The 144179-nt window shown below is 34.7% G+C and overlaps 7 protein-coding genes across 16 annotated transcripts; 4 read left to right on the top strand and 3 right to left on the bottom strand.

Annotated features, from left to right (window-relative positions):
• Window positions 1-1062: 1062 nt before the first annotated feature.
• On the bottom strand, window positions 1063-3081 carry LOC132281375 (uncharacterized). Its single transcript, XM_059783086.1, has 3 exons — window positions 2453-3081; window positions 2214-2307; window positions 1063-2124 (listed from the first exon to the last, which is right to left on the bottom strand). The coding sequence occupies exons 1-3, from the start codon at window positions 3079-3081 to the stop codon at window positions 1063-1065; spliced, it is 1785 nt and encodes a 594-aa protein (XP_059639069.1).
• A 23357-nt stretch (window positions 3082-26438) lies between these two features.
• On the top strand, window positions 26439-35722 carry LOC132282701 (pentatricopeptide repeat-containing protein At4g32450, mitochondrial-like). Its single transcript, XM_059784453.1, has 2 exons — window positions 26439-29265; window positions 34950-35722. The coding sequence occupies exon 1, from the start codon at window positions 26636-26638 to the stop codon at window positions 29246-29248; it is 2613 nt and encodes an 870-aa protein (XP_059640436.1). The 5' UTR covers window positions 26439-26635; the 3' UTR covers window positions 29249-29265; window positions 34950-35722.
• Window positions 35723-40546: 4824 nt separating this feature from the next.
• On the top strand, window positions 40547-54815 carry LOC132282899 (peptidyl-prolyl cis-trans isomerase CYP95-like). 7 transcript variants are annotated; one of them, XM_059784719.1, is made up of 15 exons: window positions 40563-40623; window positions 41749-41834; window positions 42348-42470; window positions 42563-42617; window positions 43478-43566; window positions 43885-43909; window positions 45050-45088; window positions 47376-47493; window positions 47654-47793; window positions 47986-48349; window positions 48852-48970; window positions 49174-49378; window positions 49465-50289; window positions 50394-50442; window positions 53915-54117. In XM_059784719.1, the coding sequence occupies exons 3-15, from the start codon at window positions 42396-42398 to the stop codon at window positions 53978-53980; spliced, it is 2169 nt and encodes a 722-aa protein (XP_059640702.1). In that variant the 5' UTR covers window positions 40563-40623; window positions 41749-41834; window positions 42348-42395; the 3' UTR covers window positions 53981-54117. The 7 variants fall into 7 exon arrangements, with proteins under 7 accessions (XP_059640699.1, XP_059640702.1, XP_059640698.1 ...); XM_059784715.1 differs by having other exon boundaries at window positions 40564-40623; window positions 50394-50459; window positions 53915-54815; XM_059784718.1 differs by having other exon boundaries at window positions 40565-40623; window positions 47654-47781; window positions 50394-50459; window positions 53915-54815.
• Window positions 54816-55510: 695 nt separating this feature from the next.
• Window positions 55511-56431, top strand: LOC132281374 (U-box domain-containing protein 14-like). Its single transcript, XM_059783085.1, has one exon. It carries the CDS (start codon window positions 55511-55513, stop codon window positions 56429-56431), a length of 921 nt encoding a protein of 306 aa, XP_059639068.1.
• A 9584-nt stretch (window positions 56432-66015) lies between these two features.
• LOC132282843 (uncharacterized) lies at window positions 66016-75821 on the top strand. 3 transcript variants are annotated; one of them, XM_059784649.1, is made up of 10 exons: window positions 66016-66155; window positions 66803-66891; window positions 67045-67159; window positions 68189-68225; window positions 68366-68435; window positions 68598-68702; window positions 72664-72814; window positions 72921-73003; window positions 75162-75255; window positions 75346-75821. In XM_059784649.1, the coding sequence occupies exons 2-10, from the start codon at window positions 66861-66863 to the stop codon at window positions 75431-75433; spliced, it is 774 nt and encodes a 257-aa protein (XP_059640632.1). In that variant the 5' UTR covers window positions 66016-66155; window positions 66803-66860; the 3' UTR covers window positions 75434-75821. The 3 variants fall into 3 exon arrangements, with proteins under 3 accessions (XP_059640632.1, XP_059640634.1, XP_059640633.1); XM_059784651.1 differs by lacking the exon at window positions 66016-66155 and adding an exon at window positions 66205-66283; XM_059784650.1 differs by lacking the exon at window positions 66016-66155 and adding an exon at window positions 66317-66573.
• An 832-nt stretch (window positions 75822-76653) lies between these two features.
• LOC132282842 (CRC domain-containing protein TSO1-like) lies at window positions 76654-99145 on the bottom strand. Its single transcript, XM_059784648.1, has 13 exons — window positions 98963-99145; window positions 97559-97713; window positions 96889-97456; window positions 96631-96783; window positions 91088-91731; window positions 90925-90999; window positions 90663-90849; window positions 90488-90586; window positions 90329-90395; window positions 78125-78293; window positions 77278-78024; window positions 77057-77133; window positions 76654-76939 (listed from the first exon to the last, which is right to left on the bottom strand). The coding sequence occupies exons 1-11, from the start codon at window positions 99029-99031 to the stop codon at window positions 77289-77291; spliced, it is 2922 nt and encodes a 973-aa protein (XP_059640631.1). The 5' UTR covers window positions 99032-99145; the 3' UTR covers window positions 76654-76939; window positions 77057-77133; window positions 77278-77288.
• Window positions 99146-132285: 33140 nt separating this feature from the next.
• Window positions 132286-134642, bottom strand: LOC132286290 (uncharacterized). 2 transcript variants are annotated; one of them, XM_059788607.1, is made up of 4 exons: window positions 134412-134642; window positions 133500-133897; window positions 132663-132774; window positions 132286-132570 (listed from the first exon to the last, which is right to left on the bottom strand). In XM_059788607.1, the coding sequence occupies exons 2-3, from the start codon at window positions 133895-133897 to the stop codon at window positions 132684-132686; spliced, it is 489 nt and encodes a 162-aa protein (XP_059644590.1). In that variant the 5' UTR covers window positions 134412-134642; the 3' UTR covers window positions 132286-132570; window positions 132663-132683. The 2 variants fall into 2 exon arrangements, with proteins under 2 accessions (XP_059644590.1, XP_059644589.1); XM_059788606.1 differs by having other exon boundaries at window positions 133500-133902; window positions 134412-134637.
• Between the last annotated feature and the right edge of the window lie 9537 nt (window positions 134643-144179).

The raw sequence follows: 144179 nt of genomic DNA, 5'->3' as shown, positions 1-144179 counted from the left end.
CCGGTATGGGACGGTGGCATACTAGGGACGGATTAGTTAAAAATACTAAGTCCTACCTATTTGGAAATAAGTTGGATTAACAATAAAAGTTAAGTCCTACTTACGTATGTGTATATGCACCGGTATGGGACGATGGCATATTAGGGACGGCTTAGTTCAAAACACCAAGACCTACCTATTCTAGGGACGGATTAGTTCAAACACTAAGTCCAACCTAATCTGGATTGAGGTATGGATTAACCATAAAGGTTAAGTCCATCTTATACTTATGTCATATCAATTGAGAATTGAATGACCTACTATGGTTTCAGGATGGATTTGTTATACATATATCAGACCACTACACAGATGGATGGTATTTTGTATTAGGAGGAGTACGGACTTTATATATATATTATATGGTGCCGTGGTATGAGCTTGAGTCTCATGACCATGGTTAGGGCGCGTATATTGCCTAGGATGGATAACTGGACATAGGTGTTGTTCCCTGGTAGGTCTAGGTACTCATGCCCACTTTAGGGTGCGTATTTGCATGTTACCTTCTATTCAGGCTGAGACAGACCTACTGGACTAACGAAAGTCCTATAGTGTGTACTATATATATATATGGACTATTCTAGCTATTGTTGAGTCTTCCTAGGATGTATCCGCGTATCGGATTACTGTTGGATTGTAGTAGATCAGGACTTGCGTGTGGGTCTGGCCCACTCCTTTATTTTTCAGGTGTTCGTTAGTTCCAGGATTAGAGCTTGGACGTGCAGAGCAGATACAGATATTCATTCCTCCGACTACGTAGGACTACTCTATATGTTTAGCTTTAGTTTTTATTTCAGTTGTTTCAGTTTCAGTTTGGGCATTTATTAGGGGTCCACTGGATGGATTCCCGAGTTGTATGAATTGGAGGTTTTGGGAAGTTTGGTTTTAATGATTAATGATTGAGGATTTTATTATTTAGTATTCATTCAGCATTATTATTTATTTCTTTAATTCATGATTTTGTATTCCGTGTTCGTTTTATCATATTAATTGTTCGATATCCCTTGGGTTTGGGCCTGGGCCTGATCAACCCGTGTCTCGGATCCGAGAGGTATCACACTCACCCCGAACTCGTAACTGGTAATAACCAGATCTCAAATCAATCTTGGAAAAGCAAATAGCTCCCCTTAACTGATCAAATAAATCATCAATCCGAGGTAAAGGATATTTGTTCTTGATAGTTGCATGATTCAATTTTCGGTAATCGATACACAACCTCATAGAACCATTATTTTTCTTTGCAAACAACACTGGCGCGCCCCATGGTGAAACACTAGGCCGAATAAAACCCTTCAGCCTCAAATCATCCAACTGCTTCTTTAATTCCTCCAGCTCTGCTGGTGCCATACAATACGGAACCATAGAAATTGGTGCAGTACCAAGCATCAAGTTAATCACAAACTCAACCTCTCTTTTAGAAGGTAAATCCGGTAAGTCATCCGGAAACACATCCAAGAACTCACAAACAACTGACGGATAAACTGTCTCCACATCACCATCTTCTTCAGCTAAAATGCTAGCTAAGAAGAAATCACAACGGTCCCGACCACGAACACCATAACAAGCTGAAACTAAGGAATCACCCCGATCTCCCACAAACACAAAACAATCTCCCTCCGGCGTACATACTGAAACTCTACCACTGAAGCAATCAATGGTGGCATGGAATAATGATAACCAATCCATCCCAAGAATGACGTCAAACCCTGTCATCTTAAGAAGGATAAGATCAAAAACCAGAGTCCGCCCAGCAATCACAATGGCACAATCCCGCACCATTATACTCACAACCAATAAACCACTGACTAGCGTATCAACACGCAACACTCGGTCCAAAAAGCCAACCTCCAATCCCGATGCAAGTGCAAATGCGCATGAAATGAATGAATGAGATGTACCAGAATCAAACAAAATGCGAGCCCAAGATCTAAAGACTGGAAACATACCCCTCACTACTGACGGTCCCGAGGATGACTCAGGAAGTGCATACACTCGGCCCTGGGATACCTGAGCCTGTGAACCTCCAGCCTGAACCCCGGACTGCTGACCAATCCCAGTAGAAGTACCCCTCCCAGCTGGTCTAAATCCCTGTGAAGATACAGCTGGTTAAGGTGGTCTAAACCCAGACTGTACTGCAGCAGACTGAGATGGTCTCTGTTGTGTACTACAACCACTACCAGAACCTCTGCCTGAGCCACCAGTCCTCCTCGGACAGTCTCTAACCTTGTGGCCCTGCTGCCCACATCCAAAGCAAGCTCCCATAGAAAAAGACTGTGGACAATCAAACACATAATGACCAGGCTGTTGACATCCGAAACATATGACCTCACTCCTACCTGCCCTTGATGGTACGGAAGTAGAAGGAGTAAGTCAGCCTAACTACTGTCCTCCAGACCTAGATGAACTCCCTTTCTACCTCTTGCTAGACTGACCCTCAGCCCCTGAACCACTGGCTCGTCTTTGTTTCCACTGCTCCAGAGTCTGATTTTTATCATTCAGCTCAGCTTCAACAATCAATGCCCTTTCTACAGCCTCAGTATAAGTCTGTAGGCACTGTTCTGCCACAAAAGTCCTAATTTGATGATGGAGTCCCTCTACAAACTTATGGACTTTATCTGATTCCTTACTTACAATCTCTGAAGCAAAACGAGAAAGAGAAGTGAATTTATTCTCGTAGTCTGTCACTGTCATAGAATTGTTCTGAAACAGAGAGATAAACTCCTTGTGCAGCTCCCATCTTTTAGTCGCAGGAAAGAACTTATTGTAAAATAAATCTTTGTAAGCATCCCACGACAATGTCTTCACGTCCATTTTGTTAGGCACTGACTTCCACCACAATTTGGTATCCCTAGTAAAGTTGTAGGTAGCCAACAGAATCTTCACAGAATCATTTTCAACCAAAGCATCAATATGTTTTTCCACCTGGTCAAACCAATCATCTGCCAACAACGGATCAGTCCCATCCTCAAACAATACAGGCATAAGTCTGACAAATGTGGAGATGAGTTTGAGACGTCTTTTTGTCTCACATTCCCCTACAGACATCACTGGCGGTGGCAAACCTCCTCATCCCATAGGGTGAGATGCAGAACTCTCCCCAGACCGTCCAACTGCAGGCCCAATCTCTTGGCCTCTCGGTGCCCTATCCTTCTTACGAGGTGACATACTACAATGAAATGCAAGTCAATAACAATGTCCCTATCCACAGTCCCAAACTGACTCATATGAATAAAAGCCATTAATCACATAGCATGCTTTGTCGTAATCAAATAAACAAATAATCACATATTCATATAAGTATACTTACACGACAAATACCAGATAAACATGTAAGCACATAAGACGATGCAAACCCCTACACACACAGCTGTAGATAGACCTCTACCCCTCGTCCCTAGGTTATAGGAACCGTACTCTGATACCATAATTGTCACGCCCCTAGACCGTAGTACGGATTGTGAACACAACACACAATACAATCACAGGCTCAAAATAAATAAATAAATAAATAAAAACAAACAAACAAACAAACAAACATATCCCTGTAACATGTCTCAACCACACATCCACCTAACTATTTCCCTTTACAAAAATAAGACTGAAAATTAATAGATAAGATGCACATATTATCATCAATTCTCAATGAAAGCTAATTAACTATATTATCATCATATAAAATCATCTCTAAAAGATCAATTACGAATTTACATCAATTTTGAGTAAAACAGTTGCATGTAATTCAGCCTAACAGTTTCAGCAGCACAGAATTTCAGTTTTGTTTGCATGCACTTTTCAACTCAAAAATTGAAAGAGATTAACTCACTAAAGGCAAAGGAATTGAGGGGTAGACAATCCTACCTCCAAAAGAAGCTTGAACCTTGCTAAACAATAATTTAAAGCAACTCCAAGAAGGAAGCAAAGCCACAAATTTGTAAAAAGTGAAGAACACCTTTTTGTTTTGACACACAACAAAACCCTCTCCTTTAACACCACTTTTGACAACCCAGAATTTGTAAAATGTGCACAACTCTTATGCCATGAGGAAGCTCTCTCCCTTAGGAACCTTTTTCATTCACAAAGCTAACCAAAACTCACAACACAAGGCCTTCAAAATGACAAGTAAAGAAGTAGCCTATGGTGAAGGAATACAAAGGACGAAAATTCTGCAGATTGTTTTATGTTGTAGAAAATATGTTAATCACAAAACAAGAGTCACCATATACACACACAATATGCAGCCATGTGTACCCCCATGTGTCAAGCTCGCAATTAATCAAATGCATGACCAAGCAAAATGACCAAAAAGTCCTTCCATTATTTCTAAATGCTAATTATGCCATTTCCATAATAAAAGTCTACTTTACCCTTTATAAAATAATCAATTACCAAAAATGCCATTTGTAAAATAAAAAGTCTATAATGCCCTTTATGAAATACTAATTGACAAATATGCTATTTGCATAATAAAGTCTATAATATTTCTTAACAAATAATGACACTTAATGAAATTAACACACATTTGCAAAATAATTATAATTCTGACAAGAAAAAAAAAAAATGTATGTATGTCAAAATGACCAGAAAAATGATAAAAATGCAAGTGCTCACAGTCAGGCCCACAAACAAGTTCTAATCTATTACATCCCAAATAGAGACCCGATACATGTACACATCCTAATTAATTCAACAAATGACTAAATAGTCCATATATAGATATATACACACTAAAGGAATCTCACTAGACTATAGAGTTGTCTCAACCTGAATAGTAGGCAATATGCAAAACGCACATATAGTGGGCATGAATACCTAAACCTACCAGGGTACACAACTACACTATATCTAACTACACATCACTGGCAATATACGCACCCTAACCACTGATTCTAAGACTCAAGTTCACATCATGGCGTATAATTATATATGTAAAATCCGTCATATCCTACCATCAAAATAAACTATCCAATTTTTATTTTAATAATATGTCATCCAACTATTCCGTATGATTAAGTAGGACTTAACATTATGGTTAATCCGTTCCCTTATTAAAAATAGGTAGGATTTAACTCTTAAGTTAATCCGTCCTTAATATGCCCCCATCCCATATTGGTGCGTTAATCCATATCATAACCAAATAAAAGTTTGCAATCCAAGTATAATGTAATTAATATTTACATCTAATAATCCAAATAAACATGATATAAATCATATACACATCCTTTGCATTTACTTGAACAAAAATATCAATTCTAAGTATCATCCATTTAATTTACCTCATAAGAAAATTAACATGCTTCACATTTAATTGTAATCCTCCACAATTTGATTAAATTTATTTAAATCCAAATAATTAATTTAAATAATTTAATCCAACCCTATTTAATTAATTTAACCTTTTTAACTTAAATTCCATACTTAGTATGGGTACTTTTAATCATGCAACCCTATTATTAAGGAATTTATTTAAATTAATTAAATATTCAATACAAATCCTCAATCCAAAAATAACAATAATTAATTTAATATTCAATTTAATATTCCAACCTTAAACAGATTAACATTAAAATATTTAATGCATTACTAATTTTGTATATACCAAACTCATTCCTAACCACCTAACCAAGAAATGAAATTTCCATTTAAAATTAACATACTGGTGCATTATTTAAAAAAACGTAATTTCAGCTAGAAAGCAAACGGATGCATCATTATTAAAGCCTTTGACTTTTTATTCCCTCCTAGTTTGGCGTGCCTAGTTTACGTAGAAAACTAATTCTATTGTTGTAACAAACTAATTCATTTTTTAAGCCACTATTTGTTTGTTTGTTTTTGGGTCTTCCTCATTCGGCGTGTACATTTATGAAGCAAAACAAATCACAACCTCATATAAGATATATAACAAACTGACTCATGTAAAAGCATGCTTAAAAATAATAATAATAATAAATATACAAGCCACCAAACAAACACATTAAAATTCAATTTATCAAAATATGAAAATTCATCACAAATCCATTATTAAAACACTTGAACTTTAATTTCCAAATTAATTCATGTAATTAGATCATATTAATTTATTTAAAGAACCTATAATTAATCTAGTATGCATAGGGTATGAATTAAAGGAGAAGAAAAGAATTAAAACTTGCTTTTAGGGATTTGATAAAAAAAACTCTAACCTCCTTCTTCCTCTTTCTCTTCCTTCCTCTTCCTTCTTTATCTTTCTAAAATATATTTCGTGATTTAATTTCTAACCCCTTTTACAACCCTATAGTTATATATTTATAGGCAAATAAAATAACCCTAATCCTTTTCCCAATTTAAGTCAAACTAATAAAAAAAATAAAATCAAATTTAAATGCGAAAAAGGTAACTAAAATATATGTTACATATAATCTATGTGTAATCCTTTTTATATATAATATATAACTATACTTCAAATTATTACTAAAGGACTTTCCTTATATATATATATATATATATATATATATATATATATAAACAACTATCCATGGGTAATTATCCGTACCCATTAAACCTCTTATCCAAGTACTTCATGTGACCCAATTAGTTGGTCCAATACTACTATCTATATTCAATTCCTTAAAAAAATTAAATTTTAAAATTTTAAAAAATTAAAATAAGAGAAAAATAAAATAATTAAATTCCTCTACAGACCATCACATACAATTTAATTTAAACAAATAATTTAATTAACACATAAACAATCAAATCAATTAAACAAATAAACAATTAGCCAATAAATCAATTAACAATAAATCAGATAAATATAAAATGTAATTAAAACAATTAAAATAATACCAAGACTATCTTTTTTAAATTAGGGGTATTACAGAAACCTACACTAAATATAAAACTAGTCGGCCACCATATGATTTCATAAAAGAATATAAAACCCTAAACTATATACTATATTAAATTCATTTTTAAGCTAAGTCCACCTAAGCATAAATGTAAAAAACAAATAAATCAAATAATCAATTAAATAAAATAATTAACCAATTAATTCAATTAAATAAACAATTAAACAATTAATTCAAACAAATAAACAATTAATTCAAATAAATAAAAATAATTAAACAATTCAGTAAATAAAAAAAAATGCAATAAAACAATTAATTAAATACCGAGACTATCCTTTTAAAAGTAGGGGTATTACAGTTAGCCTGTATCTGACCCTGTCCTGCCTGTGGTTCCCCATCTTGCTGTCTCTGAACAGGTGCCCCATTCCTATGAGCATCTGAGCCACCCTTGTGCTTCTTCCAAGACTACTGTCCCTGAAATTTGCCCTTGTTATTGTGTAGGTGTCCATTGCCATTCCCTTTCTCAGATGACTGATTAGCAAAGTCTTTGTCACCCCGCTTCTCACCCCTAACTGTCTGAAATTCACAGTCAACTGATACTACTGTAAAGCGGCGTCTACCACTTGAGCATAAGTAGTATAGGCTGGATTACGTGTAATAACTCGCTTAATAGACCACATCAGTCTCTTAACAAAACTATTACATTTCTTCTCCTTTGTATTCACCTCTTCTGGAGCAAAAAGAGATAGGTGCGTGAACTACTGCTTATACTCTGCCACTGTCATGTTCCCCTAATCTATATTAAGGAACTCTGTCTTCATAGCTGTTTTGACTGCATATGGAAAGTACTTCTCATTGAAGCGAGCACTGAACTAATCATAAGTCAATGAAGTCCTCTCCTTTGCAGTGGTAACTGACTCCCACCACTGTAGTGCATCTCCAACCAGCTTGAAGGTAGCAAGCATCTGCTTCTGAACCTCCGTGCACTGAACCATTTGAAGATGTCGCTTTATATCCTTCTTCCACTGATGAGCTGCTTTCGTATCGGTAGAGCCTGTGAACTCCGGTGGGCTCCCCTTTGTGAAAGAACTCCTAACATTTTCCTAAGGATCAGTCTGAACCACCGGTGCTGGTATAGGTGCTTGTTGAACCTGTGGTTGATTCCGAAGTGCAGCTGTTATCCCTACTTCTATAGCCCGAGCAATGAGGTCATTGAGATGAGGAGGATGTTCTGGATCTCTTCCCTGATCCTAAATCTACTGAACTTCCTCTTGTTCTACATACAACTGACCATCATCATCTTGAAACCCGAGCATTTGCTGCTCTTCCTCCATTTGCTGATGCCGTAGGAGATATTGCTGCTTACGTGCCGCTCTCCTCTGCTGCTTGTTCCCTTGCATGTTATGTCTTCTCCTAGCGTTAACCATTCTTTTAACACAGAAAGACAGACATCAGTACGATTTTAAACGGACCGTATAGGAATACAACGAATACTAAACTTAAGCTCTAAACAAGAGAATATGTTACGCGGAAGTCTTATTACGAAATAACCCTAGAGACACTGAACCTAGAGTGCTCTGATACCAACTGTGATACCTCTCGATTCTAGAGTCACGAGTGATCAAGTCCGAGCACAGATACGAGGGATACCAAACAATTAAGTATATAAATAAGTATGAGTACAAAAGAATTTAAAGAATAAAAAATTAAGCTAAAAGAATTCTAAATAATAGATCCTCAAAAGTTATAAAATCCAATATTGCCAAAACCTCCAATATTATTACAACTCGGGAATCCATCTAGTGGACCCCTAAGAATATCCCAGCTGAGAAAAAATAAATAACTGAACTAGAAAGAAAACCAAAACTAAAACATAAGTAGTAGTCCTACGTAGTCGAAGGAGTGAGTGACTATCTCTGCTCAGCACGATTAAACTCTAATCTTAGAACTGTCCCTGAAAAATGATAATGGGTCAGGCCCACGAACAAATTTTACTCTGATACTGATAGGGAAAAATAAACCTAACCTACCTTGACCTAACGATAGAGGCAACTAAGTGTTGACCAGCCGCCAGACCTCTTCGACTTTAGAATGATGATATTTCCATTAGATAAGAATAATAATCTTTCATTATCAAGAATAATGAAATATGACGTGGTTCAACATGGTAAGGATAACCTTGGCATAATTTGAGGAAGTCAAATGGGTAAATCATATCCCCGACAAATCTGGCAACAAATAAATCTCCTTTGATCTCACACAAGCGGATCTCCTCTGATCCCGTAAATGAACTGAAGGAGAACGACTATAAGAATGAGATCCTACCAGCCAATAAAGGTACGATAAAAAATAATTATTAAATCCCTGCCTTTCTTTTAGACCTCCGAGGACTGACTTGATCATTAGCGAACTCTTGGCAGGCACCACACCTGTGCCGTCAAAATTCATCGATCTTCTACTCTCTTCTTTGTAAGAAAATGGTGTCGTATCGGACCGCGTGGATTTCTCTCCCAACAGTTGGCGCCGTCTGTGGGAAACGACGATTCCCTTAAATCAAAAAACTACTCAATTGGGTATATACACTTGCAATCCGGTATGGTAACTGGAAAAGAAATATCGTTACAGGGATCCAGTCAAAGAGAAGGGTCGGGTAAACACCCAAACGTCCCGAATGACCAGGAACGTCTTGCAGCATTAGAACTACAGGTCCAAACTCTGAATCAGGGTATGAACCAGTTGATCCAGCAACATATAGAGATCCTGCAACATCTTATCCCAGCGGGACCACTACCTCAACAAGAATTGTCCAACCCCTATCCTCCCAATCTGAATGATGAAGGAAAACATGAGGAGGAATGAGAAAATAATCCTCCTCACAAGTTCGAGGCAGAACAAAGCCAAGTCAGAAACCGACACAAAGAACCTCCTTCCCCGCCTCCACGGAATCCCAGCCTCAAACAGGCACAACTTTCTGTGTTAAAGAAAAGACAGAGAAAGTTACCTATTTTGACCAACAGATCGAGGATCTCAAGGCGAAAATGGAAGATGCAATGCAGGCTATGAAAGGGAAAGGTCTTGACACCATAGATGACCCGGTGCAGAAGACCAACTTGCCGTTCAGCCCTGCTGTTATGAAATGCCCCCTGCCTAGTAAATTCAGGATACCCTCGTTCGAAAGCTTTGATAGGACCAAAGATCCCCTCTATCATCTGGAGACCTTTCAAGCTCTTATGTATTTACACGCCGTGCCAGATGAAATCATGTGCCGAGCTTTTCCCACTACACTTAAGGGATCAGCAAGAGTCTGGTTAAATAAGCTGAAACCAGGAACCATCAACACATTCGAATAACTGAGTAAGCAATTTTTGAGCCACTTCATTGCAGGTCAGAGGCATAGGAGGCCGACCACCTACCTACTTACCGTGAAGCAACAGAAGGGAGAGTCGATCCGAGAATACATCACCCAATTCAACACAGAGATGTTGCAAATAAAAGAGGTAGACGACAAGGTGGCTTTGACCACTTTCATAAGAGGACTTCAAACCTCCAGATTCTTGTTCTCCTTATCAAAAAAACCTCCCACCAGCATGGCAGAGTTGTTGATCAGAGCGTAGAAACACATGAACGCTGAAGACGTCGTGAATGCACGGAAAGGAAAGGAAGGAGATGACAAGAAGATGTCAGCCCCTCTCACCAAGAATAAAAAGGATACCAACTATAAGAGTTCATTCTTCAGTAAAAGTTATAGGACATATCGTGAGAAGGACTCAGATAAGTATACCGACTAACAATTGTCTCACAGCTGAAATTAACCTTATTAAGTCATTCAAAATAAAGACTAGGGGCATCTTAGTTCATCATTTTAAATGGAGGGTAGCTCCCTCACGTGTTATTTTGTTTTCCAATAAAGTCACCATCACCAATGAGATGGATGACTCTAATTTTTTACGTAATAAAATATTACGTTTTCAGTTACTTACCTATGTGGTAATTAATGCTCTATAGAAAGCTAACAAAAAACCTAATTCCCTTATTAAAGGGACGAGCTGAGTGAAGCTCGTAAAACATAATTCCCTTACTAAAGGGACAAACTGAGTGAAACTCGTAAAACCTAATTTCCTTACTAAAGGGACGACCTAAGTGAAGCTCGTAAAACCTAATTCCCTTACTAAAGAGACGAGCTGAGTGAAGCTCGTAAAATTTAATTCTCTTACTAAAGGGATGAGTTGAGTAAAGCTAGTTCCCTTATTAAAGGAGTGACGAGCTGAGTGAAACTTGTAAAATTTATTCCTTTGCCAAAGAGATAGGCTGATTGAAACCCATAAAGTTTACAACTAGTATATTGGATTTTCAAAAGAAAAATTTAGTTTTACATCACTAAGTATGATACCCCTTAGATCCGAGACACGGGTTGATCAGGCCCAGGCCCAAACCCGAGGGAATATCAAACAATTAATATTTTATAACGAACACGGAATACAAAATGAATTAAGAAATGAAAGTTTAAAGCTGAAAAGAAACTAAAAGATAATCTTTAAATAATTAAATACTTAAATTTGATAAACCAAATATCCATAATTTGAACAACTCGGGAATCCATCTCTAGTGGACCCCTAATAAAAATCTCACACTAAATGAAAGTAAAATAAAAGATAAAACCCAAATCCAAGATCTGGAAAGAAATCCTACATCGTCAGTAGAATGGAAAATCGTCTCTGCTCAGCACGAACAAGCTCAAGCCTGGAACTGACGTACACCTGAAAAATAGGAGTGGGTCAGGCCCACGAACAAGTTCTAACCTACTACAATCCAAACAGAGACTCGATACGCATGTACATACTAAATAGTTCAACAATAACTAATAATCCGTACATAAATATATCCACACTACTGGACTCTCGCTAGGCCATGAAGGGGGTCTCAACCTGGATAGAAGGCATCACACAATACGCACCTGAGTGGGTATGAGTACCTAAACCTAAACAGGGTATACCTCAACCTTCACAGTCAGCTACACATCCAACTGCATATACGCACCATAACCGTCGACACTGAGACTCAAGCTCATGACACGGTAACATAAAAATATATCTAAACTCCGTTTCTATCCATCCACAAGAAATCCAGTAAGTCACTCGGCGTATTCAACCGTACCGACTTATATATATAAGGAGGATTGTATTTTATAACCCGTGCCCTTACTCCAAAATAGGTAGGACTTAACAATTTGAGCTAATCCAAACCTAGTATGTCACCGTCCCATACCGGTACATACGATCCAATCCGTCCAATAGTTGATAAAGCATCGATAATTATAACAACAATATCAACAATTCCATACTAAACATAATAGAATGTATTAGCAACCATTCTTAAAAATACCAATAATTGATTCACATTGAAAATATAAATATCAATGTCAACTACTCCGTCACCGTGCATATTGAAATAGATAATCAACATGCTTATTTACATTCACAGTTGACAAAATAATGACCATATAAATGTGAATACCAACAGTTCCAAACTAAACATGTTAGAACAGATTAACAAACATGCTTAAGTAAGCCAATTCAGAATCCATAATTTGATCATACAGGGCTTTATTTATAATGATGACCTATTCCCAGTTTCCATAGAATTAACAGAGCCTAAATAGATATTTCCCCACTCAAATCCATAGCATGCAAAATAAATATAAGTAATCTATTATACTTATAGTTTCCTGTCCAACAACTTGACGCACTAACCGTTAAATTTAATCATCAACTAATTTTCAGTGAAATATAAATTTTTTTAGCATAATTTCTATTTCCATGAACATATAATTCGAGTGGACAAGCTCTCACAGAAAATTTCTAATATAATTAAGAAATTAGAAACTCCAAATCCACACAGTCTACAAGACATTCGTAATTAACTCCATGTAATCCTAATGATTAATGCTTTGTGTCCAATTCTATGTTCATCTGGTCTTTGCATATTTACGTTTACCCTAGACCACTCCTAAACCATCCATCACCGTATTCATTCTCCACTAAAACATATTAAAACAATCACTAGGAAGCCTAACCACTGAAAAACTGAAAAAACAACCAACAGAACCAAAAACCCACGAATAAACAACCTGGAGCCAGCTCCAAAATATTGGAGCCGCCTCCAATGGCCCTGGAGTCGGCTCCTAGACCATTGGAGCCGCCTCCAGTCCAAGGAGAGCCGGCTCCAATCCAATAGGAGCCGGCTCTCTCCCTCCTCTTCTTCGTGTTCTCCTCTTCGGTCGCCGTTTACGCCTCCGATACTTCACAGTATAGGTTTGCAGAGAGTTTAACTTAATCCCAGAAGATTCCAACCCTTAATTCAGTCCTTATTATGCTACTAATATGGATTAAACCAAGAATTAAACAAGAAAGTTCAAAGTTTAAACAGTTTACAATTTTAAAACAATTTCAGTTTCAGTTACACTCTAAACATGAAACAGATAGCGTTTTTATTTTTTTAAACATGTAATTCATCCTGGAACCATTGAGTATGCAAAGAACACGAGTATAAGGGAGAGAGTAAGGTTAGAACTTGCCTTTGAGATCTTTGTCCAAAAATCTCTACGCCGTCTCTAAAGTTCCGATGAAAACCAACGTGAACCCTCTCTGTTCTTCCTTTGTCTCCACAGTCGTATAGGTTTTGTTATGTTTCTCAAACCCTAACCAAACATCTAACATATATTTATAGGATTTTACTAAACCCTAAGCCCCAACTGAAAACCTAACCGGCCCATCCAACATACTGAGAAACCTACGAGGGCTTACAAATTGATTGTAAAACCCTACTTATTAAATCAAGACACTTACCAAATTAAATTTACAATAAAGAATTAAATATAACACCATTTCAATTAAACACATAATTAATGTAAATAAATCAAATTAATTAATTAAACCCAAAGAAAACAAATAAACCAACCAATTACTTCAAAGAACACAAATAAGGCAAGGAAACCAAATAAATAAAAACCAATTAAAACATATGAAAACATAATTCAAAACAATTAATAAATAAAAACCAATTAATGAACAGAAAACAATTAAACAAAATACCGAGACTATCCTTTTGAAAACAAAGTATCTCCTATGAAGGGTGTTATGCGTTTTGGGAAGAAATACCCCTAATTTTCAAAAGGATAGTCTCGGTATTTTGTTTAATTGTTTTCTGTTCATTAATTGGTTTTTATTTATTAATTGTTTTGAATTATGTTTTCATATGTTTTAATTGGTTTTTATTTATTTGGTTTCCTTGCCTTATTTGTGTTCTTTGAAGTAATTGGTTGGTTTATTTGTTTTCTTTGGGTTTAATTAATTAATTTGATTTATTTACATTAATTATGTGTTTAATTGAAATGGTGTTATATTTAATTCTTTATTGTAAATTTAATTTGGTAAGTGTCTTGATTTAATAAGTAGGGTTTTACAATCAGTTTGTAAGCCCTCGTAGGTTTCTCAGTATGTTGGATGGGCCGGTGAGGTTTTCCGTTAGGGCTTAGGGTTTAGTAAAATCCTATAAATATATGTTAGATGTTTGGTTAGGGTTTGAGAAACATAACAAAACCTATACGACTGTGGAGACAAAGGAAGAACAGAGAGGGTTCACGTTGGTTTTCATCGGAACTTTAGAGACGGCGTAGAGATTTTTGGACAAAGATCTCAAAGGCAAGTTCTAACCTTACTCTCTCCCTTATACTCGTGTTCTTTGCATACTCAATGGTTCCAGGATGAATTACATGTTTAAAAAAATAAAAACGCTATCTGTTTCATGTTTAGAGTGTAACTGAAACTGAAAATGTTTTAAATTTGTAAACTGTTTAAACTTTGAACTTTCTTGTTTAATTCTTGGTTTAATCCATATTAGTAGCATAATAAGGACTGAATTAAGGGTTGGAATCTTCTGGGATTAAGTTAAACTCTCTGCAAACCTATACTGTGAAGTATCGGAGGCGTAAACGGCGACCGGAGAGGAGAACACGAAGAAGAGGAGGGAGAGAGCCGGCTCTCCTTGGACTGGAGGCGGCTCCAATGGTTTAGGAGCCGGCTCCAGGGCCATTGGAGGCGGCTCCAATATTCTGGAGCCGGCTCCAGGTTGTTTATTCGTGGGTTTTTGGTTCTGTTGGTTGTTTTTCCAGTTTTTCAGTGGTTAAGCTTCCTAGTGATTGTTTTAATATGTTTTAGTGGAGAATGAATACGGTGATGGATGGTTTAGGAGTGGTCTAGGGTAAACGTAAATATGCAAAGACCAGATGAACATAGAATTGGACACAAAGCATTAATCATTAGGATTACATGGAGTTAATTACGAATGTCTTGTAGACTGTGTGGATTTGGAGTTTCTAATTTCTTAATTATATTAGAAATTTTCTGTGAGAGCTTGTCCACTCGAATTATATGTTCATGGAAATAGAAATTATGCTAAAAAAATTTATATTTCACTGAAAATTAGTTGATGATTAAATTTAACGGTTAGTGCGTCATGTTGTTGGACAGGAAACTATAAGTATAATAGATTACTTATATTTATTTTGCATGCTATGAATTTGAGTGGGGAAATATCTATTTAGGCTCTGTTAATTCTATGGAAATTGGGAATAGGTCATCATTATAAATAAAGCCCTGTATGATCAAATTATGGATTCTGAATTGGCTTACTTAAGCATGTTTGTTAATCTGTTATAACATGTTTAGTTTGGAACTGTTGGTATTCACATTTATATGGTCATTATTTTGTCAACTGTGAATGTAAATAAGCATGTTGATTATCTATTTCAATATGCACGGTGACGGAGTAGTTGACATTGATATTTATATTTTCAATGTGAATCAATTATTGGTATTTTTAAGAATGGTTGCTAATGCATTCTATTATGTTTAGTATGGAATTGTTGATATTGTTGTTATAATTATCGATGCTTTATCAACTATTGAACGGATTGGATCGTATGTACCGGTATGGGACGGTGACATACTAGGTTTGGATTAGCTCAAATTGTTAAGTCCTACCTATTTTGGAGTAAGGGCACGGGTTATAAAATACAATCCTCCTTATATATATAAGTCGGTACGGTTGAATACGCCGAGTGACTTACTGGATTTCTTGTGGATGGATAGAAATGGAGTTTAGATATATTTTTATGTTACCGTGTCATGAGCTTGAGTCTCAGTGTCGACGGTTAGGGTGCGTATATGCAGTTGGATGTGTAGCTGACTGTGAAGGTTGAGGTATACCCTGTTTAGGTTTAGGTACTCATACCCACTCAGGTGCGTATTGTGTGATGCCTTCTATCCAGGTTGAGGCCCCCTTCATGGCCTAGCGAGAGTCCAGTAGTGTGGATATATTTATGTACGGATTATTAGTTATTGTTGAACTATTTAGTATGTACATGCGTATCGAGTCTCTGCTTGGATTGTAGTAGGTTAGAATTTGTTCGTGGGCCTGACCCACTCCTATTTTTCAGGTGTACGTCAGTTCCAGGCTTGAGCTTGTTCGTGCTAAGCAGAGACGATTTTCCATTCTACCGACGATGTAGGATTTCTTTCCAGATCTTGGATTTGGGTTTTATCTTTTATTTTACTTTCATTTAGTGTGAGATTTTTATTAGGGGTCCACTAGAGATGGATTCCCGAGTTGTTCAAATTATGGATATTTGGTTTATCAAATTTAAGTATTTAATTATTTAAAGATTATCTTTTAGTTTCTTTTCAGCTTTAAACTTTCATTTCTTAATTCATTTTGTATTCCGTGTTCGTTATAAAATATTAATTGTTTGATATTCCCTCGGGTTTGGGCCTGGGCCTGATCAACCCGTGTCTCGGATCCGAGGGGTATCACACTAGGAGTCATTGACCATGGGTTTGAATCCATGCCCTTCCAAAACAGAACCATGATTTGGTATCTATATTAATTCCACCATTGGGAATAGTACACAAGGGAAAAGTACTCAAGGAAACATTACCCAAGGATACCAAAATAATAATAATCAAAATTGTTGTTCAAGTGAACAGTACCAGCGACACTATTCCCGAGGGAACAGTGTCAAGGGCAAAATAAAAAATAAAAAATAAAATTTCACATTCCCAAAGCTAGACGAGCAAGCTTGGGAATGTGGGGCAACTGATAGGGAAAAATAAACATAACCTACCTTGACCTAACGATAGAGGCAACTAAGTGTTGACCAGCCGCCAGACCTCTTCGACTTTCGAACGATAATATTTCCATTGCATAAGAATGATAATATTTCATTATCAAGAATAATAAAAGATGACGTGGTTCAACATGGTAAGGATAACCTTGGCACAATTTGAGGAAGTTAAAGGGTAAATCATATCCCCGACAAATCTGGTAACAAACGAATCTCCTCTGATCTCGCACAAGCGGATCTCCTCTGATCCCGCAAATGAACTGAGGGAGAGCGACTATAAAAATGAGATCCTACCAGTCAATAAAGGTATAACAAAAAATGATTATTAAATTCCTGTCTTTCTTTTAGACCTCTAAGGACTGACTTGATCGTCGGAAAGCTCTTGGTAGGCACCACACAGGTGCCGTCAATATTCATCGATCTTTAATTCTCTTCTTTACAGCAAAATGGTATCGTATCGGACCGCGTGAATTTCTCCCCCAACAACTACAATCCAAACAGAGACCCGATACGCATGTACATCCTAAACAACTCAACAATAACTATATAATCCGTAAATATATATATCCACACTAAGGGACACTCACTGGACTATAAGGCGGTCTCAACCTGACTAGTAGGCAACATGCAAAACGCACCTGAAATGGGCATGAGTACCTAGACCTAATAGGGTACACCTCTAACCATCATAGCTAGCTATGCATCCCCTGCATATACGCTCCCTGACCGTCGACCCTAAGACTCAAGCTCATGTCGAGGTAACATAATTATATATTTAAAATCCATCCAAAACCAAGGTAATGTCATTCAACTATTTGTTGACCTGACATGAATATAAGTAGGAGTTAACTTTTATAATTAATCCGCTCCCTTATTCCAGAGTAGGTAGGACTTAGCCTCTTGAGCTAATCTATCCCTGATATGCTATCGTCCCATACCGGTGCATATAATCCATAAATCCACTAATTGATTAAATAAATAATAAGTCTAAACATCAATTAAATCCAAACAAGCATAATAAAAATATATGAAATAACATGACCATATTATGCCGTCAATACATGATTAAAACTGTATAATCATTCACAGAAAATTGTTAAAACAATTATAAGCAATTTAAACCATCGCTATCCAATAACATAATGCAAATTTATTTAAGAATTTCATATTATTCAATCTATTAGCACTATGTGATTCATTATGCATTAATACACATTTTGGGAGATTAATATACACCCTAGAAATCATTTTCATCCTTCACATAAGTTCTTAATTCACTCTGGAACCCCAAAGCCAAGCACTGTAGCAAAAAAAAAAAACTCGTCAAAACACCAAACAGAAGGGGAGCCGCCTCTCCCTCAAAGGGAGCCACCTCCCCATTAAGTAGAGCCGACTCCCCACAAGGGGGAGCCGCCTCTTTACAAGGGGGAGCCGCCCCTTTTCAAAGGGGAGCCTGTAATACCCCTAGTTTTCAAAAGGGTAAAATGAGGATTTAATTTTGTTTAATTGATTTAATTATGTGACTTAAGTGTTTTGTTTTATTTATTATTTGTTTGAAAGTGGTTATTTAAATTATTATTATTTTTTTATTATTGTATTGGTTTTTCTTTAACTAAGTTATTTAATTGTAATTGTATGTTGGTTGTATTTTTAGCTGTGTAATTGTGATTTACTTTAATTAATTAAAATAATTGTGATTTACTTGGATTAATGACGTGTGTTTTAAAATGACTTAGTTGGTATGGATTCTTTTTGTATGGTCGTAGGATTAGGGTTTTTCTTCTATAGGGATTAATTAGCCGACATATGGTTAGACTGGGATTAGGATTAGGGTTGATAGGGCAGATATATATATATATATATATATATATATGTTGTATGTCTGCAAGGGTTTGAAAAACCCTTTTCCCCGTAACTAGAGAAGAGAGGAACAGAGAGAGACTTGAGGGAGAAGCTGTGAGGCTAAAGGAGGAAGAATAGGGGAAGAACAGAGGGGTTGTTTCTGGATGGAATTAAGAAACAACAGAGGACTGGAATGGTGGTCAGAGGTGGAATGCAGTCTTGGAAATTTTGAAACTTAGAGATGGCGGTGAAGGTTTCAAACCGGAATCTTAAGGTAAGTTTTAGTCTATTCCTCTCCTGTAAACTTGTGTTCTGTGCATCTTATATAGACTCCAGGAACTTAATTAAACTTTTAAAAAACAGACTTTATTCATGCTTGATGTTTTCTGAAATCTGTTCTGCGTTTTAAAGTTTAAACTTATTCTTGCATAAACTGTGTGCGTAGTTTAAGTTTTGTTTGTCAATTGGTTCACATTGGGATGGGAGGAGTCTCTAGGGGTTTAAGAGCATTAATGGAACCTTAATAATCTTAAAAAGGTCTGGAATAGAACACTGGACTTTGCCGGAAGCACAGACGGCAACCGGACGAAGCAGAGACGAAGCAATGGAGCAGAGACGGCTCTCAGGGGAAGAGAGCCGGCTCCCTAAATGACGGAGCCGGCTCCCAAGAAGGTAGAGCCGGCTCTCCATAAGGGAGAGCCGGCTCTGGAAGATGAAGAGCCAGCTCCCACGGGGGGGAGCCTGCTCTTTTGAACAGAAACCCCTCCGGGGGTATTTCTGGTAATTTTTTATACTTCAGGGGCAAATGGGTAATTTTGGAGTTTCATGGGGGTTCTTAAATGGTGTACAGAGCATGTTTAAGACCTAAGATGTATTAATTCAGGTCATGGGAATGGACAACATAAATTTTAAAATAAGAATGTTCAATACTGTCAAGAAGGAAGGAGAACTGGAATCGTTGGTTAGCTAGCAAATTAAATGAACTGCTATAAAGGTAAGTGTTAGGAATTTATACCAATGATATAAATGACATGTTTCAGTTCCAAGAGGGTTGTTTATGCTATGGTTAGGGTCGTCATGTAATTTTAATTGATAGGTTGCATGCCGACAGGAGTTGTAGGAGTTTTAGTTGCTAACTTTATTTTAGCGAACTAAATGGACTTGTATGGGAATACTTTTGGGGTTTCATAAGATGTACTCCGAGTAGATTTTTGAGTGTCGTTATATCAGACACATGATCTATAGTGAGGATTAAAGGGACATCATGTAATTTAAGCATTACTTGGCATGCTGTCCAGGATGATGTAGGTTGTGATTACTAGTTTTGTTTTAGCAAACGAACTGGACTAGTATGGAGGTATTTTTGGCAGTCTAGTATAATGTGCACAGTTATAACTCTACCTGTCATTATATTGTGCTATGGATGTTAATTGATGAACTGTTAAAATTTATGTTCAATCAATTGTATGGAATTGGATAATTTAAGTTGTTTATCATTACTTTAACAATTTAAAGGAATGATTTAAGGTTTAATCATATACTGGATGCATGATAGGATCTTAATAATATCTGATTTCTATTATGCTGGTTTCTGGATGTGTTTGATGTTCTAATGAATGTGCATCATTTGTCAATTATTTGCATTATATGTACTGGTATGGGACGGTGACATATCAGGGATGGATTAGATCAAAAAGCTAAGTCCTACCCCTTCATGCATACGAAATGGATTAGCTAAAATAGTTAACTCCTACATGGATACATGTCTTGTCAACTAAAACAGTTGAATGACATAACGGATGTTTGTTTTATCTTTCTACATTAGGAAGGAATTTATATATATATTTATGGTACCGTGATACGAGCTTGAGTCTCCTGATCACGGTTAAGATGCGTATATTGCAAAGGTTAAGTAGCTAGATATAGCTAATGTTCCCTGGTAAGTCTAGGTACTTGGCCGCTGAAAAACGTGTTTTATATGTCAGCATCTACCCAGGTTGAACTATGTTATAGGCTAGTGAGCATCCTATAGTGTGTATATATATATGGACTATTGTAGATATTGCCGAGCTATCTAGGATGTATCTGCGTATCGAGTTTATGTACGGATTGTAGTAGATTAGAACTTGCATGTGGGCCTGACCCACTCCTATTTTTTCAGGTATTCGCCAGTACCAGGCTTAGAGATTGATCGTGTTGATGCAAATACAGACACTCACTCTTCCGGTTACATAGGATTTCCTTTCTATTTTGGTTTTGGATTTTAATACTGTAATTTTATTCAAGGATTTGGGATTAGGGGTCCACTAGGTGGATTCCCGAGTTGTACGGTTTTAAATTATATTGATTTATTATTTCAAGTTTAAGGATTCTTATTTTAGTTTTCTTTCAGCGTATTATTAATTTATTCTTATTTCAGTTTTATTCCTACTTGTTTACATATTGATTGTTTGGAATCCCTCGAATCTGTGCTTGGACTTGATCACCCGTGGCTTTAGAATCGAGGGATATCACAGAGCCGCCTTCAAAAGGGAGTCGACTCTTCCTGTGATACCCCTAGTTTTAAAAAGGATAAAATTGGAATTTCAATTATCTTTATTGCATTTTTATCTGACTAGTTGCTTAAATGTTTAATTGGTTTATTTGTTTTAAACTGTTAGTTTTGTATTGGAATTGCCTTATTTGGTTAAGTATATTTTAATTAAATTAATTGTATTTTTGGTTGCTATGCTGACTTTAATTGTATTATTAATTATTTTCTTGCATGGACGTAACTGTTTAATTAAATTAAGTGTATGAATTATCTTTTAGGGTTTTAGTATTTTTATGGGCTTGCCGACATAATTAATTAGGATTTACGTTTAGGGTTTTTTATTGACTTAGGATTTGGAGTTAGTTATAAGTATATAACTTATACGTCCCTAGGGTTTGATAACCCTATTCACGGCACAGTGAAAATACAGAGAGTTTGGAGAGAACTGAATGAGAGAAAAACATAACAAAACTTAGAAGGAGAACAGAGAGGGCCAAGGGAGAGTTGTGGTGGATTAAACCAAAACCATAGGAGGCTTGAAGGTGGTCAGTGGTTGCCGGAAATTAGGAAGACGACAACACAGTTTTGAGACCAAAGTTACAGGCAAGTTCTTCTACTTTCTCCTTCCCTTTGGCTTGTGTTTTGTGCACCTAGGTAGTCTCTAGGGTTAAATAAATTATAAACTAAGACTTACAAGTTAATTGTATGTTATATTGATAATCTGTTTGGGTTGTAATCGAATCTATTACAGAATTCGTACATATCTGTTTTCAGTTTTGTTGGAAAAGCTTGTTAGTCCGGTTGTAATTTTAGACTCTAGGGAATTTGTTGAGTCTTAAATGGATCTTGCATGATTATTATATGTCAAATTTCATTATCTGTTGTCTGAGAAATTGGTCTGAAATAAATTCGTTCTTGTCTGTTCCAGTTTTTCTCTTTAAGCATGCTAGTAAATTGCTTAGTTAAATCTCTGTATTTGATTTCAAATTGTTGTTCTAAAACCATTGGGAGTCTGTTTTGGTACTAATAAGACCTTAGGATAAGTTTTAGAAATCAACTGAAGGGTGGACATAGGCCGGAGAAGAAGCAGAAGGACGAGGACGGAGCAAATGGGGACTGGAAGCTCTCAAATGAGGCGAGAGCCGGGTCCATGGAAGTGGGAGCCGGCTCCCACACTCATTGAGCCGGCTCTAAAGTCCATAGAGCCGGCTCCAGGCTCAAAGAGAGCCTGCTCTTGGAATTTAGAGCAGGCTCTTTCAAATAGTGGTTTTCTGAATTTTTTTTTTACGATCTGTTTGTAACTGTTGGAGCATGGGAACTGTTTGGATGGGTCTGGGTCTACACAGAGGTATTAAGAAATTTATTTTGGGTGTAATTAAGACCTTAAGTTGATTAAAGTTGACCTCTAAGTCAATGGGACAAACAGTATAAATTAAGGAATTTTCTATGCTGTTAGCGGATGGAAGAGAAATAAATTGCTTAATTAAATTTCAGTAATTGTTATGGGATTTAGTAAGTTATTAAAGTTTGTTTTATATGCATGGTGAAGTATTTTAATTAACCAATTGGACTTGTGGCATAGTGTATGGCTCCGTGCTAAAAGATGAAACAGAATACGAGTATACAATTTAGTACGCTGTTATCGGACGAAAGGAACTAAATTGCCTAGATTAGTTTAGCAATTGATTGGACTATACTATGATTATAAAAATTATTTGTAATGCATGATAGAGTCATTGATATATTAGATGTGATCTACGCATGCTTTGGATGCTAGTTGTTGAACCTTTAAACCGTTTCCTGCAAATACATGGTTTAACTCTTGGATTTAAATTGCTGAAACTATAAATAGTCTCCTGCAAGTATTTGGGATGGTTTTGGATTGTAAATTGCTAAACTGTTAATTATGTGTTGTAATTTACATGGGTTGGATGTTAATTGTGGAATCTTATATATTATTCTACAATTAATTGGATTATGGTTTTGAACTGTAATTGTTGTGGCATTGTATAAACTATTCTGCAATGATATGAATAATTGGTTTTGGACTGTAAATTACTTGCTTATTATTTATATGTTGTAATTTACATGGATATAGAGGATTGTATGTACCAGTATAGGACGGTAACATACTAGGTATGGTTTAGCTCAAAACACTCATTCCTACCTTATGGATTTTAATTAGGGAACAGTTTTACCTGTTCAATCAATTATATGGATTTTGTGGATTGTATGCACCGGTATGGGACGGTGGCATACTAGGGACAGACTGATTCAAAATAACTCAGTTCTACCTATTTTAGATTAAGGGTTCGAATTATAAAAACATAATTCTCCTTATATTTAAGTCTGTGCAGCTGAATAAGCTGAACGACTTATTGGATTTCCTATGGATGGATATGAATGGATTTTAAATATATGTTTATGGTACCACGAGATGAGCTTGAGTCTCAGACTCATTGGTTAGGGTGCGTATATGCAATGGATGCGTAGCTGGCTATAGTAGGTTGAGGTGTACCCTGTTAGGTCTAGGTACTCATGCCCACCTTTGGGTGCGTTTTCGCATATTGCCTTCTATTCAGGTTAAGACCCCTACTGTAGTCCAGTGAATGTCCCTTAGTGTGGATATATCTATATGTATGGACTAGATAGCTATTGTTGAGATATCTAGGGTGTATCTGCGTATCGAGTCACTGTTTGGATTGTAGTTAGAGAAGAATTTGCATGTGGGCCTGACCCACTCTTATTTTTACAGGTGTTCGTTAGTTCCAGACTTAGAGCTGGATCGTGCTGAGCAGATACAATCATTCACTTCACCGATGACCAGGATTTTATTTCATGTATTAGACTTGGGTTTCATTTCCAGTCTTTTGAGTTCAGTGAGATTTTTAGGGGTCCACTAGATGGATTCCCGAGTTGTAATAGAAGTGGAGAAGTTAAATATATCTAGAATAATTCTTTATTAATAAAATTTTATTCTGAGATTTTTGGATTATTATTCTAGTTTCTTTTCAGCAATTATTTATTCCTGTTTCCTTAATTGTATTCTGTGTTCGATTATTACTAATTGGTTTGATATCCTCGGGTAATCGGGCGTGGGCCTGGCCAACCCGCATCCGAAAATCCGGGGGTATCACGCTTCCCCTGTTTTATTATCTGTTTCACCTCTAGCGACTTCCAGTTACCTTATTCCTCCATTCTAAGGTCCCTATTGGTCAGTACTAAGTCTCAGTGTATTCCAGAAACAATATTTAAATCCATTATGCTTTGATAACATTAATTAAAACTAATATTTTTGCAAGAAAACTCAAGATTCAACAATTCAAACATCATTAACAAACATATTGTTTTAACTAAGTTTAATATGCATGGAAGATAAATTTAATCAAGTTTAACATGCATCAAAGATGAACTTAACATTCAATTTCTCCTGGAATTGTTTAGGAATGTAAAGAACATGAAACCTAAGGGAGAGAGTTAGATATAGAACCTGCCTTTGAGATTTTGGGTTGAAATTTCAATGCCGTCTTCCTAAATTTTCTGGAGATCCTTGACTGCCGTACGCCTCCTACTACTTTAGTTTAACCCCCAAGCAATCATTTCCCTCCTCCTTGGTCCGACCTTTAATCTATGGCCGAAACCCAAACTGGTTCTCTCTATTTTTCTCTTAAACCTCACTGATCGTGAATAGGGTTTTTACCCTAGACAGACAATATAACGATATATTTATAGGCAATACTAATCTAACCTAATTCGAATTATACTAAGAGAAGGAAAAAAAAATATAATTAAGATAAATATCTCTAAGTCTGCTATCCCACAACGTCCATTATTAATAATTAATAATTAAATTAACCTTATATACATATATACCCATATATATATACATATGTATAACCATCCATGGGTATTAACCGTACCCATTTAATCTCTTATCCAAGTAATCCATACTATCCAAGCCCATCCTTAAATAAATTTTAAAATAAAATAAATCTTTAAATTCTACCAATTAAACTACACATCATTAAATAACAGATGATTCAATTAAAGCAAAATTACATTTAACCACTTAATTAAAAATAAACATATAAGCAAATCATCAATTAAACAATTAAATAATTAAATAAATACTAAATAATCAAATAATGAATTTAAAAATGCACTTAAATAATTAATTAAATACCGAGATTATCCTTTTAAAATTAGGGGTATTATAGAGAGTAGGAGAGACTAATGTAATACCAAATTTACCCTTGATTTTAGGGCGCCAAAATTCACCGCAACCTTTGCGTCGAGGAGAGGAACGGAGGCCACACTAGTTCTGGGTCTGGTGCTAGACGGCCAAGAGTTGATGCTGAGGGCAGAATTGTAGTCGTCAGAGAAAAAGAGGCGCGTGTGCATGCGAAAGACACGTTAGATCTACGCGCGTGACGGCGAGTGGGCCGCGAATTTCAATCCGGCGATGAATCAAGCATGAGAAATAGTTACATGGATGGAGCTAATTAAATTTTGTGGCTGATCAAACCTCCTCACCGCTTATGGAAGCCGTCAGACCTAACTACTTCGCTATTGGTTCTGAAATATATGGGTTTTGAACTTCTGATTCTTATAGATTTTGTAGTTTGCAGTTGGTAAGAGAGAGGGCAAGTTCAGAGTTGAGAACGAGAATAGAGACAGAGGCGATTAGAAAGGCTGAAATTATTTGCCCAAAAAATATATTTGTTTTTCTGGTGGCCCATCATTCACGGGCCTATAAATTTTGAAGCCAATAAATTTATTTTTTAAAATATAAAAAGATATAATAATAAATTTACGAAAATAATTTATTTTTCATTCTTTTTCCAAACACGATTATTATTATTATTATTTTTTCATTAATCAATCAAATACGGTTAGGAATTAAAATTACCTTTCCATTTCCATTTCCATTTCCATTTCCATTTCCTTTTTCTTTCTCTTTCTCTTTCTCTTTCTCTCGTAATTACTGTTATTATTCTTTTCTTTGCCACCGTACCAAACATAACCTTAGGGTATATACGGGTGATGTGCTACGATTGAGGGTTTAACGTTGCTGGAGCAGTAGATAGGTTGCTCCACACTGCCACCGCCTCTCTCTCTCTCTATTTCTTCCTCTGCATCTTCCCCTTTCCTTCTTTTTCCTACGTATTTCTGCCAAAATAGTATTTGAAACGTTCATTTGAGGACGAGTACGACCCACCAATGTCCGGCAAAAGGGTTACGCTTCTCAGCATCAACACTCTCACAACTTTATCCAAGGTACGCAATTCGCGCAATTCTTTGGATTTCAATAAATTCATTGCTTTTGCGAATAATCTCAGTACTGCAACTGAAAGATCATATTTTCAAACTCCTGATGGGTTCAATGGAGAAAATCATTTAGAATATCAACAAAACCCTAGTGGGTTTTACGCTGAACAGCAAAATCATATAGAATCTGAAAAGAAACCAAATGGGCATGGTCAAGATTGGGGTTACAGAAAAAATAGTATGAATTCTCAGCAAAACCCAGATGGGTTTTATGGAGGACATTCAACGGGGTTGAGGCAAAACGCTAGTGGGGTTCATGGGCATAACCTTAGAAATGAATTACAGCAGAACCCTGTTGGACAAAGTGGGAATTTTTCTAAGCAAAACCCTAGAAATGAATCTCAGCAGAAGCCAATTGGGGAAAATGGTAACTATTACACTAACGATCAGCAAACTCCAAATGGGTTATCTGGAGGAAATTTGCAGCCGCATCCATATGGGTCTAACAGAGAAGGCCAAGAAAAAATTCAGCAGAATGCAAATGGGTTTTATGGAGGAAATTCAACTGGGTTGAGGCAAAACGCTAGTGGGGTTCATTGGCAAAACCTTAGAAATGAATCACAGCAGAACCCTGTTGGACAAAGTGGAAATTTTTCTAAGCAAAACGCTAGAAATGAATTTCAGCAGAAGCCAATTGGGGAAAATGGTAACTATTACACTAGTGATCAGCAAAATCCAATTGAGAAGAGTAGCAATATTAATGGTTATTATGGTACGAGGCCAGTACAGCAAACTCCAAATGGGTTATCTGGAGGAAATTTGCAGCCGCATCCATATGGGTCTAACAGAGAAGGCCAAGAAAAAATTCAGCAGAATGCAAATGGGTTTTATGGACAGAGCATCTCAAAGTTTCAGGGAACCATAAACGAGCATTATGGACAAAGTACTGGACAATTTCAACATAATCCAAGTAATTATTACGGACATAGCACTGGAGTGCCTCAGCAGTATCCAAGTAACTATTACACTTGTAATACTGGAGCCGCACAGCAAAACCCTGGCAACTACTACATGGGATACCCTGAAAAAACTCAACAAATGCCAAGTAATTACCACACGGGCAACACCGAAGCACAACATTACCAGCAAAGCTCATGTGGATTTAATGGAGTAATGCGGAGTCCAGATGGGTTTTCGAGGGAAAATGTTGGAGAATATCAACAGAACCCAATTGGAAATTTTAATGCTAATGCTGGACAATATCAGCAGAATTCGTATGATTCTCAGAATGGGGTGGTTGGTCCTCATTTGTCAAGTAAGTCTAAACCTAATGGAGAATCTGCTGAAGCCACTGAAAGTGGCCAATATATTCGCACTATTGAGGAGTTGGATGGCTTCTCTAAGGAGGGCAAAGTGAAGGAAGCTGTGGAACTTTTGAAATTACTAGAGAAGCAACACATCCCAGTGGATTTACCCCGATATTTGACATTGATGAAGGCCTGTGGGGAAGCTAAAGCTCTGCAAGAGGCAAAATTTATTCATGAGCATCTCATGAGATCAGTGTCTCCTCTCCAAGTCCACACTTGCAATAAGATCGTGGAGATGTATGCAGAATGTGGTTCCATGGATGATGCATATATGGTGTTCCAAAAAATGCAGCAGCGCAATTTGACTTCTTGGGATACCATGATCACTTGGCTTGTTAGGCATGGTCAAGGAGAGGATGCCATTGACTTGTTCACTCAATTTAAGGAAACAGGACTGAAACCTGATGGTCAAATATTTATTGCGGTTTTCTCTGCTTGCAGTGCCCTGGGTGATATCAACGAGGGAATGTTGCACTTTGAATCAATGAGCAAGAATTATGGCATTGTTCCTTCCATGGAGCATTATGCGAGTGTAGTGGACATGCTGGGAAGTACAGGGTATTTGGATGAAGCTGTAGAGTTCATTGAAAATATGCCAATAGAGCCAAGTGTGGATGTCTGGGAAACCTTGATGAATTTATCTAGAGTTCATGGCAACATCAAACTTGGAGATCGTTGTGCTGAGCTTGTTGAGATCCTAGACCCTTCTCGTTTGAACAAGCAATCAAAGGCAGGCCTCATAACAGATAAAGCTTCAAACCTTGCAAAGGAGAAGGAGAAGAAGAAACTGGCAGGTAAAAATCTTCTAGAGATTAGGAGTAAGATCCATGAATATAGGGCAGGAGATAAATCTCACCCTGATTCAGACAAGATCTATGCACTGCTTAGGGGGATGAAGGGACAGATGAAAGAGGCTGGTTATGTGCCAGAGACTAGATTTGTGCTCCATGACATAGACCAAGAAGGTAAGGAGGAGGCGCTTCTTGCACATAGCGAGAGGCTTGCTGTTGCTCAAGGTCTCATTAGTAGCTCAGCTCGTTCACAAATTCGGATAATCAAGAATCTTCGTGTTTGTGGTGATTGTCATAGTGCACTCAAGATCATCTCAAAGCTGGTTGGCAGGGAACTCATTATTCGAGATGCTAAAAGGTTTCACCATTTCAAAGACGGGCTATGCTCTTGCCGTGATTACTGGTGATAGTGATCAATTTTGAGGTACTATTTATCATATTATTGAAAAAAAAAAAAAGTGATCAATTTTGAGGTACTATTTATCAGATGATTGGAAAAAATAAATAAAACTTATGTGAAATTCACCATAATTTTTGTGATTTAACGGTTAATTTTGATCTATATGTATTTTGACAATATAAGTTTTATATTGTTGTGGATTGGCTTTCCTTCTCTTTCTTCCTATGTTTTTTTCAGTTGAGTTTATCATTGTGTGCTCATCAAGTGTGATTTTTTTTAAATTCAAAGTTATTCGTATGGTTTAGTTTCATATGGTTTCAAATTTAGATGTGCTTGATTGTTGTCTAGACAATTTAAGTGGTACAGAAAATATTTTTCAAGTTCTTACCAATATCTTGGACGCTTTGTAAAGAATTTGTGTGACTTCATTGGTCCTTAGTAAGGGGAATCTAGATGCAAGTATAATAAAGTCACTAATGTCGCAATCTTGGAGTTACCAACCAAGTTTTCTGAAGCATTGACTCGAGAATTCTTATCGGAAGCATTTATTCAAATGGAGAGTGATCGAACACTTTGTGTTTATCATGGTGTCAATTACAAGTACTATAATCTGTAAATGAAAAATTAGGGAGTTGGAAACAAACCCAAGTCTTGGTGGGGTAGTGGGGTATGTTTCTGTTTTCACTATTTTGGAAACAGACATAACTGCTGATGGTAAATGAAGAACTGAGGAAGACAAGTATTATGTCCATTACAGTTATTTTCTCTTTCAAGTTATCACAATTTTGATGTTTTCCTCCACAGATTTTAAAAATTATCAGAAGGAAAACCTCAGTTATTATTTTTTAAGATATATGTGGTCCGTTTAGCATTTTGGTATGAGAAAACAAAATAATACTTGGGTGAAGAAGATGATTTGATTGAAGAAACTTTAATAGTAGGTTTTCAATTTAATAGTAAATAGTGTTTGATTAGATGAATTTTGTGAAATTTGAGTTTTGAGCATGGTTTGCCATGTATCAACAGAAAAGAGATGTTCTTCATTATTTAGAACTACTAAATCTTTGGTTGGTCAAAACTGAATGCATTCAGATTCAGATTTAAATTGAAGTGTAAATGGTTGAATAGACTGGTGAAGGCATGCAATTAAGTGTAAATGCTGGCTATGTAAATATTGATTCTGCGATCGGTAGCTCTTAAGCATATCATTCCAAGCTTATCAGAAAATAAACGAAGTACTAAATAATAAACAAAGCATATCAGAAACAGAGGAAACATAATTATATTATCTAAATTATAAAGAATGTAACAAGAAAATAAAACAAACAGATTCCCACGCTGTTGAATATAAATGTAGAGTCCAAGGTTGACTTGTCTTCTGTATTGTATTTAAATGTACAAAAAGAAGGTTGGAAGGAATGAAATGGAATGGTGGTGCTATGGGCTGGCATTAGATAAGATTAGAGAGATCATGTTAGCTCTTCCATCTTTATGAAGAGATACAATCCCAAATGTTGAGTACTTCCTTCAAAGTGACAGTCATTTATTTAAATGCGGTTTTGGAAAAATGTAACAATCTTCACAGGACTCAAAAAACGTAACAATCTTCACAGTAATAGTTTGTCTACTTAAATAGGGAGGCTATTATTTTGCATCTGTTTCCAAACTTCTAATTGAGCCTAAGTGGCTAGTCTTAAAAGGTGACAAGCCCTGCTAAAGATTTATGAAGTTGAGCTCTTGTAAGCCATCACCTTCATTCTATATGCTCTGTTTAGCACTCCTGTGAACAGCCCAACTACTGCCTAGCTTGTTGACTTGCCCATGTGAGTGGGTAATGCCTAAACCCTTTCTGACTGGCTAGTACAACTTAAAAAAAATTATTTTCGAGTATACAAATATGGATACAATTCTAGTCTCTCAAACAAATTAGAAACTAATGGCTTATGTCAAAGCATTATTACTTACCAAAATAAAAAATAAAAATAAAAAACTCAAATCATATAAAAAAAATGTTTTGTTCTCTCCCACTGGCGCACCTAGTCACGTTAGTTATCCCAATTTTTAGAAGTTTCATCTGAAGTGAGACCTTTTAATTTATATTAATTGTAAAATCTTTCTTATGCCCCTGCGTTTAAGAAATTCTTTGAAATACCCTTAATATAGAATATTGAATAGTATTGTGTTTGAGAAAACTATTTATACCATGGTTCAGCAACCAAGAGGGTGTTCTCTCTCTTTCTAGTAGACCATGTAGGAGTCAGGTAGAGATTTTACAATGGACTACCTTGAACATGTTTTGTGTCATTAGTTAATACTAAAAAATAATAAATAAATAAATTTACTATTCTCCTAAGGCATAATATATATATATATATATATATATATATATATATATATATATATATTGGTAATCTTTCACATTGTACAAACTCTGAATGTTGTTAATTGAAAAACAGTAGGTCCAGAAACATGAATGAAGTAGTCGATTTAAAGGATGATTAACTTGACTGCCCAGGGACTTATGGAAAGTAGGTCCATTCAGTGTTGTTAAAGGCGTGCCTGGGCTCCAGGCGCAACACTTGTGCCTGTTCTGTGCCCAGGTGCGTATTTGACAACATTTGCTCCTTTAATATGGAATCTGAATATGCTTTAATAGTAATTTAATTTTTCAATTGCGCGCCTCTTCTTGCGCCTAGGCTCCAAAGGATCTCTAGCACCTTAGTGTGCATTGGGCCTTTGATAACCCTGGGTCCATTGATTGCAGTTGCCTGGGTAATTTGGAAACCATGTTTGGCACCATGCAACTGGAACTCATAAAAAGCACTTGGCTACTTGAAGTGTCATGTTAAGCACCTTATATATACCACTAACTTCTGGCATAGGGAACAATCAATTTTGTAGACCCGATTTATCCTCTTTTGATATTGTATGCAAATTTTCATCTCTAGTCAGTCTAGTGATGTCTATTCATGCAATCTCTTCCATGTCCAAACTAACGTCTGGTGATGCCATGGAAAATGTTTACTTTCACACAGTTGTCATGAGCCCCAGGCCTCTAGTATCAGGCTATATTGATAATCCTACCATGCTAAAGGACTTTAGGCCTATTTCATGTTTTAATACACTTGATAAGTGTATTTCAAAAAATTTGGCTAATAGGCTTAAGGTAGTCCTTGCTTCCCTTATTTCTAACTCTCAAGCTGCTTTCATCCATAATAGAAATATAAGAGATAATTTCTTCTTGTTCAAAAATTATTCAGAAACCATCACAAAAATTCTGATCCCTCTAGATGTGCTATTAAAGTAGATCTTCAAAAAGCATTTTATTCAATCAGGTGGCCTTTCCTACTCAATTCTGTGATTGGATTAAAGTATGTATTACTTCTCCTAAGTTTTATATCAGCGTCAATGGGTCTCGAGGGTTATTTTACTGGTGCCAGCGGCCTAAGTTAAGGTGTCCCTATTTCATTATATCCATGGAATTACTCTCTCTTACAATCAACCACCTTGTTTCTAATAACCCTTTCAAATATCACTGGAGATGCAAACAAACTTGCCTTACATCTTTGTTTTGCTAATGCTGATGTTCTAGTTTGCCATGGAGATTATGATTCTACTTTCACTCTTCGTACGGTCCTCAATATATTTTCTAGTTTCTCGTATATGCATCCCAATTCTTCCAAAAGTAATATTTACTTCTCTAATGTTTTTGCTTCTAACCAAGCTGCTATTTCCTGTTTCCTGATGCTTTGGGTTCCCTTTGGGAACCTTTCCTTTTAGATACCTGGGAGTTGATTGAGGGTTATTGATTGTAGAACTCTTGTTGATAAAATTGCTGCAAAGATTACTGATCTAAGTTTACTGGTCTAGCCATTTTGTTCTTCCCAAAAAAGTTATTAATCTTTGGCTTGGAGTACAGTTGTCTGTGATATCCAAGAAGGTGGATTAGGCCTCAAAAATATTTTTCTATGGAATAAAGCTGTTATGGCTAAATACTTTTGGCTCCTCATGCAACCTTCTTCTTCCTCCTTATGGGTGCAATGGGTTCATCGGTACATTCTAAACAGTAAGTATATGGGATGTTAAGGTTCCTCCTAATTGCTCATGGTTCTGGAGAAAGTTGTTGCAACTTAGTGAAACTGTTAGGCCATGCTTAAGGCATACAGTGTGTGATGATCAGGGCACATCTCTTTGGTTTGATATTGGCTGCAATCTGGACCAATCTTGTCTCAATTTGGTTAAAGGATCATTTATGACTCTGGTCTTCCTAGAATTGCCAAGGTTGCTGATATTATTTCTAATAATTCTTGGTCTAAACCTGGTTGGCCTATTGTCTCATCATGATAGTCCAAGTAATGTTTCTGATACCATTTCGTGGACTCTCTCTCCTACTGGTTCATTTTCAGCTAAATTATTTGGTATCACCTTCTGTGGTCTAAAGCCTCTGTTCCAAGATACCGTTTCGGCCTTTATTTTGCTATTGAGTTCAAACTTCCTACCAAAGATATACTTTTCAGTCATGGCTGTTTTTCTAATGTCAATTGAGCTCTATATCATCATGGTTCAAAGGATCACAATCATTTATTTTTTGATTGTCCATTCTCTTATAGAGTTTGAAGTTCATCAAATCTAAGTGTGGCATTCATGTTCTCTTTAATTCCTGGGTTTCTTGGATTAACTGGGCTAGTGCAGCTTTCAAAGACTCCTCATAGCTTCTACTTTATGCAAGCTAGTTCTATCTTCTACTGTGTGTCATGTAAGGAATGAGAGGAATTATAGACTATTTTCTGATTCTACAAGAGACCCTCTTATTGTCATTTGAATTATAGAAGACTGTTAGATTCCGATTATCAAGCCCGAGAGGGGTTACTAACAATTCAGTTAATAGGCATATCCAACTGTCTTGGAAGCTTCCTGATGGTATTATTCAATAAATGAATTATATGCTCTGAATTGGCTAGTTCTGTTTGCTGCCATGATGGATCTGTTCTCTATTCTGGTTCAAACTCAATGGTTTATAGCGTTGTTTCGTCAGCTGTATACTAAGAATGTTTGTTGGGATGTGCATACTTCAATTTTTTGCTCCAAGGGATGTAAATTCAGTTCTTATTGGTGCTACCATGCTGACTGATTATGACATGGCTCGATCTGATTATCCATGGTCTTGCTTGATTGCTTATCATATGGGTAAAGCTGATCCTGGATGGTGCTCCAGCACAGTGAAGAGATTTAAGGGCTTTCTTGTTTCTTTTTTAATCAGACATTCTCTCGATTCATTTGTTCTCTTGTTTTTCTTCTTTTAGATGTATGCTTGAATTTTTTTGAGAATTCTCTGATTTTACTCTGTATTGTGGAGTTACATATCTCCTTGATCTTGTAATGGTAGCTTGAACAATAAAATCCTCACTTGCTTACCAAAAATAAAATAAAAAGAGACGGCCAACTACAGACGTATATCATGTCCATGGCCCATCTGCGGGGTTTGTGTTTAGTGAAGTGGTGATGGTTTGAAAATCCATTTTATTTCATATACTTGTCCAAAAATATATATATTTCATATACTTATACTGCTTCCTAGTTCCTTCAGTTAATCTAGTTGTGCTTCGCTGAGGGTGGCCAAATTGATTGTGTCTTGTATACTTCATAATTAGGATTTCGCTTTGTTTTCAATGACAATTGGGTTTCTAAATCACTCTACAATTCTGCAGTGAGGAGACAAGTGACAACCAAAGCAACGTGACTAGACGATCCCCTCTGAATTTAGCAGCTGATGGTGATTCTGTATGGGGAATCCTTGCCACCATCTCAATGAGTACGAATGAATGGTATTCTCAGTAAGCAAAGTAGTGGATTAAACAACTCAACTAAATAGCAGTTTTTCAGCTTCCTGATTGCTGGATATTATTACTAAAAGTATTCTGGCTTGGAATCTAAATTTCCGATTGGCATTCCATCTATGTTCTTGGTATTATTCTTCTGGGTGGTAAATTGGGTTTTAATTTGCAGAAGATACATTAAAGTCTCAATATTGGTTTTTTCTGAAGGACAGATCATCAAGCTTGCTCAACTGGGAAACTAATGGAGATATGGGTCATTTTTAGGAAGCAATTAGGTTTCACTATGTTCAAATCTTTAAAGGGTCTTTGATGCATTAATTGATGATGAGAACTCTACAAATATGGTGCGTAGCCGGCTTCAGAAGCATGAGTTGATCATTCTTTGGAGTAGTATGTTTTGATTGATCTCTTGTTAACTTTCACTTTTCTAATATATACATCCAGTTGAATTAAATTTAATAATTGTTTTTCAAGAAGTAGATCTATACTATTATCATTGTAATTTCCTTTGCAATGTCTACTCCTTGAAATTAAGTGCAACAAGAAAGATTGTAATGCCTGTTTGGTGGGATCAGAAAAAATGTTGGAGCTGTGACCAAGGGTATAACTTGATTTATCTTTTATCTGACAAATTCTAACCTTGAGCTTAGTGTTTTCAATTGATTGACTGTGAACTTCAGTGACGAACCTACTCACTGATTTGTCAAAACTTCAATTCCCATCTCAATATTTGGGGTAGAAAGAATAGTGTTTGTTTTAACCCGGGGTGGTCCGGATGTATGATTTTTCCTTTCCAAATGGGAGGTTGAGTGATAGAGCTCTCAATTTGCTTGGAACTTTCGGGAAAAAAATTATTTGGAGAAGAAGAAAAATCCCTAATAATCTAATGCATCATCATTACAACAAATTTACAATCTTATCGTTAGTTGGAGTTTGAAGATCTGAGCATTACAACAAATTTAATTTGCTTGGTGAATTTGGTTGGTCAGGAAGCTTTTAAACACATGGCGTTGATTTACAATTGGTTCCAGATTCTTGATATGATATAAATTTAGAAAGCATTTCTTGAAGCACGGAGGAGTTTGCATGGATGCGAAGATGAAGTTGTCGATCGTACGTGTTTAAGTAAGTTTACCAATTTAGTCTCGGAGAAAATTTAATATAGAAGTGTTCTTTATTAGCAAAATAATTGACAGTCTTGATGCAAGTCTCACAATCCTTCTAATCGGGTGGCTTGACATTTTTTTGCTCTTTTTCACGCTTACTCCAGCTGGTGGTCATGCTGAACTCAATTGGTAGGGAATTAGATGGTGAGCCATATATACAATTCTAATCAATTTGGAATTTCTTAGACCAAGGTCGTGTTTGGTATACATTTTGTATATTGTTTTTGTCGAATACTATAGTAGTGAATAATGAAAAAAAAGTGTATGGTAAAAATTATTTTGTTTTGTACAGTGTCGAAACTTGTTGTGAATATATGTGTTGCACGCTGCAACGCTTGGTATTGTAGCAATTAATTATTTATTTATTTTTTTTTTTTGGATTGAACACTGTAATGTTTGGTAGTGTAACAAATATGTAGGATTAAAATTATGATAAAGTACAGAAAACCCCCTTGATTTGTGGCATTTTCCAGTAAATTCCTCGTCTAACTTTTTACCAAAGAACCTCCCTTAACTTGTAGCTCTTTCCAATAAATCTCCCTGTCTAATTTTTTTACCAAAGAACCCTCCTCAACTATTTAAAGGGGTTAAAAGAGTTGATATTTGGACCAAGATGTCCTTTTAATTAAATATTAATTTTTCCAAACTTCAAAAATTCATATCTCACAAACCATATATCAAAATATTGCAAATAATATATGCACGGAAAGCTTACAAAATAATAATTCCATAAATATAAGATTTGTATAACAAAACTTTATAACCAAAGAGAAATAGACAATCTAAAAATCTACTGCAACAATTTTATTTTATTTTATTTTATTTATTAAAAAACTCTGGTAATTTGCAAGAAAATTTTCAGAATTATTCATTTTCATATGGAGCATAACATATAAAAAAAAATTAGCCCCAATAGAGACCGAATATTTATTTTTAAATGGTGAGTCTATAAAGGAATGAAAACACTTTGACACAAAATATGATATCTCGTTAAATCAATCTCTGTTGGGGCTAAATTTTTTATATATTTGGCTACATATGTAAATGAATAATTCTGAAAATTGCCTTGCAAATATCTCGAATATTTTATTTTTAAAAAATAAAATAAGATTGTTAGATTAAATTTTTAGATTACCTATTTCTCTTTGGTTATGAAGGTTTGTTGTACAAGTCTTATATTTGTGAAATCTTTATTTCATAAGTTTTCCGTGAATATATTATTTACAATTTTTAAATGTATGGTTTGTGAGATATGAATTTTTTAAGTTCAGAAAAACTAAGATTTAAAAAAAAGGGTATTTTGGTCTAAATATAAACTCTTTTACCCCCTTCAGATAGTTGAGGGAGGTTTTTTGGTAAAAAATTAAATAAGGGGAATTTATTGGAAAAAAGTCACAAGTCGAGGGGGTTTCTTTGGTAAAAAAATAGATAAAGAGTTTACTGAAAAAGATTACAAGCCGACGAGGGTTTTATATACTTTGACCTTAAAATTATAAAACCTCCCTCTATTTTCAAAATCGTGCATGAAACCGCCAGTAGAATTAAAAATGAAAAAAGAAAAAGAAAAAAGAAAACCATGAACTAACAAAAATTATCAAGTTATCCAAAAACTCATGACCGACCCGTTAAATGAGTTGTGAAATGTCAAATTTTACCTTACTATTTTATACGGAGTATTAAATTAAAGCCTATAATTATTATTTAAAATTTAAAAAGTACCCTTTATAATAATATTATTTAATGTTTGATGAGTTGTTATCTTACCTATTTCTCACCCCAAATATTATTTTTATAATTTTAAAATAATAATTATACCTTCTAATTTAATATTAAAAAGTAAAGTCAAATTTACCATTTCACAACTATAACAGGTTGGTCATAAGTTTAGAGTAACTTAATAAGTTTTGTTAGTTCGAGTTTTTTTTTTTAAATTCTAGTGGGAGTTTTTCATGTCCGATTTTGAAAGTAGAGGAGAGTTTTATGATTTTAACCCAAATATATATTAATAAACAATGTTATTGGTTCAATTATGCTTTCTACTTTCACTATAAAAAATAAAATCATGTTTATGCTTTCTTAAAGATTACAAAAATAGAAAACCAAAACAGTACTATACACACCCAAGTAGTCTGCTTTTCTATCCAATTCCAACATTTGAAAATGATTTGTTCTCCAAAATTTCGAGAACAAATCACTGTTGAAGCATCCCACAGCCGTTGGGTTTTCAACAAGCATTCCAATCTTTTGGTGAAGAGGGCGTAACATTACTCTTTTTTTCCTAAGTTTAAGGTCAATATTTTATGGGGGTGAAGTGCAAAAAATTCCTCTAAATTATTAATTTTTTGCAACTAACCCCTCCGTATTAAAGATTGCTCTCCTAAATTATTGATTTGTTACAATTAAGTACCAACCCATCACAAAAGAATATTTTACCATTTGTTATTAAAATTTTCATTTCTTATTAAATTGTTTTTTATTATATTTTATCTTATTTAAATATTAAATATACATTTACCTTAATTTTATAATTAGTATCAATTGATTATAAAAATGGAAAAAAATAATTAAATTTGCAGCTAACATTTTCTAAAATCATTAACTTATTATAATAAAACTTATTATACTCACTTAAAAAAAAATAGTATAAAAAATATTATTTTTCAAACAATATTCATGAAAAATTAATAAATTACGTAAATAAAAAATATTTTCTTTTTAATGCAATATATTCATGAAAATTAAGAAATTACTTAAATTGTTTCAAAATTTTCTATTTAAGATTTTTATTTAAATAATTAATTTAAAAAATTAAAGGCAAACTTATGCAAATTTAATGGAGAATATTTCATCAAATTAGTATGAATTTTTTTCATAATTTATTTTAATAAGAAAAATGTATCAAGTGTAATTCAATATTATGATCATTTAATGAAAAATAGGTAAGACAATGGGGCATTTTGTAACTAAATATGATAATTTAGGTGGTTTTATACACAAAACATAATTCAGGGGGTTATTTGCGAATTTTGACATAATTGAGGAGGGTTTTTTATACTTTACCCATATTTTTATGACTTTTAAGGCATAGCTTTCAAGTTCCTAAAGTCGTTTTTTAATTAATATCAAGTCAAAATAGTCCTACGTTTTTTTTTTCTTTTTCTTTTTCTTTTTCTTTGCTTCTTATTGGTGAGAAGTGTTGTTTTTGTTTGTAATTCTACCTATTGATGGAGGATTGTACATATGTATCATAAATTTTCTGTTTGATCTTTCACCAAGTAGAAAGCAAACCTTTCATGAAATTGAATGATGAATAAATTCATTTTTTTTTTTTTTTTTAGTTAAAGTTTTTATTATCTTTGTTGTTATCCCTAGAATGATTAATTTTTTTTTTTTGGATGATGAGCTTACTATCCTTCTTTATCTATTAATTTTTCCAACATCAATTTGGATTGGGTTTGGGTTCATCGATCCTAATTTTCTATTCTTAGCTTTGTATTTTTGTTTCTATAGTTTAATACAATTTCACTTTTGTTGCCTTCAGAATTGCTGAATTAGTGCTCTGAAGTAGAGGGTATATATATATATATATATATTTTCTGTGTTTTAATGCGATTTCACTTATGTCTGTTTCTTAACAAGAATTATTATTATTTATTGAGTAATGATAGGCAATGCAAAAGAAAAAACGTAAAAATTAGAAGGGGAAAAAAGGAAAGAAAAAATAAAATAAAAAGAAACGGAAAACTAAAAACTCATCCTTTTTCCATTACCAAAATCTTAAATAAGAGAGTGTATATAATACTGTATTTATTTAGTTAAAATCAGTAATTAAGGAAAATTTGACTATTAAAATGATTTGATATATTCAAACTGTATAATTTTAGGAATTTTTACTTTGTAAATTTAGATATATTAAACACGGTAACAAGTAATTTTCAATTTACGATTACTTTCTTTTGCTCTCACCCTCCAATTTATGGAGAGTTTTTAGTTTCTTGTTTATGAGGAAAATAGGAAGGTGTTTTATATTTATTTATTTATTTTTCATTAATTTTTTCCTCTTTCAGTGATATCTTTCTTTTTTAAAACGAGTTTTCGCGATTTCTCTTTCACTTTGTGTATTTTTATTACTCTTATTTTTTTAAGAAGAGAAAAAAAGTAAAAAAAAGAAGAAGAAGTAGTAATTGATTAGTTAAGAGGGGTAATTTGAACATTTCACTCCATCCAAGGGCAAATCAGTTCATTCCAATAAAACACAGGGTCAATTCAGTAAATACCAGATCAGTGTAGCTAGGTTCGCTTATAAGAAGGCTCTCTCTTTCTCTCTCATCGTTACATTTCTGTGGAGCAGCAGCAAAGCTAGCTGCACCGTCAATCAGGTAGAAATTAGGGCTAGGGTTTTTGTACACACATATATGCACGCCTGTATGCTACATCTTTGTACGTTCTTTTGACATTCATCGAATTCAATCAAGTTGTTCAAGCTTCCCTGCAATCTGTTCTCGTATATTCTGTAGTTCTTTTCTTCTTAATTTCGTGAATTTGTTACATCGTAGTTTATACTCATGTCACTGATGAATCTGATTATTGTGTCTTTGGGTTTCAGTTCTGTAATGATCATGCTATATCTGTTTGCACTTTAGGGTTTGTGAAAGAACTAGTTAGGGTTTAGGTTTGTGATTAGATTCGCATAGTACTCTATAATCACATGTTTTCAATAGTTTTCTTCAAGTAAACATATCTTGAATTTTGCTTACTTGTGGGCGATATATATGTATGCTCGAATGCATATGCTTATATTTTCGTGTCTATTCATATGCTTATTGAAAAAGAGGAGCCTAATTTGCTGACAGGTATAATTGAGGATTGAAACATCATAGGCTGATCTGGAGCTTGTTCCAATTAAATGGGTTGGGTTGTTCGGTCTTGCTTCCCCCTTGAAGGGTTGATGAATTTGACAAGTAATTAAGGTTTTAGCTATTCAGTTTAGATCCAGTATTGTCTAGAATTTGGAATATTATTTTACTATATGTTAGTGGTATGATAGTACTCAATTTATGTATGTGTTATATGCATGATATTACTTATTATCTATGTTGAAATAGTGTGTTTGAAAAAGTGGGATTTATTTATTCTGTATTTGAATTTATATTTGATTTGTTAATATGATGGGAGAACTACGCCATTTTGTTGGATATGTAAAGTCAAGTATGAACTATCTACATTGACTGGATGATGGATTATTGTTCCTTAACAAGGAGATAATTATCCTTTTATAAATTGGAGATGTGAATGAATTAGTTAGTGTTTTGAGTTGTGGTTTGATTCCAACCGTCCCTATAATCACACTTTTTATTACTTTCTTTTTGAAGTGAAAATATCATTATATGTTGAATTTCAGTTGCTTGTACACATGTATACTTACGTATGCATGCATGTATGTAAGTGTGCACATATGTATCTTCATCTCTTTATTGAAAAAGAGGAGCCTGTTTTGGTTATAGGCATAATTAAGGACTGAAGCCTCATATGCTGATCTGGAGCTTGTGCTAATTAAATGCTGATGGCCTGCTTGTTCCTCTCTTGAAGGGTTGGTATATTTGAGAAGTAATTACTGAGTTGAACTACTCAGTTTATATCCATGATTATTTGGAATTCACATTACTGCATGATACTCCTGATAGTACTACTTATATGTATGCATGTGCTTGTTATATCCACTTTGACATATTTTAAGTTAAAAATTGGGATATATTTAATTTGTATTCGGATTTCTATGCTCAAATTGACTCAACAAAGCCTTTTTCCAATTACTTGTGGTCAACTATGTGAATCCTATTTTCTCAATTCACACTATCTAAGGCAATACTTCAGTCAAATGAAGTGTTATAATATCTTTACCTAATTGCCCTACCCATGTTAATTTTGGTCTTCCCCTTCCCCTAGTATTTGCTCAATGCGGACCATGTCATTCTTCCTGACTGGCTTACTTGGATGTCTTTTTTGCACACGTCCAAACCTTCTTAATCATGTGCCCCCCAACCCCCCGGGCGCGGGGGTATGAATTAATAGTATTCTTGCTAATGCACAACTTTGCTATCAGATCGTTGGTCCAATTGCTGTGAATTTGTAATCTTGAAAGACAAAGAAAATGAGCAAGAAGAACCCTCTGGTTTTTCTGGACGTTTCTATCGATGGAAATCCTGTTGAAAAAATGGTTTTTGAGGTATAATTATTATGTTATGAATTTTAAACTTTTTATTAAGTGAATAAGTTCTTTATGTTCAATAAATACATTATTTATCTTTGGTTCTACAGCTTTTCTCTGATGTTGTTCCAAAGACTGCAGAAAATTTTCGTGCACTCTGTACAGGTAATGTATTTGTGTAATTGGTACCGGATAGTTATTTTTTTCCCAGTACAAGTTCCAACTTTCCTGGATAAGTTATTTTTTAAATTATAGTTTAATTTTGTTTAGCTCCATGTTGTACTTGTAGTCTTAATCCAGTCATATGTTTAAATGTGTTTTGGTATTTTGAATTTTTTTTATTCTCTCTTGTAAATTTATCATTGATTATCTGTGTACTGAAGAAGCCCTTGCACTCTCAGAAAAGCTTAATTTGCAAGTGGTGCTTAGGGATCCTTAATGCAAAGTGTGGTGGTCAGTTTAGCACCATTTGTATGTTGTAATTATTAGTTCCGTTGCGTTGTTACAAGAGAAAATAAAATACAAATGGTGCTAAACTAATAATTATCTGTGTACTGAAGAAGCCCTTGCACTCTCAGAAAAGCTTAATTTGCAGGCGGTGCTAAGGGATCCATAATGCAAAGTGTGGTTGTCTGTTTAGCACCATTTGTATGTTGTAATTATTAGTTCCGTTGCGTTGTTTGACAACATGTGTAAATAAATTCTGTATGATTGAACTTTGTTAGAATATTATGTTTATCTTTTGATGGATTTACAACGTAACTTCTTGTTGTCACTTCTGAATCAGTTCTTTGTTGTCAACACCCATGAGTTCCGTCATGTTTTACACATCAATGGAGAGAAAGTAAGATTGAATCTTTCAGGATTAATATTATGTTCTGATGGATGTCGTTAGAGTTGTGATGCTGTTAATCATCATGAAATATATTTTCCCGCAATTTTGCTCATTTTAATCCATTTGCATGATGACAGTTAAATTATTTATATATATATTTTTCTGATTTCTATAATTGATATTTTTTCAGGGGAGAAAGGAGTCAGTGTTAAAAATGGAATGCCTCTACACTATAAAGGATCTTTTTTCCATCGCATTATTAAAGGATCCATGGCTGAGGTACGTTCTTTATTTCTCATCTATGTAGGAGTTTTTTGATAGATTGAAAGTGATTCATTGTCATGCTTCATTTTCTGGTTGAGCATGATTTAGAAGTGGTCTCTCTTTTAGTCAGCTATCCTTCTTTATGATGTAGGATACAGGGCTGATGGTCACGACTGCTTTTCTTGTGATGTAGTTTTAAGGTTGTGCTTAGTTGTCCATCCTCAAAAATTTACTGAACTTCACGTATACAACCCAGTTTTGTACAAAAAGTTTTCTTCTTGACTGCCAATGTATTAATAATTTGTTTTTTTACCTTTTCTATTTTCTTTGCAGGGAGGCGATTTACTTAGAAGAGATGGTACGTGTTCTTTGTGCTGTAATTTGCTTCCATTGTATCATTCCATCTTCGAGGATTGGAAATTTGAGGAAGATTATGATTTCTGTTCAGTATTATGCATGGATGTGTATTCCCTGATGATTAAAATGATCCAATTATTATACTTCAGTTCCTTTTCTCTCTCTTTTTTAATTATTTGAGCTTGCATGGTAATTTACTTTCTTAAATTGCTAAATCCTAAATTTTCTGAATACTGTTGCAGACAAAGAGCATGAGACAGTTGAAATGAACAAATTCCAAATTCCAACCCCATCAACCCCCCCCCCCCCCCCCCCCCCCCCCCCCACCCCACGCACACGCACAAAAGACGTCCAAACTTGTTTTCAATTTATAATTTTTGCGTGATAAAATAGGTCTACTTGACTATTTGGCTTAAGTTGTGGAAGTAACCTGGTAACCCAAAATTGCGATGAGACCCCTTATGACAAAGCTATTAGAAAGGTACAGGAACTCTGAGCTTAACAGTAGTCAGGAATACAAAAAAAACAAACTGCATGCACCTTGTTTTGGTTCCTACAACTTTGTCAACATGAATTGGTAAGAGTAGGCAGTGACACATGTAAGAATTATTGACAAACAAGTTATCGGGCAATGAAATTATCGATTATCCACACAAATCTATCAGGATGCATTTTCAGTATGCTCTCGCAATGACAGCTGGTATGAAACCTAAATGTTAAAGAGAGTTTACTTAGTATGGGCGCTCATCATTATTATCCTTGCATTTATCCTAACAAATGGGACGCGTCTAATTGTTTAGTTGCTGAAGATAATTATAATGGTAATTGGTAAAACAAGAGGGGTGGGAAATCTTATCAAAAAAAAAAAAAAAAAAAGAGATCCAGGAATACTCATTGAATTTGAGGCCTGATTTGACGATGAGGAAACTGCAGTGGAACTTGACCCTAAAAGCATAAATTTGCGAGTTATTTGAGTAACCCTCATCTGATTTCAGCAACATTATTTACCAATTGAATTATCAATTTGTTGTCCTGATGGTCGTGATGTGTTTTTTGAAAGACCATTCCACAATTCGGCGAAACTGCTTTTATTTTATGGTTATTAATGACACTAAGTTGAATTGTTTTGCCTACTTTGCAGGGAATTTTGGAGAAAGCATATATGGGGATAAGTTTCCAGGTGAGTATACAATTATGTTATTGTTTCTTTCCATGTGAATTCTGTATTATAGTCTTACTGTCTGGTTATGATGTTATTCTTTGAAGTATTATTATTCATAGAGCTTCTGCCACATTTTTTGAGGATTGTGACTTAGATTGTTGATAAAAAAGATTGACCCAAACACACACAATCATGTATGTTTCGTTTCCCACAAATCATTTGTATCTTGTGAGCAAATGGGTTTCCTTTTGCATTGCTTGTGAAGGTGGGGGCTGACTTTGATCTTATTCTCGGAGCATGGGAGCTTCGACCCAATGAAATTGGACAATATTGTTTCTGTCTCTTAAAATGGTAGGGTGTATAGATATCATGTCTAAATGTGTATTTGTACCTCTTTGATTTATGGATGTTACCCTTTTAAGTGCCATAGACGTGTTCAAAGTATGCTTTGCACTGAAGGTATAAGCACCTTTCATTTTTTTTCTATCCTATTTTTCTTGTATTAATTGGTGGATGCTTTTATTCCTTTTTAGGTAGTGAGCTTGTGCATTGGATAAGAGTATAAAAGAGTGTTGGATATTAAATGGGCTAACCTTTTGAGGCAGAAATTTCTGTTGCATAATTGGTTTGTTTAATATTGTAGTATATTTACATTTTATTACATGATGTTTATGGAAGGACACTTAAATTTTAAACTGATTGTTTATGTTTATCCTTACACGTTTTGCTTTAGTGGGTAGAGCGAGCTCAACTGTTGTACACTTGAACTTATGGAAGGGAGTGGGGGGGTTTCTTTGGTGTATATTGGTTCTACATATTGGATTCATCTACTCAACTAGCTTGTTTGCATTGAGCATATGTTGTTTTTTGATGGTTCTATTGCTTCTCTACTTAGCTACTGAAGGATGATCCCCTATATCACGTGTCGATCCTAAAAATTGTGTATTAAAAGAATATTGGTTATTGGAGTGCAAAAGGATGGTTCTATGTAGGATCTACAAGACAAGATGAACTGATTGTATAAAAATGGTAGCTCATGACATGATATTTTGTTTGAGAAGAAATCCTCCTGCAAAGTGACGTTTTACAACATTTTAAGTGGGGTTGTTCCTTCTCTACGCTTTTTAGTGTCGAGTATTATTTAAAATGGGGTATCTTTTTATAGTATAACTTACATAGTTTTTATATGTTTGTTGTGTTGGTGGTGGTTGAGGAGTGTCCTTCCTTGTCCATACAGGTTGAATCGCCTTTACTATGCTAGACTTACTAATCTTCCTTGGATGAGAAATTTTAGAAGTTATACCTTCTCAGGTCATAGTTCCACTCTTGGTATTGAGCAACCATGATGGCACCACAACCATTGCCATTGCCACCTCTTGTTATCAAGTCTGCTCTTGGCAGTAACAGTCCCTGGTGCTGTGGTGGCCATCAACAACCCCCTTCCCTTCTGGCAGCATTGTTGTTGCATCTGTCAACACCACCATTACTGTTGTAGCTGCTATCAATGCTATATCCTTGTAGTTTCATTTAGGCCTCCACTGCTGTTCCTTCCTCCACGGCGTTGATTTTCGTACTTTCTTTCATTCCTTTGTTGTCAATACACTTTTTTCAGCATCCACTATCGCATCATAAGTACTATTGTTGTTTCCATTGCAGTCAACACCACTCCTCAACAGCCAGTGTTGGTCCTATTGTGATGCCACTACAACTGTTGTTCCATAATTTGAGCCACTGCTGCTTTTATTTTTTTTTAATACTATTGACCTTAACCAAATTTGATTTTCTATATCATATAATTAATTTAGTGGGTTCACTAATTGCTGCATTTACTTGTGATTTTGAATGGTATATAATATCATGAACATCTAATTTATGAATATGGTGATAAGTTATTGGAACTGCCAAATATCATGTGTGTGCCTATGTAGTGTATGTTGTTTAAAATTGTGTTCATGTTTGTACAAGTTCAAATGTAGTTTGATAATCATGCATCTTTTGTTTCTCAAACTAGGATGATGAGTCTAGGGTGTGCTATGAAGTAGGAATCTATCGTGGCATTGCTCCAGTCTTACTTTTCGGGATGCATGACTCCTGTCTTGTTTTCTTGGTTCTCGTATTTTAATAATGTTGTACATACTGGTGGTATAAAATAGCACATGGATTTATTGTTTCATAAATTTCCCCCTCGAAGCTTTTTCTTTAAAAAGTCATTTGTTTTTTAAATCATGGAAGGAAAAAAGTCTTTTATGCTAGCACATTTCTGTTTTACCTATGAGTGACTGGTGGTAGTTGTGACATGTTTCAGATGAGCCACCCAAGCTAAAACATAATACACCTGGTCTTCTATCAATGTCAATTGCTGAACGTGATGCCCGTGGTTCTCTATTCATTATCACCTTCAAGGCTAATCATCAGCTTGACAGGTTAGTTTATTTGCTATTTTGCTGCAGTACTCAATTCCCTTATGGATGTGAGGGAAATTTTTTCCTAGGTTGAAAATCTTTGATCATTCTACATTCTACAAATTGTATCAAGTATGTTTGTATTTTTCGCATCCTTAAATTTGTGAATTCTCTCAAACAGGAAGTACCTTGTCTTTGGAAAACTCGTGCGAGGAGATGAAGTTTTGAAGAAAATTGAGAACGTGGGTGAGGAAGACGGGAAACCAGTTGTTACGGTGAAGATCATTAATTGCGGTGAATTTCGCGAGGGTGAGAACCAAAGTGCGATATTGTCTTGTTGTAAAATGTTATTTTTAGAGTCTTACTAGTTAGAGGTTCTGCATTTTACAATCTTACATGTGTTTTTAGTTCCTTTTTGTTTGAAAGACATGTAATATTTAACTTTTATTAGTTGGGTTATGTTTGCGTTATATGGTGTTCTTTTCCCTCAGTGCTTGATATTACCGAGTGCAGGCAAAAAAAGAGCGAATAAATTGAAAATGGGGAAGGATGCTTCTTCTGAGGCCAATAGTCATGAAGTACGGCGTAGAGGAAAACACAAAAGGCCTATAAGAGATAGAAGGAAAAAGAGAAGAAAATATTATACATCTGAATCAGATAGTTCCTCAGATACTGAGATGGAATCATCTGAATCTGATAGTGATTCTGACTCATATATATCATCATCATCTGAATTAAGTTCTTCAAGTGATGACAGGCGAAAGAAGAGAAAGAGATCTTCTAAGAGAGACAGATATAGACGTGGAAAAAGGAGGGATAGACGGCGTGAAAAAAAGCGCAAGAGGCGTGATAGGAGATCAAAGCACCGATCAAAAAGGTTGGCATTATAGATTTAACTTTTCTGTTCCTTGTTCTAGATGCAACTTCAAATTTTCTTCACTTTTTGAAAATTATTTTTTCTGATAATTCCATGACAAAAACCATAATCTCCTGAATTTCTCTGTTTGGAACTGCTTATTTTTTGTTGACCTAGTGGAAACCTCTGTTTGTAGATGTATATTTGTGGGATTTTTTTCTTAGCCTCTATATATGGGAAATTTCACGGTGTCATTACTTTGTGTGCTGTTGTGAATTAAAAAAGTTATATCATGGTTATTAGTTTACTGTCATTAGTGCCAAGTTTGTATTGGAATTGATCTTGATATGCTATTTGTGTTTTTTAAACTGAAGACATAACCATCTAAACTGCTCCCCTCATTTACAAGCATGCCATTTAAGGGAGAGTATTACTTGAGCTATCTTCTCTCGCTCTGTTTCTCTGGTTCTTTTCTTCATTTTCTCTTGGTCTGAAGTTCTTCCTTTCTGTTATATTTTGAAAGAGCGTCAGATAGTCTTACTGATACTGAAAGCGAGAGTAAAAGTGGAAGTAGCTCTGATGACAATGATGTTGATATTGGAAGGGCAGACCGGAAGCATAAAAACCCTGCTCAGATAACTGGTATGCTTGAATTTATTTCATTGTATTTCCATTAGGCCTTCGGTTAATATATCTTTTTTGTTTGCGTTTGCTTAGATTTTTATGACCAGCATCTTGATTTGTTTAGGTACAACATTCATCCCACATATATATTGCCTTAATAGGAATGCTTTTAAATTGCATTTTTAGATGCTTCCGATAATTACTTTTATCAACTTTTGTAGTTGAAAAGCAGCCTCCTTTGGCTGAGGAGAGAGAAACAGCCGTTCATCATAAAAAGGGGGAGGTGACTGAAACGCTTGAAAGGGAAGAGGGTGAGTACCCTAAGGAAAATGGAGAGCGGCAAAGTAACGGCTTTGAAGCGGAAACTAAATCAGACAGAAGTGCAGATGGGCCTGATGTAGTAGATGATCATCCAGGAAAATCTAGGTTCATTTTCCATTCTTCTCAAAACCTCATTCTTTATGCTTACCGATTCTTCCAGATCTGGTATTTTATTGAAAGTTGATGAGCAGGAGCCGAAGCATTAGTCCTAAAAGGGCCATGAGCAAGAGTATGAGTATTAGTCCCAAGAAGAGTTTGAGCAAGAGTCCAAGTGTGAGCCCAAGACGCAGTGTGAGCAGGAGTCCAAGTAGTAGTGCAAGTCCCCCACACATCTCACAGAGAAGCAGAAGTATCAGCAGAAGCCCTGCCAGAAGTGGCAGCAGCGGAAACCCTTCCAGAAGTGTCAGCAGAAGTCCAGTCAAGGCCAAAAGGTTTAAAAGTGTCAGCAGCAGCCCTGCCAGAATTGTCAGCAGCAGAAGTCTCAGCAGCAGTAGTGCCAGCAGAAGTCCTGTGAGGGGCAAAAAGGGAACAAGCAGGAGCCCGTTGAGAGCCCGATCTAGAAGAAGCATTAGCAGGAGCCCCATAGCATCCCCGCCTCAAAGAAGCCTTAGCCGAACCCCACCAAAAATTTCATCGAGGAAGTCATCACGGAAATCAGTGAGCAGAAGTCCTATAAGGGTTCCAAGAAGCAGAACCCCTGTTAGATCTTCTCGAAGAAGCATAAGCAGAAGCTCAGGGAAGGCACCTTCTAGGAGAAGTTTTAGCCGAAGTCCAGTTAGGGCATCTACCAGGTATGATCGTCGCAGCTACTCTAGGAGTCCTGTAAGTGCAAGACGCAGGGCAAGGTCACCCATTCCTGATCGTGGAAGGAGCTTATCAAGGAGTCCTTCCCCAGATGGATCACCCAAGCGCGTTAGAAGGGGAAGGGGTTTCAGTCAGCGATACTCGTATGCACGCAGATACAAGAGTCCTTCTCCGGATCGTTATCGTTATGGCGGCAGAAGTGATCGGGACAGGTAATAAAAAAACCCTTTTTCTTTTTTTCTTTCTTTTATTTTTATTTTTATTTTTATTTTTTGTAAAATGTTATTTACTTGCAAATGGTTGTTTGTATTGCTAGATATTCAAGCTACAGGAGATCCCCTAGGCGTTACAGGAGCCCACCTAGAGTAAGAACTCCTCCAAGGTCTGTTGTCTGCCTGCGTTTTTAGAAATTTCATTCCATGTATTACATTTCACGACTTTCAGCTTTGTTTCTTCATCACCACTTTAAAACCCTCGACTTGCCTTTCAATTAAGAGTGTGCTGTGTGTGTGGAGAGAACTGCATTTTATGGCTGGCCGGTTGAGCCACCTGAATTGATCTTCTTCTTTCTGGTTTAAGTAGCTGATATTATAATGGAGGTTCCGTGTCCCTGTAGGGCAGGCCTGAGATTGATACCTTTTTGATACACACTTGAACATGTAGCTGTTGTTTGCCCAGGGTTATTGATTTGACCTGGAATTTGGGTAACCCATTCCGTCCAGCCCTTGCTAGGATGTATATGGATGCTTTCAAGTCTGGTTAGGTATGGGATAAAGACTAGGATCCCAGTGTGGGTTTGGAGCAGGTTTTGGAGCAAACTGAAATCACCTGCCCAACCCCGATAGCATTGGAATAGTAGAAAAACATTAGTCACACATGGTTTATGAGTGAAAATGTAAGCCTTTTGCTCTCCTATTAAAGGGGTGACGTTCTCTTGCATGTGTAAGGTTTTCAAATGAACAAAGTCTTTTTGGTGTTTAAATGCCAGCCTGCCTGATTTTTTTCACAATTTGGAAAGATCTGTGAACCGATGGGATATGGGATTCCTGTGACATCTACATGTTTGTCGCACATTGCTGGGTAGTTATACCAAGGAAAAACCTTTGTACTCGCAACAGAAAGATTGCAGTAGTGTAAATCAGACACATGATTTGTTTTTATATTGAAAGTTGAAAATTATTGATAGACTCGAGAAGTTCTTTAAAAATTGAATAAAACAAGGGAGTGGATAAGGATCATTGTTAGCACCTGTTGGGTCTCAAGTAGCACACACATGGATTTGAGACATGGACTGAATACAACACAGATACACCGATATGTCGGCATGTCAAATTTAAAGGAGTAAAACACAGACCTGGCGTGGACACTACAGTATGTAAATTGAATGTTAATATGTATAATATTAATCCGCACCATCAGCTATTCTTGCCTGCCTTTACCCATACGTGTGAGGTCAGCCACCCCCTTTTTTTTTCATTCATTCTATTACATCACATATCATGTTTTCTAATTTTATTTTTTTTAAAATACCACTCTCTGCACCCGAACGCACCAGATCTGAGCCCTTCTTCAGCACTAGACTCACTTAACATATTATATATATATATATATATATATATTTTAATGATTTCCTCCCAGGTGAGTTTTGGTTGGATTATTTCTCTTATCTCCTATGCAAACAAATCTTTCTTTTCTTATTAGTCCATCTACAGGTCTAAGTTGTATACAACCACACTCTCTTATTTTGTCACTAATAGGTGCTGCTTTTGGTCTTACGTCACATGATTAAATCCTAGGTGTTCTAGTCACTCCTATAATCCATCTTAGCATTCTCATTTCAACTAGGCTGTTCTTGCTTATTTTTAATCCCCAACAGTTTGCTCCATAAAATATTGCTTGCCTAATAACCATTTTTCTAAAATATTTCTTTTAATTTTTTCAGTATTCGTATGGCACATATGTAGGATACAACTTGCGTGACTGCATATTGTCCAAGCTGCTTCAATCCTACTTATTACATTGTGATGCATCTGTTGGTCTCTTTGTATTATTGACCCCTAATGTTATTTTATAAACTTACATTCCGATACCATTTATTCTGTTTAGACTTTAATAGTTTTTAGGCTTTTTGCTTCTAGAGTACTCCTCCGTGTTTCTAATTTTGTTGCTAGAGCTTCCTTTTAGCAGTTTCTAATAGTCGGCAAACAAGAAGTTTCTAATAGTTGGCAAACGAGATACATCATAGAATGTATTCTTTGATGTCCTTTTTTATTTCATCTAAAACTACTGTAAATAGATATGGATGATCCCAGAAGACATTCCATCTATTGAAAAGGACTAAAATATCTTTGATTAATATTTAATTATTCTTCTCAGAGTTGCATGATATAGAAGGTTGAGCTATATGAATTCCGTAAATACTATTATTATATTTTATATGCTAGTGCTCTCCAATTTTGTCATTTCAATTCTATTTTTTCCAATGTGGAAAATATTATTGCCCTTCTCGGATCCATGTCCAAGTATGCGTGGGTGTGTATTTTTCCTCTTTTTTTATATTTATCAAATAAATAAATAAATAAAATTGTGATTTTTTTGTTTTTTTTTTATTTTTTTTATTTTAATATTTTGTGTTATATATATATATATATTTTGTGTGTGTGTTCTTTATAAAACAAGTTCGTGTTTTTTTTTATAAAAAAATTTCGTGTGTTTCATACATACTCACTTTCTATTATGGCTAGTCATCCCAAATAAACTCCTTAGCAAAGATAAGCCAGCTATGAAACACTTGATGCAACAAAATGTTTGTCTTATGCCTTCTTGCAGCAGCCGAAAACCACAATCACCTCTTTCACGAATGCCATTGTTCCCCTGTTCTTTGGAACTCTATGCGAGCCAAGTGTGGCTTCTACACTAACCCTAACAAGAAAGATGATTTTCTTCATTGGTCTTCGTAAAATTAGAAACAAAAATTGAAATACAGCAGAATCCCAACATGGAAACTCACCCTTGCAAGTTTATTTGGAATGTAAGGAATTCCAGAATTTTTTTTTTTAAAAACAAATTAAAAAAATATCCTCTCCTCCTCTGGAAACCCTAAATTCCATCGACTTGGTTTGACTGCTGCTATTCTGTATCAGACTTTGCAAATGCCCCTTTGCTGAGACCAGTGTGAAAGAATGGAACCTCTCCAGTCCTTTGATTCCGTGGAGAACTTTTTCTCCTTCAGTTAACTGCTCTGTCTTGCAGTGAGGGCCCCAGATGACTTCTGGTTGATGTTCCTGGCTAAGTTTACTTTTAGTAGTTAGTTGGTTTTGGGTTGGTCTGGCCCCTGGTTTGGTGGATTTCTTTTCCTCTTGCTTGCCCTTCTGGGCCTCTGGCCATTTTTTGTAGGCCCATGGGGCTAATTGTATATTGTTTTTTTCCTTTAATCTTATTTACTGAAAAAAAATGGTAATATATGCATATCTAATATATATTTGTACTTTTAATGGACCTTTCAGTTTCTGATGATGGTTATGTTGATTTGCCAACAAGGTTCATAAGTTTTAGATTGTTTTAATTGGGTTTGTTAATATGCTTGTTCATTCATGTTTCAACATGTTCTCTCTCTCTCTCTCTCTCTCTTTTTTTTTTTTAAAAATTTTAATCTTTAGACCTTTCTTTCAGTTCTGATGATGGTTATGATGATTTGCCAACAAGATTTATGCATCTTTAGATTGTTTTAATTGGGTTAAGCGACATCATAGTCGTCGGTGTTGTCATCATCACTACTCGTCTAGATTTCTTTGTTGCATTTTGTAATATTTTGTACAATGTTACACCTGTTTGCAGGTACAGAGGCCGGAGAAGCAGGAGTCGGAGCCCTACTTTATCACGAAGTCCAATCCGCAACCGTAATCGTCGTTATAGCCGCAGCCCTACTCGCAGCCGATCTCCTGTCGAGACATCTAGATTTCGTACCTCCCCCCGTGCAGAGAGGCGGAAGTCAGCTTCTCGCAGCAGGAGCCCATCAGAGTCCAGGTCCTCACTTGACTCACAATCACCCAAGCGAGCAAGCAAAGAGAAGTCAAGGTCATCCTCTGGAAGCCCCTCTGGGAAGAAAGGCCTGGTCTCTTATGGAGATGGATCTCCTGACTCAGGCCCGAGGTAGGAACGTAGGCATGATGATCATAAATGCTGTGTTTTCGTTGAGGTTGAGTTGATCTTGAAGATTCGAGAGGCTTGCGTTTATATCTATAAACTTCAATTAATATTTTTATAATTCCGTCACTAGTTGGCTAGATGCAATGTGCAGTTCCATGTCTGGGTTTCAACTTCGGTTAGGCTGTTGACGTGTTATGGTGATGGTGATGTACGTTGAATAATGGATGTTAGATGCATCAGCAGTATATGTTTATTCTTAACATAATGTGTGTTTTAGTTGGGATGTCTTTTTGATCTGAAGATATTTTAAGCGAGGATCATTACATTAGGATGCTTGGAATATGCTGGATTTTCTGGAAGCGATGAACTTGATGAAAACTGGCCATGTTATAAAAGAGTGAACTGTTTTATATGATCGAGTCAGTCCATTTGGTTTCCTTCAACTTTTTATCTATACATAATTGGCATGGTCATTTTGATGTTGAACTCAGTTTCAACTTGTAGCTTATGAATTTCTAGATTTGTTGTCTAGGTACTTTAATTGGTTATCACATGATTTCAATATATGTACTAGTGGAGTTATGCTTTATCTGGCATTTGGCCACTTGTTTTAAATTTGTATTAATCACCCCAAATCTTTTAAAAGGCAGTGGAAAGAAAATAATAATTATTTTTATATTATTTGTTTGAGTGCAAAAGTGAAATATTAAATAAATTGGTTTTGGTGTAAAATATTTACACGCGTGTATGATCTTTCATTTCTTTCTTTTTGTGAAATATAAATTCCTTCTCTCATTTGTCAAACAAACTTTTAGAAACAACTAAGACGAAAAATACACAGGTATTGAATTAGAAACAACTAAGACGAAAAACACCATCACAATGTAAAGCCTTTCCCATACTGAAATTTATAAACGAAGGGAAAAAATAGTATATGTTATATAAATATTAGGAAAATGAAATATAATATATTATGTAAAAAAATAATATATTACTTGTATAATCTCTCTTTGTGGTGCCGCCTGAATTTGTCTTTGCCATTGATGGTTATTCAATTAGAACTATGGTAATATCGACATAATGCTCCAAATATTCTGAAGGGAGAAAGAGACGACCAAATACATGTTAGTTTTTTCCAATGCTTACCACATTGAAACCATCTAAATTTTGTTCACAATTTGTACACTACTTCATATATGAGCTATCAGTTAAACTGTGTATAGCTAAGCATGTATCAGTAGCCTACAATGTGAAATTATTGTTACCACTTGGAATTCTGAAACCATGACTGCGGTTCGTCTCCGTGATACCATCATCCTGTGTCTTTCGGAAGCTGAGTCTGACTCCAATGAAGATCAACAGAAAGCTTTGCAGACTCTGGTTTTCATCACCAAGGTCAGCCCCCAAAACAGGAACTTACTCGCACAAACAGATGGTGCCATCCCTATCTTTCTCACCCTATCTAAGTCATCCTCCCCAGTCATCCAGACTCTCTCTCTATCCATCCTCTTTAACCTCTCCCTAAATCCCAACCTAAAGCAGTCTCTTGCAGATATGGAAACCATTGATCACCTCAACTCCATAATTCTCTCCCCGGCCTGTTTGGAGTCGAGCAAAGTAGCAGCTTCTTTGATCTGCAGCCTGGCAATGCTAGACAAGAACAAGGCCAGGTTTGGAGTAGGGGGCACCATTCAATCGCTGGTGAAGTCGGTATCTGGACCTCGCGGTCCTGCTGCCCATCACCTCCTTAGTTCTCTGGCCGAGCTCGTGCAGTTCCATGGGAACTGCACTGTGGCTGTCCGATCAGGAGCTGTTCAGGTGCTGATTGGAATAGTGGAGAGTAGTGATTGTGAAGATCTAGCCGGAACTTCTCTTGCCATACTGGGACTCCTTGCTAGGTTTGAAGAAGGATTAAATGGTCTGAGAAAGATTGATCAGATTGTGAATACAATGTTGGAAGTGTTGAGAGGGAGGTGCATGTTGAGCAAGGAAGGTGCCGCTGAAATACTTATTCGCCTGTTTGAAGAAAGCGAGGGATGTGTGAGAGATGCTTTGAGGCTGCCGGAGTTCTCCTCTGTGCTGGCTGATCTCTCTGTCAGAGGATCAGGAAGAGCTCGAGAGAAGTCCGGTTTGCTGATGAAGAAGATGATGGAGGCCGACTTGGATTCCTATGTTGATGGGAACCCCATGTTTTACCAATGGTAGTTTATGGTCTGGTTTGGCTTGAGTCCATCTAGGGCTGGAGTTAGACATGGCCCCATTGATTTTTTTTGTTATCTTTAAAATCAGTGATTGGATACGATTGTTAAGTTTCAGCATGATTTATATAAAAGGGCTAGCACCGAGACTCTTGCTAATGTAGGGTCTGGAGAGGATTAGATGTACGTGGCCTTACTTACTTCCGCATGTGACGAGACTATTTCCTAACTAGTTGAACAATTAGTTGATTTCAAATGTCAATGTGAGTGTTGAAATGCATTTTCGAACCATGAAAAAAGAATTTCTTGCACCAGCATGGAAATGCAAGTCCCAAGTGAATGGAAATAGTATTATCTCTTATTATGTGAAATATGAATATGGAATTCAATGGTCTGTGATGACAAGGGTTGTTGACAAGAGGGAGAAGGGTAGAGAAATGATAAACCAGAATAGGGAACTGAGATGTGTCCATTAAATAACCTTCTAATAACCAATTACAGCAAAACCAAATAGGGATATATATATATATATATAGTAGCTTTTTGTTTTTACTGTTATGTTGATTTCTTTCTTCATTGTTTAGGCTGATTCTACAAAGAGGCTTGGGCTGTTTATGTGTATTTAGTGGTTATACATAGCTATGAACCTTGTGTGATGACAACTCTACTTTTGCCTAGAAATTTCAAACTCTACTGGTCCGTTTGGCATAAGCTTTGTTTTAGACGTTTTGTTTTTAGTTAACAGAAACAGTGTTTTTGCTGTAGGAGTATTTTAGAAAAAAATCGGAAGTACGTTTGGGAACGATGTTTTATTATGAAAATGTCATAAACAGAAACAGAAACATGCACAGTTATGGTTGTGGGCCATGAACAGTTGTTAAAACAAAAAAAAAAAAAAAACATCTTTTTGGTGTTTTGATTTTGAGCCACTGTTCACGAAGTGTCTTGGCACTGTGTAAAATAAAATAAGGTTACACCAAACAATTTTTTTTTTTGCCAAAATTGATACTGTAGCAACCCAAAAGCAGAAACAGTAAAAACAAAACATATGCCAAACAAGGCCTAAATGGTCCCTCCATTCTTGACTATCATTGACAATGCCCCTCTTGGAGATCCCAAAATTTTCACTTGCTTCACGGGACCATATCACATAATTATAGTATTCTTTTTCTTTTCTTTTCTTTTTTTTTGTTTTGTTTTTGTTTTTGTTTTTTTTTTTTTAACTCACATGGGCATTCCTCAGAAATCATGTTAACCATAAGTTTCACATGAAGACCTCAAAACAGTGAAATTTCCCAGCATTGCTTAATAAAAGTTTTATAACTAAAAGGAAATGTCCACCTCTTGTCCTCGGATGATTGAGGGGAAAAAGCAAGGGGAGAAAGAAATTGTGGTCATGAATTGCAGCTATTAACAAAAGTTTATCACTCAAAGCAAAAAGTTTTATCACTGAAAGGAAATGTCAACCTCTTGTACTGGAATGATTGGGGAAAAAACAAGGGCGGAGAGGAATTTTTGGTCATGAATTGCAGCTATATTGGAAGTTAAAAGCAAACATGTGCACACCCATTATCCGTAATATGTCTCTAGTGGGATTCAAACTCTCTACCTCCTTTGAAAGAAGAGATCATATTATTAGACTATCAATTCCCATTTGTCAGCCTAATATTGACAAAATGAAATGATTCATGGGATCATCTTTGTGTATGCTGATAGGAGTGATACATGGGATTGATTTCATGATATATTTTCCCATCAATTAAATGGCGATGGTTACTATATTTAAAAAATATCAATAATCGAAGAAGATGTAACCAACAGGACTAATGTTGTGGGATGTAAAGCATGGTTTGAACAATGTAAAACTTTGGTGTCATTCTTGTCATTTATGTTCTGTTTTTCTTTGCTTAATTTGTGCCTTTTTTCACCTCACTCCAATAAAAATCTGTTGATCAGATTTGTATCGATTCTAATTATTAACACCTTTGCCTCAATCAAATCCTCAATCCAAGATTAATATATATATATATATATATATATATATATATTGGGCCTTAATGTTGGGAATTGTGTCACATATTTCTAATTGCATAAAGTTTCTATTTTAGAGTTGTTATTTTTATCTAAAATGTACTATAATTCGTTCATTAGGAACTTGACATTCTCCCAATAGGAGCCAAAAGGAGGTTTGGGGGTTGAGAGTGTGTAGGGGATGCTTGTGGCTACTAAAGAGTTTGTTTTGTGATAAACTGATATTATGGAAGTGAATTGGGCTCTTATACTTGCCAAAAATTAAAAATTAAAAATTAAAAATTACAAATCATTAGGTACGTAATTCAGGATGTGTGCTATCGACATATCATAAAAAGTCATGTAATTAAATATGTCAATTTTATAATTACACGACTTTTTATGATTGCCAAAAATTAAAAATTAAATATTACAAATCATTAAGTACGTAGTTCGGGATGTGTGCTCTCGACTGATCACAAAAAGTCATGTAATTAAATATGTCAATTTATAATTGCACGACTTTTTATGATTGGAAGGTATTTCATGATTCCGGACTATGTAAGAGAAGGCAAGCTTAGGCCTGACAAGGCCAATATGCGTTCATAAGAGCTCACGGCTTCGAGAAATTATTAGATGCTTTGGATCCATAAACACTTGGTGGATCAAGTCAATTCAGACTCTTCGATTGAGAAAATAGCCCCACAAGAGTGTATTAATACAATATATTACAAAGAAATTTCAATAACGGTCTGGATTTAACTGGTCCACTACGTGTCAAATGGATCTGGACCATTTAATAATTTCTCGAAATTTCTTTGTAATTTATTAATACACTATTGTGGGACTATTTTCTCAATCTGACCGTCTAAATTTAACTAGTCCACAAAATATCAATAACTATCTAATAATCTCTCCATGGCTTCACATAATGCTAATGTTTAATGTACCAAATTGTTAGTTGAGCTTCTTCTAGTAAGTGAATTGTATTTATATGCATAAGCCAGTCCTAAGTCACATAAAACGAAACGAGAGCGAGAGCGAATTCGAAAGCAGAAGCGTCAAAGCGGTGAAATTATGTCACAAATAGGAGCAATGTGAGCTAAAGCGCGCGCAGAGCGTGAAAGCGAGAGTACGCTCGAAACGTGAGAGCGACACTCGTTGAGGAAGATTGTGCGACTTAGAGCCAGTCTTGGCATATGTTGAAAATAATATAAGTTGTATTTGTAATTTTAAAGAGTGTTTAATCATTTAATTAAATGCCAAGATTACTCCTTTGAATAGTGCTGCTTCTACTTTAATCAACTCTTCCAGACATTATATACACATATATTATATACATATATATTTGTCAATATTCTTGGAGATGTTCTAATGATGATTTGCACAAGCTTCATCCAGCGGCTTACAAATTTCATATATGTAAATTAAAAGCAAGCATACAATATTTTATTTTTATTTTTATTTTTCTATTTGTGTGTGTGTGTGTGTATGATGGGTGCCGAAAGTTTACAGCGGTCTAGATTTTGGGTCGCTATGTGTGAATATAAATGTATGGATGAGTATGCTTGCCACAAATTGAGACCTAGAACAAAACTTTAAAGAAGGTTCTTTTCATATTTAATATATTAATAGAAATAGATAGTATTAAGCAACTCTGTATTGTACAATTTTTTATCAACTAACTTATAAAAAGGATTAGTTCTAGAGAGAAGAAAATATAATAACAAAAAAAATTTACAAGAAAAAGAAAAGATGTAGAAGAGTTGTTCAAACTTCAAAGTAAAGTTTATCATATTATGGTAGTTGGAGAGTGTACCCTTTAAATTCAAAATCTATTTTTTTTTAAATACACCCTCGGGGAAGAATTCAATATATATATATATATATATATATATATCATTATCGATAAGAGGAATAATCTTATCGTTACATTAAGATTTGTTTTCAATTTTACAATACAATCAAATACTACTTGAGTTATTGGTATCTCCTCAACCTTTTGAGACTGAAATCTTAATAAAACAAGTGGGGTGTATAACATTAGTGTTTATTTTCTACAAAAAAAATTATAAATTGTTTGACTATATTTCTTAAACAATGCGACAAAAAGCTTTATGAGAATCAGAATATATATATGCATACATATATTTTTTAAAATGTTTTTGGTACATCACAATCTTACCAATGATGAATTTTTTATTTTTTTATTTTAAAAAAAGGTATTTATTCTGCTTAGTTGGAAGGCAATGCTATCCCTCCACCAAAAGAATGAACAAAAATAAAATGAGGACAAAAATGCATGGATAAGGATTTTATTTTTATTTTTTATGAGTGAATCAACTTAAAAATCTATTCATGTCAAGCCAATCATATTAGAATATGAATATTCGTAATATTAATTACTCTTATCTTGAGTATTTTGTTTTTTAGTACAATGTCCACTAATAGAATAAGTATATATATTCCTTCGTCATCGGTTTTCTTTTCCATTTTTCAAAAGAAAGAAAGATCTACTCTAAGAAAATCTTCTTTAAATCAACCGAGCTCCTCTCTTAATTCTCAATTAGCATCATTAATATCAAGAAAAAGAAAATAGAATCAGTATATACTGATTTAGAAAAACTATAATGAGGCACTTAGTTTTTTTTTTTTTTTGAAAGATAACAATAGAAGAATTATATTGTCAAAATTTCGTATCAAAATTTATTTATAGTAAATCGTGTGTTTTAATTAATCAAAATTTTATACACTCTTTCTTTTTAAGTTCTGATCGTCCTAATTAAACCTCAAAATTTTTGAACAACATATCATTTGAGAACATGAAATACTCATAGTCTCAAAAAATGAACAACATCCCTCAATCATATCATTCATATCATATGTCATCATTCTTAAAGGTGCATATATATATATATATATATATATATATATGTATGTATATCTCTGTGTGTGTGTAATAATATTCTACTTAGTCTTGCGTATGAGCTCATTAATCTTTTCCTAATCTACCATTATGTGTAATGTTAGCTGGGTTAGTACTTAACAAGCTAGTGGGGAAGTTCTCCACTCCTATGTCACGTGACTCCCAACATAGCTAGACTAATATCCACATTAGCACAAAATGCAGTAATCGACTGGCATAATCTGGCACTCAATGATGAATTTGAATTAATTGAAACCTCGTGAAAGCCTTAAATTATCTTCGTAAAAGTAGATGTGATGGGAGAAATCATTTAAAAATTTCACAAATTGCCCGACATATTGCACAAAATCATCTAAATTTTATCAAGAATCTCGATTTCAACCGTTGTTAGTAAATAATATAATTCAAATTAAAGTGTTTAGACTCTTTGATTAAAGAATTGGCATCTAGATGTAGTACATAGTTTAGTGGTGTAATTAAGATCTTCAGGCAGACAAAGGAGTGTTCTTGTCCTACTACGTGTTTATTCGAGTGGTAGACTGGTAAACATTTTATAATATTAAATTAAAGATTTTAATAATGTAACTATGATTCTCCACTTATTTAGTGTGGGGTACGGAAAGAGTTGACAGATCAAAGTGATGTCACAAAGTTGTATGGACACAATTATTTTATTTTATGTTTAGCTTTTAAGTGAAAATTGATGATTCTTATAAAGTATAAGGAGGTGTTTTCACGGTCAATTTGTGAGTGTTTCGTATTTTCTCAACTTTTAAGAATGGGAATAAAACCATGTATAAAGAAGTTTGGAATATATTTAGTTTTTAACTTTAAAAATAATTTTCAGAAACTTAAAAAATACAAAATAATTTTTATAGAATTATAAAAAACTGTCATCTGAAAACATATTTTTTTATAACTGAATTTTCATAAAATAGTTTTCAAAAAACTAAATCAAGCAGAATTACTGTTATACAAATTTATTTTTAGAGAAATTCCCTTAGAATTTTAGGATTTCCCTATATTTTTTCTTATAAACAATATCACGTGGATAAAATGAAGGGTAAATTACATACTGGTAATCTTTTTAGTGTCTATTATTTTGGCATCTTTTGAGATTTGATGTGTGCTCAAGGATTACCCTTTAGCGTTTTCTTTTCATTAAACTTGTTGACAAAATTTTATAAAATGATAATTTTATTCTTTTTTTTTCGTATAAAATGTAATATAATTACATTATTATAATATAAAGACATTATTGACTTTTCACACTCAAAGTCACTTTTCGACCTTCCAACGAACGAATTTATGAAAAATAAAAGTAAAAAACAATAAACGTTCTACCTATGTATAATTTGTTCAAAACTCAAAAAAGATTAGTGTATTTGTTCCCAAGAAAAAAAGGATAGTGTGTATATCCTACTTAAAAATATTATTACTTTAAAAATTATGAATTTCACTACTATAAACTATCACTTTAAACGGTGAGCGTCATTATTTTTATCGAAAAGATAGAAGGTTCGTATTATATAAAGATACATAATTGTGCATGCACAAGTATAATAAGATAAGGGTGATTAGGAAAAACATTTGTGGTGTGACATTGGAGTCAAAAAAAAATCATTGCTTGGCACATTAATAAAAATGGAACCAATAGATGTGCTCAATGTCAACAAAATGACAACAAAGAGTAGGTGAAAATTTACATCACAATAATTGGTATAAAGTAAAACCAAGTAATGCACACTCAATCAAATGATATACTTAAAATGAAGCACTTTAATTCACGACAAGAAGTCATGGCTTGACCAGTTAATCTGTCTTGTGAACACTAAAACCAAAAGTTAGGGTTCACACTTCACATCCATAACAAAAGTTGCTGGAATTTGAAGAAGACGACAAATTTGAAAATCCCATTATTCTTTTTTTTCATAATTCATACCCTTCAAAACAAAACATCTCTTGTTCCCTTGTCACACATTACTTTATAGTGTTAAATAACAAAAATACCCTTTCATATTTTTTATTCTTTAACCTATATATTCACATTTTTTAATTTTTTTGTCTTTTTTCTCCAACTGGCTCATGTCTATCAAACTAGTATCTATCCATGCTGTGATAATATGACAACTATGTGGTGCAATGCGAAGTGTGTTATTCTTGGATCAATCCATGTCAAGTGACAAAACAAATTAATGAGAAAAATAAAATAAAATGAACATGAATATTGTTTCATAGTGATGTTGGTCAATTAGCATCATAAATTCTTCTTTGTAAATATTCTTTTATCTACATAGCACGAGTGTTACATGCTTGAAAATGATGGCTGCATTTAAATAATTTTCCATTAATATTTTTTTTTTCTTTTTTCTATGGAATCATAGAACATACTTTCAAGGAATGTTGAAAATGAATGTTATTTTGAATATAAAGAGACGAGTCAGATCAAAACGAACCTAGAATGGTACTTTTAGAAATAATTTTATAAAAATTAAATATAATAGAACAAATAACTTGTAACAGAAAAATAATAATAAATAATAAAAATAATAATAATAACTGGATTTTTTTATAAATTTGAATGGGATCCTAGGTTTATTACGAAGAAAGCTATATATATATATATATATTTTAAACGAATTTAGTGGTGCTTTGTGGAAAGATACTCCTATCGCATCGCCCACTAGTGGTGGTAGTCAGCATTCTAATAGCTAGGTTAGTCATGTCTTGGGTAGATTTAAACTGAATACCGATAATGCCTATCATAAGTTAACTAGTTATAATGGAGAAGGTTTGGTGCTCCATAATCGTCATGGAAGAGCTGTCAAGTGGCGCTACAGTGTTTCATTGAGACATCGCAGAGGTTGAAGAGGCTTTAGTGCTCTGGGATGATATGGAACTTCTTGGTCAGTGGAGGTATTCAATTGTGCATATTGAGTGTGACAATTAGTGGTTAGCCTCACTTATCATCATTCAAGATATTAAGTGGTAGTCAGCATTCTAATAGCTAAGTTAGTCTTGCTCTGGGTAGATTTAAACTGAATACCGATGCTACCTTTCATAAGATAACTGGTTATAGTAGAGAATGTTTGGTGCTTCGTAATCATCATGAAAAAAGTTAAGATGGTTACACTGTTTCATCAAGACGTCAGCAACGCAGAGGTTGGAAAGGCTTTAGTGGTTAGTGGGGGCATTCAACTGTGCATGTTGAGTGTGATTACTATTCAGTAGTTAGCCTCACTCTTTATCATTCAAGATATTCAGTTTTTGATTGATTAAAAACCGGCGTTTAAGTTGATTTGGTGCCAAAGATTATGTAACAGAGTTGCACATAAGATGGTTAAATGGGCTATAAGACAAATGATACGTGATTTGTAATAGCATTCGTGGCTGTTGAAAATAATTCATGGGGATCTTCCTTCTATTTTTTTTTGCCTTATATCTTTATATTGTGAAATGACAAAAATACCCTTCCACCTTATCATATTTTAGCCCATGGATTAACCTATTACCTTTAGCTTTTCTCTTCAATGGATGGTGTGTTTTTTATTTTCAATGTATGTTGTCATAACATGATACAACTTGGTGCACTGAAGCGCATCTTCGTAACAAAAATAATTAATGAAAAAATGAAACGAAAAATTAAACATTTTCACCTTATAAAGAATTTCTTTAGTTTATGTCTTCACTTAGTTTCCTTCATCTTTTCTTTTCGAACGTTGATGCATGTAGTCGTGATATGGCCACTTGTAGTGCAATACCAAGTGATATTCTTATCATTAACACTTGTTCGATTGATAGACCCTTCGCGATAAAAGATATTAAAAAAACAAAAAAAAATGGAATGAGCATATATGTTCTTCGCCATAAACAATTTTAAAAAATAAAATAAAAATGGAATGAGCATATATGTCTCAAGTGCAATGTTAGTGACATAGGACAATTAACATCATAGATTCTTGACATGGACAAATTGAAAGTTATAGGCCCCATGTAAATATTCTTTCATTCAAATGAGCAAAACGACATAATAAGAATGTCACATGCTCAAATATGATTATCACATTATCTAAAATTCTTTCTTAATTTCATATATGAATAATGCATGAATGTATGTTTTTTTCAGGAATATCCGTAGCACAAGGCACATTTTTGGAGGGTAAAATGGGAATTCGATCATTAGTTTGTAAAACTACATTATCCTATTTTCACATAGTACTTTTAAATTGGCCTTACTCAATTAATAATGTTAAACCACAAATAGAGTTAAAACTTATTTAATTTATCACTCAGAAAAAGTCCTATATATTTAAAAAAACAGATTTGAAATATTTATGAAAGACAATTATGTGAAAATATGAATTTTTTTAAAATATGTCAACCAAATTTAGAGCATGTTCGTCATTTTTTTTATTTATATTTCAAGATTTGTATACCTTTTTTGGTTTAACTTTATGTCTCTGTACTGCCTTTTTGGCTTGGTCTTTGAGCCTTTGAATGATAATAATTAAAAAAAAAAGAAAAAGAAAAGTTCATACTCCCAATTTTAGTTTAAACGTAGTAATATCTTCAACTATGAAGGGCATTTTCGTCACATAATAACAGTTGTAAGAAAATGACCAATTTTGGACTTTCAAACTTCGTTGTATTCTCTAGGGACCAGCCTGAAGTCTGAACAAAGAAAACGAAGTGGAGAGAGAAAAGTCGAAAGGAGGGAGAGAGAGAGTGAGAGAGAGGAAAGTGAAAAAGGCCACATGCTTTTGGATTTGTTTCAACTCTAGAACCCTAAGTCCAGGTTGGTGAAAAAAGCTAAAACCCCACTTCTCTTTCTCACCTCTAAATTCAATACTATTATTTCCATATACATCAGATCTTTATTACATCTGCAAGTTGATTTAAACTTGTTTTTACTCCATTTATCATGTAAAGTTTGAAACTTTGAGATTTTGTGGTTAATGGGTACCCATCAATCATATAATATATATATTTATATATTAAATTAAGCAGAAATATGTGTGTAGAAATTAGGCAGAAATTACACATGGATATATTTGTATATTGGGTTTGAAAATGTCTCTTCTTTTTACTGGTTTTTTTACTGGTCTTGGTGAGATTCTTGGGTAGTTGTAGTTGAAGTTGGAATGCTTTACTTTGGTCACTGTCCATAAGCATATATTCTCTCCATATGCTTTGCAAAACCAGTGACTATCTGGGTAGGGTGGCTCATGTCTCATTTACATTGATGTGCTTTGATCTATTGTGGATTCTTTGCTCATAAAGAGTTATTGCTTTTTCTTTCTTTTTGGTCTTTTTTTATCTCTCATTTTCTTGTGTGTGTCTCTTTCTGATTAACTTTTTGGTAGTTTCATGCATAAGTAGTTGATTTGAATCTCCCAAAATGGGTATAAATAGATATGCTCAATTGGATGTTATTCATTGCAGGAGCTCATCTTAATCATTGCAACTAGAGGTCAGCATAGTGTAATTATTCGGGCAAGAAATGAGCTTCAATAGCTCTAGTGTAGGTTCTGGTTAGTCTTCTTCCTGTTCCTGCGTCTCCTTTAAATTGGTATATATGAAATGTGAATGTGTGTCGATTCATAGTAACACTCCGGTTCTTGTTAGTTAGCTCACCATTTGACCTAATGAATTGTATTTTGGGCCTTGTGACTGCAATGTCTCAGGTAGTAGAACTTCTACAAGGACATTTGAATTTGGAAGGACCCATGTGGTCAGGCCCAAAGGGAAACACCAAGCCACCATAGTTTGGTTACATGGCCTTGGTGATAAGGGCTCAAGGTAATAACGCTTATCCTTCATTGGCATTGTACTCTCTGTTATTAAAAATTGTTGGGCTATAAATTAAAGTGGTGCTTTAAGATGATCTTATGTTTGTTGAACTGGAAGTCATAATTGAATTTGTTTTTTAAGCCATAAATAGTTATATACAAAGCGAAAGTATCATGATTTGGCTTACATATGCTTTTCATTGATGTTCTTGATACAGAATTTGTGAGAAGGGACTGTGTACTCGATTGTGGGGGTGTTAATAATTAGCATCATTGTATATGTTTCCTTCTTTATAAGCAACATATAGCAGAATCAGATTCCTTTTCCTTTATTATTAAAACAGGCCTCCTATTATTGTGTGAAAATTCAATAATGGGAGGAAGGGTGTAAGAGAATGTCAATATTTTGCCCTGTTCTCATGGAGCAGTTTGATGTTAATTAATTCTTGAATTCTAGCCTTTTCTAGAAGATTATCATTTTAAATGATTTGATGGTAGAGAGCGATGGTACCATGAAATGTATATAACATGTTTAGTTGTCGTTTTCTTCTATCTCCCTTCCTGATTCTGAGGTATGTTGGGGCAGCCGCGAGTCTGAAAACTATATATGTCATAGGGGACCACTTGTTCACTACCTTGATTGACCTTTCAACTGGGGAAACAAAAAATAATACTAGGTTATGTAAATGGTATTCATTTTTCTAAAATATAATGAAGCTTTTATATTAAAACTGAGGTTTAATTTGATCTTGCTATGTACTATCTGGACATTTATATAGTGTAATTTTGTTTGTTTCCACTGTTATTTCTAAATCATGGTCTCAACTTTGAGGGTGGTCCCTAAGCTAGATAGAATAACATGGAAAAAGTGGGTGTTTTTAAGTCATATTATAAAGGTCTTCAAATTTCTTGTGGAGTGCTGACTACACTATTGGGTTCTCAATTTCGATAATTTAGCATCTTCCCCACTTGATTGTGTAATTAAAAGGTAGCCATAGATATTAAATTTGACATCCTTGTTCTTTAATTGGCTTTGCAGCTGGTCCCAGCTCTTGGAGACCCTTCCTCTTCCAAATGTAAGGGATTAGTATATAGTGTTAAGTCATTTAATATCTTCTATATGCATTCAGATGCAACATGCAGTTCTCGTTTCCTACTCCAAGTTGTTGCGTTATTGCTGATTCTGCCATCTCTTTCTACTAATTCCATGATGCAGATTAAGTGGATTTGCCCAACTGCTCCTACACGGCCAGTAGCTATATTTGGTGGATTCCCTTGCACTGCTTGTGAGATTTTATTGCCTTGGAAGCTTGCTTTATTTTCTTTGGTTCAAAACCACCTTAACATAAGAAGCTATTGGGTGTTAATGTCTTGTCTCAACAATTTGATATAACAGTGCATGTTTTTCCTGCTATTAATATATGAATAAAATTCTACTTCAATATCAGGGTTTGATGTGGGTGATATTTCAGAAGATGCTCCTGATGATTTGGAAGGGCTAGATGCTTCAGCAGCACATGTTGCAAATCTTTTGTCAACAGAGCCTGCTGATAGTAAGTTTCCCCTTCGTAGCTTCCAGAACACACTCATGCACACATATGCATGATAAAGCAGTTCATCATAAGATATGAGTAAATTGCTTCATGAGAAAGAAAGAGGAAACCAAACAGTTTTGAGGATATTTGGGAGCTTTGTCGAGTGTTTCTGCAACTTCTAAGTTTCTTTCTAAAATAAGGTCAAAATCGTTCCATTTATCTATCTAAACTCCTGAAAGAAGTTTCGGTTTTCCATGTTGCTGTCGTTATTTAACTAACAGTGGTGAGCCATGCTCCTGGTTTCTGCAAAAAGTCTCATTTTGGTTTTATTCATGTTTCATTTACTCAATTTTACCCAATACTATGTTTCGCAACAGGTGAAGGCATCCCTCTATGGCTTTTAGATTTTCTATTCTACCAATAAGTCTGATCTATGCCCTTATGGAAGTGGATTCATATTAGGTTTGGGACCCGTTTGAGCTAAACTGATTATTATATATACATAAGAAGGTACTGAACTTAAAAATCATCCTCAAAAGAGGCCATCTCCATCTATGGATTCCGGAGAAAGATTGGTAGATGCATGATTGGTATCAAGATAAGGCATGACTTGCCCTGGAGACTCGCCCTAGCTTAGCATCATCTATATATTTTGGTATTGTGGACCTATAGACTGTGTTGTCCATGGAAATTTCGTAAGTTTATTGCATTTACATTGAATTTGAACTAGCTTCCGTTTTTTCATATTGATATTGTTGGTTAAACGCAATAAAGATTTTGGATGAGAAAAGAACTGCAAGCACACTACATAGGAAGAAAAGGATGTTACAAATGCAGAAAAAGCCCCATTCTTTGTGAGCTTATTAGACTTAGATTAGTCTTTTTGGTTCTCAGTGGTTACTGGTTGCTATAACAAGGGCTCTTTAAGATTCTGATAGAAGATCTCTCTCAATATGTTTTTTAGTTGTTACTTTGGTGACTTCTCCATATCACGTCTGTGTGTTGAATCCTAAAATTATATGGGTTAATTTCACCTACACCCCTTGACGTTTGCCTATATTTCACTTACACCCCCTCTACGTTTTAATATTCCAACTACCTCCCTTAAGGTTTTGGTTTATGTAGCAAATTACCCCCTGCCGTTAAGCAATTAACGGTGTTAGCATGAACAAATCGGTACAAGGTCAATTTTGCCCTTCCAAAACTTGAAATGACATTTTTAACCTCATTGACCAATGCAAATTTACAAAATCACCCTTAACTGATTATTGCTTAAACCTCTCTTCGATTCTTCTGTTGGTGGCAGTACTGTTCGGCGGGGATGAAATGTCCGGCTAGCCCATCGCCGTTCAGCCTCAAGCAGCCCATCTCCGCGAGTCAACCATGGGCGAACTAGCCCATCGCCGTTCAGCCCACCTTGCTCGCCGGTCCTGTCCACCATCCGAGCTCGTCCCCGCTGCCGTTGCTTCATCTGAACCGCCGCCGAGTCATCCATGGCCGAACCAGCCCGCCGATTTTCGATTTGATCCCTTAACCCCATCCCGGAAGAAATTCATTTGTACTTTGAGAAAGCATTGGCAGAAAGATTTGATAGGTTTTGTCGTCCACAATGACACCTGTGCCCCATTGTTCCAATTTGACACCAATCATCATGTCAGTATTACACCAAGAATTGACAAGCAAGTATAGGAATGTTTTAAAGCATGAGATTATACCCCAGTAAGTCCATTAGCTAGAAAGCACAGTCAGCTCGGAAACCCAAGCTTTAGGAATTCAAATATCCCTTTCGCCCTATTGAGTTGAGCGAAGTGACCCAGAAATTCATCACCGTCGGCATCTTCCTTGCTCACCACCGGCGATTCCAACAAACGGTGGTAGGAGGAGCTCATTTCTTCTTTATTCCACTCTCAGTTTCTTGAGTTTTCTCTTCTGGGTTTTTATTTTCTTTCTCTAAGCTCTAAATTTCATTTATTTTAGTTGTTTTTCTTTCTGGGTTGCTTCTCTTTTTCTTCTAGGCTTCTAATTTTAGTGAAGAACCTCTCACCAGTTTTGAATTAAAAACACTAATAAATTATTGAGTCACGGACTCACGGCTTACTGGTGATACATACATGCATGCATATATATATGGGTCAGGGTGGTGTTGTTTCAGGAGGAAGAATGAAGGGCAATGAAACAATATATATATATATATATATATATATATATATATATATATATATATATATATATTTCCTTATTATGTTAAGAGGTAGTGGCTATCTTTGTATAAGTATTATCCATAAGTAAATGTTGGTAAACTTGTGTTTGTGTGTAGAGAGAGAGAGAAATGTGTTTGTGAGTAGAGAGAGAGAAATTGAGGGTGTTTATGTCTTTTTATTTAAGTTATAAATTTTAATATATAATTTATGGGTAGAAAAGTAAAATCACACATTTCTGTTAGGAAATTAGACGGTGGTTATTAACAGGGGGTGTAGGTGAAATTATGAAACGTAGAAGGGGTGTAAGTGGAATATAGGCAAACGTCAGGGGGTGTAAGTGGAATTAACCCTAATTATATTTAAACAGTATAAATTGGTTCATATTTAATCAGATGTCCCAACCCTCATAGATTAAATTCGTGATTGGTTAATATCCTAATCATCATCACCCTTGCATAAGCTTTGTCGCTTACCTTCTAAACCAACAACTCTTCCTCTTTTAATAGGTGCATCATCGGGGCTACGTTGAATATGATCATACCACCTAAATCTACTTTCCCTAATTTTATCATTTATAGATGCTACACCTAATGTTCCCCTCACATGTTCATTATTTATCTTATCTCTTCTATTGATTCCTATCATCCAATGTAACATCCTCATTTCCGCTACATGAATGTGTTGTATTTGTGTCTTTTTCAATGCCCACACATACAATATTACCGGCCTAATAATCGTTCTGTAGATTTTTCCTTTTAATTTATTTGGTATTTATTTGTCACAAAGGATACCACTAGCTTGCTTCTATTTTGTCCAAAAGGGCAAACCCAATGCAAGATGCTCCCACCATTGCAGGGTCTAGGGAGAGTTAGATGTACGCAGTCTTACCCCCACATACGTAGGGCGAGACTTGGTGCAACAGTAAGCAACATTGTTGAGACTTCAAACATAATAATTCATTCTCATGTATTGGTTGAGTGTGTACGCAACCTTGTTGAGACTTTAGACATAATAATTCTACAAAATCAAGATCCTCATATGGTTGTTAAAGTGTTACAACCAAATAATGAATTTTTCTGAATTGCTACCATCTGCTCCTCCTTTATTGATTCTTTCTTCTACGGTTTTCTAACTGGGGGAGTTATTATAAAGCAAATTAATAATTAGTTGCTTTTAAAGTTCTTCAACATGCATTCTTTTTTCCTTCTCTTACCATTCATTTTTTTCTTTCTTTCTTTCTTTCTTTTTTTTTTTTTTTTTAATTGTCCTTTTCTCTTCAATTGTGCACATATACATGTATGTGTGTGCGTGTGTAGATTGATAAGATTTTTCTCTTAGGAGTACTTTACTGTTCTCTCTTTTGACATACTCTAGCAATTTCCCCCTTTTCTCCATAATGTTTCTGGGATATCACTGACCTTATCAGCCGAAGTGGTCAACCTGTCATTGTTAGCAGAGAATATAAACTTGCTATTATAGTCCTCCATCAGTTGCCACAGTTTTAAGATTAAAAATAAAATGGAGGAGGGATAAATGGCAATTTCACCACAATAACAAGTTACCAACCTTGGGAATCAGTGATACATTAGGAACTTGGACTTTCTAACTTGTCTGTAGTTTATTTATTTATTGTTTTCTTATTTACATATCATGAACACCTGAGCACATCATGAATATGCAAACATGTTTTTAACATGCACAAGATGAACTAAGACTGTTGTGTTGTAAGGGTATTGCACCTGCTCCATAACATTGAAAAAATTGTCACTATTATACAGTCAAACTAGGCGTTGGGGGTTTCAGTATGGGTGCTGCAACAGCCCTCTATTCTGCTACAAGCCGTGTTTTGGGGCAATATGGGAATGGAAATCCATACCTGGTTAACCTAAGCGCAATCGTTGGTCTGAGTGGGTGGCTTCCTTGTTCAAGGTTTGGCTTCAGTCCTATGCACATTACACTCACCTATACATCAACCTACTTTTATGTGGCTAAGCATTTGATTCCACTCAGCAGCTATTTTTTGTTTGTTTTTCAGGACTTTGAAAAACCGAATAGAAAGATCACAAGAGGCTGCAAGGCGCGCAGCATCTTTGCCCATTTTGCTCTGCCATGGTTTAGGTATAATATATATCTATATATATATATATACACACACACACACACACATTTTACATGGTCTATTTCCTTTTTGGCATTTATTTGATTATTGCTTGAACATTTACTTCTAGCAGTAAATTCATGTAAAAGAGCCTGCAGGATATTCATTTATGAGTTCTATATCATCTTTTGACTTTTGACTCAAAATGTCTCCTTTCAGTTAGGCATGACTATAACAAGCTTTTGCTGGTTGTGTTCGATTGCTCTAAATACATATAAATCTATAAAAAAATCCTCAGCATGAAATTTTGAAATCTAATTGATGCTAGCATAATTGAGGCCATTACAATAACTCTAAAATATTATAAAAATGAATTCGCTGGTCACTTATTCTCCCATATCCGTGGTTATCTCATCTTAAGAGTAGAAATGACCAATTCAAAAAGCGTCACATAAAATTTTGCTTGCTCGCGTGCACCCACCCACTCACCTTCTAGGTGCCATCCCTCGAACAGTTGGACCCTTGTATGTTCTCGTTATGGATGTGTCTGACACATTTTGCCACACCTATCTCAACTTTCACGTTAAACCACATTCATCTTTGTGTATTTCGATTATGTGGAAGTTTTCTTAACATTCTAGTCCATATTATTTACTCAAGTGTTCTTCCTGATTCGTCCAGCCTCTCCGCGTAGATCACCTATACGAGAGAAAAATTATAATGCCTACATATTTTGAAACTCAGTCTAATCACCCTGTATGACAGAATAAAATGCCACTAATATTTCTTAAAACTCAATTTAGGCTTGTTGCATTGGCTTCTGTTGGCACTTGGCACTCATGATCCGGAAAATGCTTTTGCTTTTAACCTCTTTTGATATGAACATTCAAATTTAACCTCTTATGTATTTTAGATCTTCAAGTTCAGTGACTATAGGCTATCAGATGCAAAGTTTTATATAAATACTGTGGCTCCGAACACCAAAAACTAAACAAAATTACAAAAATTACATAAAGAGATACAAAATCATGATATTCTAAGCTCTAAATCAGTGGCTAAATTCCAGCATTAATAAAACATATTCCACTGCTGATATAGTTGGAAAGGCTTCTCCTATTACGTTGTTGAATTACGATAATAGCCAGAGAGGACTCATCATACCAAACCGTGGTTGCCCCCCTTGAAGAAAGTTCCGACTCTGCCACTGCATATAGCGTGGAAAGCACTGCTCTAAGAAAGCCTGCTAGGGTTTGTTTACATTTTACGATTTGAAGGTTAGTGCAGTCTTTGTTAATGTCAGTTTGCTAAGCCCCCCAACCATTGGCGTTCTGACAATCATTGAAGGAGAGTTCACATTTGTAGGGGCACCACACTGCACTAGTAAGGTCTTGAATTATCTCACAATGTGAAGCATCAAGCCAAACTCTTACCTCTGTAACCAAGGCTTGCCTCTTTTAGGCTGCTGCTTCTAAAGCAAGAGATTCGCAAATGCTACATTAACAGAACTTGGGAAGCTCTTAGGTTATGATAGTTGGCTAAGTTGGCTTTTATGAATCATAACTTCCACATTTTGCACATTATGTCCGGTATGGGGCTCTTGGAATAGAAAGCTTTCGTTTGAAGAAAAGTAATTATTGTTTTTTCAGGCAGGCAAGGTCCATACCAAGTCACAAACCTGTGAAACTACAGTGTCTTATCCACTTAAAGGGGGAAACCAGGAGAAGCTTTTCTCCAGTGTTGCAGACAAGTGCACTAAAAGTGTTCTATTTTGTCTCACAAGTACAAAAGCGATTCATATCGTTGTAGTTTATGATTGTCCATATCTGAGAATGGGTCCTATTTGGATTTTGCAAGAAAATTAAGGAACATACACAAAATGCTTCCACCAGAGCACGAATCCATATTGTATACATGTAACAAGATGTTTCTGTCCCAAACATGATAGAAAAAAAAACTGCCAAAACCCTTGACGATAGACAAACAAAAAAATAACAGGCGAATTATATGAAACATTATCTAATCCAGTCATTTGCACTTTAATCTCTCATTGCATGCTTTTGTATTGCCAAGGAGGCCGATTTGCAGTGTTTCTGTTTTGTGCCTTACGACAACCATGAAATACAAGTTATACAATATAGTATCTAAACATGTAATCCATTTGTTGTTTTTCTTTTCCAGTTGATGAAGTAGTAGCATATAATCATGGAGAGAAATCTGCACAAACCTTGAGTTCAGCTGGATTCCGAAATCTAACATTTAGAAGCTATGATGGGTATGTAATTGCATTTTGGCTTTCATCAAGGACCGTTATATTAAGTTGTTCACAACAGAAATTTGTTGAATGTTTGGTGCTGTTATGCAGGCTTGGGCATTACACTGTTCCTGAAGAGACTCAGGAGGTTTGCAGTTGGCTCACTGCAATGTTGGGGCTCGAGGGGTCCCGGTCATAATTGTGGAAATAGTTGGTGAGGAAGCATGGGGGTATACACAAGAGGAAAAACATAAATATATCTCTAGGGAGTAGAGGGGCAACTTTAGATTAGGTGGTACCATGGGGTATATGGTATACTTGCATTGTTCAACCTATCTTTCAGTCTTGGTCTTGTCTTTCCTAAAATAAACTTGTTTGACTATGGGTCACTCCTATCTGGTTTTGTTATTAGAGAAATCTGTCTTTTTTCTTTTCCTTTTTCCCCATAAAAGGGTGGTGGCGTTGGGTTCTTAATTTTCCTTCTTTTGGGCGATGGTGTAACGGGAAATTAGCCACTTCGTTGGGAAATGGATGTACTTTGAGATGCATTTCTAAAGTGCTATATCTTGCTTGGTTCATTTCTTTTACCTACATTGTCACCATTGCATCTTTCAAGTAGGGCAAGACTTTTTTTTATTTTTACCTTGAAGCCAACTTGATTTGGGTGTTAATGGACCAAATGAAATCTAATTAGTGAAAGGGAAAAACGCTTCACAAGGTTAACTTGCAGAAAGGGCTGATAATTGGAATAATTACCTTAAATTCTAGCCTGCAATTTAGGCTTGAGTTCAAGCTCTGAATCATTGTGTCCAGGTTAAGCATGGGTTTCCCTCAGGCTCATAGCTCAGTAAAACATCATAGGCACCAGCTCTTTTTCTGAACCACCTCTGTTTCATCTGCTTGTAGGTTTAAAAAAAGAGTACACTTGGAGCAGCTAAAACGGTTTGTAACAGCTCCAGTATATGGACTAAAGATTAGATTGGTGAACACAATCCCACTCTACACGAGGGAAAAATATTTAATACCCCCGGGATAGAGGTTTTGTAATACCTCCGGGCAACGAAAATCCCATGGGTACTATTCCGACCCCGGGCCTTCAACGATCCCTCAGTGAAAATAACATTATTTTTTAACATTTTTTTATTTTTTATTATTTTTTATCTGAATGAACATACGAGTGACTTAAGGCAATCTAAGGCAGCAGATAAAATATATATAATAAACACATTAATTCATCTGTCCACACCATGCCAGGACTGTTTTTATTCATTCGAATGGAGCGTAAAACTTACACTGAGTGGTCCTTGAAGCAACTTTTTTCCATGTGAATGATAATCACATGCATCACCATTTGCAACTTATTTGCCAAATAACACAAGTGGGGCCAAAAAAGAGGCCGAAATGGGAGATATTAAAAAATATAAGCACCATAAACCTTTTCAGCCTGTGTTCAGAAATGAAAAAGAATTACTTATTTTTTGCCCTGATTAATAGGTGCAAATCTCATTTGTCCTTCCCTTTAACCACAAGGATAGAAACTTAAAATGAGTATACCAAAATATCATCCAATTGAAGAAGTAATGCCAAAGAATGAATAAAAAAGAGAACGGAAGAAAGGAGGCTACACGTGAACATGTAGTAGCAATATGGCAAGCTCTTTTCCATCATTGCGCACCACCCTTAGAAGACAGTGCCACTTGAATTCCTAGTTAATACAGTAAGCAATTAGTATACATATAAACAAATATGTGAAAAATTACAAAAAAAAAAAAAAAAAAAAAAAAAAAAAAAAAAAAAAAAAAAACGTTGTTACAATCTTAACCTGGCACGGCTGAGATTATTATGTGACAATGGCGCTGTGTGCCTAAGGATGAAAAGCCACCTGATATTTTTAGCGACCTGTGAGAATGATTTGAAGCAATTAACAAAAAGTATTAGCATGCAGATCAATAATAAAAAGTCTTACGACACACACACGTGAGGGAGGTAGGGTAATAATTATATTCACAAATGAAATGACAAGAAAAAAATTATGATAGCCACCTCAAATATTTTCAGTCGTTGCTGCCAAAATCTTGAGAATCATTTATATTCTGATTGGTGCCATCTTTGGCATCAATGCATGGGGTAAGAGGTGGGAAAGAAGGCACAGCCTGCAATATGAACTTGCGGCCGCTTCTCAAGCCTGCTGAAGAGCTAGACCCAAGCTCATGTAAGCGACTATGCGGAGGAGAAACTCGCTTCTTATTTGGGGAGCTTACTTTCACGGCATTGACGGGGGTATTAGTATCCTTCAGTATTTCAGGCATGTCATCTTCCAGTATGTCATAAAGCCTGTTGTCGGAATCAATCACCTGAAGAAATTTGGCTCCTTCAAACTGAGTAGTTGGGGTGATTGGTGAACTACGCCAACGAAGGGAACTCGCTGATGAGAAAGAGTCACTACCAAGACACGATTGGGCTCTTGAATCATTTGTCCAATCCCTTGTTTTTGACGATGTTGAAGCCGCCATGACCATTGAGTGTGCATCAGCCAGTGTAGCGGTATGACATATATTGGCAAGGCCATCACATCTTGGTGAGGTTTCTGCATTGTCATAATCCAATTCCTGATGACAAGAAATTACATCCAGAATGTCTCTCCTAGTTTTCAGGAGCATCTCGTGTTTATCAGAATTTCTAGGAGATCCCGGGGACTTTCCATAGGGTGGAACCAAGGCAAGATCAGATTCAGGTGATGGGATATATCCTCTAGAAAGAAATCTAGATTTTGATGCATCCTTTCCATGGCTAGATTGTAAAAACGTGAGCAATAAACATAAAGGAATTAGGTTAAAAATATCTAGTCAATTTATAATACATTGAAACATCCCTAGGAAAAGAATCTTACTCTGAGTACTGGAATGCTGGAGTTAGAGGTGTCAAGTAGTGAGGATTACACAGCTCAGTTTGCAACAAACCATTTCTGGTAGCCACCATTTCAAGATTCTCTTCAAATGTGCTTTCAAATCTTTCATGGATGGGTGGTCTGGTTACCACATCCTTAGTCATGCCAAATTCTGAGAAAGCAATTTCTTAGTAGAAAATCAAAGAGAATTCAGTACAAAAGGCTCAGCTTCGTTCAATAATAAATGTTCCACCAGAAAATATTTTTATATGAAAAAAAACAAACAGAACATTTCCCTTATTATTGTCCTTGTCGGATTTAAATTTTGAAAATATCTCATAAAGACACTTATACATGCCCCTAAGACCTGATGCAACATACATACGCTGAAATGTTACTAAAAGTAGCATACATTCATGATACAGACTCAACAACATATAAATTTAAATTTTATTTGCAAACATCCATCACATAAGACAACTACAGAATTTCATTTAATGTTTAAATTCTTATAATAAGAATTGCACAATAAGGAGAACGAAGATATGTAAATATCACAGATTTTTTATTTTATATGGTAGTACCACTCTCTTCTTACGTTTATGTAATTACAGATATATACTCATTTTATATTGAACTATGTTACCTACATTTGGGGTACGGGTATGTGACTGAGCGTCAATAAGTATCAGATCTCCAAATAGAAGGATACCGGGACACCATTAAACATTTAATATTTTTCTTGACAACTACAGGATTTCATTTAATGTTTAAATTCTTATAATAAGAATTGCATAATAAGGAGAACGAAGATATGTAAATCTCACAGATTTTTTATGTTATATGGTAGTACCACTCTCTTCTTACGTTTATGCAATTACAGATATATACTCATGTTATGTTGAACTATGTTACCTACATTTGGGGTATGTGCATCAAGTACGTGTATGTGGCTGAGCGTCAATAAGTATCAGATCTCCAAATAGAAGGATACCGGGACACCATTAAACATTTAATATTATTTAATATTTTTCTTTTATTTTCTAAATAAAATAACGTTTTGATGAAACAGAAAATTCAAAATGGGCATTTAAGTCATTTTAAAGCAATTATATAATAAAATTGAATTATTTAATATGCATTTTTAGCACATGCCCAACCAATCTCATACCCTTGTCCAACTGTTATGTGTCCAACGTGGGTATTTCAAGCACTATTGAAGAGTCCATGTAACATACTTGTTTCAAATATTAACAATGATTCATAGAATAATCTTGAATTTTATAACTTTCTGTCCACTTTAGTAATGATACGGGCACAACACTATCATCGTCGTCGGCGTCGTCATCCTCGCCTTACTCCCATATGAATGAGGTCGGCCACATGAATTCTCTATCTCCATTCCTTTCTGTTAGCATTTATAATACCACGATTTATGATATAACTTATCATAATAGCCGAGATATGATAGGCCCAAATCATGGGATGTGATTTACCATATTATCTGTGAGATATGATAGCCACAAATCATGTATTTAACTTATTTACGCATATGTCTAGGCATAGAATTTGCAATGATTTGATTTAGTTTCCTTTCTTGTAATATGAGCATGTGCTCATTTTATCTATAAATACTAGAGCTGTGAATGGGTAATTCATCTCATTCAAGCCTTTACGCAATTCTCTCTTTTCTCTTCTTTTTATATATTTCTATTTGGTATCAGAGCCAACACCTTTCCACACCTTTCAGCAGCCTTGCTACTTGTGCGACAGCTACCTTAGGCTGTTTGTGATATCGTGTGACGTTGCCTACACATGTTTTTCTGTGTTACTGTTTTGTGATCGAAAATAGGTATTTTTAAGTTTTACAATTTCTTTTTCACTCTTCTAGGGTTGGGTAAATTGGAATAGTTGGTTTCTAACACCTAGAAGGGCTTGGGTAAAAAAAATTAGTTTACAAAGAGGTTCCAAATATTAAGAAGGAGGCTGTCTGGCTTTATGTAAGCGGGTAGCGCTCCTTAAAAAAGGTATGTATTTGGATTTTTTGGGAATGGTTTGAGGAGACATTGTTTATGGTCTGAGGAGACCCTTTGATTTATTAACAGAATTTGTGGTGTTTTTGGAGTTCTTTTTATTGTCGTGTGACAGATTATGGCAGATTCAGGGTCCTCGACTGTTAATTCTCTTGGCTCACGTTCTGTGGGTGGTGGTGCCATTTTTCCCACCAACTCATCAGAAAATCCAGGACTTCAAATCACCACAGTGAAGTTGGATGGTTCCAACTATTTGATTTGGGCACAGTCTGCCAAGATGTGCATTGGTGGCAAAGGCAAGATTGGCTATATTACTGGTTCTGAGAAAAAGCCAGCTAAGTCAGAGAAGGCATATCCATAGTGGTTTGCAGATAACGCTATGGTTATGTCTTGGCTAGTCAATTCGATGCAACCAAACATAGTTGTTGGCTATATGTTTATGAAGACTGCTAAACAGATTTGGGATTCAGTTCAACGCACTTATTCTCAGAGGCAGAATAATGCACGAATTTTCCAGCTGGGCCGAGATATCACCAGGATTTCTCAGGGTGACTTGACAGTTTCAGGTTACATCGCCAAGCTTCGTGCTATTTGGGAGGAGATGTCATATTATGATTCCTTCCACTCTTGGAAGGATCCAGATGATGCAGTTTTATATGCATGAATTGTGGAGAAGAATCGAGTGTTTCAGTTTCTTGCCGGGTTAAACGACGAGTTTGAGTATGCTCGTGTTCATTTATTGGACTTATCTTCATTCCCTACTCTTGAGGATGCATATTCCTATGTGTTGTCAGATGAGAGCCACCGGACTCATCCATTAGGTGTTGCTTCTGTTGATCGTTCTGCTATGGCAGTTTGGATTCCCAACCTTTCAGGAACTTCACCATCCCAGTCAGTTCAGAGCACTACCACCGGTCCTCCTCTGGGACGACAACGTGGACGGTGTGACCATTGCGGAAAAATTGGTCACATCAAATCTCGTTGTTATGCTCTACATGGACGTCCACTGCAACAGAAACAACAGCCTCGATCCTCTGCACATTCTGTTACACAACCAGTCTCGTTATCAACTCCTGACAACCCTGCCTCTACATCTTCTGCCACAGTTACCTTGACTCAAGCTGATTTGGACAAGTTCAAGCAATTCTTCAACCAAATGAACGCATCATCTCAGCCAACCTCCACTAATGCCCACTCAGGTATTATTGCGTCTGCACATAGTGTATCTACATCTTCAACACCATGGATCATTGATTCTGGTGCTTCAGACAATATGACTGGTATGTCCTCACTCTTCCAATCTTATAGTATCTGCTCTGGCCAACGCAAGGTCCGCCTTGCGGATGGCTCTCCATCTTCCATTGCTGGGAAGGGTCACATATCAGTTACTCCTTCATTAACTTTGTCAAGTACACTTCATATTCTAAAGTTGACTACAAATCTTATTTCTGAGCGTTACCAAACAATTAAATTGTAGTGTAACGTTCTTTCCCTCTCATTGTATTTTTCAGGATCTGGTGTCGAAACGGACGATTGGCAGTGGGCGTGAAGTGGACGGTTCATACCTGTTGGATGCTCCTTTGTCACCGCAAGCACATTCAGCTTCATTTTCTAATATTGTTTCATCTAATAAAGCCCAGCTTAAGCGTTGGCACATGCGTTTAGGACATATTTCTTTTGGTTATTTGAAACATTTATTTCCTTTCTTATTTTGTAACGTGGCAGTGTCAGATTTATCCTGTGAAACATGTCATATGGCTAAACATGTTCGTTCCAATTATCCTGCTAGTAGTAATAAATCTGCTTTAACACCTTTTAATCTTGTTCGTTCAAATGTGTGGGGTCCTTGCCCAGTTACTTCTAGTCTTGGATTTCGATATTTCGTGTTGTTCATTGATGATCATAGTCGTGTTACTTGGGTTTATCTTATGAAAACCAAAAATGAGGTATACACCTTTTTTAAAAATTTTATGACAATGGTTCAGACTCAATTTGGTCGTACCATTAAAAAATTCCGATCTGACAAGGGTACAAAGTACACTTATGGGGAGGTACAACGATTATGTACAGAATTTGGGATTGCGCATCAGCTGGCTAATGTTAAAACTCCTCAACAGAATGGTCGTTCTGAGAGAAAGAATCGCCACATCCTTGACTTAGCCAGAGCAATCTGCATTTGCATGAATGTTCCCCAGTCATTTTGGGGAGATGCAGTTCTTACCGCTGTTTACATCATTAATAGGACTCCTTCTAGGATTCTTAACTTTGCAGCCCCACTCTCAATCTTACATCCCAATTCATTTCTATTTTTGATTCCTCCACGAGTCTTCTGGTGTGTGTGCTTTGTTCAGCAGTTGGGGCAAACTCGTACAAAGCTTGACCCCAAGGCTTTAAAGTGTGTGTTTTTGGGCTATTCTGACTCTCAAAAAGGTTATAGGTGTTACCGTCCTCCCCGTCATCGGCGGTTTATATCCATGGATGTTTCTTTCTTTGAGCATACACCATACTATAGTGGTTCAGTTGGTTCTCAAAGTGAATGGTTCCCATTGAATATAATGGATGATCACCTTCTTTCGTCTTCAACTCCTCTACCATTACCTGTTTCTTCTTCTATAATTCCTCCTCGTGATACCCCTCCGGCAGGGGGAATTGTTCCTTTTTCACAGGTTTATAATCGGAGACAACAGGTACAAGCTTCTACTCCCACGATCGACTGCCCTGTTCCTTCGGCACCAGCTCCGCCTTCTTAAGCTATTGTTTCGCTTGATGATCGCCCCATTGCTCTTCGAAAGGATAAACGTTCTTGTACTTACCCTATTTCTAATTTTGTTTCTGATTATGCTCTCTCACCCTCCTATCGGAGTTTTCTTGTTTCTATTGCCTCGGTTCCTGTTCCTTCCAGTGTTGCAGATGCGCTAGCACAACCTCAATGGCATGATGCTATGACAGAAGAACTACAAGCACTTGAGAAAAATCAGACTTGGGACATGGTTCCGCTTCCTATTGGACGAAAGGCTGTGGGTTGTCGTTGGGTGTTTACAGTCAAGCATAATCCAGATGGGTCAGTTGCTCGTTCAAGGCCCGATTGGTTGCCAAGGGTTATGCTCACACTTATGACATAGATTATCAAGAGACTTTTGCCCCTGTTGCCAAGATGAATACCATCCGTGTATTATTTTCCGTTGCTGCAATTCGATCTTGGCCTCTATTTTAGTTAGATGTCAAGAATGCCTTTCTTAATGGTGATTTGCAGGAGGAGGTGTATATGGTTCCTCCTCCGGGCTTGCGTTCTCCTGCTCATTCTGGTATGGTATGTCGTCTTCGTCGTTCTCTATATGGCCTCAAGCAGTCTCCTCGAGCTTGGTCTGATCGCTTTGGCACTGCTATGCTCAAGTTTGGTTTCCATCAAAGTGCAGCTGATCATACCTTGTTTTTATATCATTCAGGCGGTAAGACAGTTGCTCTCATTGTGTATGTCGATGATATTATTCTTATCGACGATGATACTACCGGAATTAATGAGGTTAAGAGCTATCTTGGCCGTCAGTTTGAGATTAAGGATCTTGGTCCCCCATGATACTTCTTGGGCATTGAGGTGGATCGCTCCAAGACTGGCATTCTCATCTCTCAACGCAAGTATGTTCTTGACTTGCTTTCTGCTTCTGGTCAGCTTGGCACTCGTCCTGCTGATACTCTGATTGAGCAGAATCATCGGTTGGCTGATTCAGAGGGGGAGTTGTTGTCAGATATTGGTCAGTATCAACGACTTGTGGGGAAGCTCATCTATTTATCCATGACTCGACCTGACATTGCTTATGCCGTGAGTGTCGTGAGTCAATTCATGCACTCTCCTCGTGCCCCACACCTTGATGCAGCTATTCGGATTCTTCGCTACTTAAAAGGGTGTCTAGGCCGTGGTATTTTGTTTGCTAATCATGGTCACTTACGTGTTGAGGCTTGGACAGATGCTGATTATGCAGGATCAATTTCAGATAGGAGGTCTACTTCAGGTTATTGTACCACTATTGGTGGTAACTTGGTTACTTGGCGCAGTAAGAAGCAGGAAGTTGTCTCTCGATCTAGTGCAGAGGCAGAGTATAGGGCTATGGCTCTTGGGGTAGGTGAGTTGCTTTGGCTGAAAACCTTGATGACAGACTTGTGCCTTCTAGTGTCGCTTCCATTCTCACTCTACTGCGACAACAAGTCTGCCATTAGCATAGCAGCAAATCCCGTTCAGCATGACAGGACTAAGCATATAGAGGTGGACCGTCACTTCATTCGAGAGAAGATCATCTCTGGTCAAATTTGCACTCCATTTGTCACAAGCTCTCAGCAGCTTGCAGACATTCTTACAAAGGGCGTCAGCAAGATTGTGTTTGAGAATGCATTGTCCAAGTTGGGCGTTTCAGATATCCACACACCAACTTGAGGGGGAGTGTTAGCATTTATGATACCACGATTTATGATATAACTTACCATAATAGCCAAGATATGATAGGCCCAAATCATGGGATGTGATTTACCATATTATCTGTGAGATATGATAGCCATAAATCATGTATTTGACTTATTTACTCATATGTCTAGGCATAGAATATGCAATGATTTGATTTAGTTTCCTTTCTTGTAATATGAGCATGTGCTCATTTCATCTATAAATACTAAAGCTGTGAATGGGTAATTCATCTCATTCAAGCCTTTACGCAATTCTCTCTTTTCTCTTCTTTTTATATATTTCTACTCTTTCTATCACCCGCCATATCACCTACTATGTTTAACTTTAGGGCACAACACTATCTGTTTCCTATAAAGATGGCACCTTGATATATTACGGCCGTGCACAATTTGCTTCAAATCATGTTAGGGTATCATTTATAAATTTGCTACTGCACAGAGAGAGAGAGAGAGAGGAAATAATGAGTTGGGAAAAGTACATGTGCTCCAAATTCTGGGTGCACAATCCAAGGGGATATAGGTACTAGCAAATTATGTTACGACTGCATAGAGTTATCTGAGGAATTGTTCTCTTATTTACATGTTGCTAAAATTATTGAAGGCAAGAGAGGATGGAGGGACAATGGGACTCTACAAAATTCAAATTGATTCTATGATTTTCTTTACTTTACATATCCTACAATTATCACAAAAGAAAAATTCATCGAGGTTGAGAATGTCGAAAACAACAAAACAGAATGATGGAAGAAGAGTAAAATCATGTTTCTCGCTTAAATTTTGCTCCTGACACCAATATTTTCTAGAGCTTAACACCTTCAGTTGAGAGAAAAATGTCCCGAAGCACAGCTTTTGGGCATTGTCGCATTTCTGTGACTTACCAGATATGGGTTCGCAACATAATTAGTAGGGAACATTTTGATAAGTCACTCTATGCTACCAAAGTCACTGGTAGGGAACATTATAATTCCCTATATGCTAACAAAGTAATTGATAGGGAATGTTTCAATGTGTCGGTGAATGCCATCCCCTTGAATTGTGGTATCCCCAATTTTTATTATTTAGGTACTCTTAAGATCGTTGGGAACGTGTAAAGTTGATGCAAGACCTTGTGTTTACAAGATTATCAAATGGCAACATGATCATGTTGCCTAGTGGTATCAACTCCTAAGTTACATAATATTATAACTCAGTTGTCTTATCCTTACACAGCTGGTCCCAAGTCTAGAAGTAGGAAGAGGGTTTCTGAAAGTTCAGACCGGAACCTACGGCCAGTTATCTAGACCTAAAGGGGGCTGAATAGAGCTTATAGATTGGATCATTGAATTTTAACCGCTTTTTAAATTTCAACAAACTAAACAGAAATTTAAATTATAATAGCAATATAAAAATCACTAATCTATCATCCATAAACAATTAAAATGGTAAAAGACACAAAAATTTTATGTGAAAAATCCCTAATGGGGAAAAACCACGGGACCTAATCCAGCATACTGAATCCACCATGAGAAAGAAGGATTACAACCTAGGTTACGGCTCCCAAACTCTAGAAACTCCTATTTACCTCCATGACACAAATTGATTCACCAAACTCTCCTTAAGTCTCCTGGCACATGATCCACTCATCAATAGGCTTTGCTCCTCAACAATCTACTTCTCCACTAAAGATTCAGTCTCAACCACTATTTGTCCAATTCAATCTCTGAGCGATGGATTGAGAGTGGTTTTGAACTCTTTAGTAGTAGTATGTAGCAATAGATGTCAACACACAATTGGAGAACATTCACCAAAATTAAATATGATGAATGCAAAAACAAAATAGTTGATGCAACTCTAAAACTCACAATAGAGAGAACATGGTTGGTAGTGATAAACTCCCAATTGATTGAAAAATAGGTTGATCGATTGACATGAATCTAGAGACCATCAACCAGAACCTTGATCGATCAAAGTCTACTGCAATATTTTATACTTAAAAATTCGGAAAGGAAGTTTCCAAAAACACTTTTATGCATATATTGAAATCAGTGTTGTTAAAGGCATGCCTAGGCGCTCAAGGCTCGGGTTTAGCGCATGTTGTCATCCTAGGCTCACTGATGTTTACTAGGCTGGCGCCTCGGTTGCGCCTCATCCTGTTTGTGAGGCGCGCCTCACTAATATTTGTTAAAAAAAAAATGATTGTTCTATTTCTTAAGCTAAAAAGGGTACTTTTGGCAACTTAATAAACAAAAAAGAAAGCTCAAGCATACGGTAGAAGGAACTTTTGTACAAAAGAATAAAAAAATAAGAAAGCCCAAGAGTCAAAGTGTTAACCGAACAGTGATAGAATGAGATTGTGAGACGAAAACGAAGCCCTAGTTGCAGAGATGAACGACGAAGCCACTTCAGTTCTTTCTTTCTTTCTTTTTTTCTCTCCTCTAGACCTCCCCTCTTCTTATCTTTGTTTACATCTCTCTTCGTCTAGTTCTCTTCTCTCTGTGTCTTTTTTTTTTTTTTTTTTTGGCTCTGTTTCATAATTTTTTTTCTTGTTAACAATTTTTTTTTTTGTTAAAATATTTATTTCTTTTTGTACTTTGTTTTGCCATTCAAGAAAACACATTTTGCTTTGTCTTTCAAGAAAACAAATTTGTGTTCTGTTTTATGGTTGTTGGATGCTTATATAGTTGATGGATTTACTTTTTTATATTTGATATTAATTTTTAGAATATTGATATGACTCATGAGATATGAATGTTATTATGGTAGTTTAAATTTTCAATTGTGCGTCTCACTTCACTCAGGCACGCGCCTCACTTCACTCAGGCGCGCGCCTCGCTATGTGCCTGCCTAGGCTGCAAAGGACCTCTAGCGCCTTGGGCCTTTAATAACATTGATTGAAATATTTTGAGAATCAAATAAGATCAAATAATGTAAACTTAGAAATCGTAATGCATGTATGCATGAGCTCTAATTTAGTGAGTTCATCAATGTGTTAAAAATCCTGTTTACCCTTCTAAAAGATTAAGCAATTACCTTTGAGAGTAACTCTTAACTTTTGAAATTTCTAATCTAAACTAGAGATTAAAACAAAGGTTACAGACTCTTTATTCTAAGAAATTTGCCAACCCAAGTCCTATTGAACTAATAGTTTCGTTGCGTATAGGAATGACAAAGGGGGCCCTTTACCTGCCCCCAGTCAAGAAATAAGTCCTTATATCCCTATTGCATCTTAAGGAAGCCCACACCCCGGAAAAGAACCCCCAACCCTTGCCCCACTCCCAATTTCTTTTCCAAGTTCTTTATTTTTATTTTTTTATAACAGCATTTGATTAAAGTATTTAACTATGAAAATGTATCACAAACTTAATGGATAATTATAAATTAAAAAAATTTAAGGTTGCATATATGTACTTGGTATATTTTTTAGTAATTAAATTCAAATTAAAGGTTATTGTTGTGACAAATACTGTGAACCAAGAACACAACAAAGAATCACGACAGAAAAGTAAACACGCCACACAAAGAACACAAAAGATTTACGTAGTTTGGCGTAAGCCTAAGCCCATGATGAATATCTGGTGAAAGATTTCATTGTGCAAATATTAAGAGATTACAAGTCTCAGCCCCCAAACCCTAGCGCTCTCTCTCTCTCTCACTCACTAACTTGCGATTTTCAATGTCCTCTCATTTTCCACTACAAACCCTAAACGCCCTTATATACTTTGGCTACAAGAGAGTCCTAAACATGGTCCAAGAGCCGCAAGAGAAAAAAGGGTCAAACCCCACACAAAGCTCATTTTTGGGGCCAAAACCAGGTCGCAACAAAATTCAGGCCACAACATCACAGTTATTATTTTAAATTAAATACATTAACGGGTGGGGCAAGGAATCCCTTCCTTGACCCCGCATGGAGTTCTTTTCTCCGCCTTAGCCCTACAACCCTATCCAAATCCTGTTTAAACTATCCCATTAGGGGTGGGGTTGGGTATAAAGAAAAATGTCATCTTTATAGCTAGGCATCATACAGTTAGAGCATTTGTGAGATTCCTATAAACGCGAATCATTTTTTTTTGATAAGATAAGTAAACGCGAATCATGAGAATATTTGAGGATGAATTAAGACATTTCTCCTTAAATTAAGTGTTGCATCAACTTTCAAGTGCTTCTTAAAAATATGTGAAGGGCATCGCATCCTCGTAAACGCTTGGATACAGTAAAAAAAAGGCAAACAGTCAGCTTACAGGATTACAACAAAATAATACTCTTAGTGAAGGATCAAAACAAGCACACATCCTACCATCACATCTAAGGTTATTATGGGTAACTGGATTACATTGAAAAAATAATAATAAATAAATAACTAGTGGGATCAAAACAACAAAAAAAATTTAACGAGTTATCTAAAAAATTTCCACATGTTATTTCATGTAGAACATGGCTCTTGTGGCTAAATTCAAGAGTTCAATTATCAGAGATTGTAAACATCGACAACTATTAAAATTTAAGACATTCACTGTGGAGGATTAGGTCTGGTAGTTTGCCGCCACATTTGGAAGGAAAAAAAAAATGTTTCTATGATTTACATGGAGAAGATAAACAATCGCATACCATGTGGTTGCCAAAATACACAAAGCAACATTGCCAGTAAAAGAAGCCAAAAAGGCGTTTCTTGGATATACTTTCATCCTCTAACTCAATTTTTCTCACCAATCAAAATGTTTTGTACTTGGTTAAAAGATTTCTAATTTTTCACAACGTTCTATAAATTCCGCTTCCCTTCTTTTCTTGATGGAAACTCCTTTAGATTTATAAAGGAAACAAGCCACGTTTAATTTAAAGACATCATGCATTCGAAAATTGTGCTGCTTATTTAAGGATATTATACAAGTAGTATAATAAACACTAGTGAAAACTTGGCTTTGCCAGATAAACAATCGCATACCATGTGGTTGCCAAAATACACAAAGCAACATTGCCTGTAAAAGAAGCCTAAAAGGCATTTCTTGGATATACTGTCATCCTCTAACTCAATTTTTCTCACCAATCAAAATGTTTTGTACTTGGTTAAAAGATTTCTAATTTTTCACATCGTTCCTATAAATTCCACTTCCCTTCTTTTCTTGATGGAAACTCCTTTAGATTTATAAAGGAAACCAGCCACGTTTAATTTATAGACATCATGCATTCGAAAATTGTGCTGCTTATTTAAGGATATTATACAAGTAGTAAAATAAACACAAGTGAAAACTTGGCTTTGCCAGATATGGACATCCTTTTTATATGAAATTTCTTTCTTTTCTACTTCTTCTAACCCTTATAGTTCAATATCTGCAATCATAATTGCTCAATCTTTTTATAGTTTGTAACATTTCATTGCAATCCCAAAATACTTTAACACTTGATTACAGTAAAAAAAAAAAAACCAAAAAGATGTGAAGATCCATCAACATATAAAATAACTATATGTTTTACAAAAGTTCATTGATATACTCCACATTCTATCCATCAAGAAGTTTAAAGTGCAATTATCTGATTGTGTAACATTTCATTTTAGGCATAACAGCTAAGAAAACCTTAGTTCCTCAGCTCAAAACAAATCTCACTCTAAGAGGGTTAACATGCAGAATCCTAACTCCTTTTACTGCTTTTTAACATTATTTTCAAATCAACAATAGTAACAATATAATAATGATGATTATGCTGGAATAAGTCAGAGTAAGGAGATTTTCATTTAATATGTTACCTTCCTTCCTGCCGTAGACATTTTTACATCCTTCACACCGACATCCATCAGAGCAACCAACATTAGCCTTTTGAGAAACAGCAGAAAAATAAGTCAATAAATGAAAAGAACAAATGGTGACAAGAATGTCATGGATGGAGAAATAACAAAACATGAAACCTGATAGCACTCGCAATATTTTTTCAAACACATAGATTTCTTGCAGTTGCACCCCCTTTTGTGTCTTGCCGAGGATGGTGTCAAATGATTTCCTTCCTCCTGCAGAGTGTTGATAATATTATAAAGTTGCTGTGCAAGAAAGTACCTATGAAAATTAAATTTGAGGATATTGTACCACACTACTATATGCAGGAGATTCGTTGAGACGCTGTACAATCTTTGGAGCAAATGCAAGTGGATTTCGTGATTCAATTTGTTGCCGAGTCTCAAGAACTGTATCTTCGTATTCAGGTCTGTTGAAGCATCCTTGACAAGCACAAGGTTCCGCACAATAGATTCCAGCAGCAAAACAGTCACAATAGCTGCCAAAAAAAAAAATTACAATCATTCACAATAAAAGCGAAAGATCGACTAAGACAAAACTTCGAGTCACTTACAGTTTCAAGCATTTAGTCTTCTTACAATTGCAACGTTTGCAACCATCACTTTCATTGTTACTCAATGCCTTCTTCCTGCAAAATTATATGGACATTCTGATCTCAGTAAAAAATATTGCAAAGCATTGAAAGATAAACTGTGAGAAAGAACATGCAGGTTTGCCTTTTCTTTCTTGGGCTCGATTGGTTTAACTCCTCAACAGTATCAGAATGTTCAGAATTAGACTTCCTCTTATCATATGGAGTTGCTTTAGCAGCGTGGGGAGACTGAGAAGTGGCAGAAGTTGCTGCTACTAAGCCTTGGGTTTCATGACTACCATCTTCGTTTCTTTCTGAAACTTTTTGAATCACATTAGATAAATTTGAGTAACTCTTAGTGTTTTGTGATGGATGACAGCCCATAATAGATACTGACGTCTTCCCTTGTATGCTCAAACAACCCTTTTCAGCTGATTTCATGATTTCAGTTGCCCCACAACCCATTGGCACAGCACGGACAATACTATTTAAGTGCAAGCCAATACCTGATGACTTGGAAACTGTAAAGGTAGAATTTCCACTTCTTTGAGGAGAAATCATGGAAAGAGACGGCTGAGTCAAGTTAATCATTTTCTTGCTGCTGGAAGTTGCACCCATTTCCATGCAAGATGATTCTAGAACCTCCGAGTTCTCCATACCAGCAGGTGACCTTGAACTAATTACACTATTTGATTGATTCCACGAACCAGGGCTGTTTGCCATGATATTGTGTTGAGCCTCTTCGAACTGAAGACAACGTCTATGGGTGCCACGTTGATGTTGGATGACCTACAATAACTATTGCAATCACTCCAATGCAATGAAAAAGAAAAGAGTAATCCACGAGCCTGCATGGTTCGCATTGAATGATCCAAAGATTTAATGCCACTAATCCATAATGGTTGATTGTATCACGTCTATTCCATCATAAAATGTCCAAAAGAATAAACTAATTGAGTAGTAAATCATTCATATGTCAATCAATTTATGTATCAAAGCGTAAAACAATGTGCCAGTAGATGAAGATAAGTTGGCATGCGAAATATCCTTTTGATTTATTGTGAACCAATGCAAAATGGAGCATACATCTGGTAGGTCATTAGGACTTAGGTGCTATTTGACAAAATTGAGGATTATGAAATGAAAATTTTAAGAACTGTATTTTAAGGGTTGAATTTTTAAGTGTTAGTATCAAATAGAGAATCTTATTGATATATTTTTTAATGTATAGTGTTCAGTTTTCAGTTAAAAGTGAAATCCAAATCACTTACAAGTTTTACCCCATTTAGTGAAATTCTTTTAAGTGGTAACCATGTTACATTGTCAAACACACTTAATTCAGTAATGCTAAATTTATTTAGAATTAAACAATGAATTGAGTTACCAAGTAGCATCTTAGTGTTGGCAAATTCCGTAACCAAAGCTAGTCTAAACTTATATTTTTATTTTATCTATTTTTCGAAGTTAGTTAAGGTAGTTAGGATTGATGTCACCTCGTGCATGTTGTATCATTATTTTTGTAGCAAATGGTCATCTTTTCATTGAATATTAGTACAAGAGCTTCACAGATTCTCCAAAAAAAAAAAATTTAGAGTGTCATTCAATCTTGCATAAACAAAACTAAATAAAATGCACTAGAATTGTTTACTATGTTATGGAGGAATGAGAGCATGTACATAGAAGATTGTTTGCTACTTAGGGAACTGATTCAAGTTGTGAGGGCAGCTATATGAAAGATGAAATAAATGCTCAAATCTAAAAAATGATAGCATTTATTGCAATATTGTGGACTATACAGTTCAGACATTGTTTCAATTGAAACCAAGTCTACTTTTATGTATTGATCTTGGACCCTGAACAAAATGCTATGCATAGTGGATGAACTTGTTGTAGCAACGTTACTTTGTTGATATAGTAAACCAGTAACCTAATAACTAATACCACTTCCCACACTATGAACACATAGTTAAAAGTATCACTTGAAGAAGCACGGATACAAATATGGACACGATACAGACATGCAACACGACAAATCCTAAAAATTGACATGGACACGGCGAATAATAAATACATTATTTTTATATATGTGATGATATGTTATTAAGACTATAAATTTTCATCAAATTAAGAATATGAACTACAACAACAATTCTCTCATCTAAGAAAAGAGAATGGACTAAAGTATAATTTCTAAACTCCATTTACAAAATTTGTTGTAATCTAAATCGACAGCTAAACAAAATACTACAGTTGTATAAAGAATGAAAGAAAAGGAAAGAAAGAGAGACGGAGAGAATTGGCTGGAGTAGAACTTCTAAACCTTTTTTTCTAATTAGGGCATTGTTACCAACGGGCCAGTGGCCTAGAAGTATCAGGCCCCTAATTAGGACATTGTTGAAAAGAAGGAAAGAAAATTCTACTACTAGAGCGATTAAGTTAAAGAAAGAAAAAAATAAAGAAATAAGGAAACTAAGGAGGTGTTGAGAAAAAAAATAGCTCTTTGTTGATAACAAAAGAGATTACCTATAGGAAGAAAGAAGATTAATTAAATGTAAAGGTTAACCCCAAGGGGTTGGCTTCATTGGAAAAGACTTGGGCCCTGGTGCCTCATGAAGCATCAGGTTGCAGGATCGATTCCTGCTAAGTGCAAACAATTCCTTGAAGGGGGATTGTGTGAGTACCAACTAGGAAGAAAAAAAAAAGTAAAGAAGGTTCACTGGCAGTCAAATTTTGATGATCCATTGAAGTTTGAAGCTTGCTTGTGAAAGAAACCAAGATTCTTACCATTTCCTATGTCATCTTTTACAATTTTAAACAAGTAATAAGTAATAACTATAAAAAGATTAAGCAAATAAAATTGCGTGACAAATTACATTTAATTATTTTTTTATTTTATGTTTTGACCTCCATATTATTGAAACTTTTCAAGGAATTCCACATACTTTATATTTTAACCCTTTTTTTCAAATTTTTTTTTTTTAAATCTTCTTTTTAACCAATCACGTGTTTCCACGGTGTGTGAGGCTGTGAGCATTTCTGTCACGTGTCCAAAAGGAAAAATATTTAGACACATTTTTTGGTGTGTCGGGCCGTGTTCGATATAGACACTTCGACCTTTTAGGCATGTCCATCCTTCATAGATAGCACCCAACTAATATAATAAATATAATTTCCCTCTGCTTTATGTGTTATGCTTTGTTCGGTAGGAAGGAAAGAAAAGGTGTGGAGGGAAGATAGGAAGGAATAACCAAACTTCTTCGTTTGGTAGAGAGGAGACAAGGAGAGAACGGATAATAGGAGGGATGAATAATGCTTCCTCCTTTCCAAATTTTCATCCCTCCAAATATGGGCGGAAGAAGGGAGGGAAAACAAGTGGAGCTATTATAGAATTTTTAAATTACTACTACCCTAAATTAAAACTCTCTCTTCCCTTCTCTCCTAACAAGAGCTTATTCTTTCTCTTCCATCCAACCAAACAAAAAGAGAAGAACACAGTCTCTTCTCTCTAGGGATGCCTCATTCATCCCTTCTTCTCTCCTTTCCATCCAATTTTTTTCTTTCCTACCAAACGAACCATTAGTACTCTAAACCATTACTTCCTTAAATGTAAAAAGAAAGTAACAAATGTTAAGAATGAAGCAAATTCTATAAACCCTATAACTAAGACCTAAGATAAATTGTATGTTATAACATTGAAATAAGTAAGTTTAGCACTACTTCCCAAGAACTTAACCAACAACAAATTAAATGAAAAACAAATAATAATTATGATGCCCAGTGGAAGCCATCCTTACTGAAACACAACTGAATGAGCTAACTGTCAAAAGATTCTTCTATTGTCATTTCAATAAAAGAAGCAAAACAACAAAAATGGAAGAGATCTGCAGAACACCGAACAACAAGGAACAACAAATAGAAAGCTCCAGTAATTCTTCCCTTTTTCATCTTAAGTCAAGTTTTATCACTAATGCAATCAACTTTGCTAAAGTTTAAAAAAATCTTGGAGCATTTCAAAAGTACAATTAATTATTAGTAAAAATAATACCTAGATGTGAAACTGGACAAGAAGTTTGATACACTACGAAGTACAAAGAACATGTTTGGAACACTATACAAAACATGTGAGTTCATATGGCAACATTTTAAAGAAATGAACTAACTCTAGGCAAACACCATACCTGTTGTTTTCAGCAGTGTTAAGATTGAGTATAGTAACATCTGATAAGTTGAAATGAAAATTTGGAAACAAAAAATTCTCTGAGATTAACATCCAACAAAAAACTTGCACACAATTAAGTGATATTCAAAGGTGATAACTAAGGGGGAGTTCAGTAACAAGAACGTTTCCTATTTTCTGTTGTCAACCCTTATAAAGCCAACAAAACATAAACAAAAAAACAAAAAAAAAAAAAAATATCATGTTTAGTAATATGTATTTGTTTTCTAAAGTTGAAAAAGTTTTTCATTATTGTGAAGAAAAAGGAAAGCAGTATTTTATGCTTCCTATGTTTTCAGCATTTAGTGCAAGCACATTTTTGCTACTATTACGACACAGGCACTGTTCATTCCAAACAAACACATCTTTTTTCCCTTCTTTACTTTCTATTTGCTATTAAATTTGTATTTGGTATAGTTTGGCTTCTTATGGATGCTGTGCACATTATTTCATGTATCATGAAAAGAATATACCAAAAGATGAAAAGTATGTATCCGTTGTACCAATCACATTTACATATAATTATTTCAATGTTAGTAAACTTCTTTCCATCTTATTTATGTTGAATGAGGGATAAATTAAGCATACCATACTAGAAGTTTAGAACTGTGCTGCACATAATGTCTTAAAGCTTGCCTTGATGGTAATATTTCACTTGTAGAATACGCACAGGCTTTATGAGTTTCACTGTGATATGAGTATGCTACAAAAAGATATTAAAAAAACACAAACACACACACTTACACTTACCATTTGATATGGTTCACAGTAATGCTAGACTATATTACTGACGAATTTTGTGGACCAACGACTAATGAGGAAGCATACAAGATATCTTTTATAAAACTACATATGTGTTGAATATTTTACAGAGCTATATGTTCTGTATTTGTATAGAATTCTATTGTTTCTAACCTATAAATATTTTTAGGATTTTATTAGTTCTGTATTTGGTATAATTTTTCAAAAGAAAATTGTTTCATGGATACAAATACTCAGCGATTGATGGATGAGAAAGAGGGGAAACAATGGAGCTAATGAAAGTGTATGCAACAAACAAACTGAAGAATACTTTATAGCATATACCCATATTTATAGGCTTTCTGATACCAATGGATGAATTAAAGTAACATAGATATAAAAAAAAAAAAATTATGTAAATCTTGCAAATATGCCTTATTAAACACAGTTATATGTTTTATACTTTCAAAGTTGTGGCAACATCAAGTGTTAATAAACGTCATTTCCGCTTTTTGCTTCCACTCAAAAAAGCAAAACCATTGATTCTGATTTCTTGAGATTGCAAAAGACGTTACTAAATGCCCCCTAAATATCTTAATTTAAAAATCAAAATGAATAGAAAAGTATCTCTACATTAAATTGTTAAAACAAGACCTATATATCCACCTCAGCAAACACAAGATAACAGAGAACTTGGTAGACAATTTTCACATCTATTGATCTAATTATACCTTGGGATCAAGAAACGTCATAGAGTCAACAGATTTGTTTGAGACAGCTTGGTCGGTCTCATCACAATTTTCATATTCCTGAAAGATCTGCAAATATCCCGGCTGAAACTTGGACATAGAATTCAATTCATCCTTAAAGCAAGTTCCCGCGTTCTGCAAATTCACATAATGCGCTCAAATATAACAAAGATCTAAAAGTGTATGTTTTACATATTCCTTGTAATCCGATGTAAGAAAGCAAGGATTAGCAGTTATCACCTGTGCCACTGAATAGTCACAATATTGTTCTTCAGAAGCATGGACAGTAGACAAATTAGACTCAACTTTTGGACAGACACTAGAAGGCATGTCAACACTTCCCTGCCTCCCGTCGGTGTCAACAGTCCTACTGTCATTGAATAATAACTTTCCTTGAAGGTCCTCAGTTTGCTCTAACATGGCAGGAAAAGCAACACCTGCCTTCTCTGCATCTTTTCCTATATCATTTTTGTTATCATGTTTTATTACTGAGTCCTTAGAGTTGGTAAAACCATTCAATGATTGAGGCACATCATCAGATTGTTTCAAACTTAAAGTGCCAGAATGAACAGAGTTCGCACAGTCCACTTGCATAGCATCAACCAAGTATTCATCAACACATCCTGAGGGACTGCCATCTCGATCTCGCACAGAGCCATTATTACCAAATTCCTTCTCAGGGCAAGGGATCAACCCACTGCTAAATTGAGTATTGGACTTCATAGACATATCTGGACCTGATGCATCGTTCTTGCATTTATTATCCTCTTGTACTAATTCTGCACCTGATGGCTTAGAGTATTGAAGCCTATGAAAAATTAACATTTTCACGGGATCAATTCTCAAGTCATGGTACATGTTATTCAATTGAAAGAAACAACACAACAGTAAAATTCAAGAAGTATGGAACCTTTTTGAATAACTTCTTTCTTGGAGTGGATTAACACGTGGTGATGTGAACACAATTGGAGGAGAACCAAGTCCTAGAAAGCCTGGTGCAACAGGTGCTGCCTTCACAGGTTTTATAGGGGATAGGTTGCTTATGTACTTAAAAATAGGGGAATCCTGTTACCAAAGGAAACAATAAAAGAAATAAGATATTCAGGTTTCAGAGCAGCTCACAGTAAGATATTCAATCCATAAAACTAACTTCTAACGGTATACATACAAAGTCTAATGTTTAAAATTCTAAATGTAAAAACCCCATTTGTCATGCCACCACTAATGTGTCAATATCTACACAATTGCAAGCACAAACTCATGCCTTGTCGCTTATGGAGACTACAAATTTAACACAATTCTGTTTTGCTGCTGAGAAACTGGCGGAAAGCAGAACAAAATGAAATACTGCTGCCTGCCTCATATTGTCACTTTATTGATTCTAAGTAAACACAGGAATCAGCTAAGCATCCTACATTTACTTTGGCAGAGTTACTCAAGTTGTTTGTTTTCCTAAGAATTAAACATAAAAAATTATAAATCATCAGATTCATTTTTCCGTTTCTCTATTCCAGTTTCCTTGGCCAAAAAAAAAAAAAAAAGGAATCTAGAAGGAACAAAAGACTACAATGTTTCTTTTTTACCAATAAAACAATAGACTCAACTAAGTCTTGTACAGACATTCATCACTTTCTGAATTTTATGACTTTATCTCAAAATTAAACATTTCATCTAAATTTTCCTTTTGCCAAATTTCTCAGTATTCAAAGTATAAATAGAATTTTTTTTTGCAAAAACACAAAACTACTATTATGCTTGCCCAATAAATAAAAAAAGAAAAGAAACTGCAATATAATGCTTTCAAAGTTCCTTTCAGGCACCAATTCGCAAAAGCAAGAACACCCAATTAAAAAAATTACTTGATAAACCTAAAACCCACTGAAACACTCCCAAAACCTACTTCAATTGACACCAATTAACAAAAACATAGCAAATGTAAAAGCAGATCAGAATACCCAATTTATAAACCCTCCAAACCCTAAACAGATTTCCGTACAGAAGTTTTAAAAGAAAGTAGAATTAACTCAAGCCAAGAGCAACAAACAACTAACAGCCACATCCATCTAGAAAAACCCATTTAATAGAAAAAACCAGAAGCTGTAACTAAACCAGAAATTAGAACGATATCAATAACACATAATGGCAACGCGCACACGCATATATATGGAAATATATCAAAATTGGTCATAGTTATATAGATCATCTAGAAAATGAAAAACAAAAAAAAAAAAAAAAAAAAAAGAAAAGAAAAAAGAAAAAGTGAACAAATTTTAAGAAAGAAAAATTGGGGAGAGAGCAAAACTTGTTGGTATACATGGATTGCAACGGAGTCTGATGAAGTGGCTATAGTGGTGATCTTGTCATCAGATTCAGGGGACCCCATTGTTTAAAACCCTAACCCTAATCCAAAAGTACTCTTTCCGCATCCTTCTCTCTCTACGCTCTCTCTCTCTCTCTCTCCTGATCCTAAAACTGACTCAATATGTTGCTAAAAATGTTAAACATTTTCCTTTTTCCACAAATATGAGTGTGAGAAAAAGCGCGTTTTTAAATCATTAAGACCTTGAGCGGGAAAATAAATATTTAGACTAAAGCCCATTAGCCCAATAATTTAGGTCTGGATGTATATTGACCCACTATTCTAGGGCTGTGAATGGAGTCCACGGATAGCTGGGTTTGGGGCTAGGTTTGGAGCAGCCTGAACTTGGAGTTGGGCTAGATCCAGCAAAACTTGACTTGATCGTAATTGGGCTTGGACGAGCTATAGGTTTGATCTACGTTCAATCCAATATATAAAACTCAATTCAAGTTCTCTATTTCAAGCCCAAGTTGTGTGCTTCAATTTTTGAATTGAGGTTGAGCTCGAGTTTAAAAGATCGAGTTAATCTCGGGTTGGGTTGTTTTCATGTACAAAAAAATTTCACAAAGGGACTATATATTAACACTTTCTCAAGACATATTAGCACTTTCTCAAGAAATTTTAAGTATTGAATTTTTATGTGGTAATTGTAAATTGAGAATTTTTTAGTATTTCTTTGGATTTTAAGCACTCAACATTCAATGACAAGTGAAACTAATGTCCCATTTTAATGATATTTATTGTTTTTAGTGCCTTGGATTTGGGATTGGGGGGCTACATTTTCTCCAATCTCAAATCCAAAGTGCCAAATATAGCATTAAGTTATATTGATGGATTTAGGTGTAACTTAGGGTTAAGAACTATAACCCCAACCTTAATTTGGGTTGGGATTGAGAATCGGCAAATCAGAACTCGCATTTTAACTAAATTAAAATTATCATTTTAAGTAATATATACCTTTTTCTCTTCAACTTTTTTCCTTAAAATCCAAAGAAATACTAAAAAATTCTCAATTTACAATTACCACATAAAATTTCAATACTTAAAAATTAGCACTATGAAATTTTAGTAATTAATTTTTAATTTTATGAACCAACACTTTAGGGGTTGTTTGATAAGCGATTTAGTACTTAATTCTAAATAAATTTAGTACTTAACTTCTTATTCAATTAAAATAGTTTGTTATGCAAATTGAATATCACTTAAAACAATAAATATCGTTAAAAATGGGATAGGATTTTCAGTGAGAGAGAAATTTCATTTATCACTGAACGATCAATTTTTAAAAAAAGTACTTAAGAAATTTTCAGTTCATGATTCATCATCATTCTTATTTTATTCCAATATTAATGAATTTGGTCTAGAAGTGAAGTTTATGATTAACAATAAAATTTAATACTTGACTTCTAATTTTATCAAATTGTACCTTAAAATGTCCAGTTCAAAATAAATTAGGGGCGTAATTGTTGGGGCATTTACTTGATTTTGTGAGAGTATACCCTGCTTGATTTGTGGTTATGTTATGTTTGGTTTGGTGGTTCTACTCATGTGGTTCGATTTTGAGCTTGGTTTACTCAGTTTTAGTGCCCTGATACAATTGATTGGGGCATTAGTTTTTGTCATTTTGAGCATTACACGAAATTTTTTTCGGAAAATTAAATTTTGGTTTTATAGTGACCTTAAACTCAATAAAAGTAGGTATATAGTGACCAAACTTGAAATATATGTAGTACTTGCTAATGAGTGACTATCTAACTTTAATGTCCATAATACCCTTTATTTTATCCGAATATCCCTAATTTCTTCTTCGTGTCCTTTAACCCCCACCCCCAAATATCAAAAGCTTCGAAAATCATGATATTAATTTACATTGTTATTATGATACAATTTAGTCAAAATTCAAGAAACTGCTATCATTTATTTTGATAGCAGTTATTATGTAAACTAACTTTGATACTTGGTATTGGTATTAAATTCATAGTATTTCGAACTTTAAATCTTTATATTATTGGACTCTTTTCTGTTATCTATTTATATATTTGTTATATGATATATATTTAAGGAATTTTAATAATAAATAAATTCATGGATCTAAATGCATAAATTTTGTTAAGAAGACATACCAGATACAGAAACTCACTTTGAAGAGAACTATCACATATTAAATACAGAAACTCAGTTTGGAGAGAATTATAGCGGAAATAATCTTCAACCCTTTTCCTATGTCTGCAAAACTAGATGATGGACTTCAAGTCCTTTTACGCATGTATATAGTGAGGGTTGGGATCGTTTCATTTATACGTGAGGAGATGTGTTGGTTCCATCAACTGACACAACTCTTTATATGTGACTATTCATTCTAAGGGTGCAACCTCTCTTATATACATATATAAATAATATATTTAATTAATTATTGATAGACTACCAATTTGTTTACTTAGTTTAATAATAATTAATTCTGATCACTTAAGATCAAAATGATCATTGAGTGTATTGCAAAAATTAATATATTTATAATAAACACCTCTACCATTCAATTTAGAGTACCTTCGAGTCTACTAATATGGAATCAAGGGCATTATTATATCATCAATGATATAAGACACCAATGGTCATTGATACTAACAAACTCAACTACAAAGTCACATATATACCGCATATGCATATATTCAACAGAATATTCTTGCCATGCATCGGTCCTACCGTATCTCAATAAGGACACACCGTGTCTCAAAACTGGACACTTAAGTCACAAATTTTCCATTCACATGTGTACTAATATGGAAAATCCAGTAAATGAGGATAATAACTGTGATCACAAAATAAAACTGTCTTTGCCTGAGCCAAATACAGCCTTCCACTAACTAAGTAAATTAGTTGTCAAAGAGAAATATGCATGCTTACTGTACAATATTAATGGCAAACTCTTAGTCATGGTATCAACAATCTTTTTGTTGTGTATCAATGTGCTTAATCAGACAATAGCTGATTATGTATCCTTTATTTCACAACAAGGTATTAACGGACATATTTTAGATCAACTTGAACTCTTATTGTTTCTTTAAATCAAAATTGTAACAGGATTTATTGACTTGAAGTCCAAAACTGATATTTTATAATGCATGAAACGTGGCCTTATAACATGCAAATAAAATCCGCTTCTATCACTTATCCTAGTAGTAAAATAATACTTGAAGTAGATTTGTATAATGTCCTGACAACCAGCAAAGTCAGTTTCCACCACCCCAAAATTATCGGTCTTATTATAAAACATATGATTCTTAATCCTTTGCAAATACCTTATAAATTTATTTGCTGCTTACTTTAGATCCAAACTAGGATCACGCGATATCTGCCTAACAAATGCTATATATAATTAACCACATGCAAAACCTAAGCATATATTAGGTTTCCAAAGCTAATATGAAATGCCTTTTATCTAATCTTACTCTAGGTATTTCTTGACTATTGGAATATCAAATTCTCACATTTATAATGAGTGCAATTTCACCTTTATAATGTTATATATGTCAAGTACTTTTAGAACTCTATCTAAGTAGGTTCTTTGTGACTATTCAATATGTTCACAAGAATTATTTAAGTGAAAATTAATGCTAATATAGAGGCTTCACCAATACCTTCATCTCAAATGTTTGAGAAGTTAAATTGTTTAATCTCATGTACAATAATGTCACTGTCTTTCATATTTAACACTAAAGATGAATTTTACTCTCACTGATTTTGAGAATAATTAAGGCCATTAATTTACAGTTTAATTGATGGGAAAGTCAACTAAACTTTCCAGAGTTAATTTAAATAATGTCTCAAAACAATTAACTCTGAATGGGATTAAAATAACATATAATAATCTTTCCTTTGGGCCAAAATTATCATATGTTAGTCTCCCACTGGTAAAATAACTTTAACTTTTGAGACTAATTAATCATAGAAAACACAATAACAACTTATACTCATTTGGGTGTAATAAGTCATCAATTATGTATTCCGTATTAATTACCCCAATCCGCTTAGTTAGACAAAATCAATGACCCTCCTTTGAGCTTGATCATTGCTTGTCTCTACTAAACACCAACACAATCCTTCAATAGCAAAATAATAATTTTACCACTAATTACAAATACCATTAAAATTCTCATGAGTGTGCCACTTTGGTGACTAAACACTCGATCAAACTTAATAGCACTTGTGCTTAGGATTGCAAAATGATTCAATTTTCCCGAATGAATCAAAATACCATATACATATTATGCAATAATATGAAACATGAGACACATACATAATTATGTATATAATTCAATAACATGTATAATTTCACAATTCATATATGTTATGAAACCAAATATTTAATCATTAATTATGCCATGTATATCATTAAAGATATAAAATATTTAAATAGTGATGCATGGCATAATTAATTAATATTTATAAAAGATTACTAAGGCACAAAATTAGATATCAAACTTTATACAATTTTTACATACTATAAAAAGAATCTTAGTACTAAAATTGAATTATAAATCTTATATCAGTCATGTAATTATTTTTAGAATAATCGTCCAAACTCCAATTAAGTTTGTTATGGTTTTATAACAGAACACATTTAAGATACCATATACATAACTCTCGGTGCAGAGATCACAAACCGTACGTACGGATGCATGCAACATGCATGACTCTGTAAGTATAGAGACATGAATTTGAGACATGATATATATATATATATAGACTGAACAATTTGTAACCTAAACTGAAAGCATGCACCGGTACGTTGAATGGGTGGTATGTTTCAACCTACAACCGATATAAATAATCATACATGACTCCACATGTGATTAACAGATAACCTTCATATGGGATCATACATAAATTGAAATAGGAAATATTAATGTTGTTATGAACACCAAATGAAAAATATTCACATTGTTGCGAACACCAAATAGAAAATAATATTCACGTTGCTGTCAACAACAAATAAAAATATTCACGTTGCTGTCATAAACACCTCAAGACAAATGGGACTAAACACATATTATAAACTTTTAATATTCAGCCACATTTTAACATTCGCACACGTAATGTGTATTTTATTTTAATATAAATTTTCATATAACTATTTGAATTATTTTTCATAATTCATCAATATGCATAACACCAAACACACACACACACATATATATAAGTCACTTTCAACAATACAATTTTAGCAATACAGACAAGTTCAAACTTCATATCAACTAACATAATAATGTATATATGCGGATATCAACATAGACCCAACCATCCCATATATATACGAACACCACGTTTAATAATTATACGAACACAACGTTTAACAATTCAACTTTTTTGATATTCCTTTCCTTCAAACTGATCATCATGATTTGAGAATGACTATTATTTTACTGAAAGCAGATGGGTCAATTTCACGTGTAATGTCTCCATACACATGAAATAATATCAATTTAGAATTTTCACATAATCACACAAAATTTTTATGCCATACGTATACTTTTAATATAATTTGTAATCCAACTCCAACCGGTATTCTATTCTATTTCAATTTCATAAACACACCAGGAATACAATATATTTAAAATATTCAGAATCCATGCGTTAGAGTCCATGTTGGCTCTGATACTATATGTAAGAAATTTTAATAATAAATAAACTCATGGATCTAAATGCATAAACTTTGTTAAGAAGACATACCAGATACATAAACTCACTTTGAAGATAACTATCACATACTAAATACAAAAACTCAGTTTGGAGAGAATTATAGCGGAAATGATCTTCAACCCTCTCCTATGTCTGCAAAATTGGATGATGGATACGCATATATATATAGTGAAGGTTGGGACCGTTTCATTTATACGTGAGGAGATGCGTTGGTTCCATCAACCGACACAACTCTTTATATGTGACTATTTATTCTAAGGGTGCAACCTCTCTTATATACATATGCAAATAATATATTTAATTAATTATTGATAGACTACTAATTTGCTTACAATATATATATATATATATATATATATATAGAGAGAGAGAGAGAGAGAGAGGGAGAGAGGGAGAGAGAGAGAGAATGAGAGAAGAAAATTTAACCATGTATCAAGTCCATCACTCATTAGAAATTTTGTTTTAAAAATAGTTAAAAGGTTAAATTAACATTCCAATGGGTCAATTCATAAGTCAATGGGCAATAAGATATTTTTACCTTGTGTCATAGGTAGTTAGGGGTGATTGTTTAATTTTGCAAATTTGGAGGTGTTATTGTCGGAACAGTGTCTAAATTGTAACCGGTGTCTTTAAAAATACCAAATTGGGTGAGGACCTCGGCAATCTTGTATCGGTTGAGATCCCTATATATATATAAAAGGAAGGGACTGTCACAGTATCATTATGGGTGAGGACTGTCACAGAATTTTGATAGCAGTTATTATGTAAACTAACTTTGATACTCGATATTATATTCATAGTATTTCGAACTTTAAATCTTTATATTATTGGACTCTTTTCTGTTACTACGTATATATATATATAGAGAGAATAGGAAAAGAAAAATTTAACCATGTATCAAGTCCATCACTCATTGGAAATTTTGTTTTAAAAATAGTTATAAGGTTAAATTAACATTCCAACGGGTCAATTGTAATACCCCTACTTTAAAAAGGGATAAAATTGGAATTTAAATGTTATTTTGTGTGCATTTTTATTTTATTTATTAATTTTATGAATAAATGCTTATGTGGCAAATTGTTTATTTGTGTGTATTAATTGATTTATTTGTTAATTATTTATTGCGTTTATTATTTTGGTTTAATTGCCTTAGTTGAATTATTTAACATTATTTGCATTAATTGACTTAATTGGATAATTTGATTTAATTGATTTATTATTGTTTTATTAAATGGAATTTAATTGTAGGTTTTTGTTATGGGCCAACTCGGATTAAGTTTAGGGCTCTATCTCAATGTGACAAGGATTAGGGTTTTAGTATTTAGTTTATAAATACACCATTATGCGTTAAGCTAGGGTTTTACGATATAACACGTAGAGGGTTCTGCAAAACACACAGAGATGCAGAGTAAGGTTTGAGAGAACAGAGCAAATTGTGAGTTCTCGACTGAGGTTTCAAGGCCAAACCTAGGAAAAGGAAAGGGCAGAGGTAATAGGAGGCTAGACAGTGTTGCAGTGGTCACCGGAAAGTCTAGGAGGAAGACGACGTTGAAAGGTTTCAAATCGGAACCGAAAGGCAAGTTCTATCTTCCTCTTTCCCTTTGGGCCGTGTTCTGTGCACCTAGATAATCTCTAGGGTTTAACTAATCAGTAATTGGAACTTACGTGTTTATATATATATTTCATTGATGATATGTTTGCCTTAAAACAAATATGTTACAAAGCATGTAACACTGGTTCCAGTTTTCTGCCTTTTAAGCATGTTGTAACTTTAATTTTTGTAGTTAATTTAAACTACTGTAAACAAAGTATAAGAATGCTACTGGGGTATATAAAACTCATAGGGATGCTATTATTCTATTTTAATTACTTGTTACAATCTGTTCTGTTTCAATTTGCACATGGTTCCAGTGTTCATACTAACAGCATGTTAAGTTGGGTAGCAAACTTAAGCTTTGTAATTGATTTAAATTGCTATAATCAAACCCTGGGATGCTATTAGGAGGGTATTAGATCCTTAAGATCAGTTTAAGAAACCAACAGAGGGGTAGGAATTGATCGGAGAAGGAGCAGATTGACGGAAACGGAGCAGAGATGAACTGGAGGCTCTCAAGAGGGAGAGAGCTGGCTCTAGGAAATCAAGAGCCGGCTCCCCTTCAGCAAGAGCCGGCTCCTAGGGAATTGGAGCCGGCTCCAATAGGGGAAGAGCCGGCTCTTCCATTCCAAGAGCCGGCTCTAATTTGTTTTATGTCCAGAAAGTGTTTTCTAGGGCTCTGTTTGGTGTTTTAAGCACTGTTTGAGCTTCTGAGTGATTCTAATGAACTGTAGGGACTTAACAGATGATCTAAGTAGTTAATTCTAAGTATTATTAAACTTATTATTGCATAGTTTAAGTCTCTAAGACAAAGGATGTAGCAGAGTAAAAATATACAACGGTGTATGCTATTAACAGAAGAAAGGAACTAAATGGCTTGATTAAATTTTAGAAATTTAATGAGACTTCATGGAGGGATTAAATAGTTAATTTTTGGGTGTTATTAAGATCCTAAATTGATTTAAGGTTAATTCTAAATTAACGGATCAAACTGTATAACACTTATGTACATTGTATACGGTTAGTGGATAGATAAAATTTTAAATACTTAAGCTTATTTTTAGGCATTCCAGTGGGATTTAATATATTTATAAAATGGTTTTAAATATATTGTAGGGTCATTGATGTGTTAGATGTGATCTATACAGGCTCTGGATGTTAGTGGTTGAATTATGAAATCATTCCTTACAACTATATAGTTTAAATGCTTGGATTTAATTGCAAATACTTGGATATTGGTTTTGGATTATAAATCGCTAAACGATTATATATATATGTGGAATTTTAATTGCTGAATTAATATATTCTGTTAATTACATGGTTGTGGAGGATGGTATGAACCGGTATGGGACGGTGTCATACTAGGGATGGTTTAGCTCAAAACGCATAAACCTAACCTATTGGATTTAAGGGAAGGATTGTAAAATATTGAATCCTAAACCTTGTTTAGTCAGATCGACTGATTAAGTTGAAAGACTATCTGGATTAATTGTGTTTGTGTGTAGTCGGATCGACTAATTAAGTTGAATGACTACCTGGATTAAATGTTGGTTGTGTTTAAGTCAGATCGACTGATTAAGTTGAATGACTAAACTGGATTAAAATTCTTATGTCAATTCAATAAACAATAAAATGGCATACCTTGGGTTAGACGGACTTTATATATATGTTATGGCACCACGATATGGGCATGAGTCTCAGAGTCGTTGGTTAGGGAGCGTATATGCATTGGGATGCATAGCTGGATATGATGGTTGAGGTGTACCCTGTTAGGTCTAGGTATTCATGCCCACCTTTGGGTGCGTTTTTGCATGTTGCCTTCTACTCAGGTTGAGACCCCATTATAGTCCAGTGAAGGTCCTCTAGTGTGGATATATTTATGTATGGACTAGATAGATATTGTGAGGTATTTAGGTGTATCTGCGTATCGGGTCAACGTATGGATTGCAGTTAGATCAAAACTTGTTCGTGGGCCTGACCCACTCTTATTTTTCAGGTATCGAACGGTTCCAGTCTTAGGCTTGATCGTGCTGTGCAGGGATTATCATTCATTCCACCGACGACGTAGGATGTCCTTCCATATTTTAGTATTTGGTTTTATGTCAATTGTTTACGTTTCAGTTGAGATTTTTATTTAGGGGTCCACTAGATGGATTCCCGAGTTGTATATGGAGGATCAGTTGTATCATAAAGGTTGTTTATTAATGAAATTTTATTTCGGGATTTCATTCAATGGATTATCATTTTAGTTTTCTATTCAGTAAATTTTATTTATTCTTATTTACTTTAAAATTGTACTCTGTGTTCGTTAATTGCTAATTTGTTTGATATCCTCGGGTAATCGGGCGTGGGCCTGGCCAACCCGCATCCGGAAATCCGGGGGTATTACATCAATTGATAAGTCAATTCATAAGTCAAATGGCAATAAGATATTTTTACCTTGTGTTATAAATAGTTGGGGGTGATTGTTTAATTTTGCAAATTCGGGGGTGTCATTGTCGGAACAGTGTCTAAATTGTAATCGGTGTCTTTAAAAGTATCAAATTGGGTGAGGACCTCGACAATCTTGTATCGATTGAGAGCCTTATATATATATATCAAAGGAAGGGAATGTCATAATATTTTGATTGTATATTTGGTGGTAGGGTTAGAGAAGACGGAGAAAGAAAAAGTAAGAAAGGGATCGTATAGATAGAACGAAGGGTATTTTGGGTAGTAAAATTAAATGATCACTCATTGAAAATTTTGTTTTAAGTTTGGTCACTATTTACCATTTCTTGAGTTTAAGGTTTCTATAAAGCAATTTTTTCCAATTTTGATCACTAAAAACTATTTTTTTTTTCCAAAAAAAAAAATTTATGACATTATCTCGAAACTGCACATTTACAACAAATATGCATTTTTAATCCTTTTATTAACTTATTTTTCTAATATTCCCTATAATTTCTGTCTTTAGCTATATATAATACACACACATAAGTATATTACATATATGAGTTCTATTTTTTGATATGTTACCTAAGTATTGACCCTAGAGGCCAGGGGGATGAATAGGGTCATTGACAAACTTTGTAGCTTTTTCGGTTTAGCTTCTCTAAGCTCCTTTCATTTGTCTGTTTACTTTAAAACCAAATATATATGATTCATTATGATGAATGCACTTCTAGTGAGATGTAGTGTAGATATCACTTAATATTCGGAATGTAAAATAATGAACTTACTACACTTGAGTAGATTGCTTTAACAAATGACCAATTCATTTTATACATTGAATTATGCGAATTAGTCACGCAACTAAGTGTGATAATTATTAATTCAAATAAATGAATTGTTTTAAGCTTCAATGCATTCAATTCAACTTGCCATTTACAATTAGTATTTACATAATATTTATGTGAATAATATTCAAGGTACAAATGTCATAAAACACATTATCATATAGTTTCTAACAAATTTATCAAACATTTAGTGTGAACATAAACTCTAAATGTGAAGGGTGTGTTAAATATGTATTTTATCAAACACTTGGTGTGTAACATGATTTTTGTTATATATGAATAAAAAATAAAACATATAATCTAAGCTAAAATCAATCACTCGCTCAACTTAATCCAAACATTCATCACATCCTCCTTATACAATCAATTAAACTTCAAATACTAGTTAATTGACTTATATAATAAATTAAACATTTGATACATAAAGATTAAGCAAATAAAGATGCAATCAAATGTAAAGATAGTAGAGATTAGGGAGTAGAGAGAATGTAAACCAATGGACACACGATGTACATGGTTCGGCAGAACCTCGGCCTACGTCCATGCCTTGAGAAAACCTCTCAAGGATTCCACTACGACACCTCATTACTGTTGGAGAACAAACATTTACATGTTCTTGCTTGCAAATGAAGAATCGACCTTATAATAAAGCCATCTCGCTTCTCCTTCTTTTGAGGTCTAAGAAGAAACCATTGCTCACTCTTACGGGTAGAGAGCTCTACCAAATCCTCTCATTAGAGAGAAACTTTCTTTCTTTTACGGGTTGAGAAAAAGAACCTTTACAATAGCTTAAACAAGCTTTTCCTTCCCAAGAGCTCCTCTTGGTCTTTTTCTCTCAAGAATCGGTATATGATGAAGCTTATAAAGAATGTCTCTCACATAGACAAATATACAAATCAAAGCTCTCATATTTAGAGTTATAAATGAAATAATTAAATGAAAGCTCAATTCTGAGTTTGCAAGATGAATCACATGAATGATATGAAATGAATGTTTCAATGGTGATTCCTATAAGAGATTTCTATCAAGAATGATAGTCAAGTTCCATCCCTAAAGAAAGGTCTCTCTATGTCTCTATTGCATGGTCACAATGTCCAAACATTGTGTATTGATGAGCGCTGAAAAGTGCGCATTTACTTACGTTTAGGTATTCTAGGACCTTTATCTATCTTATTTCCCCGTTTTATTCTAATTTCATGTTATTGCCCTTTTCAGGTGCTTATCCCAAAAATAAGTTAATTCAGCTAAATAAGAGCATTAAAGAAGTTAACTCAAGCTGGATGGAAGAAAGGAGCAAAGTGGAAGCAGATTGAAGCAAAGTGTGGAAATTCAGCATGTTCGATCGATCTCAGCAATTCTCAGATCAATCGAAATTTCATCGATCTAGACATTTCAAGATGGATCCAAGCCTTTGTCCTTATCCAAAAGAATCCAATAAGTTCAATCAATCCAACATTTCCCAGATCGATCGAAATGATTTGATCTTATCCACACTTACCACCCACCTACCACTTTTGTCTTCTTCCCAAAAATATCCAAAAATATCTCAGAGATTTGTCTTTATTCAAAAAGGCGCCGCCAAGGATGATCTATCTCTACAGCATTCGATAGATCTCAGCCAAGTTCGATCGATCTCAGCACAGTTCGATCGATCGAACTTCCTCAAGTCCGAAAAAAGACAAATTCCAGCTCATTAAAAGTTGGCTCATGGTGCAATCATTGGGGGACCTTGATGCATGAATCCAGACCATTGGTGTAACATTTGATCTACCTATATAAGGATTGAGAGCCACTTTTAGAGCATTGTTGTTATTCATAATTCATATATCTCATATCTTGGAGAGGAGGCTAGAGATTAGAGAGTTTTACATATTTTAGGAGTTCTTCCATTCTTCTAGAGTTTCCATCAAAAAGGAGGTCATTCCTACCATGGAGATAGCCCTTAAGGGTTGGATGACTACTTCAATGAGTGGCTAAACATCTACTTGGGGCTAGAGTAGCCCCTAAGTTTGTTTCCTAGACTTAGTTCTTTGTATATTTTTGGGGATTTATTTGTAATAATGTTTTGATCTTGGATTTATATATATATCTTGTGGTTTCTACTTGAAGTGTATGGATTAATGCTGTTAATTGATTATCTACTTCTAACTATATGTCTATGTATGCTAGAATGGATGATTCATGTGCTTTTCTCTAGATTTAGTGGAGTTTATGCATGTTTATGTGTATGGATGAAATTAATCTAGAGATGGTCAAAACATAGAGCTTAATTGAACACTCTTACAATTTATTTGATACTTCACACTTGTTTCTTGATGGATTGTACCACATATTTAGCTTACTTAGTTTAATTTCATGTCTCTAGTGTAGATGTAGTATAGTTGCTTTAAATTCATAGATAATAAGACAATCTACTCTTGTTCCTTGGTGTTCCATACTTATAAATGCATTAGATGTATGTTTCTAGATAGTTGTGGGTGCATAAATTGTGATTTCATTGAATGAATTTTGGTTTCATTTGATAGGTTGTGCTTTCCATTTGATTTGGCTTAACAATTTATGCTTATTTGCCATCCATGCCTAGTTTCAATTAATGTCACACATATACACACAAGTCACAAGTCAATTTCTCCATTAATGTACAATTGCTAGTATCTAGTGAAGTCAAGTTTAGTGGTGAGCTCTAGTACCCCAAGTCCTCCCCTCTATATCTTTCTCTACTTTATTAATCATTGAATTTTGTTTACTTTAATTTCATTTGCATAATAGTTTAATCAATCAATCCAACCAACCTTTGATCACTCGACCTACTAACCCTATATATTGTTTCCATTGCAAAGGCACCCATAATCCCTTGGGACGATCCCTACTCACACTAGCTATATTTTTAGTTAGAGATAGTAGTGGCTTTATAAATTTAAAACTTGGCCACATTGCACACTCACACTCTTAGTACATATCTTTGCAAACTTTTGGTGAATCGGTACGGCACACACCATGTATTTATAGCTCCATTGAAGAATATAGCCGTTTGAGGGCATAATTATGCAGATCTGCGACAAAATCGATCGACATGTAGCTCAAACCGGTTGATTGGTTTAGCCAAACCGGTCGACGTGAAGTTAGTTTCAGTCGATGTGAGAGCTCATGATCTTGAATTGGCTACTGCCTAGATACCGGTCAACGTGTATCTAAAACCGGTCGACATGAAACTGCTTTCAGCAGCATTTTGAATTTGTCTTATAGGCTGAGTGAACTCATGATTGAATGGCTTAGTAGACTTTCTGCATCGTTTAAGTAAATGGGTATATTATTTTTATATGTCCATTTACTTTAAGTTTATAATGTAAATAATGAAGTACACTCTATTTGGATTCAATAAAATATACAAGAAAATTTAATGCCTACTAAATTAAAATGTAAAAATTCAGTTTTAGTACAAAGTAGGATTCTCGACAGTTTTGGTAAAAATGATTTTACATGTAGGTCAATGTATAATGGATAACAAAATCTCATAAAATCACATTAGGCTATGTAGAATGTAAGTAGTAATTACCAGGAAAAATTATCTTGAAAATATGTTTGCTTCAAAAATGCATTTTTCATACTTAGCCAAAAAACAGCTTATCATGAAATGTATGAAAAAGGTTCTAAGGTCATTTACCAAGTCATGGTAATGAAGGCTTTATGGATGAGTAATTTAAGTTCTAAGCCTTAACCTTTACTTTCTAAAGACCAAAATGAATCATGTGATTGATGTGCATGGTTAAGGGCGGATCCAAGAATTGTCAATGGGGTGGCTTGGCTAATACTAGCTAGTAATTAAATTTCTTTTTTTATTTTTTTGGGTGGGCTTGAGCACACTCAAGCCCCCCCTTAGATCCGTCGATTTTAGCTTTCTAGCACAAGTATTGAATTCTTTCAAAGTTTAAGCAAGCTTGAACAAACTCATTCTTTGGTAAAGACTCCATATGTGATACTCTGGGATTCCTGAATGCGGGTTGGCCAGGCCCACGCCCGAATACCCGAGGATATCAAAAACAAAATTGGCAATAAACGAACACAGAGTACAAAAGAATAAAGAAGAATAAATAAAATGCTGATAAGAAACTAAAATGATAATCTAATAATAAACCTTAGAATATATTTCCATTAATTAATAAACTCTTCTGATATAACTGATACTCCATAATACAACTCGGGAATCCATATTGTGTGGACCCTTAGAAAATCCAAACTAAACAAATGATAGCAATAACTGTCTAAATCAGGAAACTGAATCATAAAGGAACTCCTGTGTAGCATCGGAAGAATGAAGTAGACTGATCCCCGCTCAGCACGAACAACCTCTACTCCTAACGAACACCTAAAAAATAATGGTGGGTCAGGCCCACAAACAAGTTCTACCCTACTACAGTCCAAGCAGAGATCCGATACACGTATACATCCTAGTCAATCTAACAGTAACTAGTAGTCCGTATATATATACACACACACTAAAGGAACCTCACTAGACTATAGGGTTGTCTCAACCTGAATAGTAGGCAACAAACAAAACGCACATATAGTGGGCATGAGTATCTAGACCTAACAGGGTACACAACTACACTATATCTAGCTACACATCCCTGGCGATATACGCACCCTAACCACTGATCCTGAGACTCAAGCTCATATCATGGTACCATACTTATATATATATAATCTAGTAACCATCCTATTCAGTATAAATTAATCCTCCATAAGTCATTCAACTTGTTCAGCTGACCGACTTGAATATAAGTAGGACTTAACATTTTAGTTAATCCATTCCCTTATATAATAAATTAATCATCCATAAGTCATTCAACTTGTTCAGCTGATCTTACTTGAATATAAGTAGGACTTAACATTTTAGTTAATCCATTCCCTTGTATAAAATAGGTAGGACTTAATTGATAAGTTAATCCATCCCTAAAATGCTACCGTCCCATATCGGTACATTAAACCACACAATCCAACAATTAATGTAACGATTAAAGAAATACATCAAACAATCCAGAAATAACTATGATAATATGATATCAAGTTATCACAAAATAGGAATGACTTATTATTTATTTAAGTTTTCTATATCATATGTCCTACATAAACTGAATCTTATACATATGATGATATTTTATTATACTGTCAAATAAGCATTCTCCATATCCAATTCATCCTACACATATAATCTCAATTGCTAAAGCATATTAAAAGATTAAATTTATTCGTTTGTTTAAAACAGTCAAATAGCAAGCATTATTATGATTGAGTCTATTTAAATTTATTTAAACCCAAACCTAGTTCCTATTTAATGTTCAGGAATTCTAGGCATGTTTCTACGTTCCATCATTCCACAGCTATGAAAAATACATAATTTAAACATGTAAAAATTCACACCGGAAATTAAATCAAAATCATGCATTTATCAATTTATAACACAAGAATATATATGAACCAAATTCATAAAACCTATGTTCTAATCCAATTAAACATGCATAGTTATTTTATTTTATGTGTTTAATAAATCTTGGAATTTCCTAGGCATGTACAGAAACACGAATCAAAGGGAAAGAGATAGAAGAAGAATTTGCCTTAAACTTTCGGATCGAAAGTTAAATTTCTTCTTCCTTGATCTTCTCTCTATAGGATTTTTTTTTCCTCCTTCCCTCTCTAACTCTCTCTCTCTAGAATATATCATGTGAATATTTTTAACCCCCTTTTACAACCTATAGCTATATATTTATAGGCTAAATAAAATAACCCTAACCCTTTTCCCAATCCAAGTCAACTTAAAAAAAATAAATATTAAAATATTAAAAAGGTAAGTAAAATATGTTACGTATATAATTTATGTATATCTTTATTAAATAAATAAATTATACACATCACATTATTTATTAATGGATTATCCAATAATACTTAAGTTATCATAATATTATAAAGTAACTTAAAACATAACATGTATCAAATCTACGTATATTTTTATTATTTAAATATAAAACATATACATCAGATTAAATATTACTAACCAAGTTACCATAAAAGTAATTAATAAATTATTTTCCTTTTTATATATATTAAAAAGGTAAGTAAAATATGTTACGTATATAATTTATGTATATGTTTATTAAATAAATTAATTATACACCTTCCATTATTTATTAATGGATTATCCAATAATACTTAAGTTACCATAATATTATAAAGTAACTTAAAATATAACACGTATCAAATCTACGTATATTTTTATTATTTAAATATAAAACATATACATCAGATTAAATATTACTACCCAAGTTACCATAAAAGTAAGTAATAAATTACTTTCCCTTTTATATATATTAAAAAGGTAAGTAAAATATATTACGTATATAATTTATGTATATGTTTTTTAAATAAATAAATTATACACATTCCATTATTTATTAATGGATTATTCAATAATACTTAAGTTACCATAATATTATAAAGTAACTTAAAACATAACACGTATCAAATTTATGTATATTTTTATTATTTAAATATAAAATATATACATCAGATTAAATATTATTACCCAAGTTACCATTTAAGCACATAATCTAATTAAACAATTAACACATAGATAAATACAAATAATACATAGACACATAATCAAATAATCAAGTAATACCTAATTCAATTAAACACATAAGCAATTAGTCAAATAATTAATTAAATAATTAAAAATACAATTAAAACAAATAAATAAATACCGAGATTATCCTTTTAAAATTAAGGGTATTACACCATATGTTAATTATATGTGTGAATGAAGTCAATTATACGTGTGAATGAAGTTTATAGTATCTTGCTAATGGATATAGGAATATATGATGTAATGATATGCATGGTTCTATAAGAGACGAGCTTTCAAATGAAGTTACTTCAAAAATAACTTTACAATTTAATCTAGCACTCACCAAGCTATCTACTCCTTTCTTCAAGCTTTGTCCATGATCGTTTAGGTTTTGAGGTATTCTTGCTTTCTTGCTTTTTTTGAGTTACCTTCTTGCTCGTTACAGTCCAAGCTATGTTTGAATGGACTTTGCATTTGGTTCCTTACAACTTCATGTTCCTTTGTATCATTTACTTTCCATAGATGTGATCTCGAGTAATGGAATATTTGGAATAATCTTTATAATCTTCATTGAGGTTCTTTTTTAAATGTAAATCATCTATAACACTCAATGTGAACATTAATCTTTAAACACCATTAATGGTTTATTATTATCAAAACATCTAAATTGTCTTTGGATGAAACCCTTAAAGTCAACACGATACTTTATCTATATGTTTTAGGTTGAATAACAAAGTACACACTTTTTTTTTTTTTTGTTATTTATTTATTTATTTTTTGTCAAGGCAAAGTACACACTTATCATGTAAACATGCATGTAAAAGACTCTATAAAAATTTAATATCAAGACTAGTTTAGAGTTTATAATGATTTTGTTTTGAATTTTTAATCTATCCAACCTTCCAATTAGATTTCATTCAAATTGAAAACCGAATTGACGAAAAAAGCTAAATTTCATCTGATGATAATTGAACCAAAATAATAATAATAATAATAATCAGATAATGGTCTTTTGGATTTATTTTATTTTATTTTATTTTTTTTATCCACACAAACAAGGAGGGGGGCTCAAACATGAACGAGCATATCTGTCCAAAAAGATGAACATTTTACCAATTAGACTAGTGAGTAATTGTTTGCACCTTAAAAAAAAAATTTAATTCGGCTACATGGCATAGAATAATTTGACAAAAATTCTTACTTCAATTAATTAATTGTTGGATGACTTCTTATGATGAGCTGTAATAATAAATGATTATTTACAGTTGATGCAAACACTTAGGACTCTTATTCAAATTGGAGTCTAAAGTTACGAATTACAGCTATGTCAGTTTGATTCCAAAAAATACGTTCATTTGGATAAGCGGTAAAATGAGTGTATGTGGATAAGCTTAAGACAAAATGAAGTGTATTTGGATAAGGGAGTTTTCTTTTTAATTCAAATATAATATTCGAATTTGAAAAGAAAACTTCTTTTAGTAACTGCTTGGAGCCTCAACTATAAATAGAAGAAGAAGGCCTTGTGCAAAAGGTCTCCGACCACACAACGCATTTTTCATTCTCTGTAATTTACTTAAGTCTTTTCATTGTATTACACTTCTTTTGCTTATGATTTTTCATTCTTTGCAATTTTTGTACAATCTTTTACTGGTACTTTATTTCTGTTCATAGGAGTAGCCCAGTGTTACATTTACAATTCTTGTATTCTGTATGGGAATTAATTTTACTTATGAAATAAAAGTCGACGCTTGGCTTCAATCCCCTTTACTTTTATTTTCTAAGTCTCTTGGAATTGATGAATGCTCATGTAATTTGTTTTACTCCCTTCATCCATTCTACTTATAGTGCTGAAAGTCCTTTTTATTGAGGCGTCGAAGAACCTGAAGGAAGGGGTCATCCTTGCATTCCAGCAGTCGCTTGATTCACGAAAGGGCGGATTATTAATTCGGTTAGCACCAAGGATAGTTTGGCTATCCAACCCCTTGGGTTGAAAGACTTTGACACGCCTCTAAAAAAAAAAGAGCCAAACAATTTGGCACTCCCGGTGGGGACCCCGGAAGTATATAAATTCAACCTATATTTATGGCTTTTACTCGGTCTCAGTCATAAAATTTGCCTGAGAAATAACCTCAACATCAGGAATAAGGGGCTAAAATCAAAGTAAATCAACAGCTAATTAATCAGATGTTGGCTGAGAATATTAACAATTTAGTGCAACGGATGAAATTTTCAGCCGTACCTTTCATGGAGCACTAGAGCCAATCCATAACACATTGGCTAATTTAAGTAACTCTTTGACCGTCTTGTCAATAAGCTTTGATCAACACCTTATGGCACGGTCGAATACTACAGATACTGTAACAACCTAAGTTTTATTCAACCCAGTGTGTCAATGATGTCTCGAAAGTCGACCCAAAAACGAATTCTAAATACGGAAGCGAATGATAACTAAAGTCTCTAGAGGTAAAATTCATCCCTAAGGCACTAATGTGACCTTCCATAAAGTCACGAAACTTAAGGAGAGTGAAAGAGGAAATGAGAGTTAAAACGGCTAAAATCCGTTAATTAAGGGCAAAATGGTCAATTCACAATTAAATGGAGAAAATTGACTCTAAACATGTCAAACAAGGTGAATACAACCTAATCTAATCATTCACAACATTCCAAGAGGTTCCAAGAACATTGGCTAAGAATTCCCCAAAAACGCTCTTTCCTGGTTTAAGCAAAAACTGACCCTACCTCACTAAAATATGAATAACTCCCACTGTTACTTGAATCTGAGAATGGCATAGGTACCATTGGAAAGCTAACTCAAAATACTTGAGTTTAGGCTTAAGAATCACCCCATTTGGGTTAGAAATGAAGGAGATATGACTCTTTGAAGTTGCAACTTCAATGCTGAAACCTAATCTGGAAGGCAAGTGTATGAGGGGAGTTTCGGTGGACCGAAATTGAGTTTCGGTCGACCGAACTGAACACAAACTTGCTAAAAACATGAATTTTTGAGAGGAGGGAGTTTCGGTAGACCGAAATTGAGTTTCGGTCGACCGAAATGACTATAAACAGTGAAAAAGGCTACTGGAATGGATTATTTACCGTACAAAAGAATTCCCAAAAGCCATCAATCGACCTAATTGGTGTTTCGGTCGACCAAAACACCTCGAAAAGCTGCTACAATGCTAGGAAAAAGGTCTTTGGTCCATTTCTAAGGTTGTGCATGCATCTCATATGATTCGTACATGCTTAAAAACGTTCATTAGCCTCAAAGGAGCATCCCTAACATGCTAAAACAACAGAGAACTTAAAACCTACTCCAATGCATGAACTTTTTTATAAAAATCCTTGATTTATCCATAATTAGTTCAAAAGTCAAAACTTAAGAGTCTTGTGAGATGTGAGCATGCACGCAAACGTAAAATGATGTAGTAAACGTGCTACAATGGCCTACGTTATTGCAACCCAATTTCAATTTTTTTGACATGTCAAACCTCTAATTTTCACAATAGGCTATATTTGCAATACTTGAACTTTTAGAACATGCTTATGAATATCAAGTTAATTGCCCTTGGCCTCATGTTGTACATACAAAACAAGTATCAAAAAGTGTACTTAGGTACACATTACATATTCCAAGGCAAAAATAGCATTTTACACCAAAATGATACTACATGCTAACACTTGTATGTTTTCAAAAGTACGACAAAATACTCCAAGGTGTCAAGGTAACTTAGGGATGTAGTGCATCCCAAAACAAAGTTCTTTACCTACAAAATAACCCAAACAACTAGGGTAAGTAATCAAGTTACTCGTAGGATGTGGTGCATGCGCATACCCTATAGTTTCAAGTATAATGTGAACCAAACATAGACCATCACAAGGGTGCATTCCACCCAACGTATATTTTTCCATGGTACTCTAAGGGATCATCTCAAACTATACAAATATTTGAAATGACACACATAGCATCCAAGTATACGTAAACAAGTACACTAACCGCATTTAAACTAAGATTACCAAATCATAAGCTACAAGAAATCCATGATTTACAACTTGAAAAGTAATGTGAAATCAAATAATGGAAAGACTAGGATATGTGGCCACGAGACCATATAAGTTATTTTGGGTAATTACGACCCACAAGGTACTACCTAGTGTGCACTATGACTTAGGAGAATTTTTACCCTCTGTACTAGAGCCAAGCCTTAGCCTTCAACATTTATATCCTTACAAGCTTCCAAAAATCAACAAGTTCATGACATTTATAAAATCTCAATGCATGAAACAACCTACCAAGCACAAGTAGGGTAAGACCATACAAACCATGCCCTAAGGTTGCATGTCTAAAGTGGCAAGCTAATGTTATTACACATTATGCCATATGAATTTAATATTAATGTAAGCCACGATTACTAATCATGCAATATAGTAATTTACCTACAAGTAATTATAAGTGCCATATACAAAATTCTCATACCAGACTCTTAATGAAATTTCCATTTACTTAACAACATACTTGCAATTTTAAGATATTCATAATAAACCCTCAATGAAATCGCTAGTATTAGGCAAATCATTAAACAATAACCTACCTATACAATTTAATAGTCATATACATGCTTTAATCCACAAATCCTAAGTCAAACATATAAAATCTCTATTTATATGTAATTATAAGAATTTAAAAAACATATAATCAATATATATCAAGCTTTAATATATATAAAATCCAAAGAGGATAAACATACAACCACCCATACCTCACAAGAGGATTGTTCCTCTTGAATTTAAGGGAAACAAAGGAATTTCAAGTTTCCTTCTAGGGTTATGAAGAGGAAGATGAGGCAAGGCTTTTGTATTTCAAGCTTAAAAGTTTTTGGTGAGTGGAAGGAGGCCAAAAATGAAGTCAAAGCTCTAAGTCAAGCTTTGCTCCAATGTTGGCTAAGTTAGGATTCTTGAGAGGAAAGAGATGAATGAATTAAAATGCAAACCCTAAGCTAAATATGGTGGGATTCTCCACTCACTAAGTGCTCTTGCACTACCTCACACACACACACACTTACAAGACTAAATGTGAGTCCTACACTTGTCATGAATTTAAGTAAGCTTCCAAGACTTAATATTGAGCCTACACTTGTCAACCATCCATGCCAAGTGCTCCTATCCTAGGCCAACAAATGGGTAAATCTCCACCCTCCATGTGTTAAGGAATTAAGCCTCCAAGTGGTTCTTTCACAAAACCAACAAGTGGCACCATAGGAAAGTGACACTTATCACATTTTTCAGAATTTGTAAAAGGTCCTTTTTGAAAATAACTTCCAAATTAAATTACAAAAAGGTCCCTAAAACGAAAAATAATTATTTGTCATAATTACACGAAAACCCCTCAAGTTATGAAAAATTACCAAAAGGTTATGCATCCATACCCTTTACAAGAAAAGTAAATATTTAACATGCTTTTCTACGAAAGTGAAAATGTAGATATTATGGAAATTAAATATCATGAATGTATGCAAAGCCAGAATCAAATCCGAGCGCAAAAAGTGAGGTTATACAAGGAAAAATGAAAAATGACTAAATGACGAAATAAGAAAAAAGAAGAAAAAAGAAATTTCTGAAAAATGAAAAGAAGGAAAATGGCCGGGTCATTACAGATACTTTGTTGCATGCACAACAACAAGTTCTAGTGCTTGTTGGGGTTCAACAGAATTACTACCAACAACAGCGGCAAGGGTTTCAACCCCTTCTGCAGTCGTTGCATGGACAGTATTAACCCCAGGTTAATCAACCACGGTTAATCAGCCGCAACATCAAATACTAGCGGAGTATTAACCAATCGGAGGGGCCAATCAAAATGTGAATTGGCGACCACTTAATTCGATTTATCAACACTAACCGCAGGTATGTCAGCCCAAAGAGGGGTGAGATAATTTTAATGCTGGTTTTAATTTTCTAGCACCTCAGCCTAAGGCGCCGTATGTGCATCAGCCTCAGGTACTGAACATGCCTCAGCCTCGGGTACCGTATGCGCCTCAGCTTTAGGCACTTTATATGCACCAGCCTCAAGCACAACAACCAAATCATTAACTCCTTATGGTTGATAGAGATCAATTGGCTAATTTAATTCAAAAAACTTATGGACCAGCCCCAAGAAGAGTTGGTCGCCTTACATAGAAGAAGCCATATCCGGGTTATATAGACCGATATGCGTTTCCAAGAGATTATAAAGTTTCCGATTTCGTTACCTTTTCGGGAGAAGATTCTACTTCGACCATAGAACATATTGGTTGGTTTACCATTCAATGTGGTGAATTTGGAGCAAATGAATTCTTAAAATTAAGGCTATTTGCTAATTCCCTTAAAAGGACCATATTTTCTTGGTATATAAGTTTACCAGCAAATTCGGTTTATACTTGGCAACAATTGGAAGAAATATTTCATATCCAATTTTATAAGACTGAACCAAATGTGACGATGGCCGACTTATTTAGGCTGTCCCAAATGCCTGGAGAGACGGCTGAAGCCTTTATTGGTAAGTTTAAAAGGACGAAACACAAATGCCAAGTAGCCCTTCCAGAAACTGAATATGTCAGTTTAGTCTTGAATGGTTTAGACTTTGAATTGCGAAGGAAATTTGAGAGAATGCAATTTCGGGACTTGTTCTAACTAGCCTCCAGTGCTACAAGATATGAAAAGGTCCTGAAAGAAGAACAATATAGAAGGAATTCCTCTAGGGGTACCTATTACAGGGACCCAAACTATGAAATTCATGTGACGGAGGCGTCGAATAATAATTATGTCAAAGATCCTACTTATGAGACTCATTTGACAAAGGCTGAAATTGGCATTGAAGTTGACGCTGTAGAACTGATAAATATCAAGCTTTATACATGTCAAGCGTCGAAAAAGCCTCTAGAAAAGGGTTAATGGTGTTCAGATGTTGAATGCAATAACCAAAAGGACACCAAAAGAGGCTAAAAAATAATATAATTTTGAATCAAGGCTTACTTGGCCTTGGGGGGCAACTCGTTCGGCCCTAAGAAACCCCAGGAGGTCGAAAGAATTTCCGTTCGATCCTGGAGGACCCATTAGGTTGTTCAACCACTTGGGGTACCAAAGAAGAATAGGTTATTGTAACCGATTTAAATTATGAGTTCTTGATTGACAGTCAAATATGCACGTTTTAGTTGCAAATGTCAACAATTTAGTGCTGAGATTGAAAATTACCTGGGGATAAACACAATCAGCCTCTACATAATTCAATCATACACTTAGACCACTTACTTATCACTTTGGTGGTAAGGTTTGATCAGCACCTCAATTGATTAAGTGCTCAAAACGATTATATGGTGAATGTGCCGTAGTTAGGATGTGGCTGAAAGATTGTTGATAAGCGAAAAAAAAAAAAGGACTGATGGCAATAAGGTGCTGATCGGAAAAACAATTGAAGAATTGTCAGAAGATGTAAGGAATTGATGGTTAGCTATGCGAAGGGCCGAATAAGAGTGACTGATTTAAATTGTGATCCATCAGTTCAACTCTTTAAAATTTCGGTCTGTCCTTATTTCAAAGAGCTGGGGGGCATTGTTTGCACCTTAAAAATAAATTTTAATTCGGTCACATGGCATCAAATAATTTGACAAAAGTTCTTACTTCAATTAATTAAAATTAATTAATTGTTGGATAACTTTTTATTTGCACCCTAAAAATAAATTTTAATTTGGCCACATGGCATCGAATAATTTGACAAAAGTTCTTACTTCAGTTAATTAAAATTAATTGTTGGATAACTTCTTATGATGGGCTATAATAATAAATGATGATTTACAGTTGATGCAAACACTTGGGACTCTTATTCAAATTAGAGTCAAAAGTTACGAATTGAAGCTACGTCAATTTGATTCCAAAAAATACATTCATTTGGATAAGAAGTAAAATGAGTATATGTGGATAAGCTTAAGACAAAATGAAGTGTATTTGGATAACGGAGTTATTTATTTATTTATTTTTTTTTTATTTTTAATTCAAATATAATATTTGATTTTGAAAAAGAAACTTCTTTTAGTAACTGCTTGGAGCCTCAACTATAAATAGAAGAAGAAGGCCTTGTGTAAAAGATCCCCGACCACATATCGCATTTTTCATTCTTTGCAATTTACTTAAGTCTTTTCATTGTATTACACTTCTTTTGCTTAGGATTTTTCATTCTCTGCAATTTTCATACAATCTTTTACTTGTACTTTACTTCTGTTCATATGAGTAGCCTAGTGTTAGATTTACAATTTTTGTACTCTGTATGAGAATTTTACTTATGAAATAAAAGGGGACGCTTGGCTTCAGTCTCCTCTATTTTTATTTTCTAAGTCTCTTGGAATTGATGAATACTGGTATAATTTGTTTTACTCTATTCATCTATTCTACTTATAGTGCTGAAAGTCGTCTTTATTGAGGCGTCGAAGAACCTGAAGGAAGGAGTCATCTTTGCCTTCCTATCCAATCTTTTGAATCGAAAAATTCTGGCACGCCCCTAAAAAAAAAAAAAAAAAAAAAAAGAAAGCCAAACAATAATGCACTGTTAAAGTAATTCTTTAAAACATACATTGATTGTGCTCAAAAGTCAAAACTATATTTCGTTTTCAAAGTTTTTAAAAATTGCTTTCAAATAATTAAACCAAAAATATTAGATAGGTGGTACCTTTACACCCAAAATAATTATAAGCTTGTGTAGTTGCAATCGGAACGAGGGTATTGTTTATTCTTTTTTTTTTTTTAAAAAAAAAAATCCCCTTTAATTATAGAACAATATCTTTTTCACTTTTTATTTTTTCTTTTTATAATATACAAATAATAAGGCTTAAATGTATGACTTTTGCTGCACAACAATCAGAAGATAATAGAGGTTGAAAAACCAAATAATAATATGATATTTATTTATTGAATGTTAAAGCAAACACACATCTTGATGTTCCCATGGACTAGAACATGAGTCTTTCATTTGAAAAGAGAGTTTATATCATCTACGCTAAAATCCAATGGTAATATAATATTTATAATAATTATTCCTAGTGGAATAATAAAATCTCAAATGGCCAATCTTCTTTTCTAAATGTACATGAAAATTAGAATGAGTGATGTCTTAATATTTTAAAAAGAATTTCTAGAAGTCGAGAGTTTGAATTTTTTTAAAGTCACCATTTGAATTGTATTTTTCTGTAATTACCGGTTATAACTTGCGTGTAAGTCAAAGAATTATGGTGTATTCTAAGAACATGTTAGCACCCAAAAAATAATAGGTTGAACTTCTTTTTTTTTTTTTTTTTTTGGTGCTGGCCTCTTTTAGGCTTTATTTTATTTTATTTTTTATCCTCCTTCAACAACTGGGCCCATTTAAGTTGAGCACTTGCCTGCCAATATTCATTTGTAACACATGGCCCACTAAAGAGTAGATTTTGCTTAATTGGCTTCTTAAAACCATAAAAAAAAGGTAGGGGAGCTGGTAAACTCTAAAAGTTCAAAACATTTTTTTTTCTTTCTCTTGGATTCAGGTTTATATAAAAGTTCTCTCATTTTTGCTATCATTGACCATCACAGTGTTAAAATAAACTTCAACTCTTGTACTTAATAAAATGATTTGACTAGGTTGATTACTTTAGGGGCCATCAACATTTAAGCTCATAATTAAAGTAGTTCAAGTTCTTCTTTCAAGGGTATAAAGAGTCTATCATATGTCTTGTCTCTGTGAAATTGAGACTTGTTGGAAAACTAAACGTATATCAATGAATGGAAATGATGAATGCTAGGACAATTGATGATCATTCAATAATTAATGTTTTACAACTTGATAATCTCAAGCTATATATAAATATTTTCATAATTTTTTGAGAAATCGACTTTGTTCTATGGTGGATATATAATTTATAATTTTACTGTTTAATAAGTAAAATTATTTCAAGAACATTAATTTATAGTATTGATTTTTAGAATGTATAAATGTATATATATCTTTATTTGTAATTGAAAATATTCCAATTTCATATATTCAAAATGACATTATTTGCAACTTTGATTTAAATCTTAAGAAATCAAGATCGATGTTTGATTTTCTTACTTGTTTTCAAACTATAATTATCTCGAACTAAATGTAAAAAATAATTGTCAAGTTATTTTATTTTATTCAGGATGCTTCTCACATATCCATTTCCAAATTATGGTGCAAATGAAAAATCAATTAAAGAACTTGAATTACAATAACTTTTTTTTTATAATTAATTATACTCGAGCATGTAAGGAAAATGGGGGGAAAAGAGAAGGAAAAGAAAGAAAGAAGGAAAGCCTCTTCTCTCTGAAATACCATATATATCTAGTTTTCAAAAAGAAAGGAAGGAAAGAAGGAGAGCACTATCTTAAAAATTTTTTTTTTTTCTTTTTTTTGAAAAAGCCATTACAAAAGAAAAAAAGACTCCTTTAATTAGGAAAAAGCTACTATATGAAAGGGCACTCTCATCAAAAGTATACACGCCATCATAGGCTTTAAAGAATAGACTGATCTCATCCGCTCAAGATATATTAGAGAGTTATTGCGAGTTCATAGATAATATCAAGAAATATGGCAGAAAAGTAAACAAGCACTACATAAGATAAAAATAAATAAAATAAATTATGTGAATCGGAGTAAAGTCTATATCCAAATTCGACAAATATTAATTCACTATGTGAAAACAATGAGATTACAAGTTTCAGCCCCAAACCTTCCCCCTCCCCCTCTCAATCTCTAATCTAAACCGTTGTTTTCAGTATTTCTCTTGTACCACACCACAAATTCTAAACATCCTTATGTACTTGCTAGAGGAGAGTCTACAACCCGGGTCACAACCTGTAAAAAAAAATATATATTTGAGTCGTAAAACCGCTGGCCGAAACAAAATTCCAATCACAACGTCACAATATTAGTGAGAGTATTTTCATTCTAGATTTGTTCTTTTAGTTATAAAATTATATAATGATAAAATCATTAAAATACCTCTTTTATTTTTGTTACCTTCCCTTCTAATTAGGGGAGGGGGTACTTATGCCTAGACACATCTATCCGAAGAGCTAATCACTCTACCAACTAGGTTGCTCGGTAATGCACTACCTTCTCATCATTCTTATCCAACTTAACATTAAGCAACTGTTTCGGGCAGCCTTCACCAATAATAATTTGACATGATAATATGGGAAGTACTTTGATTAACACTAACAAACCACATGAAGTAACATAAATTAAGCTAGCTTAAAGGGAGACAAGAATCTTGCTAAAAGCTAAATAATGGAGTGTAGTAGGAGACACTAATGAATGTGTAGTCACTTTTTGACCAATTATCTACTCTTAAGATAGCCCATGAGGTCAATGAGGAGAGCCCAAAAAAGATGTTAGCTGAAAAGCTTAGGAATCCTATGTGAACTATGTGTTAAATATGATGATAAAGATCTCTTCTTCATTGGAAGTTGCTCAAATTAATCAAAGATGGTCCCCTCCATGATTTAAGAAAGATGAGCAAAAAGAAAAAGAACTACTATATCTTACTACAAGATTAAATGCATTAATTTGGCATGGACATGGTGGTAACATATGTCTTTATCTTTTGTACTGGTGTACAAAATTACTTTTTTTTAGAACTCAATGATTAAAATTTTATTTTTATTTTTTACCTTTTTTTATTTTAAATTTTCCCAATCATTTTCGTGCTCTGAAGCAATAGATATTAGTGAAGTTATTTTTATTTATTTATTTTTCATATTATATCAGAGAATAGGGAAAAGGACACCTGTATTTATTATTATATATGATGCTGTGTTTCATATTTATGTAGAAGTAATGCCCACATGAAATATTGATGAACAACCAACTACCTCATTTACAGAATGTATATGGATTGCCACAAGCATTTGATATAATGAAAATGTCACTATATATATATATATATATATATATATATATATATAGTTGTTTTTTCGGATAATTATATATATAGTTGTTGCTTTCATTGTCATGACTGGAACATTTCAGAAGCCCTAGGTGAAGTTATCCATGTGTATGTAACCAATATTAATCATATAAAATCTCAATTTGATTATCAATTAACAAAGTGGTTATATGACCTATTCATATGGAACAATGAAACAATACATTGCCGTGCATTTTCCAGACTCTTGTGAGTGTGAGTGTGTGTGTGTGAGAGAGAGAGAGAGAGAGAGCTGCAGAGAGCGCCATAAACTGTAAATAGGAGTTTTTAGAAAATGCAAAACTGCAATGCATTTTCAAGACTGTTATTAATTATGATTTCATCATGTAAATATTGAAACAACATTTTCCTAAGAAAGCTATCCACTCGATGCTATCCTCATGGAACACTGAAGCAATCCTCATCGCATTGTATTGTGTTCCATGCTTAGAGAAAAAAATATAAAGTAAGAATAAATAGTGTGTATATATATATATATATATGATCCATTTCTATCAGTGTCCCCCACAAAAAATTGGAGTGGTTTGTAAGATAACTTGCCCATAAATTCAATAATAAATGAAAGAAATGTAGAAGCATGGGGGCCAAACATGTCCTTTTCAAAACGACCCAAAAGTCTAAAAAGAACTCAAAATTGTAGAATTTGCATGATTGGAGTATAAAAATGTCACTTCATGTACCATGCATGTGACCCAAACTTTAATTTACAGAAATGTTTAGACGAAGGAACAAAAGCAAAGGTGTCATCCTCCTAGGCAAAGCACAGTGTAAATATTGTAGTGAGCCAACAGTACGTTTAGAAAAATATGAGAATAGTCTCCTGTCTTTAAACAATTTCTAATTCCTCTAAAATACCTTAAAAAATTTCCTTATTGAATATATACCCATTTTTAATGTATCAAATTACATTTTCAAAAACCTCGAATCCTCTCCTCCCTCCCATAATCCTATCTACCCACAAAATTAACAACTATTATTTGGTATGACTATTGGCTTCATTCCGGCACTCTGTGGATTAATTGTCCAAGTGATTATTGATAATTCTAGCTGTTAAATATATAAAAACATTTATTGCATGTAAAGCATTGCATATCATGAAAAGTACAATAATGTCCTCTATATAAAAGAAGGTTATAAGTAGGTGTGTGGTGAACAAATAATCTATAAATAGTCATTTGGTAGGTGTAATCATATACCGTAATATGTAATGTGCATGTAAGAAACCTAAGTAGTACGTAAAGGGGAAAACTTGTAATCTAACAATCCCCTCAAACTCAAAGTGAGTTACATAAAACTAGCTTGAGTTTGGAGATGTGGTTATAAAAGAGGTGGTGGAGTGTGAAAGACCACTTTAGTTACATTGAGGCGCGGAGGCGCATGTGTGACAAATTTGTGAAATTCGCCACGTTGATGGTGCTTTGGTGGCGTGGTGACAGAGTTGTGAAGATCCGACATGTATATTGAGGCGAGTGTGAGCGCATGATGACCACTGATGACGCGTGGTGGCGCAGTGACATAGCCGATCCAACACGTTGAGTCACGGGATTACCGCTATTGTGTGTGGAAGTTCATGAAAGAGTAGGATTACCACTTAAGGCACATGGTAGCGCGGTGATAGAACTGATCTGACACATTGAGGTGTGGGATTACAACTATTGCGCATGCATGAAAGAGTGTGATTACCACTTGAGGCACATAGTAATGCATGGTACGTGACAGAGCTAATCCAACACGTTGATTGCGCGAATGAAATTGGTGCCGAGTGCGGAAGCGTGAGTTTAAAGATTGAAGATTAATGGCCACCGAGGGTGTGGTTGATGGAGCCATCTCTGGCGGTGATGATAATACACTTAGAAGACTACCAATAATCATCGATAGGCTCTGATACCATATTAAATATATAAAAACATATATTTATATTGCATTGCACTTAAGATATTGGTTTAGTATCCTGCCCTTGCCGGTTTACCCTAACTGGTTATACATCCCTTTGGGGGAGATGATAGAGTAACTTGGTTTCCTTCCACTTCCCCCAATTTCTCCTTCAATCATACCTTAAAAAAGTTTGCCCTTTCTTTCCCTATTGTTCATTGGCACAATCTAGTGTGCTTAAAATAAGGAATTCTAAAACAATATATGTTTCATTCTTTGGCTGCCTGCCAAATATGAGTTACATATTCTCGATAGGCTTGCAACTAGTTTCCTTCACTTGCCTAATTGTTGCATTATAGCTTTGTCTTAGAAAATTGCAAGTGCTTGTCTCATTTTTTCTTCTCTTGCTCATTTTTTAGTTATATTTGGAACAATATTCAGACTCTATGTGGCTTTCAAATCAACCGTCCTGATTGACTTTCCCTCTTTAGGTAGGCTTTTAACACTATAGTAATGCTAGAAAGACTACCAGTTGAGGGTTAATAAACTAGTAATATTAGTTGCTTCTGCGTATGTCATTTGGAAAGAGAGGAACAAAAGGTTATTCGAAAACCATATGAGTCCTCCTATGGTAGTCGTTGGAAAGATTAATCTCTTTAACATGGTGTAAACTTCCATTTCTAATGTTCAGGATGTTGAGTTTGTGGCTCAAATTCTCGAAGATTGTTGTTTTAAAGAAGTCAAATTGGTCCGACTATTACGGACTGGTCACACTTCTCAGCTGGGAGTTCTGAGAAGTGTGACAGGTCGTACTATTTTAGAGCAATCGTACTTAATTTGTCGATACAAGCAGAAACAGTTTCCTATCCTTTTTGGAAGCCCAAAGACTTGAGGTGTAAAGCTGAAGATTTGGGAAAGGAAGTTGTGGCATATTAGATTGCTATTTTAGAGTTGTGATAAATATGGTAACTCCATGGTCGGCAAGTGGTGAAATTCTTGTCCAACATGCAAGGAATTGAGTTTGAAGAGTACTTATAAATAAAGATGTGTTTGGCTAAAGAGAGAGAAAAGGGGACAAAGGTGACTGTTGTGAGGAGGGGGGAGATTATATGTAATTTTTAAGTGTAAAGATGTAGACTCAAGAGTGTGATGAGTGAGAGTGAGAATGTTTTAACATCTAATTATATATTCTCTTCCTTGATACATAATAGTGAAATCTCTTTCTCTATGAACATATCCCTAGAGTTGGGTGAACAACGTAAATAATTGTGTTGTGTGTGGATGTGTATGATTATTATCTTTATATATGCTTATATGATGACGTGATGATGATGCTTCCACTGTGTAGTCTGTGTATGATGAATGATGAATTTAACTCTCAATAACTGCCAATCATAGAGTAAGTTGAAGGGAGTTAATATCCCAAACACAAGAATTGTAGTCTAATTCTAATTGAAAGTTTTTTTTTCCCAATAGTGGTTTTTGGTTGCTTGTGATTCCCCCCCCCCCCCCCAAAACACACAACGCCACTTTAATATACTTTACAAGAAAAAAAAGAAAAAAAAGAAAAGGAGAAAAAACTTGCTTGTGGTGGCATAGTATGGGACTTTGTAGTGCAGCTCTGCATCTGATTGTAATCGCATAATGGATCGTTTTTGGAGACAATGCTTAGATGAAAGATATTAATTATACATTGTTCCTACAAATATTTTGTTCGATAAATTTAAAATATCTTTTCCGTAAATAAAGAAAAACCCACAAATTTTGTGGTAAATATTGTCCCTCCGAATTATTAAAAGTATTTATAGATATACATTCTTTGAATTTTGTATGTTTATCAATCCTCTTGCATAGGATTAGCCAAAAGCTTCCATTGCGGTCAATAAATTCATCTTTGATTCCTTTAAAGCAATGCCTAATCGTGATTTGCAGTTATATCTGCAGAAAGTGCGCGCAGTTAAACATTCCTCGGACCACACCCACAAAAAGCAATTATTATAATTATTATTATTTTTGGTTAAAGAAAAAGCAATTATTATGTCATAGAAGTTATTACAATTCCAGAGAGAGAATCTTTCTGAAAGTTATGCTAGTGTATATATATTATCAAAGCTATTTAGAATTAAGATAATATTCCGCTAATTAAATAGCCTCATTTAGGAACACCTTGGAGCAATAATTCTAGAAACCCTCTCAAAGACACACTGATATTAGATTGAAACCATCACATGTATTACATGGCTATACTTAATACAAGAAAGCTCACAAAATGAAGGATTCACTCCTTCTTTGACATGGATATTTTCAACCATAATTCTTCTAAAGCTCCCTAAGCAGAAACGACATCCAAAAGATCATAAACATAAAAAAAAAAAAAAGAAGAAGAAGAAGAAATTGAAAGAAAAAAGGGGCAGAAATAGAGCAAAAAAATCAGCTTGGGACATCATGTAACATGGTCTAGCTCTCTTTGATTCTCTCTCCTTGGGCTGCAGTATCTGAAAAATTGAAATTGACAAATTTGTAAGTAACATAAAAAAAGAAAAAGAAAATATCGCATAGCGGAATTGTGTTTAAGCTGTTACATTACCCAGAAAAAGAAAATCAAAGATCAATATGAAGACTTGCTACCAGAGTCCCTCGGTGCATTGCATCTGTAACATTCCATCCTGCTTGCAAAGTTGTGCTCGTTGCAACCGGACCTGTTTAATTCAATGTATATATATATATATATATATATATATATATATATATATATATATATATATATCATTAGTTAAGTAGGATATACAAAGTGCTTCATGCATCAAGTATTCCCGAAGGAAAAAGTGAAAGTGGGCAGATGCTATTTTGTTTTGATATGCTTGGGCTCAAAGAAAGTAGAATGGCGCGCTTATAAAACTCAAGATTTATTTATTAAACTTACTTGAGACTTAATAGTATGGAAATGAGCTAGCACGTGGATACAATCTAGCTACTGCATGGGAGTGAAATAAAGAAGAATGGAGAGCTAGCTACTATAGTATGGGAGTGAGATAAAGAGGAATGGAGACTTATTCGCCCATTGAAATGGTATGTGAGCTGGAGTTCAGAACCTTGTGTGACATTTATTCTACATTTGGTGTGGATGTCAAATCATTAATGAGAGGATCTTTTTGTGATGGGAGAGAATCCAGGAAGGATGCACCTTTGGTGTATCAGTTATCGTGCCCCACCAACGTTGAGTGGTCATAGTGTGTTCTAAGAATAAACTTGGAGGATGGATCCTCTTGTCGCGTGCTGTAACGCGCAGAGCTAAGCATGATCACTCACACTTGTAGCACAATCACGTATTCATTATAGTGCAACATGTGTGGCTACTACTTAGGATTGGAACTCTCTAAGGGTTGGACTGTTTGTTTGCATAGGAAAATGTGTGAAAGTTTACCTGGTGCAAATCCAGTCACCGGATTTCCATCCGGAGCGACTGCTACTGCCACCACCACCTCCGCCACTGCCACCAAATCCGAAACCTCTGCCACGAGGAGTGTCACCGTCGAATCCACCACCGCCGGAGGATTCGTCCTTAAAAGCGCCACACTTGAAGCAGCTGGAGCGGCTGGCGAAATTATGGGCTCCACAGTTGCCAACATTACAATACCAGTCACCAGGCCTCACATCAGGGCCTGTGAATCCAAATGATGAACTACCGCCGCCCCTTCCACCAAAGCTTCCATAGTCACCTCTCTCTCCAGGTCTTGGCTCTCCACATCGCTGGCATGAATCTCTCCTTTGGAAGTTCAAGTGTTGGCATGACCTGCAATTCCAGTCTCCTGGCCTGCTCATCTTTCCTAGAAAAAAAAAAAAGATCACACACACACACACACACACACATATTAGTCCAACTTAATTATATCAAATAATATACATATATGCAACCCTTTTATCTAGCCTACTCTATGTACGCACAAAGCAACACACACATATCATACAGTAGTTATTTAATATCTAAAGAAGAAGAAGCTTCAGTGATCAAAATTGTATTTAAAAGTACTAACACCATCTGAGCAAAAGTCAATAATAAAAAAAACTTAAATATTATATATGTACACACACACACAAAAATTTGCTTGCCTCATTCTAATAAAAGTAGCATGGAATATTAATATTTAAACCAAAAAAAAAAGAAGAGTAGTAGTTTTTCATGGACAGAGATGAACCATTTTGATCTCATAACCATATGAGACGTTTGGGTTTGAGCCAAAATATGAGACGTTTGGGGGTTAGGAATTAATTGAAATGTGTGTTTATACACAAAACACACACACACATGAAATATATATGGACAAGAGGTCCGCACCTTGTGATAACTAAGAAAGTGGTAGTAGTTGGACCGGTTGTAGTTGAAGAACAAAAGATTGTTAAAGGAATTGGTGATTTTGGTTGTGTGGTAGTGTGGGTTTATATACTTGCATAGGCGCCTCGAGAATGGAGGGGATCAAGGCTGACCAGTGGGGGGGCTAAGGATGTTCTTTTTATTTTGTTTTATTTTTTTATATATTATTCATTCATTTGGCAACCCTTGAACAATGGAATCATACAATAAAATTTGAATAAAAAAAAATTAAATAACTCAAAAGGGAAGAAACAGAGATAGGATTCTAAAGATGGAAAAAAATGTTGTGAAATTTGATAAGCTACAGCTTCTTTTTAGGCTTCTAGAGGTGGCAAGTGCATGCATGAACACATGCCCATAAATTCCATACCCAAGTTCCAAAAATACCCTTATATATTATATCCTTGTCTAAATTAAGGTCTGTTCTAATTATCGACAAAAAAAAAAATAATTTAAGGTCTCTTCTTTAAATATTTTATTCACCTCTATCTGTGTATATTCATTTAGTGGATATGCTAGACAAGTACAGCATGATAATTCTTTGCTCAACAACAAATGCTCTCATTTTAATTAGACTTCTCAACAACATATACTCATTTCTTCAATCACAGGGCCACAATATAAAGAAAAATTTCCTATGTAGCACTTTGGTATTGCATCATTAGCCATTAGTCGAGATGATATGATCTCTGCTAAAAAAAGAAAGTTGAGTATTCGAGGCTTATTAGGAATAATCTTAAGGAGTAATGGTATTCAGACCTATTTGTCTAGTATATGACTTAGACCAGCCTATAGAGTTTTTATCCATTAGATATAGCGGATAAGTTTTTGTGTGAATCTATCAACTTCATAAAAGGAATAAAAATCCTTAAACTATATAAATAAATTTCGGACAGCCTAAGAATCATTTCCTAAAGAAAAATCACATACAATGTAACCTCTAGGTGGACAAAACTCATCAAAGATCTACTTTGCCTTGTAATGCATGAACCATATAAAAGCCATTTGACTATAGAAAATAGGGCCCTTATTTTGGGAGTTGCTAAATTGAATAAAGAAGGTCCATGCAAGTGCATGCGAAATGGTGTAAAATGGTTCATGATTAGATAAGGAGGAACAAAAATCACTATCTAGATCTCACCAGACAAAATGAATATTCCATGTATGAAAATCCTGGGAGAGAATGACCCCACTCCTTATTCTTATCTGTACATTGCCAAGGAGAGGTGTCATGTCCACTTTCAATAACAACATACTTTGAGTCCCACATTGTGATCGAGTGTCACTAAACAGGATAAATGGTGCTTGCTTTTCTATAATTGAATATTCCATTTATGTACTTGGGGACTCAATTTGTACAAATAAGTCAAAAGGGTCAAAGCGGACCACAATTTTCACAATAATAAAAAAGGAATAAGAAATTTACAAAAATACTCTTACGCTACACTTATTCATTTAAAAACTAAAAATGATATATATTCAGGGACAATTATATATATTAATCTTTTTTTTTTAGTAACATACCATACAGTTTTTTTCATTTTGATATATATATATATATACACACTTATAAAATTACACTATCGCACCACTGAAATTATTAAAAAAATTAAACTATTGCTCTTCACATAATTTCCTGAATCCATCTTGAATATAACTACTATCATTTCCTATGCTTCGCTTTAATTTGAAGGCAATTAAAATTTTCATTTCTTTTATTAAAAAAAATTGAAGCATAGAGTAATTTTTTTTTTTTTTTTGGTTATGTACGTACATATTACATCCCATTTCAACCAAATCGAATAAAAAAATTGAAAAAAAAATCATTTTGTATTTCCAATTCGACCCCTCAACTTCACACGTGTATATAATGCATATATTTTCGGTTCACTCGTGCATGTCAGATTTGGTGACATGCATGGTTGTAGCTGAACCCAAAATCGAAGCAGAACTCAAGAGTTGCATGGCTACAACTTCTAAGAACGTTGGATTATTTGTTTCAATTATTTTATTATGTTTGATAGATTGATTGAGAAATTGATGAAAGAGTGAGGAGAGATCTTTTGTGAGCATATTATAATGGAGGAGTTATTATGGAAGGGTTTCAAAAATCAGAGAAAGTGAAAATTTGACCATATAAATTGATAGGGGAGGGTTTCAAAAACCAAACAAAGTAAAATAAGAGAGTTTCGATAAAGATAGTCGAAGCTGATGATGGAAGAGAGATCATATCGAAGTCTTCGAGGTCCAATTTGACCATCTTTTCTTTTTCTTTTCTCTCTCTTCTAAACTAGCATTGGCTTCTTTCCCTGTCATGCATATTTCTTTTCCCTAATGACCCTCTCTTATTCTTAATTTGAATCTCTCTCTCTCTCACTCTATATATATAAATATATACATACTTCTCTCTCTATATAGTTGTAAAGACAACAAGCATCACAGCATAAATACCACTATCCAAGAAATGAAGTATATAGCTAGAGAGAGAATTATAAGAATGAAGAAACCATAAGATATAACCCACCATTTTCTTGGGGAATGGTAAAGAAAGCTGTAGCAAACTGTGAAAAAGCAAAAAGAAAGGGAGGGATTGATTCGATTCTCTTTGGGAAATGCCTCCATGCATGACCATGACCAATGCCCAATACCCCCTAACGTATACTACGTTCTGTCTACTTTTCTCTTTTCATGATTTATCCATATATAAAGATTGGTACGTATACTTGCTTTTCTTTATCAGAGAACACTTGGATACTCTGCGAGTTTGTGTGTGGTTGTGTACATTAGTTTATAGATATTATTATCATTTATTTATTTTTTTGCTCCAAAGTTCAATCATAAGTTCAATCAAAACAACTAAACTAATATTCAGATTTCTTTGTAATAAAGGAATACACTCTTGTGAGCAGGGATGGAGGCAGAATTTTTTTTCAGGGGCCACATCATACTATTGTATATCATAACATATATTTACCAGATAATGTACATGCATATAAGTTAATGTTTATGAGTATATATATATATATATATAGAAAGAGATAGTGATATTTTTAAAATGAAATTAATTTAAAGATATAGAATATAAGGATTAAGGAAACAATTTAGGAGAAAAAAATAAGAAACATATATAAAGAATGAGAATGAGAAAATTCAGGGAACACTTTTCATATTTTTATAAAATATATATATATTATTATAAAATATAAGAGAGGAAGAAAATTCAGGAGGCATGGTCCTTCACTGCCTCTGTCCCTACTTGTGAGTTTACTTTTTAAGCAAATTAAGCATCTCGACTCCATTATTAAGTGTCAATGGTCTAAGAACATTTAATAATTTATCCTCTCACATGCATTGAACTCTTAATAGAAAGAAAGGGCCAGGGTAAGAAAGAAAAATAAATTTCAGGAATGCACAAAGTAGTATTTTCTAAATTATATACATATATTTATAAAAAATTTAGTGGGCCAGACTGGGCTGGGAGGGCACGTCCCGTCGGGGTTCTCCTATGCTAGCCCCGTCGCTACTCTAGTGCATGGATAATACTATCTAATGATTTTTCCTTCAAACAATTTGTATCGGTGGATATGATAAGAGTCCATTGAATGGACTTTGGGCCTATAAAGACCGCTCACAAACCAAAGACGTCCGCCAAGCCCAAAATTAGAACGAAAGGGGTCCATCTAAATTAGGAAATACAAAAAGACTATTATGAGGTCACAACTCTCTGATGAAACTAGTGAAGCCGGGGAAGGTTCAATAGCCTTTAAGAACCCTTTTTTTAGTTATCAGGATGCCGACGTATTGGTTTGAGAAATGATCAGGAAGGCATATCCTACATGGATGTATAACACGTCTAGCATCGCATGAATAGCTAATGCTTGAAGGTAGAAGTTTATCTCTGATCGGGTCAACAATTCTATTGACAACAACTGGGAGGACATGCCTTTGAAGATTCTAGCATCGCGCTCCGGGATCCCCTTAAATGTGATAAACTGTTAAAGAGAACTACTTGCATGTTGATTAAATTGTAGAAACCTTTTGATTTCCAGTAGTAAAAACACCAATCTATTAGGCTATCCCAGTCCGACAGACATATATATATAGAACCCAAATTGTGTTCGAATGAATGACAAAATGGCCGATGTAATTAAGGAACATTTGAAGAATTAATTAATGGGAGTGAGATCCATTTGAGAAGAGACAAAAATAACATACGTTTGGAATGTGTAAAAATGATGATGATTTTTGGTAAGGCAAGGTACTATGTTGGACAACTAACCAAAGAATGAGTGGCAGAGGATAGAGGAAGAGCTCCAGAATAGGGAGACTAGAAATCTTTAGAGTAAGGATAAAGTTCTAAGAATGGTCTAAGATGAAGGTGCTTGGAAAGGTGCGTATTGGGATCAACTGGGGAATTTTGAATAATAGGTTATATAATCTAAGATCGAGTAAACCATTTGAAAGCTAGTTGTCTTGCTAGAATTTGGTGGCTGTTCCATCTATTTGTGCTTAAAAAATGGTCTTGCCGATGCCCTAAGTTACAAGAACTTCCTCAAATTCCAATATCAGTGTTAATGTATGTGCATCATCCATCTACTCTTGTGCTTGATTAAGTGAGTTATGATTTACCATGCCCATAAACTATATATGTTGAATCTTAGGAAAACTATACCATAAATGCCTTTCGGTTGTTGCTTTGCTAAGGATGTCCAAGTTTTGGTAGGCTTAAACTCCATTCGATCTTGTTTCGGCTTGTAAACTTTGCTTTATGCCATCTTAGCCTCCCTCACCCTAATTTTTTTTTTTTTTTAAATTGTCGGCCAGTGTAAAACCCCATAAATAAGTATTTTCTATCTATATATATATATATATATTATCTTTAATTATTATTTTGATAAGCGATTGTATTTAAAATGAGGTAGAAGGAAGCGATTGTATTTAAAATGAGGTAGAAGAGTTAATATTTAATTTATTTGAAATTTAAAAAGAGTTCTTAATGAACACAACCACTGGATATATCTACGTATATATCTAAACTTAGTCTCAGAATTTTTATACGTTCATTGTTGAGAAGTACCGAAGAAAAGCTGAAGTTGTGATTGCAATTGCAAGCAAGTTAATTCTTGCTTGTGTAGTATTAAAACACCGCAATCACTGGTTTAATAGAAAACTGAGAAAGATATCAACGTAGAGTGTTTTCTTAGGATTAAAGATGTTGTTCTACGCACATATGGAAATTACACCTGGATGGCTCCTTTAATAATACATCTGGGCACATGGAAGAGATATATGAATGATTCTATATATAGGCTATTTTATTAATTCTTGTTATTAAATAACCTGCTAGGTATATTTGAAGGCACCAGATTTTGAATGATAATTGGTGGATTATGGAAGTAAGCATTTAATGAAGAATGCAAACCTTAGTTGAGGGAACTGTGGATTTTGACGTGGGTATGTGCATATAGGTTACGATGGAATTATTTACCATATAATTATATAGGTGGACAATTGCCTATATATGTACCAATGCATGTGTGAGATTAAGTTAGCATATTCAGTAGATATTATAACCATATTGTGGGTGCAAGTGAAGCTATGTAATCATATGTAATTACGGATATAGTTGTTAGGAAACGTGCAAGTTTTTAAAACTTTTTGAGGGATTTGCAATCATTGATCTTGATTCATTACATAGAGATAAGTTTTATGCAAAAATAAATAAAAGATGATGCATAATTCAATAAACAGATTGAATACTTACATCAAAGGTCTAAGTAAACCTTTTAAACTTTCCTCTAAAGTGAATGTTCTCACTTATAGTAGATCCCTTTAGCAAGATCCTTTCTCCTTCTTTTGATTATTATCTTCCCTTTAGGAATCACCAATATGCCTTGATGAATGACCTTGGAATCTAGGCTGGTGGTAGCCTCCTTTAGAAGAGAAAATAAAATCCTAAAATCTAGAGAGAGAAAGTGTATTCCTTTTTCTTGTTCTCCAAGTCACACCAAAAATATATATGAACTCATGTATATATAGGCAAAATAAAAATAAGAATAAGGAAACAATAAATCATTCTCCATCTCTAATTCAACTATCTCAATTCTAACATGACTCCAATATCAACTTGGGCTATTGGTGAGAATCCTTTTGGGCTTACTATTTTCTTGGCTCTTATAAATTAATAATTGGTCCGGTTCATTAAACCATGGACCCAATTCAATTAATTCATAAATTAATTTCTACTCCACTAAAAGAAATTAATTGCACTCCAATTAAATAGTAAATAACCTCTAAGTCAATGTTGCACTTTGACCCCTCTATGCTTAATTATTTATCGGATAATTAAAGCCATCAATCCGACAACATAATTAATATAATTATTTTGTTACCTTTGATTATTTCCGGCTTGATCACAATAAAATATTTATTTGACAAAAAATAATAATAATTTATTAAATATATATATATAGAAAACATTTGTCTAAAACATACGAAGGCCTTCGAATTTAATTTGTGATCAACCATAATCAAAACAAAATAAATACAAATAGCACTGATGCAAATATTGAGAATATAGACCTCTAATTATTAATTACATAACTACCCAAAGTGTCGATCTAAGGATCCCAAGGTATCCGCCGAACAAATCAAAGTAATTATTAATTAATAAAAGAGTCTATACTTCTCTCATGCTTGAGAGTCAAAAGCCATGACTGTGATAGAGAGCAATTGCATACGACAGCTCTCGTAATATATCTCAATCTATCGTGGACTCGGTTTAAGTCTTAACTAATTAAATGTCCATCCATAATTACCGACTTTAAACCATTTATGATTACTAATTTATAACATAGTATTAATTGCCATTACATACATATAAATATATTTTGTAATCAAGTGGACACAATCAATTCCATAATGAATCGAATAAATAATACATTCCATTCACCAATTGTATAATGCTTTAATAATAATATCCAGATAAGGAACCATGACTTTTACAATCCAAAATTAGAATTTGCTATGCTAGGGCACACATATCCTAACAGCTCCCACTTGCACTTATAGCCAATTCGAATCACATCTAACTCCCATGTTCTCCATATGACGATCAAACATCTTGATCGGTAAAGCCTTTGTGAATGGATCAGCAAGGTTATGTTCCGATGCAATCTTGGCCACAAGTATATCTCCTCGTTTTACTATATCACGAACCACATGATGTTTCCTCTGAATGTGTCTTGTTCCTTTATGAAATTTTGGGTCCTTGGTTTGGGCTATAACTGCACTATTGTCGCAATGAAGCATCATAGGCCGATCTATGTGCTTCACAACCTCCAGTTCAATTAGAAAATTTCTCAACCAAACAGCTTCTTTTGCTGCCTCAGAGGCTGCAATGTATTCTGCTTCCATGGTTGAGTCAGCAGTACAACCCTGCTTGACACTCTTCCAACTAACTGCCCCTCCATTGAACTTGAACACATATCCAGATATAGATCTCCTGGCATCTGGATCTGATTGAAAATCAGAATCCGTATATCCGACTGGAACCAGATCATCACCTCCATAAATGAGCATTAGATTCTTAGTTCTTCTAAGGTATTTTAAGATATTCTTCACAGCTGACCAATGATCAAGTCCAGGATTGGACTGATATCTACTGACAATCCCTACAGAGTATCAGATGTCTGGTTTAGTACAGACCATGGCATACATGAGACTACCAACTGCCAAAGCATATGGTACCCGCCTCATTTGCTCAATTTCCTTATCAGTCTTGGGAGACTGATCATTAGAAAGAGCCAACCCATGTCTAAATGGCAAAAACCCTTTCTTAGAGTTTTCCATTCCAAACCTGATCAGAACTTTGTCAATGTAAGACTCTTGAGACAAGCCTATTTTCTTTTTAACCCGATCTCGCATAAGCTTGATCCCAAGAATATAGTTTGTTTCTCCAAGATCTTTCATCTCAAATTTATTGAACAACCACCTTTTAACTGATGACAAAGCCTCTACATCATTACCAATGAGTAAGATGTCATCAACATATAAAACGAGAATCATGATGACATTACCCTGTTTTTTCTTGTAAACGCAAGGTTCAAACACGTTTTGTTCAAAGCCAAATAATTTGACTGCCTGATCAAAACAAATGTCCATGTGCGTGAAGCTTGCTTAAGTCCATAAATACACCTATTCAACTTACATACACAGTCCTCACGACCTTTAACCACGAAACAGTCTGGTTGCCTCATGTAGATGCCTTGTTCAAGATGGCCATTTAAAAATGCCGTCTTAACATCCATCTGCCATATCTCATAGTCATAATAAGCACTAATGGCCAAAAGAATACGAATAGATTTAAGCATTGCAACTGGTGAGAATGTATCCTCATAATCAATACCTTCACGTTGAGTGAAGCCTTTGGCAACCAGTCTAGATTTGAATGTCTCAACATCCCCATCCATTCCTCTCTTTCGTTTGTAGATCCATTTACAACCAATGGGCTGAACCCCACTAGGAAGTTCTACAATATCCCAGACTTTGTTAGAATACATCGATTCCAACTCTGATTTCATGGCATCTTTCCAACGATTCGCAACTATATCGGTCAACGCTTCCGCATAGCTTACTGGGTCCGACTCATGCTTATCGGGGACAGCCTCATAGACCTCACCCAAAAGTGTGAGTTTTTCGGGTTGGATGATAGTCCTCCCACTACGCCGAAGTACCGGTGCAGGAATCGATGTACTAGATGATGGTAATTCAATAGGGACTTCTTGTGTCTCATCATTCTCAGTATTTATATTAGGTGTGTCCACAGGGGCTATATCTGACGTGCCAACCATCTCCTCTAACACTATCTGGCTACTAGGTCTGTGGTTCATAATATAATCCTCCTCCAGGTAAACAGCATGAGTGCTGACAATAACCTTATTGTCCCTGGGATCATAAAATAATCCACCTCTAGTGCCCTTATGATAGCCAACAAACAAGCATGCATCTGATCTTGCTTCCAACTTGTCTGCCTGTTTCTTTCACACGTGTGCTGGACACCCCCATATATGCATGTGATTTAAACTAGGTTTATGTCCAAACCACAGCTCATATGGCGTTCCTGAAACAGACTTGGATGGAACACAGTTCAAAATATACATCGCTGATTCTAAGGCTAATCCCCAAAATGATAGAGGTAATGTAGCAAAACTCATCATAGATCTAACCATGTTAAATAAAGTTCTGTTTTTCCTTTCTGCCACTCCATTCTGTTGAGGGCAGTCAGGTGTGGATAACTGGCGCACAATACCCTCATTGACCATATAATCCTTGAACTCCCCCAAGAGGTATTCACCTCCTCGATCAGATCGAAGTGTTTTGATAAGTTTACCTAATCTACGCTCCACTTCCGCTTGAAACTTACGGAATTTTCCATAAGCTTCTGACTTGTGTCGCATTAGGTAAATATATCCAAAACGTGAATAATCATCAATGAAAGTGATGAAGTACTCAAACCCTCTTCTCGCTTGGGTGTTCATGGGACCACACACGTCTGTGTGCACCAACTCTAATTGTTCTTTGGCTCTATATCCTTTGGCTGAGTAAGCCCTTCGAGTCATCTTTCCTTCAATACAGGATTCACAAGTTGGCATAGGCTCCTCTGCCTCACAAGGTAAAAAACCTTCTTTAATTAACCTTTGAATCCTATTTTGATTGATGTGACCCAATCGT

The sequence above is a fragment of the Cornus florida genome, unplaced genomic scaffold, assembly GCF_030987335.1.
Source record: "Cornus florida cultivar Cherokee Brave unplaced genomic scaffold, ASM3098733v1 CherokeeBrave_3.0.0_Hap2_Chr11, whole genome shotgun sequence".
Lineage (NCBI taxonomy): Eukaryota > Viridiplantae > Streptophyta > Magnoliopsida > Cornales > Cornaceae > Cornus > Cornus florida.
This window is presented reverse-complemented; position numbering and strand designations above follow the sequence as displayed.

Excerpts from the sequence above, each read along its gene's own strand:
- LOC132281375 (XM_059783086.1), bottom strand. The coding sequence starts at position 3,081 with ATGTCTGTAGGGGAATGTGAGACAAAAAGACGTCTCAAACTCATCTCC. Across the intron at positions 2,308-2,452 it reads GAGGGTCAGTCTAGCAAGAG|TCTTTTTCTATGGGAGCTTG; the intron begins GTAGAAAGGGAG and ends GATTGTCCACAG. Across the intron at positions 2,125-2,213 it reads TGGCTCAGGCAGAGGTTCTG|GGATTTAGACCAGCTGGGAG; the intron begins GTAGTGGTTGTA and ends GTATCTTCACAG.
- LOC132282701 (XM_059784453.1), top strand. The coding sequence starts at position 26,636 with ATGTCCGGCAAAAGGGTTACGCTTCTCAGCATCAACACTCTCACAACT.
- LOC132282899 (XM_059784716.1), top strand. The coding sequence starts at position 42,396 with ATGAGCAAGAAGAACCCTCTGGTTTTTCTGGACGTTTCTATCGATGGA. Across the intron at positions 42,471-42,562 it reads TTGAAAAAATGGTTTTTGAG|CTTTTCTCTGATGTTGTTCC; the intron begins GTATAATTATTA and ends TTGGTTCTACAG. Across the intron at positions 49,379-49,464 it reads GATCATCCAGGAAAATCTAG|GAGCCGAAGCATTAGTCCTA; the intron begins GTTCATTTTCCA and ends GTTGATGAGCAG.
- LOC132281374 (XM_059783085.1), top strand. The coding sequence starts at position 55,511 with ATGACTGCGGTTCGTCTCCGTGATACCATCATCCTGTGTCTTTCGGAA.
- LOC132282843 (XM_059784649.1), top strand. The coding sequence starts at position 66,861 with ATGAGCTTCAATAGCTCTAGTGTAGGTTCTG. Across the intron at positions 68,436-68,597 it reads TGGATTCCCTTGCACTGCTT|GGTTTGATGTGGGTGATATT; the intron begins GTGAGATTTTAT and ends CTTCAATATCAG. Across the intron at positions 73,004-75,161 it reads TTTGCTCTGCCATGGTTTAG|TTGATGAAGTAGTAGCATAT; the intron begins GTATAATATATA and ends TTTCTTTTCCAG.
- LOC132282842 (XM_059784648.1), bottom strand. The coding sequence starts at position 99,031 with ATGGGGTCCCCTGAATCTGATGACAAGATCACCACTATAGCCACTTCA. Across the intron at positions 97,714-98,962 it reads CAGACTCCGTTGCAATCCAT|GATTCCCCTATTTTTAAGTA; the intron begins GTATACCAACAA and ends CTTTGGTAACAG. Across the intron at positions 78,294-90,328 it reads TGTCTACGGCAGGAAGGAAG|AATTTGGCATGACTAAGGAT; the intron begins GTAACATATTAA and ends TTGCTTTCTCAG.
- LOC132286290 (XM_059788607.1), bottom strand. The coding sequence starts at position 133,897 with ATGAGCAGGCCAGGAGACTGGAATTGCAGGTCATGCCAACACTTGAAC. Across the intron at positions 132,775-133,499 it reads GGTGACTGGATTTGCACCAG|GTCCGGTTGCAACGAGCACA; the intron begins GTAAACTTTCAC and ends TGAATTAAACAG.